This window comes from Ambystoma mexicanum, chromosome 4p, assembly GCF_040938575.1.
Source record: "Ambystoma mexicanum isolate Mex_15411 chromosome 4p, UKY_AmexF1_1, whole genome shotgun sequence".
In the NCBI taxonomy this organism is placed as follows: Eukaryota; Metazoa; Chordata; class Amphibia; order Caudata; family Ambystomatidae; genus Ambystoma; species Ambystoma mexicanum.
The window spans coordinates 167,510,638-167,632,988 of NC_090927.1; the positions used below are offsets into that span (position 1 = coordinate 167,510,638).

The following is a 122,351-nucleotide window of genomic DNA, read 5'->3' on the forward strand; positions in this document are numbered from 1 at the left end:
TCTTCCACACCAGGCTTCAAGTTCCATTTTAACACCTGACTTTGGAGCCTGCTAACTATGTACACACACACCACAGCCTAGCAATTAACCCAAGACCTAATGGGCCAACTAGCGCAACTATATACAACTATGTTGGTGCCTATGCAAGCACTCATACATGCACAGGTACAGGCACTCCTAACAAGCAGTGAATGCAGAGAAATTTGAGAAACAGCAGTAAATGAAGAAACACCTACATTTGAGACACTTCAGTAGTGGGAGGAATGCCTAGATATGAAACACAGCAGTAAATGGAGAAACAACTACATTTGAGACATTACTGTAGTGAGAGCGACGTCTAGATTTGGGACACAGAAGTAAATGGAGTAGCACTGAAATGTGAGAGACTTCAGGGGTGGGAGAGATGCCTTGAGACACAGCAGTGATTGGAAACTAATTACTAGCTGACTAAATATGGGTGACTCTGAACATTTTAAGAGAGCACAATGTGGAGGATGCACCTAAAGGGAGAAACCACTAGATATGAGAACACACCAGTAGTGGGGAAAAAGGCCTAGAAATTGAAGCTCAGCAGTAAATGGAGAAACATCTACATTTGGGCCACAACAGTGATTGGAAACAAATTACTAGCCGACTTACCTGGGTGTGGTATGTTATGTAAGGTAATACGAGTGGTGGGGCTTTACTGGAGTACAGTAATGGCTGTGCTCAGCATCCAGACCACATTTACCTTACCAGTCGCTGCTGGTTGATGTCATGACCCATATCCCTGACCCCATCAGATGCGACAGCCCACTGAAAGCAGTGGGGACACAGCCCCCCACAGTGGCTCCAAGGGTCTTAAAAGCCCATCAACAGAAGACATGGAGTCAGTCCTGGCGCCATTGGTGCCAGGCTCATTATCAGGAATAAGGCAAGTACCCACTTTGGGCCTAAATTCAACCTGGAGGTCCATTACACAGCTCAGTTCCATTAACCGAGCCGCGCAGACTACTGTTTTGGGTGTGGCCGGATCTTCAGGGTTGGCTGGCTATATAAGCCACGCCCGAACTGGGATTCACGCTTCGTGTTATTCTGCACTCCTGCAGCGTGATGCTCACCATGTCTGGCTCCAGCTCATCTGCTATCCCGGCGGCCTGAACCTGAAGCCATCGACCTGGATTCCACCGGCTACCTGAAAGAACAAGAACAGCGCTAACAAGGAACATTTACCTGTGAGTAGCAGCTACTACATTCATCCGTGCTCGGTGGTCTCGCCCATCTCCGGATTGCACCGCAACCTGTAGAGGTAAAGAAAAGGACAGCATTAGCAATAACCCGTACCTGGCAAGCAGCGGGTCCTGACATCGCGCTACACTCTCTCATTTCGGATTGCCTTGTAACCTGAAAGGCGAAGAAGAAACAAGCATAACATCAATAAACACTCTCCTGAATAGCAGCTCGTCGAACGAACATCACTCCGGATCATCAGAGCGCAGCAACCTGCATGAAGAAGACAAAGGAATACAGGTTAGCAACTGACTGTACTGAACAGTGCCGCGCTCTGCGCTCAACTACTTACCTCAGTCTTCTCCATCCGGCGCTGAAGCTCTGCACCCGCTACAATCCCTGTCGAGACAGAAAGAGACATTAAATAGCATAATAGAGAAAAGGAACACCGAAAAGGCACAGGGAACGAAGTAAAGACAAGAGAGAGAACAGAGACTGAAAGACTCACATGAACACAATAAGCAGAGTCGGTGTCATAGCCGGTCTGGACCCGACACAAGGGCACATGGACCAGTGAAGCAACTAGGCCCTCAGAACGCCCACAGCTATCACGCACCCCTGCACAGAGACGCAGGACGGAGAGTTCAATACACAAAAAAACAAGGTGAGACATAGCCTCCAAGGCAGGGACTTGGATCAATGGGAGGTGGGAGTCCCCCATCACAGGCCCAGTATCTAAACCCTCCATTCTCATGTCATAGGCTCTACCCAACGACCGACATACAAACAAGCAGAGAGGGGTTCAGTACAGCGCACGGCCATCCATCCAGTATCATGTGGCGCCCCTGTGGATACCAGGTGAGCGTAACAGTTGACTGCAGAAGGCTCTCCGGCATACACGGGCAAACACGGACTGGATATACCTCTACGAGGGCTGCCCTTTGCATTGGGGCCTTTAGCCGAGGGCTTCCCTGAAAGGCAATCTAAAATCGGTCTGGAGGCCCATTCAGAGTTCAGGGCGGGTGGGAGGCGGGGGCTGGGCAAGCAGGTGGAAGGCAGGGAGGGGTGCTGAGAAAAGTAGATGGAGCACAGAAAGCACGGAAATTCAACAAATAAGATAATACTCTAACAAAAACGGGGTTGCAGACCCATGCACTGGACAACTCACCCAGGAGGTTCACAGATGATCAATGCACTTTGCACACTACAGCTTTGTTTATTCATTGAACTTTGCAAAATGTTTAAGTGCCAGTATTTACAATGCATGTGCTAAAACAGGTGGATTACAAGGAAATCCATTGGTTTTATGCCAGCATGAACAATGTGATGCTGGCATAAAACCAGGAGGCATGTATATTAATTCATTTTAATGCCACCCGACTTCCTCTCTGCCATTAAAATCTCCTAGTGTGTTAGTAAGGTGTACATAGCTTAAACCATACTTTTACCATGCTTACAACATGGATGATATGACAAACCTTGTTTTGTGATGGCGCTGGCGGTTGGTTCTTAACCAAAGGTTGTAGCCCTGAGTTACTTAAGTTGTTGGATATTTGAAATAATGGAGAAGATACTCCTGACTTGTCATCAATAAGGGTTTAATATAGTAACACACATAATTCACAGTCCTAGCAAGGCATGCTAGGTGAAGGTGAAACAAGAGCCAACGCGGGTTTCGACCGTAGTCTTTATCAAGGCTGTGATGGGTGGTGTAGTGAAGTGATAGTTGTGAAATGCATATCGGCCCAACAGTTGGAGGTCGTTAATTATATACTGTTTGCATACAGTATTATTGGTCATGTATCACATTAGTGTGGCGGTGTGTGAGTTGTGGTGGTAGTAACAAGTTAATTGACAATTTAGAAACAGCACATGTGTGAATACGAACAAGTACATTTACACATTTATACATTTGGCAAGTTGACAAATAGGCAGGTTGCATCAGTGTCGAGGTACCAAGGAGAGAAGAACAGGATGGGGAGGGTGGGAAAGCAAGGGGGAGAGAATTAGAATACAGAGGAGCTATGTATTCTGGTTGATGTAGATGGAAAAGGCTGGTGCTTACCAGATTGATTGTTGATCCTGAATAGGATTGTAGAGCCTGGAGATAACCTCCCAGTAATTGTGGGCTGTGGGCTGGTTAGCCAATCTGGGGGAAGATAAGCCAATGTTTGATCATTAAGAAGGAAGGGCTCTCGTTAGTCTAGCAAAACAAGGATGATTAGAGTTGATGAGCGACTGGTCAATGATGGATAAGTTGAGTATACCCGGAAGGTGGGTTTCAGAGAATTGCGTGGCTGCATAGGACCGCTGGACCTCACTGAGACCGGCCCCACCCACACTCAGCAAACCCGCCTTCAGGGTATACCCTGAAGGGTTAGGAGAAGCGTCAGCAAGCATTTAGATGAGTGCTTTGTGCGTCTTGCGTTTCTGCATTTTGAAAAACCTATGTGAAAAATAATAAAGATGCGCGTCAGTGGGTGTGTCCGTCACCTACGTCATAGCACTGAGTATGTTCTTTGTGTGGATTGGTGTGGGGGTGTCCAGTGTGCGTGGTTTCACGGGTGGTCTTGACAGTTGGCTAGGTCGTCATGGCATCTCTAACGATGTATTTTCTTACTGTTGAAGGGTTTAGTCGAGTTCATCCATGCCGCAAGTGTCGCCTTGAGCAGGGCAGGCTGTTGGGCAGGCTGATGGGCACATCCGTATGTTCCTGTACCAGGGTATTTGGTCGTCTGGTAGATAGGCAAATTCATCTCGTGGTGGGTGTCTGGGGCGCGATCCTCTAGGCCAGGGGTGCGAGGAGATTGGGGGGAGTCTTTCCTCCCATTCTCCCACTTCAACGTGCCCGTGGACCAATCAGTCATCACCGACCGTATAGCACCCATAGGTGCCACCTCTTAGTGACCAATCCCAATCAAACATGTGCCCCTTAGGCCCTCCCCGTCCTGATGACCCAACATCTGTATAAAAATGAATTGTAACATGTTTTCTGCAGAGCACTCTCGGCCAACTTATCTCGGCGAGTAGATTCTGTTTCCCCTAACTTTAGATAAACAGCCTTTAATCGTACTCTCACTTGGTCTTGGTCTTATTCCCTCCTAGGATGTACCTTTATTGACTCTGTTGGGCGATTTACCAGCAGGCCTGGTGCCTCTCACCTTCACTACATTGACGATATCATGATGATATGGTCTGGATCCATGGAACAACTGGTGTGTTTTCAAGAATACCTAAATGATAATAACTTTAGGCTTCAGCTGACGGGCACATCAAGCAAGACTTCCATTGACTTTCTCGATATTACAATCAGTCCTGTTGGAACCAAATTGTACACCACAACCTACAGGAAGCCGACTGAAGTTAACTCTGTACTCCACGCCACCAGCTGCCACAGAAAATCGGTCATCAATTATATTCCCAAGGTGGAATTCATTCGAGCCAAACGGAATTGCAGCACACAAGTGCATTTTAAAAAGGAATGATCTGTCCTTGAACAAAGATCTTCTGTAAGAGGCTACCCACAGCAAGCTATCAAGTCAGCCATCGACATGGCATGGAAGAGAAAATGTCCAACACTGCTGACGCCAAGAGAAACAACCAGAAGTACCACTGAAGAGACTGACAAAATCCAATATATCACTAAGTACTGCAGCGACAGCCATCATGTACAGAAAACCTGAACAGACATTGGCATATCCTTGAGATAGATGAAGACATCAGGAGATGGTTGCCGACTAAACCATCACTGACACACACCAAGGCCAAAAACCTTAGGACTATCCTGAGCCCATTCTTTATGGCACCTACCCCTAGGACCGCAGAGAACTAGCAAACAAGTACCAAACCAGTAGGCTACTACAAATGTGGGTCAGGGAACATGTGTAGGCATGCACGAAACGCCAAATCACTGACTTTCAATAGCACTGACAAACATGGGATAAACCAATATAGTCATTGCAAATCAAAGTTTGTTATATATGCCATAATCTGTGTATGTGACCGCAAATACATTAGCAGTACCAAGAGGGAGTTAAGAACCAGCATTCACGAACACCTAGGATTACTGCCGTCTCAAGACTCGAGATATTCACTAGCAACCCACTGCTAGGAGCAACATCAGCGTGACAACAAAGAGAACATAAGCTTTGTGGGACTAGAAACTGTACCAGCCGATGCCAGAGGCAGAGGCAGAGAGCTTTGCCTACGACAACTGGAAGTAAAACTAATTTGTAAATACAGATGTGTCACACTTGGCCTCAATAGCGATCATGAATTTAATGCGTTTCTGTGAGAACCAATAACCGTCATTTACAATGTGCAGCCAGGACAATCGCTATTGTGAGCTCGGCCCACTTCCCACATACACCACCCACTTTGTGTCTTCTGTATAACCTGTTCTGACCTTGTGCAGATCAGGCCTGGGCTTTCCTCGGCCACCACCAGACATATCCGCTCCAACCCCTTTCTTACCCACTCTGTACATTCCACACCATCCTGGCACATGTTACTAACATGCATGCCACATTTTCTATCTGTGTTAGGCAACCAATAAGGACCACTGTCCAATGACCCTCAGCACTACTATCGATAGCCATTGGCTCTATATTGTCCACATTCCCTTGCTTCACAAGCACTGGGATCATGCGGCCCCTGGGCCCCTCCCCTCATAGGACCGCTGGACTTCACCGAGACCGGCCCCACCCACACTCAGCATACCATGCTGGATGTGGGCACCTCATGTTCCTGCCTTACTCGTCCAGCTGTACCAGACAGGAACCCATTACTCCATCTCCATGGTAACAGCCAATCGGGTGGATTTCCCCGTACTGACTTACCTATCAGGGAGCTCCTCTCCAAATTGTTGCCAAACACTGAACATGGCAACCGCCTACCGGCGCAGCCCTGCATTTGCTCTGCGACCTATCAGCACGCCGGTACTATTAACCAATTAGAAGGCTTGGGTTACTTAACCAGGACTCTACGACGTATCCGTGTCGGAACACCGAACCACAGAGAGTCTCTCATCCAACTACAGGTAAGACTCGATGGGCACATCTGTGCTCTAACAGTACCAACTTGCAGTACATTTTCCTCGCGGTCTCCACTACGAGAACCACACGGGTCCTGCATGGCACCAGCCTCACTCTCGTGCTTCTTGCACAGGTGAAGCGTCACCCTCTCTCTCACTACACACATCTGCTCTCACTCCTGTGCAAGCTGGCTTAATTACTTCTAAGCACGGCCACCTATACTTACATGATCACCACGACACGCCTTTGTGTCCGCACGCCTGTATGACAGCATGCATGCCCTCCTTCAAGCCTTCTTACTGGCACCTTTCGTAATTTAGATCGGGCCTTGTTACTGGCACCTTTCGTAATTTCGATCGGACGGTCCTTACAGTTTCTATTTCCCAGTTATCCTGACTCCCAGGGCATTCTCTGTGCTGCAGCAACAGCACCACTCAGCATGCGTTCCTCACGGCCCTACACACCAGGACCCTCACGGTCTCGGCTGGGACTAGCCTCACACCCTGTGCCACTCGCCACATCCTTCACTAGGGACACAGCACCTCATGCCCACCCGGCACATGCGCCGCATTCTCGCTCACTCTACGAATCCACCTTGGGACTTTTTCAGCCTCACTCCTTATTTAAGCCGGCACCATTGGTTCACAGCACGGCCACTGATACCCTAGCCTCACCACGACACGTACTCAAGTCCATCAGTCTGCATGACATGGGGCTGGTCTCAATGAGGCCCCACCCACACTCAGCATACCATGCTGGATGTGGGCACCTCATGTTCTCTTCTTACTCGTTCAGCTATACTACACAGAAACTAATTTACTCCATCTCCATGGTAACAGCCAATCGGGTGGATTTTCCTGCACCAACTTACCTATCAGGATGCTCCTCGCCAAATCGTTGCCAAACACTGAAAATGGTGACCGCCTATCGGCGCAGCCCTGCACTTGCTCTGCGACCTATCAGCATGCTGGTACTATCAACCAATTAGAAGGCTCGGGTTACTTAACCAGGACTCCGCAACGTGTCCGTGTTGGAACACCGAACCACAGAGCATCTCTCATCCAGCTACAGGCAAGACTCCATGGGCACATCTATGCTCTAACAGCAGCAACTCGCAGTACGCGTTCCTCGCGGTCTCAACTACGAGAACCACGGGGGGCGTGGCCTGATGTCCATGGTGTGAGGACACGGTTCCCGTGAGCTCCGGCCGAGCCGCGCAGTCCGATCCTGTTCTGGGTACCGAAAACCCAACAAATCAACCCATCCTTCAGTGCAGCTGTACATCAGGCGATTAGCTGCACCCTATGACTTGTTCCGACAGAAATCGGAGATCAGGGAACTTCTCCGACGCTTCGCCCCGGCCTCCCCCTGCCCCCTGAGAGAGGTGCACGGGATCTGGCCGAGTCCCGCAGTCGCTTCCCGTTTCGTGCGTTGCGGCTTCTCTGCGGCGCCCAGCCTTTGGTGCAGCCGTAAATCAGGCGATTGGCTGCACCCGACTTCTTGCCCCGACAAAAAACGGAGAGCCGGGGCCCGCTGAGGCGCTCCGGTCGGGCTCCCCCTCTCTCCCATAAGAGACTTCCAAGATGGCGGCCGTGATGATCTGACGATCCCGGAACGACCCCGGAGCGGGACAGGGAGCGCACACCCGGTGGGGGCCAGATCCCAGCCCTCCAGGCGCCTCTACCATTGCCCCCTACCATCCCGGGGTGTGGACCGCTACAAGACCCCATCGATCCATCGACACATCGACCACGGACCGGAGCGGGGCGCTCGGTGCTGGGGCTCGCGCCAACGAAGCCGGAGCGAGACTGTGGAGGGGGGTCACCGAGTCGGAACTACTGGACTTTCCGGACCACCTACTGCATTCCTGACTCGGGGCGTTCAGGACGGACTGCCTATTCTCCGGGGACCGGATCCCCCCACCAGCGCAGACCTACACACCTCGAACTAGACCGGAGGCTGGCTCCAGATCCACTCAAACTACAACGCTCACAGGTGAGATCTTCCCGGGTTGGGCGGCTCCTGCACTCCCCCCGGCTAACCACATTAGGCAACGCTATCTCCCTGAAGGACCCGGACCTCTCCTGTCCTACTAAAGGCAGGGCGCTCACACCCACTGTACGCCCAGATCCCGACCCACACAGGGCCTAATATCCCCGCACCTCTACGTCCCGCCGAAATCAAACCAGAAAAGTGAGAGGCCGCCTGCCCGACGGGAATCCCCTTGCGCTCCCAACCAGAACTGAGACAGCCCATCATGGCGGCAGCAAGAAACAAAACCAAAAATGCCACCCTAGATCCTTTTGTCACGGCGAAATCTCACCCCACCGCCCAGACCTCAACAGATGACTCAGCAGCACGAGATAGCCCGGACACCAGACATAACCAGCTGCTAGGGGCGATTGAGGCACTAAAATCATTTATAGACACGAAGATAGGGGAAGTAAAAGCTGACATCCAGCTGATAAGGCAAGACGCTCGCAACCTAACTGAACGTGTCACCATTGTGGAGTCCCATCAAGAGGATATGGCAACTGAATCGGCAGCCATGAAATCAGAACTAGCAGAACTTAAACATAAGGTAACCCTGCTGGAGGCGAGGTCCGAGGAAGCGGAGGGCCGCGCTAGACGCAGCAACATTAGGATACTGGGCGTACCGGAGGGGACAGAGACTGCTGACCCGACGACCTTCGTGGAATCCTTAATCCAACAGGAGATCGGGGCGGAGAACCTCTCGCAGGGCTTCGCCATAGAGAGAGCACACAGATCGCTCCAGAAGAAACCGCCCCCAGGCTCCTACCCTCGCCCCATCATAGCGAAGGTCCTCAATTTCCGAGACCGGGAGGTGATCCTGATGTTTTCAAGGGAGGGAGGAGAGATAATACGAGGCAACTCGAGAATCACGATATACCCCGATTATACCCAGGCGGTCCAGAGAGCGAGGAACTCCTTTGTCCCAGTTAAGGCCAGGCTGAGGAAACTAGACCTAAAATATATGCTCCTATATCCCTCCAGGTTGAAGGTAATCTACAAAGGAAAATCAATATTTCTCGAGACTCCAGCTGCGGCTAACATGTGGATGGAACACAATAACCTGGCTGATACCCCTGTTGAATCCCCACACGGGAAACTTAGCGAAGGTACCCTAAAATGAGGGCTGCACGCCCCGACTCAGATGCTTGTACCCTTCTACAATAGCCTGAGAGGGCAAGGAACTCTAATCTCAAGAAGCAAAACTACTATGTGAGTTGCTAAAAGACTGCGGGGCTCGCCCGTTCTCCCACGCATGGACGAAGACCTCAACCCCACGAAAGACCAGTGCAGGCCAGTTGCCAGCACACACCTACCCGCGCCAGACACCCGCATTGGGACAGGCAGCGTGGGAGCACCTGAGCACTCCACTGTTGTGTCAGTCGCTGGGTGCACAAGTTTTAACTGTTTCACACAAGTTATCACCGTTCTGACTGTCCTTACTCTGAGAACATCCGCCCAAATGGAACCGAACCCAAAACTTACCACAGGAGCTAATCACTCCACTCATCGTGGACAGACCATGGCTCACAATAACAAGCGAACAAATCCCAAAGAGGTCGTAAACCCCTCCTCAACAATTAACACAACCAAACAATGGCACCAAAACTTAGAGTAATCACATGGAACGTCAGGGGGTTGGGGTCCTACCTTCGGAGAAATCGAATACACTCCTATCTAAAGAGGAAGAAGGTATCAATCGCACTCCTACAAGAAACACACCTCTCTGCCGACTCTGCAAATAAGTTACCAAATTACTGGGGGGGCCAAGGCTACGGATCATCATACTCGAAGTATGCAAGAGGTGTGTACACGTGGGTGAGCCCAGACACACCATTTCAACAGCTGGGGGTGGAGCAGGATATCGAAGGCAGGTATCTGCTGCTGTGGGGCATGCTGGAGGGCACCCGTATATGCATAGTAAACTCGTACTTCCCCCAGCATGGCATACCCTCTTTCCTCAAGAAGCTGTGCGCTAAACTCGTGCTCCACAGGGACCATAGCCTCCTGTGGGGAGGCGACTTCAACTGCGTCATTAATGTGGAATTGGATAGATCCACCACACCACGATCAAACAATAACCTCCCTGCTCTGGCCCTCCACAGAACGATTGAAGACCTGCACTTGGTGGACACCTGGCGAGACCTTCACCCCACAGACAGATCATATTCATTCTACTCGGCCCCCCATAACCTGCACACCAGGATAGACTACCTCTTCATAAACGACGAGCTGACCCCCCAGGTCGAGTCCGCAGAGTACCTGGGCAGATCAATCTCAGATCACTCCCCACTAATAGTGCAATTCTGCCTGCGACCCCCCCTACCTCCTATCCCAACGTGGCGTATGCCAGTGGAGACACTAACTGACCCTGCATTTAAGGACCACCTGGCCGAGAAACTAGAGGAGTATATAGAGATCAATAAGGGATCAGTAGAAAAATGGAGTACTCTCTGGGAGGCAATGAAGGTGGTGACGAGGGGAGAGGTGATTGCTGAGGCGGGTGGAATCAGGAGGCAATTGAGGAGGGAACTAGAGGCCGAGGAGGAAAAGATCAAGCACCTCGAGAGCAATTCCCCCCCCACAATTGAGACAGAGAGCAAGCTGAGAGAAATTAGGGAGGAATGCAGAACAGCATGGGAAAGGCTCTCGAAGTTTGACTTCTCTACCCGCACCATGAAAGCTCATAAAGAGGCGGACAAACCAGGCAGGATACTAGACTGGTTGTGCCGGAAGGAACATCCCAAGCAGGCCCTTACAGAGATCAGAGACGGTAACGGTACAATCCACAAAACACAGCAAGCAATAAATAAGGTCTTCACTGACTTCTATGCGGAATTATATGCTCACAGCGACCTTATACCCGAGTCAGACATAAGAGACACCCTCGAAGAAGTAGACCTACCTAAACTGGCCCCTGAGCAAAGAAATATGCTGGGAGAGGTCATCACGATCGAAGACATTACCGACGCGATCAGGTCCCTCTCCACAAGCAAGACCCCTGGAACCGATGGCCTTACCCCCGAGTTCTACAAGGCATACGAAGAGATCCTCTCTCCCATACTACACGAAGTCTACGCGGAGGCACCATGAGAGAGACCCTCATAGTGCCGATGCTCAAGCCAGGAAAACCACCTGAAAAATGTGACTCATATCGCCCACTTGCGCTCCTAAACTATGATGGCAAAATTCTTACGACCATACTCGCTAAGAGGCTCTCAAAGGTGATTGGTTCCCTGGTACATGTGGACCAGTGTGGATTTGTCCCTGGACGCAATAGTACAGCCAATTTGAGAAGGCTCCAGCACATAATGGCACAGACAGAGGAATGCAAAGAAGACCTAGCAGTACTCTCGCTCGATGCCATTAAGGCTTTTGACTCGATCTACTGGGAGTGGCTAATCGAAACCCTGAGAGAGTTTGGAATGGGCGAATACTTCATCCGATGGGTCAAGGTTCTTTACAGTAACCCAGTGGCAAGAGTCAAGACAGGGGGCTTGGTGTCGGGAGCCTGGGCTATTCAGAGGGGAACCAGACAAGGATGCCCGCTCTCGCCAATGCTATATATACTAGGCCTGGAACCAGTGGCAATTTATTTCAGGAAACAGCTGTTCGATGCGGGCATAAGTATTGGCGGTACAGACAACATCATTTCCTTGTATGCAGACGATGTTCTTCTATACCTTCGAGACCCCCAGATGAATGCCCCGATAGCCCTAGACATCTTAGATAACTTTTCGAGATACTCAGGCATAAAGTTCAGTCGACAGAAATCATCCGCCTTCCCTTTGGCTGGCCTTAGGAGAAAGAGCACAGAAGAGCTACCCGTGATTGGGATTCAGTGGCAAGCTGAGTCCTTCCGCTATCTAGGCATCATCATCAAGCATACACCAATATCTACTCACGAATGCAACACTGAAGCCGCATTATCGGGGGTACGGAGTTCCATCAAATTTTGGTCAAAACTACCGCTATCAGTGATGGGCAGAGCTGCAATATCTAAAATGATAATTTTACCTAGATTCCTCTATTACTTCACCAACATAATATACTACATTCCTCCATCCTTCTTCAGGAAGCTAGAATCCCTGATCAGAGACTTTCTTTGGGGATGAACCAGGCACAGGATTACACTGAACATCCTCACACTTCCCTACTCCGCTGGAGGAATCCAACTACCCGACTTCCAAAGATATTATTTGGCGGCACAACTAACACATGTCGCCAAATGGCTGAGCGATGAGCCCTCGGCTGAGACAAACCTTCTCCGCCAGCTGACCTCACCCCTGCATCCTAAAGAGCTAATATGGAACAACAAAATAGGGCCTCCTGACCCGCCCATAATAGTGCAGGTGGGTCGACAGGTGTGGAAAAAGATTAGATCTATGCTGGGTTTGAAGCACCTATACTCACCCGAGATTCCCATTCTTGCTGACGTATGTGTAGTCCCCGATGACCTACTAATAATGAGAAGATGGGAGAACTGTGGTGTCTACACGTGGGGAGACATGTTCGACGAAGGGCAATTCAGAGACTTTGAATCACTACAAGGAAACGATGGGCTCACCCCGTGCCACTACCTATGGTACCAAAAGGTAAAATTTATCGCCAAGAGGAAATGGAATGTGTGGCCTGAGGAACCCGAAACACACGCCCTGATCCAAGAGATGCACGGAGTCAGCGACGGCTGGAAACCAACATCAAGACTATATACCCAAATAAACGACAGATCGAACCCAAGAAGTACACGTTTGAAAGAGAAATGGGAATCTGACCTGGGGACCGAAATCACAGAGGGCGAATGGTCTAGAGCCCTAGCATACCCGAAGGAGATATCCAGGAACGCCAGGTTCAGGCTAATACAGCTCAATGTCTTATATAGGACCTACATGTCCCCACACAGAATATCCACCTTCAATGACAGAGTCAGCCCGATGTGCCCATGGTGCCCCTCTGACCACGCTGACATGATCCACATGTTTTGGACCTGCCCTAAATCTCAGAAACTATGGTTCGCTGCTGAACAGACCTGCAGGAAAGCTGGCCTGGAGATATATGAATGGACACCGAAAGAGTGCCTCTTAGGCACCTACCCGAGGCTAAGCAAGGTCAAGCACTTGATGAAACTAATGGACATAGCATGTGTGCTGATAAAAAGAACGATCGCAATGGCCTGGAAATCCCCAGCAGGCCCCAGGTTCGAACCTTGGATCAGGGAGATGGAAAGATGGACGATAGCAGAAACTAGAGCATGGGAGGAGGGAAGTAATCGGGGTGGGGAAGACTCGAGCTCCACACTTGAGGCCTGGAAGACCCTTCTGAGAGACATGATCTTCTCGTCGACCTATAAACCTCCCTGAATCAACCACCCAAAAATGTCACAATGGCCAAATTTGTGCACTGTCGCATTCATCCTGCACAAGCCACCCCCCCTCCGCGCACCTCGAAGACCAGTCAGAGCCCAACGGAATAGAGACTGGGGTTCACCTCCACAAGCAAAGACCACAATAACTCAGAGACCAAGAGACAGTCACTGTTATCACTTTTACTTCCTTTGTTTCTTTTCCCTTTTTTTTCCTCTTGTTTGTTTCGTTCACTGTTCAATGTTATTCATAACTAATATGGCATAAGTGGTATGCAATTCATGCTTGATACAAACCATGATTGTAATGGTCCGGAATATAACTGTAAATGCCAAATGCCAATAAAAACATCATAAATCTCAACTACGAGAACCACACGGGTCACGCATGGGACCAGCGTCACTCTCCGTGCTTCTTACATGGGTGAAGCATCGCCCTCTCTACCAATGCACGCATTCGCTCTCACTCGCATGCAAGCCGGCTTAATTACTTCTAAGCAAGGCCACCTATACTTTCACGATCACTACGACACGCCTTTGTGTCCACACGCCTGCACGACAGCATGCATGCCCTCCTTCAAGCCTTGTTACTGGCACCTCTCATAATTTTGTTTGGCCGAACCTTACAATTTCTATTGCCCAGTTATCCTGACTCCCAGGGCACTCTACGTGCTGCAGAAGCAGCACCTCTCAGCACGCGTCCCTACACACTAGGACCCTCACCGGTCCCGCATGGGACTAGCCTCAGACCCTGTGCCACTCGCCACAGCCTTCACTAGGGACACAGCACCTCATGCCCACCCGGGACATGCTTCGCTTTCTCTCTCACTTTACGCATCCGCCTTGGGACTTTTTCAGCCTCACTCCTTATTTAAGCCAGCACCATTGGTTCCCAGCATGGCCACTGATACCCTAGCCTCTCCACGACACGCACTTGTGTTTATCAGTCTGCATGACATCTTGCAGGCCTTCAATTTTTTGAGTATTGACCTACTCTTACGGGTGACTGTTTGTGTCATGATGCCTACCCCCGGGCATCCAGACCAAGTCCACCAACCCCGGAAGCAGGCATCATGTTACCTGGAGCAAACCCAGCAATCCCTGTTAGGGGCTATCTGGGTACAGTCCTGGCGCCTATGGCGCCAGGCTCATATGGGACATCAGTCCTGGTGCCATAGACGCCAGGCTCATATGTTAAAACTTGTTTGTTGTTTGTTTGTTTATTTATTTGTTATGCGCACCGGACCCTGAGGTAGCAGGGCGCAAGAGACAAGGAGGTTTACAGCTTTGTTACAGAAGTTACAAGTTACAGAGCACGCAGGTTACAGAGTAGGCAGTTTTTGTCTCTACAGGTGAGACAAGTACAAGTGCAGATATAGCGCCACCAAACTATCAAATCAATGGCGAGCAAGATAGCAAGTCAGGTAGAGTGCAAGTCTGATGCAGACCATGCTGCAAGGGATCCAAGCATCCAAGCCCATGTGAGGCTTGAAGGGACTATTTTATCTTAGGGACTATTTTGTTACTTGGGTGTGGCTGCGGAGGAATACTTACCTGGGACTACTTTGAAGGCTATTTAAACCACGCCCGAAGAGCAGCACATGCTTTGCGTTATTCTGCATCCAGCAGCGTAACGCTCACCGTGTCTGCAGTCAGCATCCAGCATCCTGCCACGCCCGCCTCGAGTCCAGAGCGCCTAGAAAGAAGGGAAAGAAGAAGAAAGGTTAGAACAAGAACTTTACTGGATTTCTTACCTGATTTCGGAATCAGCGCATCTTCGAACCAGAAACAGACTTCATTTTAAACGCATCGCATCGCCAGCAGCAGCGCCGCGCCATACTCACCGTTCCTCGCAGCTTCTCTACGATCCGGTTCTGTCTCCATCACCTGGTTGCCACATTCCAGATCTAGGATGGGTTTGAAGCACCTATACTCACCCGAGATTCCCATTCTTGCTGACGTATGTGTAGTCCCCGATGACCTACTAATAATGAGAAGATGGGAGAACTGTGGTGTCTACACGTGGGGAGACATGTTCGACGAAGGGCAATTCAGAGACTTTGAATCACTACAAGGAAACGATGGGCTCACCCCGTGCCACTACCTATGGTACCAAAAGGTAAAAAGAAGGGAAAGAAGAAGAAAGGTTAGAACAATAACTTTACTGGATTTCTTACCTGATTTCGGAATCAGCGCATCTTCGAACCAGAAACAGACTTCATTTTAAACGCATCGCATCGCCAGCAGCAGCGCCGCGCCATACTCACCGTTCCTCGCAGCATCTCTACGATCCGGTTCTGTCTCCATCACCTGGTTGCCACATTCCAGCCCCTAAGGGGGACAAGAAAACAACAAGGTGAGCCAAGGGAACAAACAAGGACAATCTCTTGCCACCATATGCTTACCTGATTTTACTGCAGGAGGTATTATCCCCCAGCACGCCAAATCTTCCTACACTGCACCTGCAAGAAAAGAGAAAGCATCGAGTTAAACCTTGGCATCATTTACCGGACAGTGTTGCAAAACACAGACTCTTACCTGAACGCTTTCAGCTGCCGCAAGACGATCATCTTTTGGGTCTAAGCTGCAAAAGAAACAAGGAATTGGACAAGAGTGATTAATCAGACATTTTGAACTCATTAGAACTATATACTTACGGCCTTTCGCCCGGAGGTTTGGAGCCAAGATTTGTCCAGAACTCTTCCAATATCCTCAAGCCAGTGAAGTAACTGGCCATCAACGCGCCACTGCATTCTTCGCAGGATGGAGAGCTCATCATACAAAACTATAAGGTGAGCTTTGTGAAAGGGAATGTCAGAAGTGATAAGTGGGGACGCAGTGAGGTGTTAATACTCAAATCCACGGGTGGCTAATTCCCTTTCCCCGACTTTAGGAGACTACTTCTACGGGTCAAGCAGACGAAGCTGGGTGGGCCAGTCCAGTCACTCATCTCTGCACTATGCATCACGTTGGTCGAGACTGCGGCTGTCCAGTTCCGCTCGACACCCCTGTGGGAGCCAGGTGAGCGTAACAGAACGCAAAGACTTCCTACAAATTCTCACGCGGGTGTCATGGAGACCTCAGAAACTGACCAACTGGCCCAATTATTAGGGGAACTTAGGGCTGAAGTACATGCCGCTCGCCAAGAAACTAATACACTCAGGAGAGAGTTGATTATTTCGAAGGAACGCACTGATGATCTTGCTAGACAATTACTGCAAAACCAAGCGGGGCAAACACCCCTACCGGGACTCGGGGGGATTCCAAACCCTGTTTCACCAAGCAACCCTGTGCAAGTGATTTTACCCGGCAATATCCCTTAGCCCCGCCAGAACGTTTTGCGGGGGACCCAAAAAGATTTGCCGTGTTCATGAACCAATGCCGTTTGCACTTTTTATGCAGACCTGGAGCCTTTCCAAACGATCAAGCCAAAGTAGCCTTTGTATTATCATATCTCAGCGGCAGTGCAGCGGATTGGTCAATCCACCTAGTCAATCAGGATGACCCTATTCTTTGGGATTTTCAGGGTTTTCAAATGAGCATAGAAAGACTATTTGCCCGGCACTCTCAAGGACAGGCCCTGGATAACAAACTTTTGTCCCTACGACAGGGTAACCAAGACCTTCTAACCTACATAGCAACCTTTAATAGGTTGGTGGTGGAAACTGGATGGCCCGAGGAAAAACGGATTACGTCGTTTCATCGGGGACTTCGAGGAGAACTTAAAGATGTTTTGGCTGGAGTTGTGAACCCACCTCAAGACTGTGCTGAATATATAGACTTAGTGGTCCAGTTAGATCACAGACTTCAGAATCGAAAGGCTGATCGAGCCAAGTTCGAGAACCGGGTGTTGGTTAAACACAACGCTACCCCCGAAGGAACAGATGCCTCAGAACCCATGCAAATCAGAGGAGTTAAAGGACCCTTGACACAGAAGGAAAGAGAAAAAAGGCGGCAAATGCAATTATGTCTATACTGTGGATCTTCGGGACATTTTCTACGGGATTGCCCTGTAAAACCACACAAGAAAGTGGTAGGAGCTGCTGATAAAAGCCATATGGAGCCTGACTCGGGAAACGACCACGCCCGACAAGCGTAGACGTCCGCTTGCCGAGCTTTAAGAAGGATACTCAGACCTCGCATTTTATCATACCAATGGTCCTTATAGATCCAAGGCAGCCATCACGTTTGCACGCAGTTAGGGCATACATTGATAGCGGGGCCATAGGAAACTATGTGGACCACGAATTGGCTTCTAGGATGAATCTACCTCTCTCCAGAAAGACCACTTTGGATGTCATCACCACAGTTGATGGAAATGAAATTGCCTCTGGGCCTGTAACTCATTCCACCGCAGAGATGACATTATTGGGTCAGGATGGGCATCGAGAGACTATTGTGTTTGATTTAATCAAAGCCCCGCAGTTCCAAATAATACTGGGGATACCTTGGTTGGAAACACATAATCCTTGTATTGATTGGCAAGAGAAGAGAATAACCTTCCCGGATTGTGCACATACTTGTTACCCAATAAAAACCTTGAACAAGGACCTGGCCACAGTCGCTACTCCAGTTGTGCAGTTACCGCACGAATATCAAGAATTCCAGGATTTTTTCCAAAAAGAACAGGCAAACACCTTACCACCTCACAGATCATAAGATTGTCAAATTGATCTCATACCTGTTGCACAACCTCCATGTAGTAGGATCTACGCACTTACGGAACCCGAGAACCTTCACCTACGACAATACTTGGACCAATACCTTGCCAATGGCTTCATTCGTCCATCCAAGTCCCCTGCATCTTCAGCTTTGTTCTTCGTGCCAAAAAAGGAAGGTGACCTCAGAACGTGCATCGACCAAAGACTTGGTTCTCTCCCCTTAGAAAGACATCCAGTCCATCATTTGGAACAACCATCAGGATGCCTTTTCAGTGAAGACGAAATTCCGGTTCACTAACTTCATGCTTTATGTGTTTTACTGTACATAATTGCTGCATACTCACTCTGCCTCTATGTACACGCTTCATCAAATTTATGATTTTGTTATGAGAGATGTGAATTATGGCTTCATTCTGCTCTTTATCCACTCTCTCTTCTATATATCCGCCTACTGTTAGGCAAGTGTTGTGCTAAAAAACTATTGACCTGTTATGGGAAATTCAACCCAGATTTCTTTTGTGACATTAGCTGAATAAATAAGCCAATAGTCACCTGTGACTTTCTCCTTTTTTGTATCCCTGCACTTTAACAACTATAAGTAGACAGCTTCTCTGATACTTAGTGTGTGTAAAGAGTAAAACTTTGCAGCAAATAGAAGTGTAAAGAACTACTGTTAGAAATATATGTGGCAGGACGCCACCACTTTGTTTCAATTCAGAACGTGCATAGACTACCGCACCTTAAATCAGATCACGGTTAAGAACCGATACCCATTGCCTCTGATCCCAGAATTACTAGACCAAGTAAAGGACGCTTGCATCTACACTAAATTAGATCTCAGAGGGGCATACAATCTGGTACGTGTAAAGAAAGGCGACGAATGGAAGACTGCTTTTTGCACTAAGTACGGGTTATTCGAATACCAGGTGATGCCCTTCGGGTTGTGCAATGTACCAGCAGCCTTCCAGTATTTTATGAACGATGTCCTGCGTGAACTCATTGACGGCTGTGTTGTCGTATACATAGACGATATTCTAGTGTACTCCTCTTCATAATCTGACCATGTGAAGCACGTTCGTGCAGTCCTTGAGAAACTACGCCAGCACAAGTTATATGCAAAATTGGAAAAATGCGTTTTCCATACTACAGAAGTTGAATTTCTTAGATTTATCTTGACTCCAAAAGGAGTTCGAATGGACTCTCGAAAGGTGGACGCAATTCTCAAACGTCCATCACCCAGTTCTGTTAAAGGAGTACAAAGCATGCTCTGATTTGCTAATTTCTATCGCAGATTCATTCCGGATTTCTCGCATGTTGTACACCCTATCACAGCGCTCTTGCAAAAAAACAAACGCTTCCTGTGGACTGAAGAAGCTGAGAATGCCTTCCAAGAACTGAAAGCGAAATTCACGTCTGCACCTGTATTAAAGCATCCTCGTCCTGGACTCCCATACATAGTTGAAACCGACGCATCCAGTTTAGCCATGGGAGCTGTCCTGTCCCAGAAGGATCCTGAAACCGGTCAACTTCACCCAGTAACATTTTGGTCCAGAAAGTTCTCAGCACCCGAGTTAAACTATGCGGTTACCGATAAGGAGCTATTAGCTGTCAAATCCGCCTTCAAGGCTTGGCGGCATTATCTTCTCGGTGCCAGGCATACCATTACTGTAATCACTGATCACCGGAACTTGCAGTATTTAAAGACAGCCAAAGCCCAATCATCACGCCAACTTCGATGGGCATTGTTCTTTGCCAAGTTCAATTTCGTGATCACTTATCGACCAGGCTGTAAAAATGGCAAGGCAGATGCCTTATCCCGAATAGGAATGGAAGAAGCATATGCGAACCCGGAGCCGGTGCCTATAATTTCAGAACAAAGAATTCTTGGCATAACTACTTTACAAACCCTAGAAGATATTCAGATAAAGATCCAACAACTCTTCCATCCAACAGCCCTGCAGGACTGGGTAAAGAAAGGCTCAGACTACTATGTCATCAATGACCTACCTTATTATCAAGGGCGTCTATTTCTACCACATAAGGAACCACAAGAACTAGTCATCTCCAATTATCATGACACCCTGATGGAAGGGCACCCAGGTATCGCAAAAAATGAAGCTAATAATGGCGAAAAGACGTAAAGTCATTTGTAATATCCTGTGGCATTTGCGCCCAAAACAAAAGTCAGAAGAAAAAACCGGCTGGCCCTTTACAACCCTTGGATATTCCACCTACACCATGGCACACCTTATCGTTAGACTTTATTACAGACCTACCTCCATGTAATGGATTTAACACCATTCTCGTTATTGTGGATCTTTTTTCCAAAATGGCCCACTTTATTCCTTTAAAGGGATTACCTTCTGCTTCAATTCTGGCCAAGGAGTTTCTCAAAAACATTGTTCGAATACACGGATTTCCCTCCGTATTGGTCTCTGACCGAGGTAGTCAATTCATTTCCCATTTTTGGAAGAAATTTTGTCAATTGGCGCAAATCGATGTGAGGTTATCGACCAGTCACCGTCCACAGACCGATGGTCAAACGAAGAGGACCAACCAGACTCTTGAACAGTACCTGCGTTGTATGTTACACCAGACTGAAAGTAATTGGAAGGAAAGCCCCTTTTATACCATATACGGGCACCACCCTCGAACCTCAGAACTTGACTCGCCTCAACACTTAGAAATGCCCGCAGTGAACCATCTGCACGCTACTATTACACAAGCTTTTAAGGAAGCAACTGTACATTTGAAACATGTGAAAGAAAAGTACAAGAAAAACGCTGATCAGCATCGAAGTGATGCTCCACAATACCAAATTGGGGATCAAGTTTGGTTGGCCACAAAACACATACCTCTAAAAGGAAAGCGGACCTTTAACCCTAGATATTTGGGACCTTACCTTATTAAGGCCATTATCAACCCGGTGGCCGTCAAATTGGAATTACCTGCTAGTATGCGAATTCACCCCGTCTTCCATGTGTCACTTCTGAAGCCAGTACAACCTGGGACAGGAATAACCAAGCCACCTGACCCCGTCCTTATAGACGGGGAACCCGAATTTGAAGTGAAAAGTATCCTGGACTCCAAAATGGTTAAGTCAAGACTTTTTTATTTAATCGACTGGAAAGGTTACGGACCACAAGAACGATCATGGGAACCTAGTGACCACGTTCATGCACCCAGGTTGATGAGAAGATTCCACCGGAATTTCCCAGACAAACCAAGGCCAAGGGGAGGAACGACTTTAGGAGGGGCCTTGTGGGGGGGGAGTGCTGTCATGATGCCTACCCCCCGGCATCCAGACCAAGTCCATCAACCCCGGAAGCAGGTATCATGTTACCTGGAGCAAACCCAGCAACCCCTGTTTGGGGCTATTTGGGTACAGTCCTGGCGCCTATGGCGCCAGGCTCATATGGGACATCAGTCCTGGCGCCTAAACTTACCCGATGCAGACCATGCTGCAAGGGATCCAAGCATCCAAGCCCATGTGAGGCTTGAAGGGACTATTTTATCTTAGGGACTATTTTGTTAAACGGGTGTAGCTGTGGAGGAATGCTTACCTGGGACTACTTTGAAGGCTATTTAAACCACGCCCGAAGAGCATCACATGCTTTGCGTTATTGTGCATCGTGCAGCGTAACACTCACCGTGTCTGCAGTCAGCATCCAGCATCCTGCCACGCCGCCTCCCGCCTCGAGTCCAGAGCGCCTAGAAAGAAGGGAAAGAAGAAGAAAGGTTAGAACAAGAACTTTACTGGATTTCTTACCTGATTTCGGATTCAGCGCATCTTCGAACCAGAAACAGACTTCATTTTAAATGCGTTGCATCGCCAGCAGCAGCGCTGCGCCATACTCACCATTCCTCGCAGCATCTCTACGATCCGGTGCTGTCTCCATCACCTGGTTGCCGCATTCCAGCACCTAAGGGGGACAAGAAAACAACCAGGTGAGCCAAGGGAACAAACAAGGACAATCTCTTGCCACCATATGCTTACCTGATTTTACCGCAGGAGGTATTATCCACCAGCACGCCAAATCTTCCTACGCTGCACCTGCAAGAAAAGAGAAAGCAGCAAATTAAACCTTGGCATCATTTACTGGACAGTGTTACAAAACACAGACTCTTACCTGAACACTTTCAGCTGCCACAAGACGATCATATTTTGGGTCTAAGCTGCAAAAGAAACAAGGAATTGGACAAGAGTGATTAATCGGACATTTTGAACTCATTAGAACTATATACTTAGGGCCTTTCGCCCGGAGGTTTGGAGCCAAGATTTGCCCAGAACTCTTCCAATATCCTCAAGCCAGTGAAGTAACTGGCCATCAACGCGCCCCTGCATTCTTCGCAGGATGGAGAGCTCATCATATAAAACTATAAGGTGAGCTTTGTGAAAGGGAATGTCAGAAGTGATAAGTGGAGACGCAGTGAGGTGTTAAACCTCAAATCCACAGGTGGCTAATTCCCTTTCCCCGTCTTTAGGAGACTACTTCTACGGGTCAAGCAGACGAAGCTAGGTGGGCCAGTCCAGTCAGTCATCTCTGCACTACGCATCACGTTGGTGGAGACCGTGGCTGTCCAGTTCCGCTCGACACCCCTGTGGGAGCCAGGTGAGCGTAACAGTTTGGCCCCGTCCATACCTACTCCACGCACACGCGAGACCACCCGCACAACCATCTCTGATCCTCGCCAGCCAATGCCAGCTACGCAATTCTCTGAAACCCGTCTTCAGGGTATACTCAATTTATCCATCATTGACCAGTCCTTGTTTTGCTAGACTAACGGGGGCCCTTCCTTCTTAATGATCAAACATTGGCTTATCTTCCCCCAGATTGGCTAACCAGACCACCGCCCACAATTACTGGGAGGTTCTCTTCAGGCGCTACAATCCTATTTAGGATCAACTACCAATCTTCTGGCAAGCACCAGCCCGTTCCATCTACATTAACAAGCATACACAGCTCCTCTGTATTCTAATCCTCTCCCCCTTGCTTTCCCACCTTCTCCATCCCATTCTTCTCTCCTTGGTACCTTGACACTCATGCAACCTGCCTATTTGTCAACTTGCCAAATGTATAAATGTGTAAATGTACTTGTTCGTATTCACACATTTGCTGCTTCTAAATTGTCAATTAACTTGTCACTACCACCACAACTCACACACCGCCACACTAATTTGATACGTGACCAATAATACTGTATGCAAACTGTATATAATTAATGACCTCCAACTGTTGCGCCGATATGCATTTCACAACTATCACGTCACTACACCCCCCATCACAACCTTGATAAAGACTACGATCGAACCGCACGTTGGCTCTTGTTTCACCTTCACCTAGCATGCCTTGCTAGGACTGTGAATTATGTGTGTTACTATATTAAACCCTTATTGATGACAAGTCAGGAGTACCTTCTCCATTATTTCAAATATCCAACAACTCAAGTAACTCAGGGCTACAACCTTTGGTTAAGAACCAACCGCCAGTGCCATCACAAAACAAGGTTTGTCATATCATTCAGTAACTAACCCTCTGGGAACATTGGAGTTTTGGTACCCAGACAAACTATGTGCCGGGACGCAGGTCTTATTATAGCTACCAACTAACTCTTGCCATTAGCGCAGGGGACCACTATCCTTTCAACTCCAACCAACTGAACGTGCTAACAAAATGAACCCAAAATGTCTCAATAGTGAGATTTGTTTCTCTCTCAAGAAACATTTTGTGAAATCTCAAAAGCCGAGGGGGTGGGGTTGTTGGCACAGAAATGATATTTTTACAGGGGGAAATTTGAAGGTGGATACATGGCAACATGCCACATTCCGTTCAGAAGATATCCCAGGCCCACCTTTAACTCTACATTCTGGAACTTGTAGTCCTGGATTTTGTTACCTTTGCCGAGGCCAGGAATAATGAAGGAGGCAACACACGTGATGAGGATCTATAACAAGCACTTAATGTTGTGCAACCTCTTCCTTCTATATGCTGTGCCGAACTGACACCTTTCCCACATGCCCCCTCCTGCGTCCTCCCATGTGTCCCTCCTCACTTGGGCTCTCTGTCCCATTAAAGGCCAGCATGCTTCCCAGTGTAACATCACCCCCTCACAAATGTCCTTGGGTCACATCAGCACTCTGCCACCAGTAGCTGCTGCTTTCTGATGATCCCCTGCAGCTGACTTTTCATCTCTTGCTGTGTCCCATTGTATCGGGTAGTCTGCTCTTGCTGCTTTAACTCCTTCTCTTCTTCTCCGGATGTCTCTGGGTCACCCGGCGGGTCTCATTTTTCTGTCTACCTTCCCTGGAAAATCCATCTTCTCCGTATAAGGTCTGAGTAGGTATCTAAAGCGTGACGCATTCCTGGTGAGTCGTTGGTCCCTGCTCTTGGCGGTGATCATAGAGCCTTTTCCTCCACTACCCTGAAGGGTGTAGGAGCATAACGGGAAACGGTTTTCCTCATGACTCTCTGCCATATGATCACTTCTTCTCCTGGCTTGAACTCTTTCGGTCGTGCCCCTTTCCTACGATCAGTTTTTTCTTTTGTTTGGCATTTCTTGGCAGTGTCCTTCTCCTTTATTTCTCTATCTCTGTCTCCCCAATCTGCTGGCAAGGTGACCACCCTGGTGTTAAGCCTGCACTGTGAGAACAGTTCTCAATACTAATTGTTTAACAAATGAGAGACCGTACCAAGACTGTAATAGTCCAAGTTATCACTAGTGACTATACTGACAAATAGCCTGAAGAATGTTCACCATTTTATGGATATTGAACAGAAACATGTTGAGATAACGCGTAGACCAAAGTGTTTAGCCTATATGTGCTGAATTTTGAGGACAGAGCTTTAGACAAGAAATTGGAGACTGCAAATAATATATGTCTCCAAGAAATTGCCAAGGCCTCTATTTACAAGAGCTTTTCAAATGCATATAGACTTTAGTCACTATTTTACATATTGCCCTACACTCTGAGTATGAGTGGATAGTTCACTTGCTAGCACCATTGTATGTTGTTTTGTATTTGTATTCATGTTTTTATATCTAATAAAATTCTAATATACTGTGATTTCATAACCATGTGCTTAACTGCTTCCCATTACAGGTTGTATATGCTCTACTTTATAATACTTTCCCAACGGAAACGGTAGCGACCCATTTATCCCTCTTTAATTATTTATATCAACCTGGTAGGCCATCATGATCTCTACCAGCAATTTGTCTGTGGACTTGTGGGGCGTATTCCTATAGTCCCTTAGCATCCTGCAGAGGGCCTGGTGACTGGACATGCCTTCCCCTTGTGCCCCCTGTATAGTCTTCTTTATAGTGGACATGTACCTTTCAGCCATCCCATTAGCCTGGGGCCACAATGGTATACATTTCTGATGAATAAACCCTGTGTGTTTGGCAAATTTTGCAAAGTCGGGGGTCCATTGTGGGATTTGATGGTGTGGGAAGTTCCCCATTCACTCAGTATCTCATCCATGAGAGATGCCACTTGTGCGAATGCTGTTGTTGGTGTTTTCTTGACGATGGGAAACCTTAAGGATTTGTCTATTAACACTAATAAGTACTCACCTGTTTCCATTGGTCCGGAAAAGTCAGCTGCTAGTCTATACCAGGGTTTCACTGGGATCACTGTATGTTGTAGCGGTAGTGGCGGTTCCGCTCGGGTAGTGGATTGGCAAAGAATAGCGTGTTGTATCACGTCATTTACCAGGGTATCCAGGCCCGAGAACCATACGTGGTGGCGCCGGTTTTTTGTGTGTTTTTCTGTGCCCCTGTGTCCTTCATGCACTGTTTGAATGACTGCCCTTCAGAGTGTCGGGGGTACAATTAGTCTGCATCCTCTTAGTAAGACTGTTTGGTATATCACTGCCAGTTGTGTGTATTTTGGATATCTTGCCTATTTTGGCCTTACTTGCCCTTGGATGAAACTGGAATTGTCGGTGATAGTCTGTCAATTTTTTCCGGTTGGTCAACTGTATGGCCATTGTGATCGAAGGATCTCTCTGCGACTTCGGTCCCACTTCGTCCAGCGTAACTGCCGGGGGCATTGCATTTGCCATAACGTATCTGATGTACTCACATTCCCCCTTCTCATATCCGTTTGTTGATCGTGTGGATGTCTGGAAATGCAGTTGGCGTGGTTGCGGACCCATCCCAGCCTGCGCCCAATGTTATAATCGTACTCCTGTAAATGGATTCCCCATCCTTCAATTTGCAGGGGCATTTTAGTGCAGGGATTACTAAACAGTGACAGTAAAGCCTGATGGTCGGTAACCAATGTGAAACGTTTCCCAATAATGACATTGTTAAAGTGCATGCAGGCCTAGACAGCTGCAAGACTTCCTTTCTCAGCCTGTGAGTATTCTGTGGGCGAGAGAGCCCTGCTGGCATAGGCCACGATGTGTTTTGGTTGCCGCTGTTCTTCTTTGATTTGTGCCAGTATGGCCCCCTGCCCCACCGAGCTTGCATCTACTGTGATCTCTGTGTGCTGGTGGGATAGAAGAATGCCAGTTGCCTGGCCTCAGATAGCACTTCTTTCATGTGATTGAACGCCCTCTGGCACTCCATCGTCCATTGGAGCACAGCGTCCTCTTAAAGGAGGTGTCAGAGTGGTTCCGTCTGCGTGGTATAGTGCAGGAGGTACCTGGCGCAATATCCCGCCATGCCGAGTGGACATCATCCACCTATGTGGGCGGCGGCAGACTGGCTATGGTGTTGACTTTGTCAGGATCTGGGGCCATGCCGACATCAGAGAACACGATATCCCAAAAAACCTAAGCTTCCTTTTGTTGATGTTGCACTTCTCCAAGTTCAGCGTGACCCTTGTGGCTTGCAGTGCCGCACAGGCATCCAGTAGTGCTCTGTCATGCTCTTCCTGGGACGTGCCGTAGACCAGAATGTCATCACTGTAATTGAATGCGGATTTTACGGGGAGGATGACTTGAAGGATGGCCTCCTGAAAAATGTTGGTAGCAGATGACATACCGAAATTGAGGCATTTATATCAGAAAAGCCCTTCATGCATGGAGAACATGGTGATGACTGTGGAATCAGGCTGTAATTCTAACTGATGATACCCCTGAGTTGAGGTTGAGTTTAGAGAGAGTGGTAGCTTTTTTAGGTTGGACAATCATGTCCTCGATATTGGGAACTGGATGTCGAACCCGTTGGATGGCGGTGTTAGCTACCCTCATGTCAATGCACGGTCTTATGCGACCCCCTTCTTTGGGGATATTCGCCAGCTGTGAAATCCATGGCCCACTGCCTTCTCAGTGATATCATTCTTTGAAACCCCACTCTGGCCAGGTGCTGGGGAACTGGCCGAACAGAGTGGTCTATGTGCAATTTAATGACACCCCTTTTGGGTTTGCCAAAACCTTGAAACAGCCGGGGGCACCTGAGCTTTATGGCATCTTTGGTAAGTGGCTTGGCTGCCATCCTGGAAATATTTTCCTTGTGTTTGTATGGGTGGGTAGTGCTCGGTACTACATCCGTGCCCAGGTAGTGTACATCAATGAGGCCCAGTTGATTGGTGGTTTTATAGCTGAGGAGGCATTGTTCTTTGGTGGGGCTGCGTATTACGTGTATGGTGACAACCAAAGCTCGATTGTTATGCATCAGTATGCATTGAAATTAGTTGATTGATTCAGGTGGTCTGCTAGCGCCCCAATGGAAAATTCTCGCTAGGGACTTGGAATATGTTTGTTGGCCATCTCTAGGAATTCTTGCTCACCCATGATGTTGACGGTGGCACCAGTATCTATGAGGAAGCAGTGTTTTTTGTTTCCCCGTGTCAAGAAGGACTCTCGGGGCCTCGTCTGCCACTTGGCTTTCGTGCATTAGGTTGACGTATTTGTCAGGATATTCTGAGTAGTCCTGGTCATATCCTTGCAGTTTGCCCTCTTATGGGTTTGAGAAGGTTGCGGGGGTAGAACTCACCTAGAAGTGGCGGACATGAGGTACTTTGGGGCACCTGCATCTCGCTGTGTGTTTTATGGTGTAGTGGACATGAGGCAGGGGAAATGGGCACTGAATGTTGCCAGGGCTGTCTCGCCTGTATGGATGCCCTGTGGTTCCTATGGCAGCGGTTTCCTGCGATGCAGGAGAATGGGGTATGTGCTGGTGCACCCTCTGGTACGGGGTGGGAAATGAAGGCTGTCAGGCGCGGGCCGTCGATGGTCCATTATGAAAATGGCACACCTCACAGCCAGTGTGAGGGTGGGCCTCTGGAGAACAGCGGTGCGCAGGACCCATGTCGAGCACCTGCTGAGAACTAGGCAGGAAGTGTGGTTGGTCCCGCTGTAACAGCAAGTCTCACCGTCACATACATGCCAACACTCCCGATTTAGGCGGGAGACTCCCGATTTTTACATTAAAAATAGTGCTATTATTTACCGTCTCCCGCCTAAAATAATTGTATCCCCAATGCAATCCTATGGGGAAAATGCATTCTCCCGATTTCTGTGGTGAAAGCTCCCTCTCAGGGGCTCCAGAATGTTGGCATGTCTGCCGTCAGTGTGGGCTATCCTTGATGGGGAAACAGCAAAGGTGAGGAGCTGCGTCGGAGCCAGAAGCAGCCCAGGCTGGGCTTGCTCTCAGGAGCTCAGGAGTACTCAGGAGCAGTGCTGTGGGTGCCGCAGTGAGCGACTACCGGAGGAGCGAGATGGAGGCGGGATAGCCGTGCAACTAATGGAATTGCTAGTATCTTCCAGAACCGTTAACAGCCGTGGCAGTGAGATCGCTGTGCGCCGGACGCCTGTACACTGGACCTCGTCGCCAGTTGTTACCTTTACCCAGGCCAGGGATAATGAAGGAGGCGACAAACGGTGTGGCGCTGCCCGATGACGGGCGCGCACGCGACGGCGTGACGTTGCACGCCGTCGCGTGCAGTACAAATAAACGGGGCATTTCCCGGCCGCGTCAGAGCGACCGGGAAGCCCGAACCAAGACAGACATGTGTGCCTCAGTCCTTGGTGCCGGGGCTTGCGGCAATGCGCGCGGGGGGCGCCAGTCACCTCCAACAGTGGCGACGAGTGGGGGAAACGATGCCCGGGCCCGGCGGTGATCATCGGAACAATTTTTCACCGAAACGAGGTCGGAGTACAGACTTCGTTTCATGCCGCGGGTAGTGCGTTGCCCACGCGGCTGGCGGCCATTTTGTGCAACAGGCTGCGGGAGGCTCCGGTTTGAGCCTGAAGCGACCCCAGGCCTAATTTTTGGAAATCCTGGTAGCTGATAGCTACATCTACACGAGGTTATGCCTGAATAGTGCATAGACTCAATTTTGGGTTTTCTACGTCGAGTGGAAGCAAGGAGAAGGCCCATCTTGGCTGGGCCTGCATAGCCTATTTGTCCTTTGGCACAATTTTTGGAACAGCTAAAGGCAGAGTGTCTTTTTCATCCCCTTCATCATCATCCTGGTGGCCTCACCAGCCTTCATCCTCTTCATCATCACAGAGGTGTGCTGCAAGTGACTGTATCCAGGGGTGGTCCATGCTGAGGGTCATTTTGGACTGGGTGTTTGAGTTGCGGCTCCTGGTCAACATTCTGGGGGCGCCTGTGCGCTCAAACTCATGAGTGACACCGAGGACCAGGACGGAGCACACGGTGCGGCGGCGCAGCTACATCCTCGTGCGCCAGTGGCCCCGCAGGGTCGACAGCCTCCAATGCAGCAACCAGCAGCACCAGCAGGTGGTCAGGCAGCGGTTCCGGCTCTTCAACCCCCAATACAACCAGGTATTCAACAAGCCGCACCTGTCATGGCCCAGGTACGTGCACATGCTGCTCGGCAGCCCATCCCCGAGTTCGATGTGTCGGGCACACCCTCCAGCTTGGGGCCCAGATGGAGAAGGTGGGTGGACCGCCTGGACATGTACTTCAGGGCTGCCCAGGTGGTTGATGACGACACCAGGCTGGCTACGATGTTATACTCGGCAGGGCTCTCTGTCCAGGAGACTTTTGAATCTCTGCCACAAGGGAATGGAACTTATGATCAAGCAAAGGCCGCCCTACAAGCGTACTTTCTGCCCCTTGCCAACGCAGACTATGAGCGGTTCGTGATGCTCTCTGCCAAACAAAAAGATGACGAGACCTTGGACACTTTCTATGGGCGCCTGAGGCGTCTGTCGCTCGCCTGTGCCTGGGGTGATGCAGAGGATATGATTAGGACCATGTTTATCCAGGCGTGCTCATCAGACAAGCTCAGGCACCAGGTGCTGAGGGAGCCCGGGATAATGTTCCAGCGCATCCTTGAGCTAGGAAGGTGCCACGAGGTGTCGGAGGCGAGAGCCGCGAGAATGGAGGCCGGGTTGGGCCCTATCAAGACTGAAGAGGTCTGCGTGATGTGGCGAGGGGGAACGGGTGCCAGGAGGTTTGGTGGCAGCACCAGAGACAGAGCCGGGAGGGCAGGCGAAATTTGCCAAAAATGCGGGTATGACCGGCCCCACCAATCAGAATGCCCTGCAGCTCGAAAGACCTGTGGATGGTGCGGGTTGCCGGACCACTTCTCAAGGGTGTGTAGGGCGACCATGCCCGTATTGGTGCCAAGGGGCCAAGGCCGAGCTAGTTCCACTCGCCAAGGTCGGCCGTCCAAAGTCGCTCAAGTGGACCAGAGTGAGGAGGAGGCCCAGGTGGAAGAGGCGGAAGAAGAAGACGAAGAGAACATATTCTTTGTCTCAAGTGTGGGGGTTCTAAGAAGCAGGAACCGACGACAACCAAGGAGCGTGGTTGAAGTGAACCAGTCTCCAGTCCCTGTCCTCGTGGACACAGGGGCGTCGGTAAATGTCATGGCCCGTGAACATTAGAATGCCATGGATCAGCCGCCCAGGCTGGTCACACCCAAGGCCCGCATCTTTGCATTCGGTGGTGTGGAGCCCATCCCTCTGGACGGGGCATTCGTAGCAAAAGTAGAACACAATGGCTCTCACATCACAGCAAGCTTCTACGTGACCCCAGTGAGTACGAATACTTTGCTAGGTTGTGCAGCGGCAGAAGCTCTCGGCATCGCCAGCTTCGCGTACTCCGTCTACCTGGAAGACATTAATGACTTACTGGAGAAGCATGATGCTCTGTTCAAGGGGATCGGGCGGATGGCCGGGGAGCCGGTGCGGATGCACATCGATGAGTCGGTACAGCCGATCGCCCTGAAACATCGGAGGGTACCATTCCACCTCCGTGAGCAGGTCGACAAAGAACTGGACAGCCTCGTCGATCTAGACATCATAGAAAAGGTGGAGGGCCCGACTCCCTGGGTATCCCCTATAGTGGTGGCAAGGAAACTCAAACAACCGGGCGTAGTCAGGATCTGTGTGGACATGAGGATCCCCAACAAGGCCATCAAGAGGGAGAGGCACCTCACCCCAACGCTGGATGACATCATTGCGGAGGTGCAGAGTGCTCGGTTCTTCTCGAAACTCGACCTCCGGGCTGGCTATCACCAGGTTGTCCTCCACCCCGAGTCGAGGTACATTACCACTTTCACCACACACCGGGGATTATATCGCTATAAGAGGCTGAGCTTTGGGGTGTCCTCGGCTGCTGAAGTATTTCAGAACATCAATCGGGGTGCCCTAGCTGACCTCGAGGGCGTCTTGAACATAAGCGATGACATTCTGGTGTTTGCGAGGACAGAGGTGGACCATCTGAGGCGTTTGGCGCGGACATTCGAGAGGCTGCGGTCGTTGGGACTCACCCTCCATAAGGAGAAGTGCGAGTTTCTATGCCCCTCCCTGGAGTTCTTTGGGTTTGTGTTCAAGGAGGGGGGGGTGTCTCCTGACCCCAAGAAGGTACAGGACATACAGAAGGCACAACCACCGGAGTCTGTATCGGAGGTGCGGAGCTTCTTGGGCATGGTCACTTACTGTGGGCGATTCATCAAGAACCTGGCATCCAGGTCTGAGCCTCTCAGGGCCCTGACAAGAAAAGACACCATCTGGAATTGGGGCCCACTGGAGCAGGCGGCTTTTGATGACATTAGAAGTGCCCTCACGGCCGAGGACACCATGTCGTTCTTTGATCCTGCACTACCGTCGGAGATCATCGTCGACTCCAGCCCATTTGGCCTGGGTGCTGTACTGACACAGATTGACCGTGACGGCGGCGTCCGGACAGTTGCGTATGCCAGCAAAGCACTGTCGGACGCCGAACAACGATACTCGCAGATTGAGCGCGAGGCGCTGGCAGTGCTGTGGGGATGCCGCCACTTCCGGCTCTATGTACTCGGACGCCCGGTGACGGTGGTAACTGACCACAAGCCACTGCTGCCCATCCTAGCAGGGTCGTCATCCAAGCCGCCAGCACGCATTGAAAGGTGGATGCTGGCTCTTTTGGAGTATGGGGTGACTCTGGTATACCGACCGGGGGAAAATAACGCAGCTGACTACCTCTCCAGACATCCCGGGGTGCCTGGAGGAGGGGACCGAGACGCCTGTGAAGAAGAAGCTGAGGAGCATGTCCGAGTCGTGGTGGAGGCAGCCACGCCGAATGCCATGCCTCTTCAGGAGCTGGAGGCTGCGGCGGCACAGGATGAGTGTTTCAGGGTGCTGAGGCAGTCCATGCAGCAAGGCTCCTGGAAGTCAGCCCTCGAGGCCCTGGCTGGGCACAGGAGGCCCGGACTGGGTTGGAGCAACTAAGGAAGGTCCGCGAAGAACTGTCCTTCTCAACATCGGGCCTGTTACTTCGGGGTGATCGGATTGTAGTTCCCCAGTCAAAGGTGGGCGAGGTGATTGCACTGGCGCACCGGGGTCATCAAGGCGCCGCCAAGACCAAGGCCCGCCTCCGGATGAAGGTGTGGTTCCCCGAGCTGGAACGCAAGGTGGATGACTTTGTGGCGGCTTGTGTCTGGTGCCAGGCAGCATCGCCTGTACAGCGGGAGCCAGTCATCGAGGTAATGCCGAGGGGGACCCATCCATGGGAGGTGGTTCATGCTGATTTCGGGTCCACCACCATGGGCACCCACTTCCTGGTCTTGGTTGACGAGTACTCCAGGTACCCCGAGGTGGAGTTCGTGGAGTCCGTGGCGTTTGAGCACGTGGTTGTGGCTGTGGAAAAGTTGTTTGCGGCTCATGGGTTTCCACACACGCTGTGCTCGGACAATGGTGCGCCATTCCAGGGTGAACGGTTTGCAGAACTAATGGTGAGCTATGGGGTGGTGCACCGGAAGATCACGCCTCTCTGGCCTCGAGCAAATGGGGAAGCAGAGCGTTTGATGAGGACTCTCAATAAGACCTTTAGGATCGCCCAATGATAGGGGCAGTCCCTACAGAGAGGCCTTTACCATTTCTTGAGGGTATACCGCACCACGCCCCATGCGTCCACGGGGGTGGCCCCGGCGGAGGCGATGTTTAGGAGGTGTCCTCGAGGGTTGTTGCCAGAGGTCGGAGAACAAGAGCCTGCGGTGATTGATGACCAACAAGCCGAAATGGACCGGCGAGTGAGAATTGAGCAAGAGAACGTGCGGAGGGGGCTTCACCCACAACAGCTGGAGCCGGGCGATGAGGTCCTTATTCGCAATCGACATCCGCATGGGAAGCTCTCCCTGCCATATGAGCCTGAGCCACTGGACGTCAGATGGCCGGTCAGAAGTAACTCGCAATGTAAGCTTCTTCAAAAAGCTTAGGGATCCCAGAACTGACCCACCTCCTGATCCGGACCTTGGAGGAGTCCCGGAGGACGAGGGAGACCCACCCTGCATGCCGGAGTCCCCAGCCCGGGGCCCGTAGGTGGACAGATCACCCGTGCCGGAGGCGAGCCGGAGGTACCCCCAGAAGGCTGGGCGAGGGAAACCTGCTTGCCTCACCGATTATGTGTTGGGACATTTGGCTGATGATCAGAAGGGTGACAACTGTTAACTAGGGGGACCCGGGTGGATGCTAATAAAGGGGTGTTCATGGCATCGGGGTTTGTGAATTATTCTATTTGCAGTGTTGTTTGGTTTGCAGTGTATAGTTGAATTGCGATCGTTGGTTCTCCCCGAAAAAGGAGGAGTGTGGCGCTGCCCGATGACGGGCGCGCACGCGACGGCGTGACGTTGCACGCCGTCGCGTGCAGTACAAATAAACGGGGCGTTTCCCGGCCGTGTCAGAGCGACCGGGAAGCCCGAACCAAGACGGACGTGTGTGCCTCAGTCCCTGGTGCCGGGGCTTGCAGCGATGCGCGCGGGGGGGGCTCCAGTCACCTCCAACAAATGGGGTTAGGATCTATAAAAAGCACTTTATTTCGTGCAACCTCCTCCTTCTACATACTGTGCTGAACTGGCACCTTTCCCACATGCCCCTTTCCTACCTCCTCCCACGTGTCTCTCCTCACATGATTAAAGGGACAGCAGGCTGCCCAGTGTCTCAGATTAATAATAGGGAAATCCAGGACTACAAGCCCAGAATGGAAAGTTAAAACCAGGACTGGTTTAGCATCTACCGAATGGCATGGGTTATGTTGGCATGTATGAACATGTTACTAAAAACAATTAACAAGGGGCACGCAACGTAAATGCTCTTGCTTCCTGCTCGTGCAAAAAAGGTGAAATATACAGAAGGACCTCTAGATGGCAGTGACTTGGGCTGGATGCAAAACAAGTCACAAGCCTAGTGCAGTTTCACTTTCTATTCACAGTGAAATGTCTTTCTGGAGAAAGGATACACCGGCGTACAGCTATAATTACGATAAAAACAAGGCGATCCCGCCGAAAAGATGGGGTTCAACAAACACGAGCACCCCCAGGAGAGAGGCGGACAGCGCCCCCACCTCGGGCCAGCAGAGCTGCGAAGAGCGGAGGGAAGGCAGCGCAGCGGGGCAGCCTGAGGTGGGCGCTGTAGTTCCGTGTGTGTGTGGTGTAAATGCGCCTGTGCTGCCTTGTGCCCCGATGTGTGTGCTTTCCAGATGTTAGAGATGAGCCGCCGCCTCCTGTAGTTAATTTTATTTTGTATTTATTTATTTATTTGCATTTTTTTAAAGCGCTCACACAGCCCGCGGGTATTAAGAACTGTAACATTGGACGATTTTCTGACTATGACAGTAACTTGTGTTCATACGAGCAGCTTCAGCAGCACAGGAACTAAGTGCCCTTATTAATAGATTTCAAAAACTCGTAGTCAATTCAGGGGGCCTTTAAAACACATACAACGTGTTTTAAAGGGCGTGACCACTCTTCCTGGTTATTGTGGCTCCTTTAAATCGCTGTACACATGCCATGACAAGAGTGCCTTGATCCCATATGGAACAGGGCCTCCCTGTGGGATGACGCACCAACCTTGACTCCTAGGACTAGATAGCTGTGAAGATTTCCTATTGGTAATCGGCATTACTCCTAGTCGGACTCTTCCTCGACACAGTGCTCAATGATTGCAGGCGATTCGCCTAACCCCACCCCATCACAGCATGGGGTATAAAGTCCCTGATTTGAACCATAGTCGCCCTGTCTATACCAAAGGAGCTGGGACGATCTTACTACCAGGGAGGGAAATATGTTTTTGAGCACCATAACGAGAAAAAGTAGGACTATGAATAATTCCGATTACTTGTAAGTAATCAGAGCATTCTCCCACGCCCCTCTTCCTCGTCACAGTTGAAGTATTTCTAATATTGGACCTCCACACATTAAGACTGAAAAGGAAGAACTCGCCCTGCATAGCAGGAGAATTGGCCATCCCATGGAGAATCACAAGCAACCCACACCTCAAGAAAAGAAAGGGGAGTGTGGCAGCCATCCCACACCGAGACCAGCCTGGGAAGAGCTAAACAACCCGGCCTAAAATGATCACTGCAACCATTCTCTTTCCAGAGCCAAATGATCAGGAGGAGTCCCTCCTCCCACTGGCCTGCAGTAATCAAGGCACGGTCTGTGCAACCGTTGAAAAGTGTGAATCAAAAAGCTTTAAAAAGTCAGCAAGAGTCCTGTGGTATATCGATTAAGCACTAGGACAGGCACTCCTCAAACTGGCTGAACAATGAGTCTCAGGTTCTAGGACCCTGACCCCACAAAGGGAACAATTTCTGTCTGGCAGGGTAAGCCATAGCTCTCAACTCACACGCTTTTGGCGGGTGTCACCCGCCTTGTAAACAGCTGACTCACCCGCCAAGCCAACTTCACGCCCATTCGTTTCAATGGGCCTCTCACCCGCCAAAAATAAAATCGGGTGTTTTCACCCGCCTTTGCGACATAAATGGTTGAGAGCTATGGGTAAGCCCTCTGTTCGAGGGGACTGTTCTGAAGATCTCCTACCCAGAGGTCCGTGCCAACAAGCGAGCATGCCCCTCCAGGCTGCATCTCAGTTGGGTAGAACCTAAAGTGGAAAGAACTAGGACACTCAGACCCGCATCAACAGCAGAACCTATTTGCTGCCACATAATTTAAAAGATTTGAGGTATTGAGGAAAAGAAGAGACCAGGCACCCCATGCGAGAGGAAAGAGGCTCTGGAGAACTTGGATCGTCCATCTCACATATTACAGTGCCAGATTCCAATGTAGGCTATATGTTTACTGAGGGCCCAACCGGGTGCTCACTGTATCTCCCCATCTTTGATCTACCTACTACAAACAGAAGACCTACACCCACTCCATCTAACCTCTGAGGTGGAGAAAGAACCTGTCCAAACCACCTAGGCAACTGCAACGTATGTTATAGATACCTAGACCCCTGTTAGACAGCTCAAGTGCAGCCATACGGCCTCGAGACAAGGCGACATCCATGGCTCATGAGCAGGCCCAGGCATGGCCAAAAGAGGTCAGATGCTGCCACAGTGTAGGCAGAACGCCCCATCTCTCAGGTAGTCCCTTAAACTCTGGGAGTAGCGTAGGCCAACCTAAAGGATGCCACTGAGTGGAAGCAGACTGAGGCCAGGGATTTTATCTGAGAACAGAAATCCTGCCCAGTACGACTACCGGGCAGGTCGAACCAACCTGCTAGGAGGCATAAATCCATAAGATCACCAAAGTCACATCCACAACGGTCTGACACGTACTGGCGTAGACAGGAGGCAACTCCTATCACTCAACCTGTCACTACTCAATCCCCTAATACTGTGTGTAGCAACTGGAAAAGAGCAGTCGGTGGAACTTGGAGAGCACTCGTGCCAACCCCAATTAACTTGCTGCAAATCACAATGATGCCAACCTTCTAGGCCTCCCATGGCCAACAAGGAAAAAGATATCTCCAGCCCAGAAGAGGAATGAGGCACAGCCGGTACCTGACAAAAATACTGCAGGCACCAAAACCGGATGACCATTGAACTAAAACGAAAGCTGGAATTCAGCGGCTACACTGGTCTGTGTACATCTGCAGAGTACCTGAAACCACAGACGGGGAGGCTGGGGCGACAATGGATTACATGAAGGGCTCACTCTACCCAAAATCACCATCCAGACCCTGCAGCAAGCATAGTGTAACAACAAACAGCCACAACTGTGGAGTTGTGAGGACCAGAAGACAACAACAGGACTCCTGTCAGTTAGGCTGTGTGCGTCAAATATAGAGAAATTAGAAAAACTGTGTACCCTATATTACTCCGGACTGTACTCAATTAGTCACCTCATTTTAGAAGTAAAAATGCATATTTGTATTCACACATTATAAAAACAAATTGCATAAAAAGTAACAACTAACATTCTTCATTGATCACCTAATACATCAAACATGAACGGTACCATAATACAAAAGTGCAAAAGTCCTCTGTAACCGTTACATACAACACAATTAATATATTTACCATACCCATGCTATAGAGTGCAACAGTGCTGTTATAGATTACATACAAATCACAATTGCGTCAAATATAGAGACACGTGTGTTTACATAAAAAAAATCGACCATAGATCGTAAAACCATTCAATCTCGATTGTACAGGTCAAAAGGAGAGAATGATTCCAGCAAGGTATTCAAATTCAAGACCCGGTAACATGACCTACATGTTTCAATCCCTGACGTTCGTGTGCAGGATTTTCTTCAGGGGACAATGAAAAACTTTTTATGTGGTGAGGGATACCTAAACTATCCACTCGGAACACCCAGGTAACAACATTGAAGGTTGATCTACAAGTCCTTTGACTCCCAGAGGAGCAAGATACACTAGCCAACACTGAAGCAGTAAAGCCCCCACCAACTCCAGAGGGACTGTAGCCTTGCAGTGATGACATCCGGGCCAGGGCTCGAAATTAAACTTTAATGAGCAAGAGCTAAAACGAACTCCTAGTTGTCCACCATCATTCAGTAAGCAGAAGCTAGTGCTAGGTAACCAGGAGCGAGTGCACATCCCACTGTACTTCTATCGTCCACCTGAGATGCACAGTTTAACCTTTTGGCTAATATGTATGATTCATTATCTTTAAATGTGTCCTAATTCTTCTTTATTAACATTCATTATTTAATTTTTGCTTAACTGAATTCAAAGACATAGGATGTATACTTTAGAGTCAGCTGTATGTGGGAATTGAACTCCCATTGGTGGGGTTCATAGTCCAATGATCTAACCACAGTGCTAAGCAGGTTCCACTAGTTCCAAGGCAATTTGCTTCACTGTCAACAAGACCTTTATTACATATTCATGCTTTTTTCACAATGGCTTTTATCTTTGTAAACATTCATACCTTTATGGCGACATAATCAGAGCTCAAACAGATTTCTGCAAGAAGAAAAATGAAACGCTTGGTCACCCCACACCTGAATTTGTTATGCAAAGTTGCTTGGGAGCAGACTGATTCCCAAATTTCTTTTAGCCCGCTGGAGTCCCCTGTTCTGGATTAGTTACAGAGGGCGGAGAGTAGAGGTAGGCAGATTGAGAAAGAGGCTGTTACAGTAGTCCAACATGGGGAGAACCAGGGCTCTGGAGACAATGAGCTTCTGAGGGAAAGTGAGAAAAAGAGTACCTTTGAGGAGATGCAGCTGGTAATGGACCTTTTTGGAAAAGTCTGTGAAGTGAGGAGGTAATGGACCTTTTTGGAAAAGTCTGTGTTGTGAGGAGAGAGTGAAATCGAAGATGGCCCCCATGTTTTTTGCCTTACAGGAATGCAAAGGAAGAAGGCCCATGGAAGCAGGGGCAGGATTCCTGATGAGAAGGATCTCCGTCTAACTAGCATTAAGGCAGAGATCTTTTGAGGCGCACCACTCCTGAATTGTGTATAGACAGTCAGGAATGCGTGAGAGAGGGGAGGAGGCTGTAGGGAGCCTGAAAGAGAGCTGGGTGTCCGCATAACACTGAAAGTTGGAGCAGAAAGTAGAGATTAGGTGGGCCAAAGGAGCCACATAGAGATTGAAGAGCCAGGGTGAGAGGTTAGAGCCTGGGGAACACCACATGTAGAGAGAGAGGTGGTGGAGAGAAAGGATCCAAGTTGGACCTGGGATGGATGGTCCTGGAGGAAGGAGGACAGCCACTCCAGGACCTGATCCGTGATGCCCAGGTTCTCATGGAGTCCATTGATCAGGATGATGTGATTGACTGTGTCGAAAGCAGGGGAAAGGTCAAGGAGGATGAGGACAGAAGGGATGCCAGAGTCGTAATTGGAGAGGAAATCTTCACATGTGTTCAGGAGAGCAGTTTCCATGACTCTGGCTGCTCTGAAGCCAGAGGAGACAACCAACAGTTTCAGTGTAAAGACTAAGCTGGGAGATGGCCGGTTTTTCCAGACGTTTGCCCAGGAAAGGAGTGATAGAGATCGGGCGATAGTTAGCCAGGCAGGTAGGATTCGCAGAAAGCTTTTTTAGGAGGCGGTGCTCAAGGTAGTGCTGGAGGAGAGAGGGGAAAGTCCCAGTGGCAAAGGAATGATTGCAGAAATTGGCCAAGGCTGGAGAAAGTGTATCAGTGTGGTCCTTGATGGTTCTAGAGGAGCAGTGGAGCACCTGTTTGGACGACACTTCCATAGATCTGACTTGTTTCGAAACATCGTCAGAGGGAAAGAGGAGGAAGGAAGAGGTGAGGAAGGAGGAGGCGAGGGAGAGGTGGCCAGAGGGGGGCCGAGACAGATAGAGAGAGAGGAAGGGGAGAGCGAGGACAGGATGTCCTGAGTTTTAGTAGTGAAGTGAGAAGCCAGGGCAGTACAGATGGCCTTGGCCTGGTACGACTGGAGAAGGTGGAGACGGAAGAAGGATTGGCCAGTTCCTTTCAGATTTTAAAGAGTTTGACCATTTTGTTAGAGGCTGCAGAGTATGCAGGCTTGGATGTGGACTCTCTTCTTGGACAAGACAGAGAGTCTGTATTGCCTTTGGAGCATGCGGCAGCTCAGTTTGTTAGAGGATGCACCCAAAGCCCTCCACTTCCTCTCAGCCACCCTGCACCTGCGTTTCAGGGCGGCGAGGTCAGTGTGATACCAAGAGGTGCACTTGGAGGTAGGCTTCAGAGAGATTCTCATGGCAGGGGCAATGATGTCCAGAGTGTTGGAAATAGCAAGATGCAGGTTAGAACGGGCTGTGTCAGAGTGTGAGTCAGCCGCAGGAATAGGAAGAGCAGAGAAAGTAGTGGCAAAGGCATCCATAGACACAAGCTTCATGGGTCGAATGACCGAGAAGGTAGGCAATGGTGCTGGGGTGGGCTTTGCCTGGGGGACAGAGAGTGTCAGGTGAGAGGAGAGAAGAAAGTGGTCAGTGCAGGAGAGAGGAGTAGTGCGAGGGTTAGAGAGAGGTATGCCAGAGGAGATGAGAACATCCACTATGTGTCCGGCAGTTTGTGTCGGACCAGAGGGTAGAATGGAAAGAGAGAGCGAGTCACAGAGGTTTGTGGAAGAGCCGAATCAGACTTGTCTTGAAAGATCGTCAGGTGTTAGCAGAGAGCAAGAGGAGAAAAGAGGAGGAGAGGGAGATATACTACATCACCTTTTTTGGTAATGCGGTCCGAGAGCAGGCTATATTTGTAAGAGGGATGTGAATGTGATAACAGTAGCAACACAAATGGCAATAGAACAAGAGTCCAAAATCAAGACATCTCCAATCAAAGTGCTTGTAAATATATTTACTTTAATTAAACACACCAATATGCAAGATAACGGACTATAAAATGTTAGCTTAAACCCACCTCTGTGGAAAGAATGCAGAAAATGCAGAACATGAAAATGACCTCACTCTGGGTAATGTAAACGAGGTGAAGGGCAAGAAATTGCAAGTGTCACTTTTTAAAGGATATTTCTTTGAGGGTAAATAAGGTGCAAATGGGGTTGGATTATCAGTCTCTGTGGTCGTCCCAAAGGTGTACCATGGAGGCTTCACCTCACAAAAAGTACCTTATTCTTTTTTTGGTTGTTGAACATTGTCAACCTGGCCTCTCAATGCTGTGTTTTCCAGTTGAACCAGGAGCGAATGCAGTGAGTTGTGGTGATCCAGGCAGCAAGTCAGCATGGAGTCAGTTTCGATGTGCGGTTCAATATGGCATCAGAATGGTGCGGTTCAATATGGAATCAGAACGGTGCGAGCCAAAGTATCCACTAGGTTACGTTTGACTGTTGAGCCAGTTCGATGTAGTGCGTACCTCTGGGTCTAGCCAAAGGGCGAAACGATCCTTCCAGAGGTTTGAGTCAAGATCCAGGTCGGTTCCATTCAGCGATCCTAGCTGTTCAAGATGTGTGATACAGAAAGTCGGATCCTCCCACTCTGGTTTGGGGTGCCTGGAATTTATTGTTGCCTGTTCCTGCCCGGTTTACCTTACTTTTTGAGTCTGGCTAGGGATACCTCTCTCCCAGCGCTTATGGAGGTGTACATCACAGACAAGCGGGTGTGAAACAGATACTCTATGAATGCCTCCCATTGTTCCACTGTATCTTGCTGTTGGCTTTGCCCCCTTTGCCATCCTCTTCTTACACCGTCCCAAAAAATACCAAATGTCCACATCTGTGCTAGGGCAACATTGAATCCCCCCTCTTTCCGTTTTGTCACCCAAGCCATCTTTACCCTTCACACATTGGGCCTCATCACGAGTTGGGCTGTATCCCTTAAATGCGGAGGTAACCGTGTTACCGTCGTATTTAAGGGTCCACCCAATCTTGAGTCTGGCATTTTTACCCCACCTCATAGCTGGGGGTAAACATGCTAGACTCGAAATCGGGCTTGTTTACCGAAAGAATTGCCATTTTCAGCAGAATTGCCACCCGCGGTATCACTGGACACAATGGGGAATGTGGACTAACAGTTAGCGCCCAACCCATGATCCTCGGTAATACTGACGGACGGGGGATGCTAACGCTAATAAAGTTGGGCGTTATCCCAGCCGGAATACTGCCCAATTCATGATCATGCCCATTGTCTTAAGAACCTGGGGATTAATGTTGACATCCTGATAGCCAATTCCAGGTGACAAACAGTAGTATGGCCATGCATCCTGTTATCCGTCAGGATGTCTAACACCTCTGTGGGTGCCTACAGACCGTGGTGCACGCCCCCACCCCCTGGTCTCCTTAACTCCCATACTCCTCGCCTCGTACACCACCCAATGTCTGCTCTTCAGGAACCACACCAGCCCTCTTCCGTGGGCTTGCTGTCCTTCAGCAAAGCTAATGAGCATCTCCCAATGCTTTCCTCTTTTCCTGACCCTCCTTTCGACAATGCTGGTCCAAGCCTAGCACCCAGCCACATGGCCAATGCAGTTCTATGTGATTTTACTGAAAAAATGAAGCATTTTTTACTGAAACATTCCCCCAAACCCCTCATTTCCTTATGTTTATAACCGCACCCCCAAATATATATTTAAAAAGAAATAGTTGTTTTTTTCGATAAAAATGTTTCAGTAAAAAATGCTTCACTGAAAACATTTTCGGTAAAAACAGTGGGTAATGCCCCAGGGCCTTCGTTAAGGCCCTCGCTTCGCTTGGACCTGTACCTATGGGGCCTGGAGCATTACCTAACTCAGTAATTCCCCCTGGCTCTGGGATTATTGCTTAAATAAAATGGCATATTTTGAACTATCATCCAAAAGTTGTCCGCCCACATTGCTGACCGGTCACAAGACCCATGTGATCTTGAAAGCTAGCAGCCAAAAATATGAGTACATCTAATAAAGCTACTCTGAGCAAAAGAGGATTTGTGTTTTTTTTTTGTTGGTTTTGTTTTAGTAACAAGCTCTACTGTTGGACTGGCTAACGTGGTGCTTCTACTGCTTTCTGAATTCATGGGGTCTTGTATAGAAGAGTAAAAATGTATGTAACCCCTATACGTATTATACAATTTAGAAATCAATGCTTATGGAATATTAATACTCCTAGCTCTGCCTTTGGTAGTATTGATGTCTATGCCCCTCCTAAGTCAAGGGGTGGGATTCAAGGACAGAATGTATTAATGAAACACATAAAAATTACCATTTGTTTCTTCTCTTTTTAACCAGAACAAAATGGAGAATGTACCTGTATTGACCACCCAGCACCTGGACCAAATGTGCAAGGACAATGGCATTGAGATCTCCAGCAAAAAGCGAACAAAGGACCAGATTATTGGGCCGCTCCGTTGCCATGAGGAGGTGCAGGATACGGCTAGAGAAGTGGCATCTGCCGGCTCCTCGACTGAGGTCTTAAACAACGTGGACCCTAACATGGTACCCCAAAGAATGGGCATGGGTAGTCCTAGTAAGGTGTGTCATGATGATAACCCCACAGCACCTAGCAACACCTCCGAGCTGTTCAGCGACAAGTGCAATGACACATCTCTGGAGTTGATGAAGCTGAAGCTGGAGTGCATTCAGAAGCAGTGCGAACTCAAGGAAAAGCTAGCGCATGAGCGAGCCATGCATGAGACGGAGCTGAGGGAGAGACTGGCTCATGAACGTGCCATGCAGAAGCTCAGTGATGAAAAGGAGCTGGCCCTTGAGAGACTGCGGAGGGAGAGTCACTGCTTTTCCATCAACAGGGATATGGTAAGTGTGCACAGTGCCCTGACCTCACATTACTATACCCCTTTAGAACTACTGATTAAGCATAACACTAGGAAGGGGTACTCAAATGGGTAGATGGTTTTGAGCATGCCCTAAATTCCCAAGGATAGTTTGGGTTCTGCATGGATGAGTCAGTTGGATTGGAGTTAAAGGGGGCCAGAAGGGCACGTGTTATAGCACTGCAGAGAAGTCTGTCACATATAAAAAACCGTAGCATTCTGAGCAGTTTTGGATTACGGAAACTATGACAAGTATCAGGATATCTGGCAGAACTGATATCTGAAAAACTGCTATAAAGGTTATGTAATAATTTTTGAAGATAAGCCAGTAGGTCACTTGTTTTCTGATTTTACAATTTATAGGTCGAAGAATATAGACAAGGCAGCCGTGTTCCTAGAACCCAGAGTTGTCAGCAGACCAAAGGATTGCTTGATTAATGTCTGGTCAAATACAGTCAATTAGAGTGCTTAGAATGTGGTGTATAATCTGATATACGCATTCTAAGCGTTCTGAGCTGCTGCTTCCACTCTGTTTTCCCAGTTGTCTCTTTCTGCCTACACCTTGCAATCCCTCTTCCTCTGAACTCATCTTAGACTGGCCCTCTCTCACAAACCTAACCCCTCTCCCTCCCTTGTACCTTAATGTTCCTCTTCACCAACATACACAGTACAAATGAGCCCCTGAGCCGCCACCTGGTCACCTCTTGAGAGGCTGTATGGAAACAAAGTGGCAGCTCACGAAGAGGCATTGCCATGATTCCTGCTTCCCTGTGTAAGGAAGGTATATTGTCAACAGTAAAACAGACACAAGCAATCACAGTTCAAGTGTGTTTATTGAACTTTAAAAAGGGTTTGAAAAACGCCTATCTAAACCTAGATCTACAGATGGGAGCAAGCTACGACCATCAAATGATAAACAACACAGTCGTAGTAATGTCTTGTTAGAATAAAAGGGCTTGTACTAATAAACCTATTGCTAATCCTTACCTCTATATGCAAATAGCATGGGAAACAATGTTATGTAAAAGAAGGACGTGTTCAGGAAATGATTTGTCAGGATGATCAGGCCGTTGGCCTCCCTTCCCTACATTTTTAGCATGGGACAAGGCGGTACACTCGAGCTTGGTACAGTCTCTGCCTTTTCTAGCACAAGGGTGCAGTTCAAACATTAGCATCAGGGCCTTCTGTGCCCAAGTCTCTTTGCCTTACAAAATCTCTTCTTTCAGAGGGCCTGATATGACAAACAATAAGTTATTTTCCTCTTAGGATTGCACACGTATTCAATTTCTCAGGTGATTGATAAATCACCTTGGATCCCCTCATCTGTGCTCAGATCCCCTTTCGACACAATGTTCAACTTTTCGGGTGTATTCCTGTGCTCCCCGGATAACCCTCTACCGGGCTCAGATCCACTTCAATTCAGTGTTCTCGATTTATCAGGTGACATTCTGATCACCCCGGATTCCCCACTCCAGTCTCAGATCCCCTTTAACACAATATTCAATCAGTCTCCCTCCGCTGGGCTCAGACCAACATTAATTCACTTTATCACAAACTTGCTTAATCCCAAAAGCTTGGACTCGGATCAACTTTATGTTGTCATCAACTTGCTTGACGGTATCAATATCGAAGGTTTGCTACACCCGTCGCAGAACCACTTCGATGTACAGTTCTTTTGCCAATCTTTCACCTTTCCTAACTCTCAGTTGGATATCCTACAGAGACTTTTGAATGGACCACTCTGTCAAGGGCATCGTCTGTCTGTTTCAAAGTTCAATCACTCATCTGTTATTCAGTTTTACTTGCATTGGTTATCACATGTGTTTCGAACAATTGGCTTCAGCGTTCACCGTACAATGTTGCTGCTTGAAACCTTGTGTGGGTTGGTATGAGCAAATTTTGTTTGTAGTTTGATCATCTGACAATTGCACGCAGGCAGTTTTTCTCAAACAGTTTGCGGCAATCAATTAACAGACGATCGAACACCAGCAAACATTGACTTAACTGGCACTGCTTTGTTGTAGGAGCCAAGGACAGCACCACGGCGGCAAGCGATTCTCCCTGCCTTGTCTATCGACGTGGGAGGTCCCCGGGTACCTCCAATACACAATGCAGTATTCTTCAGCCTTTCTTCCTGGTCACCAAGAGAACTCTCCTTCTCCCTACATATAATCTTACTATTGACATATCCCCTTCTATCCACTCCATCCTCCACTTGAGTATCACTGTCTCTCCCCCGATATTTCCTTTACCCATCTTCAAATGCAAGTTCAAGCCTGACTCGTTAGCCCCCTATCTGGCTTTAGTAGAGTCCTCCCGTCTCTTCTTCGCTCCTCCTCAGGCCTTCTCTTTTGAACAGGCCTTCTCCAACTGTGACCTGGCTCTCCACTGATCCCTTGGGCACCACTATTCCTCTCCGATCTTCAACCCTTGTACACCTTGCTTGCATCCTTGGCCTACCCCTATGACCAGCTTCTTCAAAAGTCACATGTAAAACCAACTTTGTAAGTGGCATAAGGACCGGATCCCCCACTCTTCTCCTCGCCTATAGTCAAAATGCATTTCTATCTCTCATCGCAGCTCTTGACTCACCAAATCACCCAATCCATCACTCGATTTACTGCCCTTTGATCTCTTCCTTGCAAACGTTCCTTAACACTACAAGCCATGCTTGTTCCTCCTTGCTGTCATGCTGTCTCTTCTTCCCTGTCTGCTAATGACTTTGTCCACTACTTCTCAATTAAATGTAGAAAAATTCAAGACATACCCCACTCTCCTTTGCCCTCTTCTCTTCTTCTTTCTCCCACATCACCTATCCCTACCACCCACGTCCTATATGTCTCTCTCCCAACTTCGCCCAGTGAATTAGCACCCATCCTAAGGACTGCCAATGCCTCTTGCTGTCTGCTGTCCCCTTTGTCACAGATACGGTCCAGGAGCTTGCTCCGTTCACCTCCTCCCACCAATCATCCCTCTTTGAATTCTTTCGTTCCCTTTGAATCTTTCCAGCCTGTTTTTAAGGTACCTACTGATCTACAAATCAAAAAAGGGCCCTGGGATGACCCTATAATATCGCCTTGTATCTCTTCTTCCCATCTAGTCTCATATCCTGATCCAACTCTACTTTAATAGGATTTACTCCTCCCGGACAATAACAACTATTGGAACCTCTCCAATCTGGATTTTGCTCTCACTATTTTACAGAATCAAACCTGACCTGTTGCTAACTTCCGGACCTCTACTCACCATTGTAAACTGTCCTCTATTCTAATCCTAACCGACTTCTCAGCAGCCTTTGATATGTTGGAGCACTCCTCGCTGACGTTGGAATCCACAGCACTGCTTTCAACTCGGTTCCTTCCTACCTTCTCCATCTCATGGAGCTCAGGCACCGCTGTTGCAACCTCCATCCATGACTCTTAGTATTCACCATCAGCTCCTCCTCCCTCTGTAAACTGATCTCCTCCTTTGGGCTTCTGTTCCACTTCTATGTGGGCAGTAAGCAAATATTTCTCTCCTTCCATACCTTTACGCTTGACGTTTCTGCTTGCATATCTGATTGCCTTTTTGTGATCCGCCATGGGTGGCACTGGTTATCTTACGCCTAGGTCCTCCAACACCAATGGCCCTCCTCTCCTTCCAACAACCCTCTCATTTCCACCTGAGTGACTCTTTCCCCATATGCTTATGCATACATTAATGGAATCCTTTTCACTAGTGACCTTCGCCACAATATTCCTTCTACCTCGGCCGCAGTGAGGATTAACCTGATTTAACATAAATAAATTGGCCCCTTTCTCGTTTACAACTCTGCCAAAACACTCTTACTGACCATGGCACTCAGCCCACTCGACTACTGTGCATTCCTCTTCGTTGGCCTCCTTCCTTCATGGCAAATTGCAAAACCTTGCCCAGTACCCTATACAGTCTTCTCCGCTCCCTTCGCCACTTAACACCGCCTCCATGCTAGTTGGCTTTTCATGAGCAGCATGTCCATCTGTAATGGTAAAGTACCCCAAAGTAATCCAACAAGTACTGCAAAGGTAATAAATACAAAATGGAGTGTACAACTTGCAGGAAAGAAACTGCTTTTTATTTGCAAATACGGCCGGGAGAATCAGACGGCTCTGTGGAACTGAACTGAAGACCATCTCAACACATCCACTCCAAGGCACAATATCCAAAGGTGAAAACCACAAAATAAACCTATTTATAAAATGCAACATTAATTCTATTTCCAACACTTTCATTGGTTACGCGTCACTAAGCCCCTAAGGAACAACATACATTAAACAATATAATTGGAGGTTTCCTTTCTCGTGGTCATAAAAATACCACCGCCTCAACATGACATAATATCATAGTCAGCACTCTTCATGTTACAATTGATTAGAAAAAAGCTCTCTCTTATTTGACCACTGACATTGGAAACAGCTCAGGCTGTAGCATCACAATCATACAAGGAATGGAGGTCGGTAAGGTCAAAACTTTGTTGCAACCCATGGAACACCACAATCACTTCCCCATAATTGTGCCTTTTGGCTTTCCGCCCCTTGCACATGCTCATTCTGCAACCCCCATCTCGATACATGTTTACATCACTGGACCGAACCTCCTAGTTATCTTCTCGCATGTCTGAGGCCCCGCTCCTGGAAATTAATTAAGGCATTTTACCACAACGCCAACTGCTCACACTCACATTGGGGGCGTTGTGCTCACGGCCTAATTCTATATTTTGGAAATGCTGGTGCTGGGGCCTTCTCGCATATCTCGCTGTGTCCTTCACAGCCATTGTGCATTCATTCGTTAATCATCTGGAGAGGCGCCTGCTGTCTAGAGTCTCGTTTCGGCCCCTGAGAACTTCCACCGTCGCAACAATCAACTGAAAACGATTTAGCATATTTTTCCACGCTGTCCTTGGCTACTTGGAGCTGTCTGCTCATCAGCAGAAAAAACATTGAATTAAATAACCATAGCAATAAAATGCACAGAAATGCAGCCTAGCACACTCAAATGGAAACATCAGCAACCTTTACCAAAGCCCTATTCTAACCCGACAGGCCACTTGCTCATTGCAACAACTACCACCTATACTTAATAAAGGCCAATCCTCGTATATAAAATGTTCCAGCTGCCCAACAATATAGCTATAGTGAAGAAAAGACAATATAATTAGGGAAATGCTGTTAGGCAAAGTTTGTATGCAGTACCCTCTGGGAACGCTACAAACAACTACAAGTATAGGCAACCCAACCTTTGGTATAAGCTTGTACTACACAATTTTGGTAGCATGTTGAGGAGACAGGCTTATCTCAAGAGGGGAAATGTGAGCTGTAGTGGAGTTACACAAAGATTCACAGTTACAGTTATTCAAATAAACTCTTATACTCAAGGTTTCTTGCGTAAACAAATATTAATTTATTTATCAGTCAGTTATAAATCCTTCTTAAGAAGGGAGCAATATACTAGTAACACACACATGCACTTCAATACTGTACACTTCAAGTTTCTGAACCATTTAAGACCCTTTTGGGATGGCCCAAGACACAACCTACACTCACAGGTGACTTCAATAACTAGGGTGCTGGGGATATTAATACCTTACTTTTGGCATTCAGAATACTTTTAGGAATTGGTAAAAGGCAAAGGTTATTAGAACACAGGAGACCACAAATATTCTTAAGAGGCAAATACTTTCATATCCCTAAAGAAGAGCCAACCTCAATGGGCAAAAGTCTTGTATAGCAAGAAGAACTTCTGGTATGTAAATGATAAAGTCTTTGCACAATTTCTTAGGAGTCTTTGATGAAAAGAAGAATCAATTGTAGGGCCACAAGCTGATTAGGCTTTTGAGTTGTAGAAGTTTCAAAGCAACTCAAAGCAACTCTACAGTAAGAGGTATGTTCTCTTTAGCTTGTTTTACAGTACCTTGGAAATTAAGAAAAGATGCAGCTGATGACTTCTGTTCCTGTGCAGCTCTGCTGATCTCACTGTTCCTGGGCCTCAATCGTGGGGACAAGAAGGAGTGTGTAGGGGGACTCCTGCAATGCACTGGGACTGTCAAAACAGGCGACTGGCAAACTTCACTTTAAGTGGCTGTTTTGCGTTTCAGCTCCTTGCGACCACCGCAAATAGCAACAACGCAGTTCCTGGCTGTTGATGTGGACCTTTCTTGCTTGTGGGGTCCTGCACTCTGTTGAGGGGGCTCAGGCTCAGTCAGTCCTGTTTCCTGGGAGTCCAAAGGATCTTCCAAAAGCTCTAGGCCAGCTTAAAAGTAACGCACACAATCTGGTGTTCCTCTCCCTGGCTATATGGTTTCCAGCAGCACTCTGTGGAAATTCAACCTGCTCCGAGACGGATGTCCAGGTGGCTTACTTTGGAGTTGATTGATCCCACCAACTCAAAGGGAGAACTGGTCCTTGCAGGGGCTTCTCTGTCGATGCGAACTTGGTGATTTGGCACTGCAGCAGGGCTTCACCGGGCAAACCAACGGTCCAGGAGTTGCAGCAGGCGTCCTCTTCAAGCTCTTCTTTGGTTCCTTTGTCCAGTGGTCGACTCTGCCTTCCAAGCAAAAAGACCCGCCTTTTATTCAGTTCTCTCCCATTCATTGCAGCCTAGCTTGCCGGACAGTCAGCCAGCCAATCATCACAGAGTGCATTCAGGTTTCCTAGGAGACTAAGCACAGGGAGATTTGGGCACCTCCCTCACTTCCTGCCTACCCGAGACACTCTGGAGCCAGAGGTGGGTTTCACTCCTGAAGCCCACCAAAGTAAAATGAACAAAGAGACCAGACCTGGTTTGGCGCACAAAGAAGATCTCTAGAAGGACCTTTCCACAAAGAACTGGCGAAGAAGATTGGGGACCATTTTGTCAAAGATGGCTTTGCGCCATTTTGAAAGAGATGGCTCCCGCGGTTAATTTACCGGAGTCGCGAACGCAGCCCGCGGTAAAGGTATACCAAGGTAGTTCGAACAAAACCACTGCCATCAGCCATTCAGTGAGGAAAGGGTAACATAACATTTTTACATGAGAGCTAGACACAGGGGATACTAACTAACCCTCCAGCACCCTATTGTAAGATAGTGGGCCTCATCACGAGTTTGGCGGTAACCCTTAAATGCAGCGGTGGCGCTATTACTGCTGCATTTAAGGGTCTGCCGAATCACAGCTTCGGCTGATTTCCCCCAGCTCCTAGCTGGTGGGAAATCCGCTGAAATTTCGCGCTCATACCTCCGGCGGGAAATCCGCCGGCAGTAAGAACGCGAAATTTCCCCATTGAGCCCAATGGGGAATGGGGCATTCCCGAATGGGCTCAATGGGGAATGGGGATTTCCAGTTCCGCCAAACCCGTGATCCGGCGCTAATAGCGCCGGTGGCTTTGGTGGTAGGGCAGACGACGTTACCGCCCAACTCGTGATGAGGCCCAGTGTGTGCTGGTTCTAGGAAGTTACAATTTTAAGTAAAGTCAATTTCAGCTTACTGCTCTGGGAAACAGTAGTTTATCCCAGAGAAGGTATTTAAACCTTTGGACTCCACAACCAAAAGAAACAAAGAGGTAAAATTCACATAAAAATACATGAGAGAGTGGGAAAAAGGGTCTCACTCTCTCCAGGTAAAAAAAAATCAAGTCCTCAAAATCCGGCAAAATTGCTGGGGGTCTCTAAGGTAGAGGGGATTGGCACATTTCTGAGAATTCTCCCTAACAATGCTATGTATGCTACACGTTGTGCAGCAAGCAACCAATATATATTATAAATACTCAAGAAATAAATACAAATTCTCCACTCCTCATCTGGCTGAAACAAGTAATGTTGAAGCTTTTAGAACTAGTTTCAAGCTACGCCAGCATAATGTTAATGTTCATGCTAGAAATTGTGTAACGGTGTAAATCTTGGCTAGAAATCCAGCGGACTTGCACCTTATTCCATAAAGGTAGCCCCTTCCCATGCAATTAGTATGTTGTATTAGACAACATTTTACAGTGTTCAATAGATACATTTGTGTGCTTTGGATCAAGCAAGGTCTGCTGTCTAGAAGCTCAATGTGACTTTATATTTCTAAGTTAAATCACAAAGACCATATGTGTCGCCTGGACCCGAGGTTGTGGTCATGCATCTTTCACACATGTTACCACTGCCAGGTATCGCATGTGTTCTTAATTATGTCGGGTTCTAGCAAAAAGCACATTCAAGTGCCCATTACGGAGGGCCAGACTGGACATGCCGCCAAGCAAAAGGTGGAGGGTGAACATTGATGCAAGAAATTCCGATATTACCCAAATTGTTCGTTTACAATTGTTCGAATGAACAATTGACCGAATTGAAAGGGTCACAATTGACCTTTTCACAATTGACCGTATATATATATATATATATTTATAGGGTTTTGGGCGGGTTTGGGTTGGGTGGGGGGCTGCGGGGGTTTCCCCCCTCATATATGTTACAAATGACCTTCACAATTCGGTCAATTGTGAAAAGGTCAATTGTCATTCGACAGTTGTAATACGAACAATTCGTAAACAACCGAAATTCCGACTAAACACCATGGCAGGCTTTTAAAAATAAGCCTGTTGCGATTGGTTACCACTGCGTGGCTTGATTTGTGGGTTAATATGATGCATGTTTAGCTTCTTTATCTATATATAGTTTTTTAATTACTGAAGATTTCCAGAGTTAGAAGTAGAGGGAGCTAGACGATGCATAACTTCATCCACTTTTTAACTAATAAGCAGTCATGTAAGCATGTCTTATTTAAGCGGTCGGTCTGTATCAACGGTAGCAATATCTATTAATCGTACCTGGGGGAGAGGCGCCAGCCAATCAGGTGCCGGGCAACACAGGCTTTACCATACGCTAAATCCTGGGCTCCTCTCCCCCAGGCTGCCCTTTTGTGTTTTCTATAATCTGCCTATACCGCCCCTAAGCTCCCTGGTATGCACCCTCTGACACCCACACGTGGCAACCATCTGCTCACACTGCCATCCCTTCCAGCCAACACTTACCTGGCTATCCATTCCCTTTCTGGCCATTGGCCGCAGCTGCCGCCATGGGCATAGAAAGTTGACTCTTGTCCTATATATCCGTGGCAGCCATCTATGTAGTTTATTTGAGAGAAAAGAGTGCAGGCTCAGAGTGAAGCAGAATTTCCTTTGAAAAAATTGCAACTAAACCCCTGGCTTGCTTTCCCAGAGTAGTAATAGATATATACACTTCGGAGAGAGGGAGGTATCACCAGCTGGTAACGTGGATCCAAAGGCCCTTCCCTTCCATTAATGCCCCCACCTCGGTGTATATTTAATATGAATACACATGTCAAGAGCAACCGTTATCAGAGATCTACCCCAAAAGGCATGTTGTCCGCTCTTCGTCACCTACCCACAAGCGGGTGTACATCAGGCATCATGCAGACAATGAGGCATACACACGCCAGGTCGGCTGCACATGGCTTGCGGGGGAAACGCATAAGGAAACGCATAAGGAGCCACCAAAAGCAATATTCCTGTCAGCTATTCAGTATCTCTTTGCAAGGTTCTGTTATCTCACTTTAGACTCTTGGAGACGAAGGTAATCACATGACTCCATATCCTATTCCAGGCTAATGCTTTGCCTTTAATTTAGTCCACTTTATACAATGGAAGTGGCCCAAGTAGCCCAGTGTACAATCAGTGTAGATGTCCACGCCCACCACATCTCCATCAATTGTACACTGGAGCCACCTGGGAACACCTTTGGAAACAGGACTTGTCACCCTGAGCAGCAACCTCTAGAACGTATTACCAGCTGCCCTGCCCTTGCACAGTCACTATCCAGAGTTTCGTTAACCGGTGCAAGCCCGCGTCGTCCAATGGGATCTGTATGGGTCCACTGCCTCCTTATGTAAGGGAAATCAGAGTGACAAAAATGAAAGTGACACGTTCCCCACTGCATGGTTTTGAAAAGCTGCTGTTGTTGGGCAAGTGCTACAAAACCACAAATGACTCCATTGTACTTCACAATTAGGAGCATACTTATTTAGAATGCCATTCTGCAGTGTGCACTCGTGCAATACTCTTTTTGTTCTGTTGCGGCCGCAACTGCCCTGAAGCAGCCCCCCAACTTGAAGATATGCTTTAATGTTGATCTTGTGACCAATGTCGAGGACTGTTCGAGTGATCAATTCTGGTCTACTTTATTTGCTGCATCATCAGTTCTTACAGTAGCTGCAGCTTTTAATATATGGAAGGAAGCGTTGAAGATATTTTGAAAGGGTATGAATTATGAATTGACTGTACATACATTGCAGCTTATCTTAGTGCCTGAAGTTCTGTATTAAACTAAGTGGGCAATAAATACATACAAAATAAATAAATAGAAGAATGAGAGTTGCTCCCTAAAAGTTGCCTCTGGAATGGTTCTTTTTTTTCTTTCAGGTTTTATTTGATGATCCACTCGAAAAGAACATCCAGGCTGAAATCCCCAATGAAAACAGCATCCGGCATAGTAAGGACAAAATTCATGAACTGATTGCAGAATTAAAGGTGAGAAAAAAATCTCATTCTCCCTTTTTATTTGTTTATTTATTTGTTGTTGTTTTGCACATTTGGGGAAGGCCTGTGCACTAGGTGGCATATGCAGGGAGGGTAGACGAACATTAATCAGGTCATCATAACCGAAGACTAAATCAAGACAATAATACCATTTCAGATTAGAGATTTTTTTCCATATTATTCTGAAATCCATTGAGAGCTGTTTCATGAAGGCTGGAAACAGCAGTGAGTTGATGCGGGAGGGCTCAGTTTTGGAATAATGCCTTGTGAATCACTATTTCACGTGGAATAATTATTTATGATCACCAATGATAATGATGTGTTATTTATATAGCGCCTTAATCCAAAGCGCTTTACAGAGCACATATTTACATACAATATCACCCAACCGAAATTGGTACTCATTTCTCGACCTCGGAAGGATGAAAGGCTGAGTTGGCCTTGCCGGGATTCGAACCTGCAACCTACAGATCACGCTCAGATCGCAGCAGCGAGCGCTCAACCCACTGACTTGAAACCAACAAACTAGCAATGGGCTGGGTGCAGGTGAGAGGGAAGCCAACGCGCGTTTCGACCGTAGTCTTTATCAAGTCAGAACAGTGATAGCTGGTCCTGAATAGGATTGCAGCGCCTGGTGATTACCTCCCAAATTTTGTGGGCAGTGGCCTGGATAGCCAATCTCAGCGGGCGAAAGTAGCTCCGTACTGCGGGGTTCCGACGTCGTATTACAACATTAAAACTCTCACTGTTGACAAGAAGTCGGGACTGTTGCTCCATCATTTCAATATCCAAGATCTAACCAACGCATGGCTACAATAATTGGTTAAACAACCACCCGCCAGCGCCAATAACTAACAAGGTTTGTCAAATCATCCAACAATTTACCCCCTGAGAACATTTAGAGTTTTGGTTCCCTGACAAACCATGTGCCAGGACGCAGGCAGCACCACAGCAACCAACTAATCTTACCAGTTGGCGGAGGGGCACGTTTGCCCTTAAACCCCAAACCGTTTGATGCGAAGTACAATCAACAAACATAGAAGCCTGACAAGCAATAGACTGTCCACAAGGGTTTCTTACTTACTATGGAGACGTGCATTAGACAAAGGACTCTGGAAGGTAAGTGAAGCAATATCTATGTGTATGCACATCACCATGTGGTGCCCACACGGAAACACGCACTCCTCTTAACCATCAATGCAGCTTCACAGCATACATCCAATAACACAGTACTGTAGAACAACCTTTTAGGTCGGTCTCACAATGTTTTGTAAGGCAAACTAACACATTGGTCCAATCCCTATTCTAGAATCAATGTCTCCAAAGTTCAGGGTAAGTAAGCCCGTTCATGGATACTTAATGGATGTATTGTGGAGTAAAGTTAGACCTTCCAATAATGCTCAGGAACATGGGGCAACATTAAGTGGTGTTTTTTTACCAAGCTAACCACAGGAACATTTACAGGTGAGTAGAGAGACCCTGCAGAGTCTCCACCTCACAACCTCTCCTTTCTCATCTCACCAACCGTCCTCACGGAACCCTCCACCAGACTCCATTCCAGTACCAACCTGTGATATTGCTTGGCTGAGGAACTATAGAATGCTTAGCAACTATAAACCGTTCTACATAATGCATTTAAATGAGCACAACATAACTCTCCTCCCCCTTTCAACTAATTTCACCACAGCCAGCGCTGGATACCCAAACACACAAGTACATGAAAATAAACCCGCAAACGTACACTGATTCACTTAGCCAACTTTCTCTTGCTCCACACTTTTCCCATCGTCTGGAACAACAGGGTCTTCAAACTCCCGCACAGTCCTCTTTGGACCCCAGAACCTGGCCTCACCCTTTCCCACACCTCTTCCTTTCCTCCACAAACCTCACCCCCCACTCAGAACTCCCCTTGCCTGACACATTTAAGCAGATCCTACATGCTTTTCATGCCATCTGCTTTCTTTCAAACTCTGCGTCTTAGTTGGTTCTCATCCCAGTCCACATACCACGCTCTCCCAAAGCCAAGAAGGACTGAGCGCTGTGTGAGGCTTCCTTCTCCTCAGTACCTCAAGCGGGACCAAACCCATCATCACATGGGGAGCTAAATGATAGGCACATGTTCGCCTCTGGACAAGCTTCTTCCCAATCCTGTCCTCACCGATTTGCCGCTTGCTCAGCGTGCATAGAAGTGTGGTGAAATGTTTCACAGCACCGTTCGTCTCACGGTGATACAACAAGGCCTTATAGTGAGACCCAGGCATTGACATGTATTTTTGCCCAGACTACCCCAGCCTGGGCAAACAATGACGCAGCAATTGTAGGAAAAGCTGTATTTTTGCGTCTTGTGAGCTCATACAACATAAGTGAAGAATTTGGCTACTTGAAGCTGAGGCCTAGTAAGAATCAGTTAGTTGATGTCATATTCAGTTTAGCAGCGCTTAGAAGCTGTTACAAGAACTTAATTGCCATTTAACCTGCCTTAGAGCAAGGCACAAGATGCCTAGAAACATGCAGCATCTCATCAAGAGTGAGAATGATTTTTAAATGATGTATTTCTGGATCTAGCATATACATTCATTTAGATAGCTCATAGAAGATCCACAAGCCTCAGAAATTCATTTATATAGCTCATAGAAGATCGTGGAGCAATGTGCCATATAGCCGAAACATGTACAAATGCATATTTGCATACAGGTGTTGCATATGTAAGATTAGTGTAGCAAGTCTTTTAGGAGATAAGCTATTTTGTGCAACTTTTCCATTAACAAGAAAAGCCAGACTCAGCAGTCCGCATATTCTACGAGCCCCTGTGGTCTTATCATTTGTAATAAATGCCCCAGACATAGCTAGGAAGATACTTGCATTTGTTGATCTTTAGGGCTGCCTTGTACAAAAATCTCCCTTACACGCTTAACTCTTCACAGACTTTGTAGAGCACTGTGAGGGCCTCACCATCCCAGGCTCGCTCTCTCCAACCTCTTTGTACTCTCCTCATGGCTTCTACTAGTGTAGTACCTTCCCCTAGCATGTTCTCCCACTCATCTCTGTTGAGTGTTCTCTCACACACGAGAAATACTTCTTCCTGTTTCTCATCATCCTCTGCACTGTCATCATCACCCATTACTGCAGCATTTCCTGCACACAGCACAATGTCTGCCACAACATTTTCCCTTCCTGAGACATACTCAACCTCGAAGACGTGCCCTGGCATGAACGCCACCCACTTCATGATTTGTTGCGATACTCCATCAAGGCCTTTGGACTTGAACACCCCCAACAGGGGTTTGTGATCAGTAAGAACTTTGAAACTCCTTCCCATTCGAAACACTCACACAGACCACACTAAGAGCCTCATTTTCTATGATGAAATACCTCCTCTCAACCTCTAACAATGCCCTTGAGCAAAGGCAACAGTCCTCTCCACTCCATGCTGCCTCTGCAGCAAACCAGCACCTAACCCTCTGTCACTCGCATCAGTCATTATCCAGGTAGGACATTTTGCATCAAAACTCACCAATGCTGGGGCTCTAGTAATAGCTCCCTTGATGTCTTTAAACTCCCTCTTGGCAGTCGCATGTCCATTCGAAGCTTGCACCTTTCTTACACAACCCCCTGATTGGTTTACAATTGTCTGCAAAATGAAGACAAAACTTCTGAACCAACCCATTGAAAGACATGACCCCTTGTTTTTCCTTCAGACTGCTCACAGTCTGAATATCCGCGACTAAATCTCCTTTGGGCTTTATTCGATCCTTACTAAGAGTGTGCCCCAGATAATCCATTGACGTCCTCCTCAGCCTACACTTTTCTCTCCTCAAAGGTAAACCAGCTTAGCTAATGATTCTTAGCACCCTTTCGAATCTCATGTCATGTACCTGCTCTTTAGCATCCATGAAGAATATGTCATCCTGGAAGCAGAACACCCCACTTTGCACCTTAAACAATGCATGCACCATTATCTGAAAAAGCACTGATGCAGAAATGAATCCATAGGGAATTTTATGAAACCTAAAGTCCCCTCTGGCATTATGAAGGTCGTCAATTCTCTAGACGCAGGATGTAAATGTATTTGGTAGTAGGCAAAGGTGCGGTCCAGTGTACTGAAGAAACCAGTCAAACCTGTTGTGCCAATAACCACACAGTCACAGATCCTGGAAGTGGGTTTATTAGCATAAGTTAAGATATACAGGCAAGACCCCCAACCTGTTCAGCAGCCTCCATCAACTGACAACTTTGAGGCATAACAAACAGACTGGAAGTTCTAATAAGAATGCTCTGACCCAACAAGCTCAGCATGAAGCATAACATTCTACACATTGTAATATAGAACATTGGGGATGCAATACATCCCATAGTAAGCATATACATAACACATCCCCACACTTCTTCACGTATTTTGTCACTAGAACAGTGCAGCATAAATTGGTCTCTTATATGTTCGGATGAAAGGGCCAAGGCCGTTGAATGGATTTCCCCGGTGGAGGTTGTGAAAAAGGCCAATGGCGAGCTAAGGGTTTGCATAGATCTAAGGGAACTTAATCGTTGCGTGGTCGCTGACAGACATCCACTTCCCAATATGGGGGAGATGCTAAGTCGCATAGGGAATGGACCCCCTTAACTCAAGTTGCAACCTTCATACCTGCCTTCCTCACACTGGGTGAAGTTACCACAACATCAGGCATAGTTCCCTCTCGTTCTGCACTTCCTGCATTCAGTATTCAAACCGGACACTTCCAGAATTGGCGATGTGAGCTAAAACACCTCCTGAACTCCCTATCTGCAACTTCCTTGCCACCGATCCCTACTTCTCTCAGCCCCTCTTTCTCTTTCCTACTTTTGCTTCCAAGAGCTCCTTCTACAGGGAATCTTTTCCTCCCCCTTCGCTTGGTCCTGATGACTGCACACTCCTTCTTTATCTCTCTTATGCCTTTTCTTTCCAATTCTCACACACACTTCATCATGTGCTCCACTCTTTCCAATTCTCACACACACTTCATCATGTGCTCCACTCTTCCCAATTCTCACACACACTTCATCATGTGTTCCACTCTTTCCAATTCTCACACACACTTCATCATGTGCTCCACTCTTTCCAATTCTCACACACACTTCATCTTGTGCTCCACTCTTTCCAATTCTCACACACACTTCATCATGTGTTCCACTCTTTCCAATTCTCACACAAACTTCATCATGTGCTCCACTCTTTCCAATTCTCACACACACTTCATCATGTGCTCCACTCTTTCCAATTCTCAGACACTTCATCATGTGCTTCACTTTTTTCACAATGTCAAGGACTTCATCCAAACTTGGATCCCCTTTACTCCATATCTCCTCCCTTATTTTGTCACACAAAGCATAAACTAGTCTTGAACATGTTTATTACATGAACTTCCAAAACGGCAGGGATTGGCCTACGCTCTCTGTCCAGTCACAAAGTCCTTCACTGGCGCCCTTCTCCTTGTTTACGCATCCCAAAGTAATATCGATGCAATACTGGGCTGGACCTCTTCTAGTAGTGCAGGTCCAGCTTGTGCAGTATTGTCTCATATAATTTCAAAGCTTCTCTAGAAGCAGCACCTTCGTGACCATCTCCACTTCCCGCCAGTTCAGAAACCTTTCAACACCCTGCACCCCTCAAAACCCAAGGAGTGCATGCGTAATGCCCTCTTAAGAACCACACTCTAGCTGGGACCGTGAATGGACAGAACATAGTCCTGAAAATCCTCCTTCCATACATCCCACTTAATTGCAGGTTCACCCGAGTTCAGAAGGCACTGAGGAGGTAAGTTGCTCTTGGTAAGTTCTCCACAGACTTGTTACCATCCAATATTTAAAACTTCCCCCTCCTTGAGAACTCCTGTCAAAAAGGACCAACTCATCACAGTTGCAGTCGTATAAAGTTTCCTGGGGTTAAAAAACCACACTTTCAGACAGTACCTGACCTGGTAATGGCTCCTTCTATCTTGGAAATTAATGTGTCTCGTATCGTCTGACCTCAAAATGACAGCATGTGATCTTTGCGATATTCTGCAAGCTTGGGAATAACACTCACTTGCTGTCCCTTTTTGTGCCTGACTGCAAGATGGCACTTGCCAGCGGTATGAGAACATCAGCGAGTAGGCTTCTCCTACTCTCCAGTACTACGTGCAACCTTGCCTCCCACATTGGGCGCTTTCAAGATGGACCTCGCTGAGTTGCTCCAGTCTCTCCAGTACACAGCGCTCAGTGCCTCCCACACTGTTGCCTCTCTCTGCCTGCCCACCTCCCCACTCCTCACCTTTGGAGCTAAGGAAATGGTATGTCCCACTGAGCCGGTCGCTCACTCGTCGCTGGCCTTCTTCAGTGTATGAACACCTCTCTGCCTTCTGAGCCAGTGGCTCTTTGTCCGTACCTGACAGCGTAGCGCCCGCCAGTACTACACTCATGCGGGTCTCCTCTTCGTCAGCAGTATTGTGGAGTAAAGTAGACCATCCAATAATGCTCAGGAACACGGAACAACAAGTAAGTGGTGTTTATTTCAAGCTAGCCACAGTCAAATGTACAGATGGGTACAGAGACCCCACCCCAGAGCCCCTGTCTCAGAGCATCTCCTTTCTCATCTTGACAACCGTCCTCAGCAAACCCTCCACCACACTCCATTCCAGTACCAACCTGTGATATTGCTTGCCTAAGAAAATATATAATGAATAACAACTCTAAACAGTTTTACATAATTATTATTATTATAATTGGTTATTTATAACACGCTCAATACTGAAGAGGTATCTAAGCGCGGACCCGGGATTCAAATCTGTGTTGCTCTGCGTCGTCTTGCTTCCAAGATGAACGTGTTGCCACTGAGCTATACTACCCTAGCTATGCTACCGAGCTCACAAAATGCTTTTAAATCAGCACAACATAACAGGATACTTTGTAATAGTTCTTACGGTTTTCTTATGTTAATGTTAAAGGTATTTGTATCGCGCACCATCACCAACGGAGTGGTGCCCAGGCCCCCATATAGAGCAACAAGAGCTTGATGAAAGTGATAGTACTAGGCTTAGCCCAAGAATTGCTAGTAACAGTGAGTCTGATATCCCTGGAAGGGGAGGATGCTGCTACTTACCAAATGCACCTGGTGGCCCTGGGTGGGATGCCCAGACTCACATCCCACCACCACAATTCAGACAGAGCTATTTGCAGGACTAGATTGTATGGCCAAGTAGGGACATGGGAGGAGGGCAACACAACAGTTCTGGCGAATGACGAATACAACGCCCCCAGGTAAAAGAGGTATGTAGGATGAACTGTCCTCACCATAGTATTTTGCAGATCAGGGTACATTTTGGTGTCAGGTTTGGGTCCGGCTGTGTGGCGTTTAGAATCTTCGGTTCCCGATCTGTGAATGATTCATCAGGCTGGACCTCTGAATTCCAACGAAGAAGAATATATGTAGCAGAACATGACCTTGAACATTCAGGGAGCAGAGAAACAGTTGATGAGCCCCTCCAATGGTCAGCCGGCCCACGGAGGCTGGACAGGAGAACTCTTGCAAAAGTTCTCCCTCTTTGGACAGAAAGCAGCACCAGCAGGTTATGAGCTTCCAGTCCCAAGGACAGGGATGCCTATAAAGAGACCCGTCCCAGGACCAAACAAGATCCATTCATTGAGGATGCCCTCTCCCTAGCAGGTGCAGGCTGCGGCAGGCATCCATATGCAGTCTCTTCGTCCTTGGAACCTTTGTTCCAGTGGCTTCTGAACAGAGCTTCAGATCCCCTTCTAATATCCTGTATTCATGGCAAGGGGTGATCTAAGCCCTCCAATTGAACTAACTGCAGCATTTAAAATGGGTGGAGAGATGCAGACCTAGAAACCATGACCTCACCTGACTGACTGGAATGTTTTTTTGGACCAGGCAGCCCCGCTAACCAGTTCCAAACACAGTGGTCATCTTCTTGCACTCCATGCAATCCGCCTATGAGAGTGTCCCTTTACACTTTCTGAATAACCTTGGCAGGAAGAAGGTTGCTTGCATCAGGTTGGGTAAACGACTACTGCTGGTGTGCATTAGAAAAAGTGCTGTGTTTTTTTGCTGATTCAGGAACATCCCTTTGACAAAAGGACAGCCTACTACACAAACATTTCACTACCATTTACTAGCAAAAGCTAAAGACGCAGTAAAGCCACACAACCCCGAAATCGCAGCCAAGAATATCAGACAGCAGAAATTCGTGATACGCTATGTTATTTGGATACAGGCTGTCGCTGCTGCAATTTTCATGCTCTTGTTGTGCTCGCGTGGATCTGAAAGGTAAAGTGGGTTGTGTGGTGGTTAAAAATACGAGGTATTATGCTTAATTGTTGCTACATGTAGAGCCAGGCGCAATTGGCGCCCGTGGGGGGAGTATTTTCTAGGTGGCTAGTGATTTGTACACTGGAGGCGTTTTGTTTCCTGTAGGGATCTCAAATATTCGACAAGTCAGGTTAGTTTGGCCGGTGGGTGGGGTTAGCAAGTTGATTCGAATGTTGTGGCGTTGTGACTGATTTGAAATGGGGTAAGAGTTTTGTCTGCATGAGGGTGTTAGTCAATTGTGTTCTTTGAGGGGGTTTGCACATTTTATTTTGACTGGTTAGGATCTTCTTTTCAGGTTTTCGCGGCTAAGAAGTTTGAGTGAAGTTTCTTTACCATTGTTTTGCAAAAATATTGCTTGATGGGCTTGATGATTGGGCCTGTGTGGTGCTCTTGCCCAAGACGAATTTGGGGAAAAAAGTCTATTTGAGTTTTCCCGTTGGTTTGCCCCTTGTTGTCCTTGTGTTCTTCCTGGTTGGGTCTGTGTTTGTTGGGCAGGTGTCAGTTTGCCCGATGGCGATGATGCTATTTGGGCAGCGCCGGTGTGGTGTGCTAGCACAAAGGGATTAAAGTTCCTTGTTGGGTGCTTGTTCCTTATGTTCTTTCTGGCAGGGCGCTCACTTTTCCCTCTTCCTCTTGGAACCCCCAAGGCTCTGTCCTAGTCCGTCTCCACTTCACTCTTCATACAATCCCACTATCCTCCATTATCTCCTTAATCGGTTTGTCTTATAACTATGCCGATCGCGCCAACATCTTATTTTATTTTCGTTTTCATCCTTTTCTGAGTCTCTTAATTCACATTTTGTTACTGGTCTGGATACCTGTCAGTCTCCTGCACTACAATTCCTCGAAACAGAAGTTCTCTTCGTTTCCTGCTTCTACTATCCCTCTGTGGTTCCCTCCCCCTACTGTTTCTTTTCCTCTATCCCAACTCTTGGAGTCATCTTTGATGCTTCCCTCTCTTTTCCTTTCACATTTCTCTAATGTTGCTTGGTCCTGGTAATTCCACTTGTGTAATATTGTTAAGGCCCCCCCCCATTATTTATTTTCACGCTTCTAAACTTCTCGTTTCTTGATTAATTTTATCTAGACTTGTCTACTGCTCTGCTCTTCTTATGGTCTACCACCTTATCAATTGGTTGCCTCTCTCATTCTATTTGCAATGCAGTAATCTGTGGTTTTGTAGAAAACATTTTGTGAATGGAAATATAGTGAGCTATTTTTGGTAATTCGACCAAACATATATATATATATATATATTTAAATAAATAGGTAGGCAGGGAAGGAGTTAGGGCTATGGGGGACCCTACCCCCCATTAAAATAAAATCAACTACCAAAAATAAGTCTAACTCAATTACCACAGACAAAAATGTTTATATAAATCCACTTAGAACCCTACTTCTCTATGGCGATAAGCCACCGTTCCAAGGGCTGGAACGGGGGATAATGGCACGGCAGCTCAAGTTATCGGCCCGAGCGAAGGGAGCCCTAATGTGCTAAAAAAAAAGGATTCCATGCACGTCCCCTAGAAGGAAAGAAAATGCTTTACAAAGATGGCTGCCATGGAAAAGGGAAGGTGAGGCTCTGTACCGAGCCCCTCTTCCCTTTCCAAGGCTGCCAGCTGGAGCCAGGAAGAATGAGCGGCTGTGGCGGCGAGTGCTGCTGCAGCCGAAATAAGGTAAGTGGGGGATGGGAAGGGTTTAAAAAAAAAATCAAAACGAGGGAAGAAGGTGAGGGGAAGACCACATTTGGGGGAGTCGACCGTCAGGGTGGCTGGAATGCAGGCTCGCATCAGCGGTTCAAGCCCACGTTCCTAGTCACCTGATTGGCTGGCTTCCCCCGCCCGGGTGCTAATTCTGTTTATTGCCTGCGACTGTGCTCCCTGCCTTAGCCCTGTTCGCTGGCACTGCTTTGAATCTTGTTTGATTTTTCATTTTCTGTGTATTGTTTTCAAGTGCCTCTCTGGATTGGCTCCTTATCTCTCCTCTTTGATCTCTTTCTATTCTCCCAATCATACTCCTTGACGACAATCCTGGTTTATTTTGTTAGTCCCTCTTCCCACTTGCCACCAATCCTGATTTTGTTCCTTCTTTCTTCTAGCCCCCAAACACTGGAACATATTATGCTTTTTATTAGGCCTCTTGCTTCAGCCTCCATCAATCACACTTAAAAGGCTATCTTCTATTTATGCCCTCTTAATTTGATTAAGTCATTTGAAATGTCATATTCTTTTATTGTTCAGTGCTGTGGCAAAAGCGCTGATAACGCCAAATAAAAACAAGATTTCGGTCTTCTAAAAAAGATGTAAAATTACTGCTACCTTTCCAAATGACACAAAATGTCCAGGAAACTCAAAGCAGCCAACAGGGACAAGGGAAAATGTCACAGTCCAGTTAAGTACCTGTTTTAATACATTTTTGGGAATTTACAAAAGTCCCACTGGTGGAGTAAGTGCAGCAGGAGGGGCTGCCAGCAGGCTGGGGAGTCTGAGTGAACCTAACAGAAAAGATCCAGCCCACAGTTATTTTACTAAGATGCCAGGGAGAGCTGGTTGCAGCATCCGCACTGGCAGAGGGGGAAGGACAGCGAAATACCTCTGGGACTAGGAGATTCTACAGGACAGGACCAACTGTGGGATAAGGTCCAAGGATCCGGGGACTCATACTCACAATGATGGCTGCTGCAAAAACAGCACAGGAACGGTGGGTGACCGGGTGAGTTCTCATTTCACGATTAGGTCTGGCAGCAACAGTTTGTGTAACTTTCACCTACAGTGGAAGCAGGGAGCCGGGCGAAACAACCCCAACAATGGAAATACCTGTGACCCATCAGGGAGGGAACACATAGCAGCAGGACCAGCAGAAGGAGGAGTCAAAGGGACCCAGCATGGAACACCGGCAGCTCAGGGGAGAAAGCAGGGTAAAGCAAACCTGCAGGAATGGACACACAATGAAGACAATTGCCGGAGATGACCCAAGATGTCCAACAAGTATCTAAGGCAGAGTAGCTGACAGCCACTCGGTTCCACCCAGCAAAGCAGAGATGGCATTGATTTTCATGCACGTCAGGACCAGAAGGACCTTCCCAGGAGGATCAGCAGCTGCAGGCAAGGAAGAGTCCAGCAAATACAGTCAAACAGTCCAGCCAGTAAAGCAGCAAAGGAAGTGCCCAGAAAATGATTCCACGAGCGAGGAGAGCATGAATGTGGAGATCACAGGATGCATGGTACAGCCAGTATGACCACACCCACATCCTCGCAGCAGCCTCCAGGTGAGTTCAGCAATGGATCTGAGGAATGAAGAGGACCTCCCATTGTTTTACATATTCACGCAGTGTCTGGGTGAGCCTATCCCATAGGAATGCGCATTGAGGTTTTCGTGACCAGTTAATCAGAACAGACCAGCCAACTCCAAAACTCTTAGGCACACCCACATATTTATGGATTGGGGGAGCCTGGAGGACCTTACACTAGTGTAGGCTAAACCAAGGGTGACTTTGTGGGCTCAGGATGAGCCTATATCAGCAAAACAGCCATTTGGCCATGCCACGTTGTCCACACAGACAAAGAAATTACATGAAACAAAATTGCCTGGAGTAGGTCTTACAAAAATAAATGTGTACCCGAATGGCTACTGTAAATGTGTGAAAGCAGGTGACTGACATAGGAGAAATATAGTCTTGACTATAGACTTTTATTTTCAATGAAAGCAAAGAAAAACCCTATCTTGCCCTATTCCGAGGAGGGAGTTTCCCTGCTTCAACGTAAACTAAGGATGTGTCAGGAAGTCTGAAATGAAAAGCCCATTATCCTGTGTCAAACCTATTTCCATCTATCCATTACACTTCTAACTAAACAGCAAAAATTCTGGTAAGGTCTGAACGCAAAAGATCGGTTCTCGTCTTCTGAGTAGCGGAATATCAAACCATTAGTCTCTCAGGACTATTTCTTGAGGGAGACGCTACGTTCCCCAGTTTATAGTTCTTTTCAAAGCACACAAAGTTCCAGATTAGCAGATAAAGTCTATATTCCCAAATAACTTAAACATTCCAACTTGCATCCTGGTCACCAAGAGAGTGCCTCCCTTCTCTTGCTTTTCTAGCACAGTGTTCACAAACACCAGGGAGATTGACTCCCTTCCACTGGTTTCTCTCTGCCTTGCTCAGATCACAATGTCAGGGGTCATGCCTCTTCCCCTAACCTTTCTCATGCTTTCACAGTTCACAGTGCCAAGGGATATGGCTCTTCCCTTGGCCTTCTCAGGCTTTCAAAAGTCACAATGCTAGGGAGTATGGTTCTTCCCTTGGCCATCTGACTTGCAGTTCCTTCGGGGAGGGACTGTTTTCTTACAAAGTCCTTCTTCCCTTTTTAGTCTTTGTATTTGTTGGCTGGTCGCCCATTGTCTGGACCGCTCAAGTTAGTTCTGCGGAGTACTCTCCATTGCTCCACGCCTCCTCCGTGTCTATGTATTAGTGGCTTTACTTCCGAGTGGGTTTCTTATCATCTTCTTCGTCCCAGTGTTTATCCATGCTTCACATAGGTAGTCCCCACTCCTCCTCATCCCAGTAGTGTCTGTGGTGGCTAACTATTCTACCTTATAGGAGTTTATGGAGGTATGGGGGATTATAGGGCTTAGGAAAGTGAGTGGGGGACAAGTGGATGTATTTTGAGTGTACCGTGTTCTCCCAGAACATTCATCCCTACTCCCACGGAGGGGGATCCCTTTCCACGAGATTCTTCTGCCGATTACCACCCCTAGGGGGCCTTGGGTAGCGGCCTCACATCCCTGGCCTCATAGAAAGGGGCTCTCCCTAGGGAAGCAGAGACGACATCCTGGGTCAGTCGTTTTTCAAAGAAACGAGCTGGGGGTAGATCTCTGTCTTCGGCTGGGGCCTCCCTCTGGAACAGCCTCCCTGCCACTCTAAAACTTGAGGAGAACCATCTCTGGTTCCAGAAGCACCTCAAGGCCTTCCTCTTTTCTTCTGCCTTCACTGCCCCTCTCCCCTGCTGATCTGTTCTCTCTTGGCACTGTGCACCTGGCCACCCTCTGTCCTTCGGGCCCAGGTACCTGCTGACCCTGCCACCCTCCCGCACTGCCTCCGGGCCACCCCTTGCACTGGGGTCTGTATCTGTACCCATACAGCCCCCCCTTTTTCTTCCTGCACTTATCAGACCTACCCTGTCTGCTGCCTTAAACCTGGCACTTGCAAATTTCTGGCTGCATTACCACTGTTTGTTGCCTTTATTATTTATTTATTGTTATTTATCTGTTTCTCCTCTGCTTTGCACTTTCCACTTCTCCACCTTCCATGCACTTTTCCCCTCCCCCCTCTCCCATGCACTTGCGCGTTCTCAATGTCACTGGGCCTAGTAAGATCGCTGTTTTGTTCTCCCCTGTTCCCCTCCCGTGCCTTGTCGCGCTCTGAAACACTTGTGTACGAGCGCGATAGAAATAAAATACCATATCAATCCTGGGATTCCTCACACTACAATATAGATTTATTGGACTATTAATGCAGTAGGAAAGGCTAACAAACTGGTGTAGCCAAACCAAAGTACATATGCCACCAACGTACTCACTTTCAGTGCGATAGAATAACCCATGACCAAAATGGGATAATTATAAAGCACCCCTACCGTGGTAGCCATATGGGCTACCAGGTACCGCACACCAAAAAAGGGTGGCAGTGACAGGGTGACTTCAGTAGAAGCAACTTGGGATCAGATAACTGAAGTAACAAAACATAGAAGCCACTTAAATGTTTAAGGGGACTGTGACGAATCAAGTGTATTTGCCCGTTCTCCCCAAAGGGGCACGCCCCCCTCTGAGGTTAGGGAGTTGAGCCGCTCTGCAAGACCCTCCGTAGGGGTCTAAGCAAGTGGGAGCTTACTGGGAATGAATTCCCCCTTAGGGGACAAGGACTCCCTTTCCTTTGATGTACTCCCTAGACCATCCATCATAGCAGCATATATGGAACTATCTGCTGTTAAGATCCACTGTAATACCTGGGTGTTTGGCTGAAAAAACAAAATGCACTACTGTGCCCAAGGAAAAGAACTTGTCTCTTTAAGGAGAAATGCACATTTAACTGAGACAAGTAGACTGGAGAGAGGGAGATGGAGAGAGGATCGTAAGCAGGAGAAGCCCCTGACATCATCACGCCTTGGAAAGGCATAGAGAAGGAGAGCCGTGGAGCCTGTGACTTTCAGAGAAGCCCTGAATGCCAGAGGAATACACTGGATATCTGGCGTTTACAAGGATGGAGAAACAGTGAAGAAGGGAATCATAACCCCAGCGGTGGCTTGACAATGACGACTTTGTGGTGCGCCATTCACCCATCGAACTATGCCGAAACCAATCAGGTGGGGAGTGGACGAGATTCCCTGGTTCACGCAACCCTAACCGGTCACACGGAGAAAGAAGACTGAGGGTGAGACGCCGGGAATATCTAGAAGCACAAAATCCAGATGGTAGCAAGATACCCCAAGAGGGTGCCAAGCCCAACAGCTTTTCCCTGCAGACACAAAGGTAACTGGGAGAACCAGGAGGCTGCTGGGGCATCGCTATGAAGTGGGAAAAACTTGTCCTAGTGAAATTGATGAGATACTGTATATAAAAACATTTAAGTGGAACTGTGATAAAGCGATAAAGAGAATAATGAATAAGCCTGAAAGAGGAGTCATTAAGGACTGTGCACCAATGCCCTGGGAAGAGGGGAAGTACCCCTTGATTGAAGAAGTAAAGAATGGAGGAAAACTCAGAGAGAATCTCGTAAGTATGATTGGGAAGTGAAATCCAGTGAACCAGATAAGAGAAGAGATAATGAAAGTAAGTAACCCCAGGAGAGGGGGAAGGTCAAATCACCAAAAAGTTCATCCAAACCAAGAAGGTCTGACATACACACGAGTCAGAAAGCTACAAAAGTCTGGAACAGACTATAAGAAAGGGTGTCAAGGAGAACTGTCCAAAGTCAGACCCTAAAGTGCAGATAAATCCCAAGTGAATTGTGGAAGAGGTACAAGAACTTACCCTTAGACAGTCTCTTGCCACCTTCTGGATATCATACTAAAGAGAACTTTTGGGTAAAGAAGAGACATTTCAATAAGAGACGACCAGGGGAAGGGAGACCTTCTCCTGATCTACTTTGAGTTCATTAAAATAGTGGTATGGTCAGTTAGAACTAGATTGGACCATGGACATATTCATTTGGGACTTCCTGACTATTAACAAACCCATTTAGTTTATTTACATAGGCAGGGGTACCCTTCTAGTAAAGGGAAAGATGGGCATTATCCATATTTAATAAACATCAGTAAACATGTCCCTCAAGTGTCCGACGACGTCTTCTAGCTCGCCACAGGACCTACAAAGTAAGAGAGAAAAATGTAAACCCACCCTAAGACTGACACTGTCAGCCATCCGCATTGTCATTCGGAGCATCATGTTTCCTGTTCTGGTTTTGGTCAAGTGTTTCTGTTCATCTGAAGACCTAAGTGGTCGGCCTATTGTGGCAAAGCTGTATTCAGGCAGTAGTTTGTGTTCGGGCCTGGTCTCTTGGTAAAGGGTGATGTTATCCTGCTACAAGCTAATTAGCATTTCATGGATTAAGTTGTTTCAGCATAGGCAGTGGTCCTTTTCAGATTTCCTTGATGAATCCAAGTGATTCCATAGTTTTAGATAAGTGTGTTCAGTAATCTTCCATCTTTGTTTCACTTGAACCTGTTTTGCTCATCAGTAAAGACTGGCTGGAAAGTCCTCTCCTGACGGGTGTAGGGGGCTCATAGTAGTTTGCCATATTCTTCAGGTAGTTTGGGCCTTTACTTCATTAGGTCTTCAGTATTGTGCATACAACCTTGTGTGGAGTCATTTGCTCAACCAATAACAATGGCAGGCTTTCACGGTCGGGGTAATAAGGCTGTTTTTCTTGAGGTTCGGACAGTCTCTCGCCCACTTCTTTTAGAGTTTCTGTATTTTCTGTATTTGTTGTTAAAGGCAGCCACACCACATGATAATAAACTGTCTGGCCTCGATAGTAGGACCTTCTCTGCCTGTACTTAATTGGGAAGGTACTCCCACGACTGGACAAAAACCACTGAAGAAAACCTGGCACATCACTCCTACTATTGAGGCCAGATCATGTTATGATCATGTGTTGTGGCCACCTTGAACAACAAATCCAGAAAATACAAAGGCTCCAAAAGAAGTGAGCGAGAGACTGTCCGAAGATATGAAGTGCATTTCATGGTTCACCTTCTTCACCACCGGGATGACCTAGGGAGGGAGGAGAAGGTCCACGTTGAATTAAATGCCCAGATTCCTTGCAATTATTTCCCAGTTGAGGAGCAACTGGTTATCCTGTGACTGTGGCTCCTTCAGTTACCAACATGGGGCATCTGCATGTATTTAATGTACCTACTGTGTGTTTAATGGCAATCAGATGATTTGGTCAGTCTGTATTTATGGCTGCACAGTGGACTGAGATTTAATACTTGTTTATCTTGCTTGTGAGTGCTGTGTAAATTACCTTTGTCACACTTAAGCCTCTACTTTGAGAAGCAGGCTTTACTTCGACGGTTTGATAAACCGTCGAAGTAAAATAAAGCCGGGCAGTAGGCAAGCAAAGTAGCTCTGCAATCATCACTGTCAGAACAGGCTTCAGATGAAGGCAGGTGAAGGCTAGTCGTACAACCTGACCATTGATGTATGACTGCCAGCTCCTTTACCAGCAGAAGACAAGCAAGTGCCAAGGCCCCAGCACCTCTAGCCAAGGTGTAACCCACCTGAGGCAAGGTCCAACGCCCACAGCCACCACCATGCAGGCTTCCCTTCGTTGGAATGGTCATCCTCTTTGTTTGCTGTCTGGTAGGGTGCCTGCACATACGCACAAGGGGAAAGCCCTTTTGACAAATCCACATGCAGCTTTCCTGAGAAAATGCCAACTCAATGATGAGGTCACAGTAATGCACCTGTACTACCTGAAACGAATAAGAACCTATCACTCGTACTCTTGCTATGTCTTGACTTCTGAGATCTGTGATGTCACTGGGCAAATCCTTTACTAAGAACACAGTTCTGTGTAGCTTGGCCGCAAATTAGTCCACCAGCCTGCTCAAAGGCCCTGCGGTGGGGGCAAGCCAGATTGCTGAAATAAAGGACCGTCTAAGCTAATTTCCTCCTTTCCATCAGCCATACACAGTGGCTGTGAGGGGTGGAGGTGTGTGTGGGGAAATTCATCTGTTGGGGCTTTGCATTTGTTTTTTTGATGGTCAGGTGTCATTTCTACCACAAGATAAGTGCATAGAAACTAGTAGAGGCAGACCCTGGATGGGGTGCCTGCTATGGGATCACAGACAAAGCTAGTACACTTAGTATCGGCCTAATATGATGTTATATTATTTTAGACAAATAGGCATCATCCAATGATGATGTATTCTACCGTGCCACTACACCTATATTCCATGTACTTAAACTAGCTGCGTCTCTTATGTTGTCCCTGTTCCACGTTTCTCTACCCTGTTCGCTGTTTTCCTCCACTGGCAACTCATTTCCACAAACCCATTATATATTGTAAAAGCAGACAATCTCAGGGCAGCCTCTGTGTCCTGTAATCTTTTCTACATCTACATAGTCCTTTCCTGTTGAAATGATACCCAACATTCAATACATATAAATGGCCCAGAGGTACTTGGTAGAGACAGTGCCAAGTCCTTCCTCAATCCACTGTGTAGGGCTATGTGATAGAAGGAAATGAGCTTTGGGTTGGGCTTCTTGCTTTCATCCTCTGCCCTATTGAACCACCAGGTTGAGGGGGCATTTCTGGGAGCCCAACCTGATGACCTGCTGAAAGCAGCACGTCCTGCCAACGGCCGGTGAGCTGCACTTTTTGTGGCCTTCTGGTTGGTACAAAACATTCTCCAAGAGAATGGTGGGTGAGAGTGTTCAGTTTCTGGGTCATCTTGACCTGGATCTGGGCCCGGAAGCCAAGCAGTGTGCCTCCCAGATCAGCAGAAAAGCCAAGTTCTGTTTCCCCACACAGCCCACAAACCCTGTGCGTACACACACAGTGGAAAGTTCCACAACTGTGCTGCATCAGCCCCTTCACACGTGCCTTCATCTCTCTTTCACATTGCTGTTGTCAAGTGGTGCCGCGGGCACTGTGCTGCCACTCACCCTGCTTCCCCTCCATTTGGGCTTTGGCGAGTAACCTCTAGAACAGATATGCAAACATGGCTGTATTTGCCTAGTTTTGGCACTAATCCATTGCCCCCCTTCCTGCTCTCTTCCTTCTATTACGCTGGAGAAGAAGGGGGTAGTCCCTGTATGATCACTGCAGCAATGTGTGACATGAGCACAGAGTGGACTTGCCAATAGACTTGGGTCCCCCTCCTGCAGTCAGGCAAGCATCATATCTATGTATACTTATTCAATGAAAGCACTTTGTTGAAGGAACGTTATGGTTAACCGAAAACCCCCAGAAATTCAGCAGTTATGGTAAGCTAAGCAACCATAACTCGCGCCACCAGCGTGCACTTGTAACACTAACACCAAGGACATCAAATATGACATCACAAATGATGATCATAGGTTTTTACCAGTGCACCCTAATTTGCTACAACTTCATAATATCATACTTACCCCCAATATAGCCGCATTTTTGGCAGCTGTTGAAAGTTTGAACTTAAAACTGTGCTAAACACCATTTTTAACACTTCTATAAACTTTCTGCAACTTTTTCCATAGTTTTTGTTTGCGATGTTCGCAAACATCTGACATCATCGCAGACTTTCCGGACAGTGTCACGTGACCAAGCGCATGTGATGATGTGTCAGTGAACGGGTCCGCGCTTGTGAACAGTTCGAAACAGCATTTCCAGCTGATCTAGGAAGTTTCAAGTTGAAAATTGACCCTTGCACAGCTCCTAGACCTATTCTTACTGGTTATCCACCTGCAATCCAGGATAGAGCACATTCTTGGAAGAATATTAGTACAACTGTTAACTATCTTCAAAGATGACATCAGCCATTGCCATCCCTCCTCCCCAGGAGCCACCACCACCAGCTGGAGGGTCTAGACAACGGAAAAAGCGCGATGATGCAGAAAACAAACAAGAGGACCAGGAAGATGAGGTAGAGGAAAGGTCTACCTCCAGCACCCAACGAGAGTCATGGGTTTGGCGGTTCTTTACCACCATTGGGAGTGTATCGAAAGCTAAGGCTACCAAGGTGAAATGCACTGAGCGCCAAGTCGCGGACAACCTGAGCAGTACTCTTACGGTACCAGCTCCATAAACTGCCACACCAAATCCAACCATCGGGATGCTTTCAGAAAGGCTGTTCCTTTCTCAAGAGTTGTATGCTATCTTCCTCCACCTCATCTTCCTCAACCAATAATGCCACCACACAGGCTACTCCTGTGGGGCAGTAAATCCTATCAGCAAGCCATAAAAGAGGCTGTTGATCCATATCTTTCCAAGACAACAGTACTCTACATATACTGCAATACACCACTGTGTAGGGGAGAGCAGTATCGAGGCTGTAATCAAGGAGCATGAGAAACACTGCCCTCTATCTTAGGTTTGACGCATGCCCAACATCTTCCCCTGTCCACCTGCCCCTCCATATCTGCGGTTGGTGTTGCTTCCCTCATTTCCGTTCCCCACCCCTTACTTACTGACCTGTTCTGTAAATGAAAAATACAAAATCAAAAAACACTAAAACACTAAAAAGGTTCCTTCCATTTGCATTTTATACTATGCTAATAGAAATAATGGACAGTTGTTATACTAGAGAAGAAGAAAAAAACACAGAAACAATGTTCTGTCCCAAATACTTTTCTCTAGCAAACAATAAGGACCATAATCCATGGACCTTCATGACTATCTACAGACTCCGCAGTCCCCTTTCCAGACCATGCATTATTAAAAAACCCGGATTGCATGTGCACACCATCGCACAGCACAGCCCGTCTACCCTTTTTACTGTTATATTTGTAACACTCCCATATTGCCTGCTTTCAGTCACACATGTATGCACCAATCACTTCCCAAAACTCCACATATAACCCACTCTTCATATAACCCTATCAACATATTAAACTTCCACACACCAACTGCCACTTAACAATCTTCTAGAAATTATTTGCTACTGCATGCCCCTTATGCCAAAAAACTGAACTCACTGCTCCTATAAATACACATCTGCATTGCGCAGTAATAAAAAGTGCTTGAATGGAAAGGGGAGTAGGGATTGCCAAGTGCTGATAGGAGCCCAGAAGGAAAGTACCAAGAGATGTCAAGGTGGGAGGACGCTGGCTAACTACTGGGGCAGAGGAGTCCCAAGGGTGTGATACAGCGTATGTTGTCTTCTCCGACCTCCGCGAGCACAGCAGATATTTCTGACATCTGTGCAACACTGCTAACTTATATCAGGCTGTCCGCTCGGCTACCCAATATCTGCAGAACATGTTATCTGACCTGCCACTGCAAATGCAGTTTCATAATTTGCAGCATTGTATCTGCCACTGCTAATGATTTTAACATATGTTGTTTCTTAGCCGCCACGGCTAATGCATTTTTAACTTGTTGTTTCCTAGCCGCCACTGCAAATGCATTTTTAACTTGTTGTTTCTTAGCCGCCACGGCTAATGCATTTTCAACTTGTTGTTTCTTAACCGCCACGGCTAATGCATTTTTAACTTGTTGTTTCTTAGCCGCCACGGCTAAAGCATTTTTAACTTGTTGGTACTTAGCTGACACTGCTAATGCACTTTAACTTGTTGCTTCTGAATTGCCTCCGCTAATGCAATGAAAATGTGTTGCTTCCTAGCTGCTAATGCTAACTCATTACCTAATTTGCTGCATCCCACCTGCCATTGCTTATTCAGTTCACGGTATATCCACCGGCTAGTGCTGACATTTCCAATCAGACTGAAATGTATACACCATTGCTAACCCAGTCTAGACTGCACTGTGCTCTCCGTAAGGTAATCACACCTAGCCCTCCATGATGCTACTTTTAAAACATGGCCCCGCCATTGCCCAGTTCCTTGCCCCACAAGGTTAACTAGTCCCGCCCTCTCTTAGATGCGGTTTTTACACCCACGCCTAGAGGTCATAGTCAGCGCTGCTACCTATAGCGGTTATCCCTACCCCCTCTTCTCACTAACACTCCTTACACGCCTTTGAGTAGTGCTGCCTCATTCAGTGTTACCTTCCTTCACCAACAAGAAGTCTAGCTCCACACAATTATACTATAGGCACTGAAAGCTTATCCACTCTGCAGATGCCCTACACTAGACAGGACATGGACAACAACCTGCCTAGCCTACTGTGGTGCACAGCGGGCTTCTTCACCCAGTCAGGAAATGGTCTCACAGATCTCTCGTGTCCACATTACCACCCCCATCCCTGGCCAACTCTATTCCTACCTAAAATATCCCTCTTCCCCCCCTCCAGCCACCAAGCTGCATAATAACAAATCAACAATCGTCTTGCCCAGAAGAGACACAGCTGTGAATTACTTAGCCAGCCCCTTCGGGGCAACCCCCTCCACCAGTCCCAGAAACACCCCAGATATTAACCCGCCGTGCCTAGGATCAACACGCCGGGAACGCCTCAGTACAAGATCCGCTGTTACATTACTTTCTGCCTCCCTTCCGAGCCTAAGAACTACAAGGTTATGGAGATTATCCTCTCGCACCCACTCACCCCACCTCTGCTGGCACACACACGGCCCTAAGTAGATACCCTGGCCATCTCCCCTGCTCCTACCACAGATCCCCCCCACCTCCCGCCAACCTCTAATTCCAAGCTCAAAGTCACCCTCATTAATGCTCGTTCACTAGGAGCCCATGCTATCGACATACACGACCTACTCCTTGACCAACACTTAGACTTCTTAGTCGTTACGGAAACATGGCTCCACCAAGCATCTGGCCCCCTACTTGCCCTGACTATCCCTCCCGACTATACCATCCTTAGGGGCGATCGCCAGGACGCCATAGGAAGAGGAGTAAACATCATAGCCAAATCTACATTACAGCTGAGATCCTGCCCACTAGACCTAGTAACAGGATGCAAACGACTCCTACTCAAATGCACCACCAACCCCAAAACTACTATTAATATTCTCATAATTTACAGATCCCTGAAATACACCAACCATCCGAAGCAGACATTCCTCTGCTCATCACTCCCCTCATTAAACCCAACACCAAATTTGTTATCCTAGGTGTCCTAAATCTTCGATATAACAACTCTTTGGACAGTTAAGCTACTGCCTTTGCCAGGGCCTTCAAAGAAATACATTTTACCCAAATTGTTAACGCCCCCACCCACTCCAATGGTAGAATCCTGGACTGGATCATGTCATTAAATGTAAACCTATCACTTGAATCCATCACCGAAACTACATGGTCAGACCACCACCTAATATGTTTTGACATATTGACCATGAAAACTCAGGGTGATCCCAAACCCACTCCCTGCCCCACCTTGGTCAGAAACACACGCAAACCTTCAACAGAAAATCTTGTTCCTATCCTGGTTGATAACCTAAAGGTCCACCTTCCAACTAATGCCAATCAGGATAGCATTTCTACTATCTATCATAACTGCTTGAAATCAACCATTGACGCAGGAGCCCGAATCATGTCCAAAATACCCCAAATCGCTACACGATCTAACTTTTGGTTCAATGAAGAGCTCACTGTCTTGCGGCGCAACAAAAGATCATTGGAGCATCTATACAAAAAATCACAGACCCCACAAATCAGCATGTGATTACCCATAAAGCTAACTCCCTGAATGCTCGCATAAACAATGCCTCATCCAACTCCAAAGAATTATTCTCCATACTTAAGAGAATTGGAAGCCCCATCCCTTCCTCCACTCCGACTAACTCTAGCAAAACCTTGTGCACCACCATCCAGAACGCCCTTAGCATGAAAGTCTGTACACTACAGGAGAAAATACTACTGAAAAGAGAACTATTGGGCAGAAAAATACGCCTCCCATTGTGCCCGACAACGACACGGGTAAAACAACCCCCCATATTTAAGTTCACCTCCATCACCCAAGACCAGGTTCTCAACACCATCGCCACACTGAAACCGTCTAACTGTAAAGGGGACAGCCTTCCTGCCCGCTTAGTTAAACTCTGTGCCCCCACCCATCATTACCAACTTCATTAATGCCTCTTTCACCAATAATTCTGTCCCTGCCAATATCAAAGAAGCATGGGTTACCTCTTTTCTCAAGAGACCATCCCTGGACCCTGATATACCTACTAATTACAGATCCATCACACGGTCCCTTTCCTACAAAAAATAGTCGATAAGATAGCATACCTTCAAGTCCAAGATTATCTAGAAATGAAGCACCTCAGGCAATCAGGATTTGGTCCTAAACACAGTACTGAAACGGCCTTCCTAGACCTTAAAATCCAGATGGATTCCATAAGAGACACTGCTAAAATTTGCAACCTCCTTTTACTCAACCTCTCTGCTGCCTTTGACTTAGTGGATCATGGCAAACTGTGTGACACACTTGCAGAACACTTCAGGTTCTCCACAAACGCCATCCTCTAGGTTAAGTTCTTCCTATCGGAACACACCTCGAGTGTCCATTGGTGATGAGTCGGCAGACCCCATATCAGTACCCCTAGGTGTTCCTCAAGGCTCCTGTCTATCTCCCACCTTATACAATGCCTATACTAAACTCCTATTTGCGGCACTTGTCGCCATGGGTGTCATCTACACCAACTTCACAGACGATACTCAGATCATCATCCCAATAACAGGCACCTATGGTCTAGACACCTCAAACATCAACAAGGTCTATGGCATCATTCAAAACTGCATGGCCTCAAACAGCCTATGTCTCAATGACGAAAAAACCGAGATCCACATTGTAGACCCCCCTTCCTGACTAAAAACTGTTCATGCCGATTACTCGTCCATTATCATTGACAGAACTTCCATCCAGTACTCAATCAGGTTAAAACATTGGGAGTTTATTTAGAAACCAACGTAACCATGACTAAGCATATCAGTGCCCTCTCCTCTGCCACGGCATACACAGCTAAACTCATTGCACTCAGCTGCCAGTTCCTTACCCCACAAAACTGTCTGACTTTAGTGTGTATCCTTATACTTTCCAAACTTGATTACTGTAATATACTCCTACTATGAACCTCCAGCACCAATTTGGCTAAACTGCAACTATCACAAAACAAAGCACTACGGGCAGTCATTGGGATACAAAGAAATGACCACAGCTCCCACATTAGGAGAGGAGTACATTGGCTACCCATCCAATCCAGAATCCTATTTAAGTCACTGAGCATCACACACAGATGCATCACCAATGATGCCCCTGCCTACCTCAATAACTGTGTCATCCAAAAACCTCCTCTAGATCCCCCAGATCTTGCTGAAGCACACACTTATTTGTCCTGAGGTTCAAGAGTGCCAGAGCAGGCGGAGCCAGCTTCCCAGTAGCTGCACCCAAGATCTGGAACACTCTCCCGATGCACATTAGGAATGAGCCTTCAAACCAGTGCTTTAAGAAACTTTTTAAAACATGGCTTTTCAACAAATATTAACTACTATACTGTTTTTGTACATACCTTCTGTATATTAACATTTCTTGCACCTTGATATGTATTGCTTATACTGTAAATATCTAATTTAACTTTGCAACCAGACATGTAATCCATGTAACCTACGCCTTGATACCTCTGGGTTTGGGTGGGTAACAAATGCTATAAATAAATAAATAAATACACAGCCGCCAGGCGGTACACCCGCAAGGCCAGTGCTAAAGGGCGGGGAGGTGTACTGGTGGTTTGGACTAGATATAAGGCCTTGAACCTTCAGGTACATGAGGGACCCGGCCACCAGTCTCAGTGCCAGTGGTATACATTAGCATGGAAGGGATTAAGTCAAACAGGAAGAGAAAAACAGAGTTGGCAAAAGTTTCCAGAACTTGAGGAAGTCCAGCTCAAGTATAAAAGGAATAGGAAGGCTGTTCCAAAGAGAGTCAACGGCCGAAGAGAGAGACAGGCCTCCTGCTCTCTGTTTCGAAAAGCGTTTCACAAGCAGAAAATTAGAGTTAGAGGAGCAGAGGACTCTAGCAGGGGAGTATTTAGTGAAACAAAGTTGGAAATAGTGTTGTTCCAGGCCACATAAAGCCTTATCAATGATACAGAGGATCTTGATTTTCATCCTTACAGCCACTAGGAGCCAATGTACACAGTCTGCCTCATCACGAGTTTGGCGGTAACCCTTAAATCCGGCAGTCGCACTATTACCGCCGGATTTAAGGGTCCGCCAAATCAGGGCTTCGGCGGATTTCTCCCCAACTCTTACCTGGGTGGAAATCTGCTGAAACTTCACGCTATTACCACCGGCGGGAAATTCGCCGGCGGTAAGAGCGGGAAAATTCCCCATTGAGCCCAATGTAGAATGGGGCATTCCCGAATGGGCTCAGTGGGGAACGGGGAATCCCATTACCGCCAAACCCGTGATCCAGCGCTAATAGCGCCGGGGGGTTTGGCGGTAGGGCCAATACCACCGGCGGTAATACCGCCGGCATTACCGCCCAACTTGTGATGAGGCCCATTGTAGGGCTGCAGCAATATGATCCCTGGGTTTAAGGCCAAAGATCAGTCTAGCAAACCCTATTCTGGATTCGCTGAGTGGGGTGTATACAAACAAGGGTGAGTTTGAAGAAGAGGCTGTTGCAGTAGTCCCCTCTAGGGAGGACCAAGGCTCTAGAGACGTTCGGCTTCTGAGCAAAGGTGAGGAACGGTAGAATGCCTGTAAGGAGGTGAAGCTGAAAGTGGGCCCTCTTTACAAGCTCCAATAAGGAGTAAAGGGCAGAGAGGACCCCTTGATTTTTGACCTTACAGGATGGTGAGAGTCGAGGGCAGGAGGAAAACAGGGCACAAGTCTGTCTTACTGGCATTGAGACAGAGACTGTTAACCGCACACAATACCTGGATAGCAGTCAGACAATCAAGGATAACAAAGGAGAAGAAATTAGTAGAGGGAGGTTTCAGAAAAGCTGTGTGTCATTAACATAACACTAGAAATGAGAATAGAAAAAGGACATCAGGTGAGCCAGAGGGACACAATAGACATTGAAGAGCCACAAGCATAGGATAGAACCCTTGGGTACGCTGCAAGTAGAGAGTGAGGTATTACAGTAGAAACGACACACATGCTGCTGGGAAGGGCAGTTAGTAAGGAAAACGTGTGAGCCAGTCCAGTGCCCGGTCCATGATGCTAAAGGTATCATGTAACCATTTAATGGGGATACAAACATTGACCATATAAAAGGCAGAGTACACATCCAAGAGCACTATCCTATCATAAATGTCATATACACTTCAATTATATCATTCCACTATATTACAAATACGTTTTACTCCTCCTATAGTACCTATAATAACTATACACATATTAATATACTGTATGTAGCCAGTGGACACAACCACCACAATACAATTAAGCCATATAATAAGTATGTAAAATACACCTTCAAATAACAGGATTTGCCCTAAACCCCCTGCAATCCATATGATGTCCACAAAAAGTGACCGCAGACTTGGTGGCACCTGCCCACTTTTTTCACCTTTAATAACAGCTACATGTCAACTTTATTCTCCCCCTCCCCCCCACTATTTCTAGACCCTCTTTTGGTCACCAAATAACCCCAAATGTGTTTTGAACACTTTTCCCTCACTGCGCTATCCGCGGAAACTGGCTGTTTTCCGGGAATCCAACATGGCGACCGTTTCCAAAAATAAGACGCAGCTCACGTTTTCCACCATCCAATCAGTGGGTGCACACAATGTCCGTGGATGTCACGCCGGACCCTGATTGGTCCAGAGGTGTCCGCGGACCCCGAATCAGAAAATGCGCTTGCAGACCCGACCCAGATATCACTATTTATTTTGTACCTAAGTTTTGGCAATTTAAAAAAAAAAACTACTGGACGGATTTACTCAAAATTTACAAAAGAAAATTTGGTGAAAACCCGTCCAGCGGTTTGGGCTGTAGGCGCGAGCAAACATTATTTTCCATTGCATCTATGAGGATTTCCACACATTTTGGGACCCACCTATGACTTTGTCCCCCCTGGACGAAACTGCACCAAACTTTGCAAAATCATTTTGAGGGGGCCATATACCTTTTTTTTGCAAAGTCTAGTGACGATTCGTCAAACTGCAGAAAAGTTAAAAGGCGCCCAAAAAGTGCTCTTTCTATGAGTTGAGCAATTTAACCATAACTACAGGGCCTATAAAAGGGAAAATGTGTGTGTCTATTCCAAATGTTCAGCATACTTCCCAGCATGCTACAAACCTGAAATTTGGCATGTTGGTAGGTTCCATGGTGTAGACCTATGTTCCATCGTGTAGACAATGTAGAAAGTATAAAAGATAAGCAGTCTGCAATACTTACCCCTGCCATATGTGGATATGTTTGTGTGTATCTGTTCAGCATGCTTCCCAACAGGCTACCAACCTGAAATGTTGCTGTGAGCAGGTTCCATGGTGTACACAATATAAAAAGTCTAAAATATATATTTTTCTAATTTCTTTTTTAAAAATGGTCTGCAATGCTTACCCCTGCCGTGTGTGTGTGTGTGTGTGTGTGTGTGTGTGTGTGTGTGTGTGTGTGTGTGTGTGTGTGTGTGTGTGTGTGTGTGTGTGTGTGTGTGTGTGTGTGTGTGTGTGTGTGTGTGTGTGTGTGTGTGTGTGTGTGTGTGTGTGTGTGTGTGTGTGTGTGTGTGTGTGTGTGTGTGTGTGTGTGTGTGTGTGTGTGTGTGTGTGTGTGTGTGTGTGTGTGTGTGTGTGTGTGTGTGTGTGTGTGAGAGAGAGATTTGGCACGTGGGTGGGTGGGTTCTATGGTGTAGACAATTTAAAATGTATATCATTTACATTTTTAAAGTTGTTTTTAAAGTTGTCTGCAATGCTTACCCCTGCCATATGTGGATATCTGTGTGTCTGTTCGAAATGTTCAGCATACTTCACAGCATGCTACAAGCCTGAAATTCGACATGTGGGTAGGTGCCAGTGTTAAAAGTATAAAATATAAGTGGTCTGCAATGCTTACCGCTGCCATATGGCTCTTCGCGCCGAAGTTCTGCTGTAGTTCTATGTAAACCTCAGCAGTACAGTTAGCAGCACTCACTTTTGAAGTCATGGGTGACACAAAACGGTGCTTTCGTAGTAATGCGGATGACCAGGAAACGGTGCATGTCTCTTCAATAGTGTCCGCAATGACGTTGTCTGTCACATCGTGGCAAATCTCTCATAATAATTACAGGATCTTCATTTCCCACGGAAGTTGATTAATGTAGGCCATCTCAACAGTACGAAGCTTACGAAGTAGAAGGCACTTCAAGCTTACACGCTTCAGCCCTAGGAATTACTGTGTGAAGCACGGTTACACCTGCTAGTCACATATAAGGGACACCTTTAAACTGGACCATGTCACCATCCCACATATTTTGTACCCATACTAAAGAAAGCAGTCAATTAAAAAGAATTGGAAGGCAGAGAAGTGTATTTAAGGAACAATACCTGTTGTGAAGGGCTATTAGTGGCTGGGACCCAAATTTATAGACCCGATCACAGTATGTTTTTCCTTCTGTTCTTCACAGAGCAATATGGAAAGACACAGAAAAGGGTGTGCTGCATCCAATAGTAGGCAACGGTATGGACTGCCAGCCAGATAACTCTCCCAAGCTCAGTAAGAAGGCCAGAAGGTAACTTTAAAATAAAAAGAAAGGCAGAGGAGGCGGCCATCAGAAAGCTTGAAACCTGTACAAGCTAATAAAGCCTGTGTTCTGATCTGCCTTAATAGAAGAGATGCGTCACCCTCATGACAATAACTCTGGATGTTCTCGTGACCAAAAGGTACAGGATATTGACTACCCAGGTGAGGGCTTTCAAGATGGTAGAAAGTCTGCACCAGACATCGCATGATAATCTGTTAAATGACTTAAATGTGTATAACAAGAAAGACATGCCAAAGTCAAAAGGGTGAAGCACCACGAGATGGGGACAAGGAGACATAGAGCTGGCAATATAGCCAGCTCTGCTGACCAAGGAGGGGCATATGGGTATTCCCCAGGGCGTCCTTCCCATCCCTATCCTTGTGTATAAGTTGTCTCTTGACCCACCAGGGTATATTGTCCAGTATCTTGTGATGCCCCAATCACCAGACTGTGGTCCATATGTTTAGGAAACCATAATGCTCTGTGAATCTTGAGTGCGGTCCATTAATTATGGGGAGGCTTCCGAACAGAGAAAGCTAAGGAATTCAGAGGATGACCCTTGTGGGACCACGATCAGGCACCTCTACTCAACATGTATTGTCATTATTGAGTATGTATCAACTTGCAGTGTGAAATAAGTCAGCAAATCTTTCCCAAACCGCAAGAGCTTTCACCAATTTAGGTAAAAACAAAACATATGGCTAAAGGAATTTTGCCACAATTTACACCAATTTTACCCTCGTGAAATTAGGCAGCCAGGAGGAAAGAGCCACCTGACTCTGAGATGGCAGATGGACATTTCATAACCTCAGTGGGTGGAGCTGCGGTATGAACCATTGCACAAACACACTTGGGGAAATTGTACTCTACCCAGGTATACACATAGCAAAGCTCGCTCTTGACCAGCACATTGATGTCCTGCATTGCACATGCACAATGCTTGTTACATTCCCAGCTAGTGTACAAAGGGAGAGCTAGCCGGGGGAAATGAATGGAGTTAATAGATATTTGGAGAGAGGAGAGTCAAGTGAAAGGCATGGGCGAGAGGAGGGAGAGGTTGGAGGGGAGGAAGGGAGAGCTGGTGGATCTGAGGAAGTCGATCATCTAGAAAGAGGAAGGAGAGAAGGGGGTTAAACACAAAGAGAAAAAAGGAGAGCGGTGTAATTGGAAGAGTAATCTTTAAAAAGATAGAGTAAGGGAAGGAGTGGCAGAAGAACCATCAGAAAGGAGAGGGCAAGCTAACAGTGGGGACAGGTAGAGTACGAGAGAAGAAGACAAAATGAAGAGGAGTGTGACCTGTTTGACCGACTTGGCGGATGGTGGGGAACAAGAGTGGCACTCCGTCAGGGGTTAATGGTTGCTATTCTGACCCTTTAAAGGATATTGTGGAGAACCGTTCCTGCGGGCTTGAATCCTTGGTATGCTCAGCTACCCTTGCACGGGTGGTTAATCCACTCCAGAATCTATTTAAACCAAGAGGAGGACCTGCACTAGAACAAGATGTCCAAAAGACAGTCATCCAGCATCTTGAAGAACAAGAGGGAGTTGGGAACTCCAATATGGCGGTTCTCAACACTGCAGTTCAGATCCATCCGGGCCCAGAGAGCTATGATTCTCCAGTGCCACACTTGATCCCCATTCCACAAGAGGCAGGAAGGAGGGGCAAGCCTTGTAAATCCCCAAAGTCTCAGTTAGTTGTGGTGGTGGTATGTGAGGAAGAGCTCCTTCTGTGCTGGCTGTAGAAAGGAAGGGAATAAGATGGGGAATGATTGGAAGGCAGGAGAATGGAGCAGGGCCCATGGAGTCTGGGGTGAGAAGGAGTATGACCCTGGAGGATAGGCCCAGAAAGCTGGGGTCAGATGGAGACCGGAGAAGGCAGATAGGACACAGGAGCTTCGTTGAAGGCAGACCAAAAGGTGGGGAGTTACGAGACCAAATGGGCTGGGAGAAGAAGGACCTAATAGGTTCGGCAAAGGAAGGCCTGGAAAAAGGCAGATATAGGGCAGAAGTGGAGAACCGTTGGGGTTATGAGGAAAGTGTTCAAGGGGGAGATGAACAGGAAGAATTGGACTATCTTAAGTTGATTTAGAGAGGGGCCTAAAGGGGTAAAGAAGGAGAGGAGAATAAACCATTTTTGAAAGAAACTATTGATGAGGGATGGATAAAGAGAGAACAGGAGATGGAGGTATAGGTGAAGCAGAGCGGGTGGTGGAAATATTCAAGGAAGTGAAGAAGCGGGGAAACCTCAGTAGAGCAGAGAAGGAGGTGACAGAAAGAAGTGAAGGGGAAACCTTGGGGAAACATCCAGAAAGAAGTTGAAGGAAGCAAAGCGGTGGAAACAAACCCTGCGAGGGACTAGGTGAGGTGGTAGTGCAGAGAGGAAAATTGTAGAGGGTAATTTTGAGTAATAGAAGCTAGTAGACCCGAAAACAGAAAGGGCTACCCGTAAAAATGTAGCTAACAGAGAAAAAATTTGGTGGGAGCGAAACATGAGTCGAGACGCCAGGGCAGAGTGAGGGACTGGAGGAGCAGGGCGCTGACAGAGAAAGGAAGTGGGGAACCTACTGAGAACCCTGTCTCTGTGTTAGAGCAGCCTCCTATCATTCTTTCTCTCAAATCCGTCCTAAAAGAACCCCCTCTCAGGTCCCTACTTATGGAACCCACCCACCACGTCAAGTGCCACGCCAAGTGCGGTGCTAAGAGTAAAAAATAAAAAAGACCCTGAAAACTGTGAGAAACAAGTTGCCAGAGCCCTTAAACCTGAGATAAGAATTCGAGAGAAGAGACCCCACGAACAGTAGTAAATAGGATGCGGTAATCCCATTAAAAAAATTGGACTGTGAGTAGTGTGTGGATTTGCCAGGGGGCATCCAGTCCCTGGATTTACAGAACACTGGCAGAATATTTGTTGGAACACTTCCCTTATTTCAGACAAAATTTGTTCATTTCAGCCAACCGTGTACACCTCGGCTGTGTGACAGAAGGCATAGAATAAACAACAAAGAATAGAGTAGGAGGCATAATATAAGGAGGGGAGGTTTTGTATGTATGAAGGGGCACAATATGAAGAGGGGAAAGTTTACAGTAACCTGGGATCCACCTGTTCATGCAGCATCAGATGCTTCACCCCAGTCCAACAGCCTAAAGGTGCTGCCATGTAGTAACTTTACTGTTATTATGGTGAATTAAACCTTATAACAATCATCAAAAACAACATATAATTCATAACATATATATATTATAAATCATTTCTATGCACATGAAGACTTATACATAAAATCCCATGCGTTAAAATACATCAATATCAAGGAAAGATGAGATAAAATCCCTAGTAAGAAACCCCTAGTAAAAATAATTGTTCAGCTCATACTTAAACATGTAATACAATAAAATACTTTACTCAATTACATAAAAGGAGAACAGATACAAAGAGTAATTCATTGGGTATACATAATATATTTCTTTTGGATTTCCAGACACAGATGATACACTGTGAAATTTAAAATGGTACTGCGCCCCGAGTATATTGGGCTCCATGTCTGATCCATGTCTGATCAGACTCAGAATTCTCTAAACTATGGGCCTCATAACAAGTTTGCAGGTCCGGAAACAAGGGTGCCGGTAAACTCACCAGCACCCTTGTTTCCGGACCGGCAAACTACATGTCTGCCTGCCGTGGCCGCTGTGCCCGACGGGTCTGATCCTGCCGGGCGCAGCGGCCATGGTAAGCAGGTGCTTCCATGTCCCCACTCCATAGAGTCCTTTCATTTTGTATATTGTTTATTTGTATTGCGCTTCTAGCCCGTAGGCATCTGGGCGCATTTCTTACATAGGAGGTTACAGAGGGTGCATTGACAGTAGTGGGAAGCATCATTATATACATCTCTTACATGATTACATTAGAAGGTGATACAATTGTAGGGAGCAAATGACAGGCAAATATTTTACAAATCTATACAAGCAGTAAGTAATTACATATAGAAATAATCAATATTTACAGAAGTATACATAGCAGCAAGTAATGGCAGTGTTTTCAGACTAGAGTCTGAGCAATGACTATGGATCTTGCGCAAGAATCCAGATTTTGGCGTTCCTTCTGAATGGCTGGAAGGCATGCTCAGCTCTAAGTGCATGTGGTAGAGAGTTCCAATGCTTGGCTGCAAGAACTGGGAAACTGCTCCCTGCAGCCTTTTAGAGCTTAAAGCCAGGTACTTTGAGGCAGTGTGTTTGCGCCGATCTCATGGGTCAGCTTGATTTGTTTTGGGTGAAGTTTTCGGTCAGATATCTAGGTGCCACGTTAGCAAGACATTTGTGAGTGATTGAAGAGTTTTGTAGGCGATCCTTTCCTTGACCGAGAGCCAGCTTAGGTTCTGTCTAATCTCAGATATGTGGTGGGATCAGGGAATATTCAGCGCCGCGCTGATGGTGTTATTTTGGAGAACCTGCGTTTTTCTCAGATTCTGTTGACTGGTTCCCAGATAGGGTGTGTTGCAGTAATCTAACTTGGAGAGTGCTAATGCTCTGGCTAAGGTGATGCAGTTAGGTGTGGAGAGAAAAGGTCTGCAAGCAGTAATTAACTTACAGGTGTAAGCTACAGACGGAGCTGATGCATTGACCTGTCTTGATAGGTTTAAAGAAGAGTCGATGTATACACCAAGGGTTTTCACATCTTTAGAGACCTTGATGGAGTTGCCATCAATGATGAAAATGCTAAATTGTTTGCTTAGTTTATAGAGTTTGGTTTGGATCTTAGGAGGAGGAGCTCAGTCTTCTCATTGTTTAGACATGATCCATGTTTGGCCATCTAGACTTGGATGATGCTATAGATATTGTTGAGCATTTTAGCGTCTGTCTAATAGTCACCTGTGATATGTATTAGTATCTGGGTGTCATCTGCATAGTTAGTGTAGGTGACACACAGATGGTAAGGGTCGTCGAACAGAGGCTTTGTAAATACGTATAATGTGGGAGATACGCAGGAGCCTTGCGGGACTCCACATGTGACTGGCGCAGGGTTAGCTGAGGCCGTGGGAGAGAAGACTCTCATTGATCTATTGTCTAAGAAGGATTGTATCCATGTTGTGGCTCTGTGGGAGAAGAGGGCAGCTGATGTTAAATGTGAGCAGAGCACTTTATGGTCTACTAAATCGAACGCTGCCGACATGTCTAAGTGTAGGAGGATGGCTAGTTTACCTTTATCTTTTAACTCCTTGATTTGAGTCTTTAAGTCAATTAAGGCTGTTTCTGTGCCGTGCCTCCAACCTAAAGCCTGATTGCCTGAGGCAGAGGAGGTTGTTTGTTTCAAGATGCTCCTGGATCTGCAGATAGGCTGCTCTATCTATGATTTGGAGAAGGATGGGGACTGTGGTGATCGGTCTGTAGTGTGTAGGGATGGTGGGGTCTAGAGTAGGCTTTTTGAGTAGTGGGAGGACCTAGATGTCTTTGAGGTTATTTGGCACTATGCCTGTTTGAAAGGATGTGTTGATTAAGGAGTTGATGAAGGGTGCAAGTTCTTTGGCAGCTTCCTTGATGATGGATGCTGGGCAGATGTTGCCCTGGCATCTTGAGGGTTTTAATTTGGAGATTATGTCTTCGGGAGAAGTTGAAGAGGGGGCATGTTTGTGTGATTCGTGTTGAGGCCATGGGCTTAGATGTAGTGTCTAGGATTAGAAGTTTTTTAGACTCTATTTTGTTTTGCAGCAAGGTAATTTTGTTTAATATTGCAGCTTGTATGGTGGAGCACCAGGAAGCGTCTTTAATACACGTGAGTGGAGGTGGTGCAGGTGATTCCTGCTCTCTAAGGACTTTGAAGAGTTCCTTAATGTTGGATTTGGCTTGCAAGATACAGGTGGTGTATGTTTCTTTTTTGGATTGGAAGATGGCTTCTTTTTAGGCAAGAGAGGCTGCTAGGAAGTTCTCTTTGTTGGAGGTAGTGGAATAACTTTTCCACAATGTTTCTGCATTTCTTTTTTCTTTGCGCAAAGATCTGAGGTGCAGAGTGAACCACGAGTTCAGGTGAGCGAGTGGTTTAGCTTTGCGCCGTTTGAGTGGGGCAATGGTGTTTATGGCATTAAGTACTGTTTGGTTGAAAAGGTCTACCAAGACAGTAGGGTCTGAGTGTTTCTCATTGGTAGCATTAATAATAGGTTGCAATAGTGGGAGCAGTTTTTCCACAGTTATGTTGCAGGTGTTCCTGGTGGTTTGGGTGGAGGTGCGAGGTTGAGTGTATTGTTTAGGTTACCTTTGTCCTTTATGGTGAACGCGGTCAGGTGATGATCGGTCCAGGCAAAAGGTTTGTTCAATAGGATGTCTCTGTTGCAATTGAGGTCAACAAGCCAGTCTAAAATCCTACCTTTGTTATGGGTTGGTTCAGACATTCTGTGTGTGAAGCCTAGTTCGGAGATGGAGCTGGTGAGAGAGGCAGCTTTAAGATCTTTTATGTCTTGGAACCCTAGGTTTAGGTCTCCAAGTAGAATAGTTTGGCCTGGTATTGTTGGAGAGGAGAAGAGTGATGTCTTCTTCAAATGTGAATATTGGTCCTGGTGGTCTGTATATAAGGTGAATAGTGGTAGTGTGGGATGCCGATATGGGTAATTTAACAATTGGGAGCTCGGCTGATGTGAATGACTGGTTCTGGATTGGTCTAAGTCCTAATGCGGTTTTATAGATAAAGGCTTGGTTAGAATCTCTATGAAGTCTGATGATTGAGTAATTGTCTGGAATGGCGAGTGAGAGGGATGGTCCAGCTGTTGCGTGTACCCACGTTTCAGTGACTGGAAAGAAGTCGAGGTCGAGTGCAGTAATGGTGTCAGAGATGTCGAGGGCATGGGCTGGCAAGGATCTGGTATTGATCAGTGCGCCCTTAATTGAAGTTGTAGTGTTTTTGCTGGTAATGAAGGTTGTGGGGGTGGGGTGATGTCCAGTCATGGTGGTAGGGTTTTTCAGTGGGTGCCTGGAGGGTGGGAATCTTGAGCCTAACCTGCTATTTCTTGTTAAGAGTGAGCATGGTTGGTTGGGTGTAGGTTTTTTAGTAAAGTGCTGAATCCATAGGTCTGGCACGTTGAAGTAAGGATTGTAGTTGCACTCTGTGGAGCTTGGATGGGGTCTGGAGGTTTCAAGTAGGTATTGTGGTGGAAAGAGGGTGGGTGGTATGTCAACCTGGGTTGGTAGCTTCTTCTGAGTGATTATTGGCATGTTAGTGGACTCAGTATACAACTTTCGTTGGAGGGAGGTATGGACAGTTGCTGTCTCGTATCTTTGTAGGTTAGAGGTAGGTTGGCAATTATGCACAGTACAAGGTGGAGGCAGTGGATTATAGTCTGGAATATGAGCATGGTTTGGACTGAAGGCACGGCAACTAGTCAAGGAACTAGTGTTGATGGATCCTGGAGCAGATAGGTGCAGCATTCAGGTTAACCATGCCTTAGCGGAGGATCTATGTTGTGCAGATTTATATTCAGAGTGGGATTTGTGACGATGATCAGCAAGCATGGCAGGTTAAGGCACTATTTAGATATGGGGTGGTTATGCAGTGAGACAATCGCCAGCGACACGTATGGTGCGGTAAGGTTCTTAGCACCGCAGTCAATGGGTCAACAATGGCGCAAGGGGAACATTAGCAAAGTATAACACTGAAGCAAATAGCAGTGTTGAGCAGCAAAATCATAGTAAGGCATTTCAGCAATGGCAATAGCAGTGATCAGCAATGGCGCCTAAGCAAATCAATACAGCAAGATATATCAACACAGAATGGCAATCAGTAGTGAGGTTCTTGACAATGAGCAGCCAAAGTGGCAGGTTGCTGTGGAAGGTGCTTTGTTGGTAGCCTTCGTTGGGGGCCGGCTAACGCCTGCCGGTGCCCCACGATTGGCAATATGAGGATTGCTGGCCAATCAGATAGCAACAGCTGTTGTAAACTCAGAAAATGCCAATATCTGAGCAGCGCTGACATCTTTGCAGGTCGAACCTCGTGGTTTTCGAGTGAGGCAAATATTGTAAATGCGCAGATTTGATCTAAGCAGCCTCAGGGGCCGGATGTAATCTTCCAGCTGATGAAAGATGCAACAGTGAGAGTTAGCGGAAGCAGCACAGCGGTTGGAGCAATTTCAGTGGGAAAGCTCCTAATTAAGCTCACGGGCTTACCTCGATCCCTCCAAGGACGAGTGAAATGGGGGTGCTGCTCCTGCAGCCGACAGGGGGTCAGGAGCTCCTGCTCCGACCTATATTCAAAGGAAGTGAAGACTAGGCTCAGTCAGGAGCCTTTTTTGGCAGTCTTTGTTAGGGGGCGGCTAACGCCTGCCGGTGCCCCACAATTGGCTATATGAGGATGGCTGGGCAATCAGATGGCAAGGGCAGGCTCTATGGGAATGGGGACTTACATTTTACCAGTGCCTGACTTCCTGAGCCGCCGGACTTGTAATCTGCAGGTGGAACCGGGAAGTCAGGTACCAGTAAAATTTTACGAGTCTGGCAGACCCGTCGGTAGCACTGGCAGGGTTACTACCCGACTCTTAATGAGGCCCTATATCTTAAATTACTGTACCCCCTAGTGTAAAATTTTAATTCCCGGCAGTCAGTTAGCAGATGTCTAGGGGTTTCAATTTCAGCTTTACAGATTCTGCAAAGTCTCAAGCTTTACGGGATGCCCAGTCAAGCCCCAGTATTTGGAAGAGTGGGGAGAGAAGACTCTCATAATTAAGCGTCTTACCTTACTATCAAAATGCCTAACAAGATACGTGCATGGTCTCTCCACAGGAAAACCCTGTTTAACATAACACTCATATTTTTTATACTTACTGAGAGTAGTCACATTTGAATTATGGTCCGATATGTTAGCTAATTTTTTAATTCACTTCTCCATCACATATATGGGAATATCTGATTCAAGGGTAAAACCTATGTCTTCAAAGTAGGACAAAACATCACTTTTCCATTCTGACAGTTTGTTATCAACATCATTTGTTCCTATAATATTTTTAAAATATGAGAATATCGATTCTGCATCATTGGTTTTTGTCCACATCCATAAATGGAAAATACCCATAGTAATTCTCTTTAACCTAAGGATAGATAGCAAACCTAATTTGCAATTTATATCTTCTATTGCAACACTTTTTGGGAGGCGAAGGGCACGTCGCCACAGTCTTCCTTCCAATCACTTAAACCAACTGGTTTACTTCATAGTAAAAATGTCTAATCCATAGGTAAGGCAAGGCAATATGCATGACCCTTACAGTTTAATGAAGCTCTCAATAAAATATCCACCTTGATACTTTCAGAATTGCCAAAAATCTTTTTTTCTATCTTTAAGCACACATAGTTTTTCAGCAACTGTACATTTAATGTATCTGTTGTCATTATGCCTAAATTTAAATACAAGTGTACAACCTCAATTCGTTATTGTCAACCCACCATTTATATTTGTTTTTTAGCTTCCTCCTTTGACGGACCACCATTATTTTAGTCTTATTAGTATTGATTATAAGATTGTTCCTTCTGGAATATACACATAATTTGTCCAGACTACGTTGCAGGCCTATCAGTGTATTAGCCATTAAAACGGTGTCATCCGCATTGGTGAACCATGGTGCATGGAAATTACTAATTTCCGGGAGGAAACTACAGCTTCTTCCAATGGGTAGCAGTGTGCCGGGATGCCTCGTACACCCTCTAAATCGGACATAGAGCCAAGAAAGAAGTGTGTATGGACACAATAAAATGTCAGAGACTGTTTGAACTGCCTGAGAGGTGGCCTTTACCCAAGGGAGATCGAGATAAGCGTCCTATAAGAAGTTGAGGGTCTGCTTGTGCATCCTTATATTGTGCCTAGCGTCCCTCTTGATTCAGGCAGCCCTCTTCCCCTTAAAAGTAAGACAAACATATTTGGAGAACTCCAGGTTGGTTTCAAGTCATCTATCCAATCCATCATAATAGAGATGTTCACCTTCCGAGAAAAAAGCAGACACAGTGAACATTTTTACTTGATTATGAGATGGAAAAAAAATTAATACATATTTATGTGTTAAATCGCAGCTTTTTTAATGCGCTACATTCTGTAGTGTTGCCACGGAATGCATGGGAGAGGATAGCTGTAGGTGAAAGCAAGGAAGGTTCAGGATCTGTGAACTCAGTTTCTGTACATAAATGTCTTCCAACAAGACTGATGATCAAAACCACTCCCAGAATTAAAAGAAAATGCCTGTAACAAACGGAGGGATATTTCAGAGTCTTAAATGTGAGACATACATGTAGGGTAAGTAATGTGTGCTGGCAGGGAGATTGGCAGGCTTGAGGCGCCCTGATGCTCTTGTTTGCTTACACTGTGTGCCTTTGCTCTGTAGAAAGTACTAACCAAGGTATAATGTGACAGTTGGGGATTTTAATGAGAAAGAGTTGTGTTTCCATTGTTATGAAAGGATATTATCTTGCAGGATCTAAAGGATGATGACACCCCTGAAACTCTTGCACACGTGGAGGTTCTAATAAATTTGGTGAAACTGCACAAGACTATGATTGGATCGAAAAAGGTTTTACCAAAGATTGCTCTACCAACAGAGTTGACAACAGAAAAACCAGACCCAAAACCCGATATCAACGCCACGCCCAAGCCAGCAACGGTAGACAAAAAAACAGAATGTGAAGTTCAGGCAACGCCTTGGACAAGCCTTCCTCAGCCATTGTCAGCAGAGCCGACTAGCATTACACAGAAACGAAGCATGCACGCTCCTCCAGTAATCAGGAGTAAGTACCATACCACAATGTATCCAAAGATGTTGAGTCTTACAGTGTATAAAGAATTTGTACCTTGAATCATGTTATTTGTTCCGTATGATCCACATTCATAAGTGAGAACCAATTATGTTTTTCACAAACTCACAGCGCAGTAACGTGATTTGATCAGCATAAGATTGCTTGGAGATCTGTGACTCAAACTCCAGTGTTCTCGGTTTCTCCACGGTTGGAAATGTACTTGCTCATTCAGCTGCATGGAGGATTTAAAAGGTACTGAAGGCATCTATCTATTAACCTCATTGACCATCATGACTGGCCCTACATTTGGAAAAGAACCTGGCAATTCGCCCACAACCGCCTTCCAAAACAAATCACAGGATGACCGGGAGGGGTTTGTGGGGGTACAGTAGAGGAAGTTGGGGGAGGGGAGAAGGGAAGGCAGATATTCTGGAAGCTGATAAACCAACACTATCGTTTGACTTAACGGCAACATGATCATCAGGCAAGCAGAGTGGGGATAAAGAGAAGTGCAATACTTCCATCTGTGACATTCATTCTTTGCACCACTTTAAGAAGATGGGCTAGAGAGGAACATTCTCTCAGAGCAAGAAGCTAAGATAATTATGATGGAAGCACATTCGCTATCACCATAACAAGCAAGTTTCACCGGAGGAACATCTGTAGCTTAAACCTTTGTACAGGGCTGTGTCATGTGGATAGGCAACACTTGATTTAAAATGGACCTGAACTATTCACCATTAATCAGCTAGTACATTTTCATTCAAGAGAGCATGTGCCATTTCACCTTTGAAGTAACATAGTCTGTGAAGTGGTAGACTGGTCACATGTTCTATGCCAATGCACTGATCCCTTAACTTGATAGCAGCACCTTAATTTCTTCTGCATTAGGGCCTTAACACTGGCAGGCACACCCCAGGTCTTATTTTGGTTCTTTATCATCCTTTCTGCTGCAAGGAGGCTCTCCTCTCTAGCCTCTTCTTCCAGGTCTCTCACCGGGTGATCACCTTGGCTGCCATTGTGGTGGGCTCAGGGAGACCCTAGCCTCGATTAATCAACTTGTTCTCCACAACTTGAAAAGCTCAATCCAGTTACCTGTATTTAAAGGGATCTCAGCAGGCAGTGTCAGTAGAAGCCATTGGATCACAGGCCAGCATAGGAGATTGCACTAGTCTCTGAGATTGCACTATTCTCTGGCACAAGGTCTGAAGGACATAGCAAGGAGCAGTCTACAACAGTTCTGTTTTCCTGAGGGTCACATAAGGGCTATTGGCCATAGAAATAAACACTCTAAAAACCGGTGAAAGTTGTGAGGAACCTTGCTAAGTATGTCATTGTGGAGTTCCCACACACCCAGGAAAAACGTGACAAACACTCACTGAAAACTAGTGGACTGCTCCTCAAGATGGAGGACCCGACTGGCAATATGGAGACATAAAGTATTACCCTCCAGAGTCCTTCCTCCAGTTAATAAGGTACTGTAGTCTGAACAGCCTTCTGAGCTCTGGCGGCCACTCTTCTACCGCCAGCCACTGCACAGGGCTTAGTCTGCTTCTGAACCCATCCGTCTGAGAATACAGAGGGTCTATTTTGAGGGCCTGATTGGATGGAAATGTTAGGGCATGGTGCTTTTTGTGGTCTTTCTGTTCCGGAGAAGATACATGACACAACAAGCAATTTAGGGCCTGTCCCCTTAGAGTCCAGAAGATGCTTACACAAATCCATCAGACAAGCATCCAAGATATGCTCAGACATGATGAGGTTAAACAACATATTATATGTTTCCACCTTCTTTTCACAAATCCAACCATCATGTTGTCTTTCCAAATCTTTGAATAAGTGCCCCTTTCATACTTGTCAAGTTGCTATGCAGCAGGTAAGTAAGAATATATTTTAAGTAGGTTTAGATATCGTTGCCTTAGCTTGTAGCATTCTTCAGTTCATAACCTTTAAGAGGGAGTTTACCACTTAGTACAAGTCCAGCTGAGCCCATAGAATAATTGCATCATATTGTGCCCTGCAGGTAGAAGAGGTCCTACATCTTCTCACCCATGCATTAGTCTCCCCTGAGAAATAACAGGGGGAGGTGGGCAGGCCACTGAATACCTGAGTAGGTCACTCCTTCTGGTGCTGCGAGGTCCCTCAATATCATAAAGTAACTTATTGGGAAATGTTAAAGAAATTACTCGGTGCCCCTTCTGATGGAGAGGGCAGTGAATGGTGGTAGGCAGTCAGGTGCCAATGGCAGCTTCCAACTCTAGTCAGTGATTGAGTCTGGAATGGGAAGGGTGGAGGTCAGTAGTGTCGAATTGTTGGTCTTCCAATCTCCAGTAGCACCTGTCGGAAGATACTAACGCTTGGACACTTCACCTGTGGGGACACCAAAGAAGAAGAGTTTACAAAGCTGGGGTGCAGCACGCTGTTCAGTCAGTGAATGGTGCAAACTGGTTACAGCAATGGCAGTTCACTTCTTTTTCTCTGAGACGCTTAGTTGCATTTCATAGTCTTCAGCAGCTGTAGTTAACATCTGCTGTGGCTGCAGGTGTGCTTGGTTCCCGATGCTATTGCCTCTTAGTGTTGGAGTCTGCACTCTCAACAGGGTCTTGCAGGCTTGCAGATTGGCTCATCCTGCTGCATCAAAGGAAGTGAACTGCGGTCTTGGTCTCACTATGTTGGGCAGGAGATCAGTACAGCCAATAATGGCTGAGACCTTCGCCATTGGAAGAGTTTGGGAAAGTTGAAGGCTTAGGCCGGTATTCCTCACACCCAGACCTTTGGTAAACATCTTCATCATGCGTCAGAACTCATCATCAGGGTTAGTGCATAACTGGAGCAAAACCTCCACCGATATGGGGCGGATTGGGTATAGAATGGAGCCAGAATCCAATCACAGGGATGCATGTATTCAGATATTATGGTGGGCCATCAGTCAGCCGCAGGGTGTTGCATGCAACTTGGCCAGTCTTCTCTTAGGTTTTCTCACAGACATGGATTGTGGGTTACATCATCTACACTATTCACAACCTGGCCATAGATGGTACTTGAGACTGCAGTCCTCGCTCTTCATATCATGCAAAAGCCATGGACGCATATTAAATGTATGCCCTCTCTTATAGGAACAACGTCCTGATTTTCAGCTCAGTGGTGGTGTTACATGAGAGCTGCTATCTGTGGTTACAGCAGGGAGCACCAGGACACACCCTAGAATCTCAAAATTGTGCCATCAACCACCAGAGCCCACAAATCAGCATGGCATTTCAAAGGCAACAAACATGTTGTAATTCACCTATAGGGCCTTCGATCAGGGTTCCTTAAGAACAAATGTGGTTGAAGTAGTCAGGAAACACTAGCACAAAAGGTGCGTTCTGCCAAAGTGGCAAGATCTGATTTTTGACCTTTATTCCTAAATGCGGGCTAATGGTTCAGAGCCTTCTGCCTCTCAGCTTGTTGAACTCCAGTCGCAAGGGCCTCATTTTGGATAACAAATTGAAATCTGACAAATTATGCACGTGCTTTATTCACCACTATGGCATCCCATAGGACTGCATTAGGGATTGAAAGAATTACTTCGGTGGTAATTCCACCAGCGATAATTCCTCAATTTTCCATCCAGGAGCAAATACCTCCTTCCATATCCTGGAGGTATTTACGTCTAATTTCCTACAAACCTGAGTTTTCGCTCAGTAGTCAAAATGCCTGGAATCTGTTACTGTATTTTACTGCTCGGAATGAGGCCCAAAGTGTTTACATTTATTGGTCAATGTACTTTGGGGACAAAGGGAGTTAAGTTAGTGCTGTGTAGAAGTGAGAAGGAGGGATAAGGTGAGTTTAGACACTTTACTTTGGTTTCTGTCTGTTTTATGAATAACATGGATTGTAGAGAATGAATAGAGCGTCTACCCAGCAGTAACTCTGCCCCTAACATGCTTGAAACATGGTTATCTACATTGACTGTACGTTGCATGCCCGGGTCCCAGGTGCAGTAGCCACCTAGCCAGCATTGAATCCGTATTACAGTTCCATCATCAGCTCTATCTGCTGTATATGGTGAAAGGCGTGCAATTAGTAAAATGCTGAGCTCTTCCTTCTTTAGCATCTTTCCCTAGCCCTGTTTTCCAGCAGACCTCAGATATGCTTACGCAGGGCCTTTTAGCAGGGCCTTTATTGTGAACCACGACAAAGGTTGTGGGAAAGTGTCACGAATTGGCATCTTCAGATAGATACTCTGGGTCTCTGCACACTGTGAGGTACTGAATAATTGGTCAGAAATGTATGACAAGTAAACAATTGAGAGTAAATTGTGTTCAAATATACAAATCATCAAAATGTGTTCAATTTGACTAACCTGCGTAGTTAATATCAATTCATATATAATATATTCCAATTATGTCAGGTCACCATCATATTCTATCAAAAGTTGATCTTCCAGCTCTACGTGTTTCCGGAAACCATTCTCTTCGTCAACAGTAATATCTTCAATCTGTTAATAATATGAGGAGACAATTACTAGGATAATTGTATTGATTTTGACAAGAAAATCTTTGGAAATAGTCAAATACCAGCCCAAAATGTGAACAAATAAAACATGCATCTGATTACAAAATAATTATTTTCAAGTAATCAGTAAAATTGTCCAATACCTCATGGATTTAATGAAGGAAGTTCTGGAATATATACAGTGCTATGTCAACAAAAGTGTCAACATATCAAGACATTTTCAATCTAGGAAGAAAAGTAGCAAAATAGGAGTTGCAAGAATACAATTTATCTAAAAAATAAAAAAAAATTGTGGGAAGTTTTAAGTGAAAAAATATAAGTAAAAAAATGTCAAAGTCCGCATAGCTGGACTTGTCAATATATTGTGTAAGTTTATATGTGTGTACTCGGTTAGATGGATGATGCTGCATACTCTAGATTAGATCGGTTACTCCATTATTCACTGATTGTGTTGGTGTGAAAATCTTGTCTTGTCTTGGTGTCTTTGTATATTGAAGTAACATGATCACGTGAATGCGTATTAGTGGTATGCCGGCATAGCGTTTTGTTTTTGATTGCCAGAAAGGCCATTGAAGGATGTTTTCTCCTTGCTCTAACATATGTCATTGCACAAGCCTTGGTCATGGCAGCCACTTCCTGATAGTAACATACTTGTTGTGTTTTCTCCATGTGTTTGCCTAGTTATTACATTGCGGATTCACGTTGCTGGGCAGGCCTTTGGTTCGGCACAGCAATTTTTGAATCAGCTTGAATCCCATCTAGAGAAGTCTGAGATTTACCTTCAGAAAGAGGACTTTGACCCAACCTCAAGTGGCCTGCTGCTGCTCTTCTGCCCAGTTGTGTCACGCGCAGGGACGGATATCAACAACGCCCTTGAGAAGGTTTCTGGTAAGCAGGCATATTTTCACATTTCTTATATTGCAATCCACACATGAAAAGTACTGACTTTTCAAACATGGGTAGTTTTGTAATTGAGAGGAGAATGAATGTGTGCATGGTCATGCAATGTGTTGATGGGTTATCAGTGCTTGAGCCTACAACTTGGGGTTCCATAGCAAAGCACCATAACCCTTACTCCTAACCCCAAATCACAGAGACTGCATTTGTAACTACCACATTATGTTTTGCGGCCACATGTACCGGGTACTTTGTAGGGTTGTGTTCGATGAGGCACGATCCATCACACAGTCAAACTCAACAGTGAATCTTTGGGTTATGGATAAAAAGTAGACTTGGCAGGCTAAGGGCAGAGCTGGGTAGTTCTGGCTAAGAAGTAGGCTGCGAAGGCCTGACGAAGAGTTAAACTGGGTAGGTCTGGCTCTGAGGTAGGCTAAGTAGTTCTTTCTATGAGGGAGGCTGGGTAGTTCTGGCTGTGAGGTAGGCTAGGTATTCCTGGCTATAGTATGGGCAAGGTAGTTCTGGCTGTGAGGTAGGCTAGGTATTCCTGGCTATAGTATGGGCAAGGTAGTTCTGGCAATGTGGTAAGCTGGGTAGTTCTGGCTATGGGATAGGCTGGGTAGTTCTGGCTATAGGGTAGGCTGGGTGGTTCTGGCTATGGGGTAGGCTGGGTAGTTCTGGCTATGGGATAGGCTGGGTAGTTCTGGCTATGGGGTAGGCTGGGTAGTTCTGGCTATGAGGTAGGCTGGTTAGTTCTGGCTATGGGACAGGCTGCGTAGGTCTAGCTATGGGATAGGCTGTGCAGTGAGAAGCATGCTGTCTTTTCATTCATGGATCTGGGTAGATAAGCAGTGAGTATTCCAGTTTTTCACATTGGTCAGAAGGAATGGGATGGGTTTATGGATAGTGGATTGCTCTGCTGGGGCGGCAGAAAGTCTCATTTATGAGGTTTGCTTTGTGATTAATAACGATGAACTAGGATCTTAACTGAGACTTCCAACACCTTTCGAGTAGGCCCTCAAAAAAGCCTCAGAGCCCCACCTTTCAATCAATAGGACCCTGCGCTCGATATGTGCCCACAAGGTGAACAACTCCCTGCGAGAACCAGACAACACAACTCCTGAGCCCACCTCTTAACCAAAACTACCCAGCCTACCTCTTAGCCAAAACTACTCAGCCTACCTCTTAACAAAGGCTACCCAGACTACCCTGTAGCCAGAACTACCTACCCTACCAAACAGCCAGAACTACCTAGCCTACCTGCAAGCCAGACCTACACAGCTTACCTTTTAGCCAGACCTACCATACCTACTCCTTAGCTGGAGTTTCCCAGCCGATCCCTTAGCCAGGGCCACCACCGTCACCCTTGTGCCTTCGGGTATGGTCACCAGAGCTTGGCTCTAGCTGTGGAGCATTTTATTACGGGAAGATTGAGATATACACATTGTACTTGTGTTTCTTTAATAGAGCACAATCTAATGTGAACAAGGGCCATCACCAAAATAACTGTAATGCACCTCAACACCATGTAGGTGGCCTAACATCCCTAAATAGCTGGCAAGCAGAGTCTACGCTGTTTCTTCAAGGTTAAAAACCTTTTTTGCTTAATAATATGTTCTTGTTGTTGTTACTACACCACTGCCACAACATCTCTTTCAGACCATTACATTGTTTCCACCACCATTGCCTTTCCACCCTCACACCCCTCTTCCCCACCGCATAGTCCCATTTCTAAAAGACAATGTACACCCTCTACTATTTCCCCCTTCCTCTCTGAGCTTCAGCACTCACCCTCCTCCTTCTCTCCAGCCCTCTTCTCCACTGCCGCTGCATTCTCTAATTTCCAGTTCTTACTCCACGACTCTCTCCCTTTACTTTCCCCCTGCGTATTTTCAGTCCTAAATCCCAATGTCCTCAACCCCGAATCACCTCGCCCGTACTTCCATTCGAAGACTCAAGCGGAAATGGGGGCACTATCACGAGGACCTCCAACATTACCTCTCATCCCTTAACCCTCTCAAGTCTACTCTCAGTAGTGCTAAAGGAGATTTCTACTTTTCTCTTATTGACACTCCATCCAGTCTCGTCAACTCAAACACTCTGAACTCACTTATTTCACCTCCTAAACCAGCAACGATTAACTAAACTCTTTCAGCCAATTACCTTGCTGAATGTTGTGCTTCCAAAATCTACGCAATAGAGACTTCTCTCTCCACCTTCCTCTTACCTTACTCCCTCCTATTACCTTCATTACTCCACCTACTCTACCATTTTGCCCTAACTCTCTCTCCCGTCAGACATACTAGCCTTAAGGATGTGCTTTATCTAATAATGAAGGCTAGTAAAGCCTGCACCCTAGCTGATCCTCTTGCACCTCAACCTATCAAACTGCCCCTCTAGCAGCCTCTAATCTCGCAAATCTTTTCAACCTGTCCTTCGACTCCACCTACTTTCAAAATTAATGTGATCATCTCTCTTCTGAAAAAGCAAGGGTCTAATCCTAACATGCCTACCAGATTTAGGCCAGTGTCACTTTTTCCTCACTACTCTAACGTGTTAGAGTTTTTTCAAACGCCTTACTGACTTCACGACACACATATCCTTTGTGATCCTCTCGAAGCTGGTTACTGCTCTGCCCACTGCACTGAAACTGCTCTCATAAATGTCTCCAACTTCATTGCCTCTGCCAAACATTCCAAAGTATTCTCCATCATCATCATCCCCCTTGGCCTATCTGCTGCCTTTGATGCAGTTGATTACGGTGATCTCCTTGATACCCTCTCTACGAAGGATTCATGATCAAGCACTAGCATGGATAGAGTCTGGCTCATCACCATTTCTCGGTATCATTGAACAACACCACCTCCAAAGTCACCCCATATACTGTTGGTGTTCCCCAAGGCTCTGTCCTCGTGTTCACACTTTACACTACTGCTCTTGGAGCACTCATCTCCTCCTTTGGGTTCCCGTACCAACACTTCACTGAAGACGCCCCCATCTTTTTCCCCTTTCCTAAACTCTCCACTGACCTATCTATCAAAATCACAGTCCCTAATGTTGAACTCATCCAAAATAGAGGTAATTTATTTTCTTTCCTGTCAAGTCCTCTCTCTTTCCTCCCTTCCCTATCCAATTCTCCCTTGCCTATCTTATCTCTTCGCGCCTTGAAACACTTGTGTTTAGGCGTGTTATAAATGCCATATCATATCATATCTCACCTGACGCTCTCCCCCATTTGTCTCTAAAACTGCTCTGGCAGCTCGCCACAACCTACTAAACAAGAACAAACAGCCACCTACTTCCCTTCAAAGCCGACACACATCTCTTCACCACTATTTACTTCTCGAAACTGGACTACTTTGCCTGCTTCCTCTGGCTCATTCTATCCCCTTGACAAGATCATTCACTTTTCTACCAGGACTCTGTTTGAACTTCCCCTCATCAACCCTACTTCCTGCTATCGCCAGCAGGACGTCTGGATATCTATGAAAAACGGGTCCAAATTCAAATGTATCCTGCTTGTGTATACATCCATCCATGGTAGGGCACCACTCTATCTATCCTCGTCTATCAACTCTCCCGCAGCCTCCGCTCAGCCTCATCGGTGACCCTCTGAGCACCCTATCTTCCTTGTGCTTCCTCTCGGTTTTGGTCCTTTTCCCTTCTAGCTTCAATTACATGCAACTCCCTTCCTGTTGAAATTCGAACCATGGTACAAATCAATACTTTCAAAAGCAAATTCAAAGTTCACCTTCTCGTTTCAGAACTCTCCTCTTGGCTCAACTCTCCTCTTGACTCTCCTCTCCTGCCCTACTACCCTAACCTTTTCACACCTCTACACAACCCTTCCCTCATTTCTCCCCTACACTCTAGCACTTATAGTTCCTGACCACAGATGGCCAGTCAGCCTACACACACTCCAAATGTTGACATGTACTTATCCTAATGTGTTCACCATCATCCATGGTATCTGAATTATATGTGTGTAAGGTATGGTATCTACTCTAACCCGGGCATTATGTAACTCCAACTCTCCCCATTGTAAGAAACTCAATGCTTCCTGCTTAACAGCAATACCACCTCTGCTTGCCCTTTCGTGATCAAAAGAGCTTTTGTTTTCCCAGCATATATGTAAATAAATCTATGTAAATTACTGACTACTGTGATGAATCCTGCAGAGTCCTCACAAAGACCCTACAAGTCTCCTCCCAGGTGGCCAGGAAAAGGCAGCCGCAACGTGATCCTGACCCTGCTGGTGCTGTTAGCCGGGAGGATCCCCTGGGAAGAGAATGGCCGCAAGGGAACAGGAGGACTTTGTTGGGAGGGACGTAGTATTTGTCTTACTCAGTAAGAGAGATTTCTGCAATGCCAGAATATGTAATGGTTTGTTGTCAGAGTGAGATTTCATTTCCCAATGATATCCATGATATATTATATGATATGATATGGCATTTATAACGTGCCTATACACTCTAGGCGCGACTCGGCAAGGGAGGGAAAACGGAGGGAAGAGAGAGACAACGATCCTACTAGGCCAGGTGTCATTCAGATCGCGCAAGGGAAGGGGCAAGGGAAAAGATGCGGTGGGATGAGGGGAAGTGCAGTACATGGGATAAGTAAAAAAATATGGGCAGCTGGTGGCAAGTGCAAGGGTAAGTGCAGACATCAGGTGTCAAGTGCTGGTAGGGGAACTGTAGGTATACAGAAAACAGTCCCCAAGGGCAGGGGTTGCCAGGGAGGCAGTGCAGGTGTGCAACTGGCAGGGGAGGGGACCTGGGCCCGAGATCGGAAGGTGGCCAGGTAACCAGTGCTGTTTCAATTTCAGCCAGGAATTCCGCAGGGGAGAGGAGGAGAAAAAGCAGAAGCAAAGAGGAAGGTTTTGAGGTGCTTCCATCTTGCTGGTGGTGAAGACTGTCATAATCAATCATTCATCAGGAGTAAAACCGCCCCTTCACAAAGTTGCCCATATTTATAGGGGTAAAAACTCTTTTATAGTAACCAGGAAAATGATAAATGTGGACATCAGATCATTAATATCTTAAGTTCTGATAAAGAAATGAAATTCTTTAATGTGATATAGTATGAAAATAAATTCAAACTTTACACATACATTAATAGACATAAAAAAACCATACATATATATGAATCATACACTTAAAATCAACACATCAAAGATCACTATACATAACCTCTAAATCAAAATGCAAATCAAGTAGAATAAGGAAAAATAAGGAAAGATAATAATAGTCTAAAAAATAAAAAAGAAATAAATGTGGTCACTAAGGACCTTCATATTATTAATTACATAATTTTTTTAAAACGACTTTGGCGGGTTTGCAAATATCCTCAAGTCACTACATAAAAATCAATGTTAAAGTTCACTCAAGTTTCCACTTCATGTTCTATCTGTTGCCAGACATTATACAGGGCTATGAATAAATGCATGTTCGATGTGTTGGTACAGTACTGCCAGAACCTAAACTTGGGTATATAAAGCAGATCATGCACAAATTCACCCAAAAAATGGACAATAGTCTTCTTGAGTGCACTACATTGCGTTAGTACATGTCTAGCGGTCTCTAGACACACAGGAGATTTGCATATTCGACAAGTTCGCTCAGCTGAAGGTATATTTTCTCTTGCTCCTATTTTAGATAAGGTAGGCAGTTGTTCCAGTCTGAATAGTATAATGAAACGGCAGAGTTTTCTAGTTGGACAAAGGAAAATATAGTCCTGTGGTTTCATGAACTTATATACTCTATAGTTCACAAAATGGTAAGATTTAAGGGAGTCTAGATGGGCAAAGTTCTCTAGCCAATCCCAAAGATCCACCTTTTTCCCCAGTGCATTTAGCATTTCTTTAGTCACATTTCTCCCTCTGTGCGTCCAGCCAATTTCATTTAGGAATTTTCCCATATCTTTATACAGAGATGAGGTGGTGAGTTTTTTACTTAGTTCCTGGTGTAGAGCCGTTAGTAGGGGATTTGGGAAGCCACTTGTCATTTTAAGGTAGAACCCAGTTCTTTTTTTCAACACCATAGCCTTGAGTGATGGAAGGCCCAACTCTAGTCTTATCAAGGCCATTGGCACCCCCGGGGGAAGCCCCAGCATACGCCGCCAGAACTTTCCTTCTAGCACTTGTAGCCACGCCAAATTTACCGTCAGCAATGATTCCAGGCCATAAATGACCATGGGGGCAAAAACTTGCATATAGAGGTGACGTGTTCCCCATAGAGTGAAGCCCCCTTGTTTGTTGGTGAAAGATGCAATAAGTGCAATCACTTGGAGGGCCCTGATGTTCCGGCCCTGTTTGCAGAGCGCATAGTCTCCTAGGGGCTCTATTTCTACTCCCAGATAGCGGTAGGAAGGGGCGTACAGAATTGTCTGTTCATGTATTATTAGGTTCACACGGGTAACTCTTTTCTTAGTGAATCTTAATACGTTGGTCTTCTGCAGATTGATGGTCAGGCCATTGATCTTAGCATATTCCCAAAGGACATGTGCAGAACGCCTGAGCCCACCTATGGTGTTATCGAGGACCACCAGATCATCTGCATACGCCAGGACTGCACACGTCACCTCACCTAGTTTTGGTGGACAATTATTAACCTTTGCAAGTGTCACCGGGATGTCGTGTACATACAAATTATAGATGAGAGGGGCTGTGACACAACCCTGCTTCACCCCTCTATTTTGGGTCACATTTTGGGTCGCCTGCCCCTCCTGATTAAGTCGGATGCTAACCGATGTGTCTCGATGGAGTAGTCTGAGATAATATAACAGACCTGTGGGGCAGCCCAGTGCTTCCAATTTGTTCCAAAGCCTAGCTCTAGGGATTGAGTCAAATGCGGCCTTAAAATCTATGAACAATGCGTACATTGGGGGCTGATTCTTACTGAGTGCTCTCGTACGCAGAACGTCCATTACAAAAAGGTTATGAGAGGTCGAGAAATCTCTCCTGAAACCGCATTGGAATCTGCTGAGTATTTGCTTGTCTTCCACCCACTTTTGCATTTCGCTTAGTAGAAGGGAGGCAAACAATTTCCCAGACACATCCAGCATGGATAGCAATCTATATTTACTTGGATCTGTACGGTTGCCTTTTTTATATACCGGGATCAAAATAGCCTTTTGCCAAGATCGAGGGATTTCCCCCAATGCAAATACCTTGTTGAAGAGTACAGAGAATAGCTCTGCCCAGAAGAACGGGTTACTTTTTACCACCACATTCGCTAGCCCGTTAGGTCCGGGGGTTCTGGAAGATTTAAGAGTAGCAATTTTGTTGAGTATTGCCCCAGTTGAGACATCAAAGGGTTGAATGATTGGAGGTTTCCCCATAGGCCGACTTACCGACCCCTCTTCTTCCATATTGCGATTATGGAGAAATTGCTCCCATACTTTCTTACTTATTGGATTGGCAACTGAGCCTTTGGCCTTAGTTCTATTTTCATTTAAAAGTGACCAGATGCTTCGGGAGTTTCTAGAGCAAATTGTTTCAATGAGTCGCCGATAGCATCCATTCCTCTCAGTTGACTTGATGCTTTTCACCTCCGACCTGTATCGATTTTTGATTGATCTTAATTTCTGTTGGTATAAGATTTCAGAGAGATTCTGACTTTTTAGGCTACGTATCAATCTTCTCCGTCTTCTCTTGGCATCTCTAATTTTCCCGTTATATGGGGAGGCTCATTTCCTTCTTTCATAGCATATCCCTTTTTGGTTGCTGCGTGATGGCCTGAGAAACATGAAATCCACTCTTCTATTTCATTGGCAGACATATCCAGGAAATCCCATCCACTCTCTTCTGTATCCCACTTTAACGCTTCTGATGCCGCTTTGACATTCTTCTCAGACCAAATAATTCTATTTCCTGCACCGTTGGTTGCAATACTTCCGATATTTAGCTTGGGAGTGTCAGGAATCGGAGTCCTAAATAAACATAATACTGCCGCATGATCACTCCAGCTGTTGGGCTTTACCCACATATCAGCCACTCTAGTCTGCATCAGGGGGCACATAAATATATAGTCCAAAGTACTCCGAGATGATCCTTTGGACCACGTGTGCTTCCCCGGTCTGTCACCCGTGGTGCGGCCGTTAATCATAGCAGGGTCCCAGGCATCAAATAATTGCAACCACCCTAGGCCTTCCTTTTCTCTCTTTCCATGGGTCATCCTGCATCTCGCGCTGAGGTCTGAATTAGCGGAAATAGTAGTTTCATCTTCCATATGACAATTGAAATCCCCCGCAATTACTACTGCAGCATTATTTGGTCCCATTGTCCAGGAGGTCAGTAGGTCCACTATGGCCTCTTGCAGTTCGTCTTACACCTGCGCCGGGGGGATTATATAGGTTGATAAGCAAGAGCTTACCACTTCTCTTATCTTGAAGGTACGCTACCTCTACGGCCAACAATTGGTCCTCAGCTCGGCATTGAATTTTGCGTGACAGCATGTAGTTTGCAATCCCCGTAAGTAGGCCGCCAAACGGGCGTCCTTTGCTTCCCCGGTGTGCCGGTGATTGGTATATAACATAACCATCCAAAAACAGGGGTTCCCCTGCCCAGGTCTCTTGTAGGCATATAAAGCTATGCTGGAATAAAAGATCTGCAGATCCCTCTGCCCTGAGTAGATGGGAGAAACCTCTACAGTTCCAGGATATTAAAGACAGGCTTCAATGCTTGTGCACCAACTGCGAAAGTGTCTCCAGTAGAGACTTGATTGCTTGTTGTACCTCAGCCAAAAGTGGGTTTTCCCCTACCACCCGGCTGGGGTCATTTTCCAGATTCGGAATAATATCTGTAACTTCAGGAATTGCTGTAGGATCTTTCTCCTGCAGATCCACATCAATAGCGATGTCCACTGCTTTCAGCTCTTCCTCATGTTCTCTAAGTAGTTGGGCGGTATTCAGAAACACGCAGTGTAGAGCAGAGACATTAGGATTAGGGCCCGATAGTGGCTCAACGAATAGAAAATCCTCTGATTTTAGTACTCGGAGTTGGGGGATATGATATAGCCTAGTCAGTAGCTCCGATTGTGCCAGCCAGGAGTGGTTATCCCTTGGATATAGGTTCTTTATAAGGCAGATGCGATTCGTGTGGTTAGTCTGGATATCCTTCGTTTTCTCTGACAATATAGGTTCCATTGTTTCTCTTGATGACCGTCTCTCGTATGAGGTATCGTGCTGGGTGATTATGCTTGCTTCACACTCTATTTCAGAGATCTCCCCAGTGGTGATATTGAGGTTCTCCTCATTTTGCTTTACTTTGGGTTTCAGCCAATCTGCCAGAGGACCTTTTTTCTCTGCCATCCTGATCGCCACCCTCCTCATCCTTTTCCGGGCTTTTTTAGATCGAGTTTCCATCGCCTGGCCACTTCTCCCCGAAAGAGGCAGAGAGCATGTTGTAGGGGATTTATTTTTGAGAGCCTTTTTTGCCAGTCTCTGTTGTTTCCGTGTGAGGGGGCCCCGTGGGCTATAATTCTGCTCCCGATCTATTTCCTCGATGGGAACCTCTTCGATCACGATATTAGTCTCCCGTTCCTCCTGTGCCACACTTTCCTCACTCTCATCTGCCATATCTTCCATCTCCTTGGCAATTTGAAGGGCTTCTGCTAACTTTTCTTCCGCATCCTCTTTTGGTAAATTCTTCAATTCCAGTGCTAGAGAAATGGCATTGAAATTAATCAGGATGCGACCCGTCATCTGTAGCAGTATTTTTAGAGCAAATTGGAGGGCACCCATGGACGTTTGCAGCTCAGCTAGTTGAGTAGAACCATATATAGATCCCCTATCCCCCATTGTCTCATTGTCTGGCTCATCCTCCATTGAGGCCATTGCAAGATTCGGGGAAATGGATAGTCGCTCGCGGAGTCCTATCGCGTTATCCTCCCCTGCTACAGGATTCCCACTGTTATCTTTCAGGTTCGGTGAGCCACTTGGGATAGTCTGTGGGGTATAGGGTTGCATTTCTCTTTGTATTGTCAAGCACAGGTCCAAAAGGGAGTTATTATCAATATCGTCATAATAAGAAGAATTGATAGAATGACTAACCCTAGGCACTTGCGCCCGCCCCTCATTCTGCACAAGCTCTTCATCAATATTAGTGGAGTTTATCTCAGGCGGCGTGTTCACCGGAAAAAATTCAGTGATGGCACCTTGTGCTACCGGGAGTTCATGTTTGGCGTTCTTCCTTCGTTTGACCCCTTTTTTATTGTGCTCCTTGGACTCTTTCTGAGCTTGTGTCTTATTATTCCTTAGATTATATATAGAGTGTGGAGCTCTCTTCCCCCGCTGCATCACTATTGTTCTGGCACCTTAATGTGATTGGGGAATTCGTGGGGTCTGCCAGTTACAAGGCACTGCACAGCTTGTTACAAATAAACAGCTCACTCGTGACCTTCCCCTTGTCAAATCGAGACTCACATCTGTGCCCAGGAAGCCACGGAACTTTAATGTGGTCTCCACAATCTTAAAACTGCTCCGCTTTTATCACACAGACTGCTCGCTCAATGGGCTCCCCTTGCAAAGACACATAAAGGCACACAAGTCTATACCCAGCAAGCCCTGTTCAGAGACCACGTCTTCTACCAGACCCAGTGTCCCCTTCACTTACTTGCACCCCCGTAGGCCGCTGGGCTTGATGTTGCCCAAGGCTGCCCCTCTGTTGCACTGTCTCCGGCGCTGGGGGCTGCCTCCACACACTCAGGTCTCCACTCCCAGTGCGGTGTGCTGTGTGCCGTGCGCTCGCGTCTCCTCTCCGCTTCCTCCCCGCGGGCCCCTTACCCCCACACAGCCGGCACCGCAGGGAAGAATCCAGGGGAGGGAAGAGTCCGCACAGTTACCAAAAATAGTCCGCCGTATTCACGGACCGTATTCACGGACCGCTCTCGTCTCTCTCGTCGTGCTCGCCTCGCCTCGTTTACTTGAGGAAAGGACCTGCACGTTTAGCTCACGGCTCACGCTCGTGTCAAGCCGCACCTCGTCTCTCGTCTCTCGTCTCGTCACTGAGGCCGCTTCCGACACAAGACTTATAAATAAAAAGCTAACTCTCCCCTAAAAGCTAACTCTCCCCTAAAACCAAACCAATCATTGACTCTGTTTAAAACTCCTTTGGAAGATGTAATTAATGATACAAGTGAAGTAGATACATTTGAAAGCAATGTTCAGATTAAAAGAGGTAATTAGAATATTGGGGACGTTAAGTCCCACAATGTCCTAAGTACTGGAACGAGTAAGAGGGATTCAGAGGCTCAAGACTGCAAGGTGCAGACTTGTAGTTGAAATGACCCACACTTGAGTGGGAATATTAAGTATGTAAGACCTCCTCAGGTGCAGGCCATTAGTAGTAGCAGGAGAAAAGTAGAAGGTGGAGTAATTGCTGTGGCCCCAAGTTGCAGTGGCAGCAGAAGAATGGAATCAGATATACTGGAGCCACCGCTATTTGCAGAGCAGATGCCAGTTTCGTGAGGGTCTCTATCTTTAATGAGCCTGTATGCAGAGATTTGCAGCTGTAAGTGTTGTGGCAGAAAGTTTTTCCCCTAATGGAGTGTTCCTGGAGCAAGGAATGCTCCTCTCCCGATCGGTGCAGGCCATAGGAAGCAAAAGGAAGCAAGTTGCCCTGCAGAGAGAAGCGGAGGAAGCAGAAGGCACTGTTGCAGTGCAGAGAGAAGCGGAGGAAGCAGAAGGCACTGTTGCAGTGGAGCGAGCAGATGCGTCTGCAGCAACCAGTGAGTTCACTGGTAATGTGTAACCCCGGAACGCTCTGTAATTGCCAGCTGGACATAAATGCTAGTTTTGAATGCTGAGCTGATGTAAAGAAGCAAAAGTGGCAGAATAAGAACTTTGGGAATAGACAAGAAGTTTACAGTTGGGGCGAAGTGATTGTCAAAGCCAAGAGAGGGCAATATCAAAGCAAGCTGGCAATAACCATCATTGCCAAAGCCAAGAGAGGGCAATATCAAAGCAAGCTGGCAATAACCATCATTGCCAAAGCCAAGAGAGGGCAATATCAAAGCAAGCTGGCAATAACCATCATTGCCAAAGCCAAGAGAGGGCAATATTAAAGTAAGCTGGCAATAACCATCATTGCCAAAGCCAAGAGAGGGCAATATTAAAACAAGCTGCCAATAACCATCATTGCCAGAGCAAGAGAGGGCAATTAAGAAGCAACGTAACTGTAACCCCTATTGCCAAAGAGAGAAAGAGGCAATAGTTGGAAAAGACCCAAACAAGCATTGTCTAAGCTAAAGAAAAGCAAAAGTGATAAAAACCATTATCAGCATTTGGTTGATGCAAGAGTGGGAAAACAAGTGTTGCAGGAGAGCAGCCCCCCTGATAGAAAGCATTCAAGAGGAGTGGAGCATAACCTGCATTTGATGTGGCAATCACAAGGGTGGAATAAACAGCACCAATAAACAGCACCAATGTGCTTCATGTGTCCCCAGAATAACTGATTTTGTTGATACTGATGTTGTTGAAAGTCAAAAGACTGTGTTAAGTTGCTTGAAGTAAACTTTACCACAGAAGTACTTGTAGTAGTGTTAGGAGCATTTTGTCCTGACAGGTATACTAGGGAAGGGACTTTGTAGTGGTAGTTCTGGCAGGTTAGTGGACAAGGAAGAACTTACTGAAGTATTGTGTTGTGGTTGAAGAAGAACAAGAACAAGAAGAAATTAGTATTGACACAGATGAATTGTGGAAGTGTTTTTGTTTTCTAAGAAGAAGTTGTGTTGAACTCTACTATACGTGAAGAGATAAAGACTTGTTGTCTAGTCGAACTGTTGGTCAAAGTCCACATAACAGACTGTTGGAACAGGAAGACCTTTATTTCTGGACTGTGTTGCAAAACCAAACTTTCCTATTTTTGAAGTGTTGGTTGAAAATCTTGCCTTGAATCTGGGGAAGGGGATCTCACCCTTTATGTTGGATAGAACTGTTATTTATGTTATTTTTGAACTGCGATACATGCCCTTATGAGTTTGTTGTATGTATGATTGTGAGGGACAGATTCCTTTTGTTAGAGTGTTTCCTTTAGGCACGGAAATCCTCTTCAGAGTCGGGATAGTGAGACGTTTATCGAACCCTTTTGAGTTAGTAAAATGGCATCTTAAGAAAAACCTTTACCAAGACAAGTTGTCCGCCTCACATTTCTGATCCCTCACACTACTGACTTAAAGGTAGTTCATTAATCGTGCAAGCAGGGCATACATGGGGGCTAAAGTGAGTGTAAGTTAACAGTTTGATAAGACATAACATTATGATAATCATTTTGAGGTGTGTCAATTTCCCCTGGAAATAGCGCAAGAGACACTGCATCCAGTGGTCAGTCTATTTCTAGGACATTCTTCAAGTTCTGTGTAATCTGCAGAGAGAACATACAACGAAACTGCATCTGGGTGGTTGGTTATCAATGCTGTGGGCCCCTTAAGTTACACAAATAGTAATGCCCGGGCACAATGCCATGTGCATGCATGTGTGCCATATGCCATTGTAACTACTATCCCTTTGCAACGCCACTTCGTGTGACATGGACAGGAGCTTGACCCTAACGAGGGGGTGCCAGGGACACCTCCTGGCTTGGGGTAACCAGACAAAATAAGCAAATGGAGAAAGACGCCAACCAAGAAGCTACCGCTCACATCAATTTACAGCTCACCTGAGACGTCGACCAAGAAACTCCTGGTCACATCAACTTTCATCTTACCAGTGATGGATGGAGGAGCTTACCAGCATGAGCTGTCGCATCCCAGAGCGGAGGATAGGTGAGACATCCAGCGAACACCAACCTGCCCGACCGTAAAGCCTGCACGAACTCCTGTGAATGATTGGCCCAAATGATCAGGTGAAGCAGGGAACCAATGCGAGGGGAGAGGTACCGGAAAAACAGGATGTGTCAGGTATAAAACACATGCATTCATAAAACAGAATGAAAGGTGATCTGGTGAGGTCAAGAGGTGTGGTGGTGGACCGAGAAACCAGGAGGAAGGTGTAACAGAGTGCTAAGCGGTTTGTGGAGCTGTTGGAGATGAGTGCAAGTTACGTATTGAATGTGAGAGAGAGAGTGGTACCAAGTGTGAAAGGTTGAAGTTGTGGTTATGAGCGTGTATGTTGGAGTGAGTGGTAGTAGTGAGAGGGTATGGGTGATGTGAAGGAGTCAGAGCAGATGGTGAGACTGGGTAAGAGAGAGAATGAAAGAGATTGAGGAACTGTGAGTGACAAGAGAGAGGAGGTAGGTGTAGAGGGGTGGTTGTGGATAGGAGAGAGTAGTAGAAGGTGGGGGTAAGTGAATAAAGAAGGGAGAAGTATGAGAAGACTAGAGGAGAAGGAAGAATGGAGAAGTGTGAAAAGACCAGAGGGACAGAGGAGGAGATAAGGGAGTGACATCAAGAGGATCTTGAAGACCAGAAGTTGAGAAGGAGGTGAGCAGAGAGTAAGGAGGGACACGAGCAGTAACAGGAGCGAGAGAAAGAGCAAGAGAGTGTGCGAGAGAGCATAGGCACCCTCTTGAACATCATTGATCAGATTGTGTGGCAGCCAGAGGTTAGGGAATCCTTAGAATGTTCTGGAGGGATTAAGGTAGATAAGGCTGCAGCCTTTAGACCTTTACCAATATAGTAGGATAGCCTAGATAGTTAGGGTTACTGGTCACTAGTTGCATTACAGCACTGGGGAGTGGGAGAACCGGGATAAGGTGGCGGGAGTCCACAGGAGGTGGAGTGATGAGCTAGGGACCTCAGTTAGTCGGATCACCCTGCAGTCTAGCCAATCAAAAATACCTGGTCGAATTATTCAAGCCGTCCATGACAGGAGTGATGGATGGAGTCGTTTTCATTGACTACTTATCACTGGCAATTCCATCCCACTCTTTTTCAACCTGCTGTACATTGCAGAAGGGGAAATCCGAATGCAAACTAGGCTTTGTCCCCCGCAAAAGAGCCTGTCCATCCTGACTGCTTAGTCACATAATTTTAAATGTGCCAAACAGCATTCCCAGACATGGTTTGACCTCCTTGGATCAGGGGGGTATGTAGCTAGCGACACTACACACAACAAACCTACCTCCCACATCTAGGTCTTCTCATGACACTTGGGCTGACTCTGCAACACTAAAGAGTGATGGTTAGAAAGCCTTTAAATTCATTGTAACCACTGGCAATTGTTCTATGCCGTCTTTCATGCCATTCTTTTTCATCCTGCTTACCATTACAGAAGGTGAACATTTTCAAATTAGTCTTGTGCCTGCCACCAGCAGGAGCAGCCCAGCTCAAACAACTAAGCGACCTTCGTTTTAGCGCAGAAACACAAACTACCTCGGACATATTTCAGGTTTGTTGGGCATTATCATCACAGAAGGCTTAAGAAGTGATGTTACAGAAGGTTGCTAAGAGAAATGTCAGTGGTCGTGATTTAGTTCTTTAGCTGCTTGGTGACTACCTTAAATTCTCGCACCAAGATGCCCTGGGTGAATGTGCGTGCTACAAATACAAGTAACATAACAGGATTCATTGAGAACATTTCCTAATCACTTTTTGCTTTTAGTTTAACTCCTAGTCCTTGCCAATGCAGTTTGTCAAGATAGTACCTGGGCTTAGACTTGCACAACTAGACCAGGTACAATCCAGCAAATTACATAGATTCCAATGCAATCACAAAATGAATAGATCCAAGTATCGATTGTGATGAATCCGATGGGCCAATCCCTGTTTTCCTGGCGGTGACCTCCATGTACAGAATGTAAACTGAAAATGAGGACGTATTATCATAGACAGGTGATAACAGTTGAACAGACACACCTTTTTTTATCCACTCTTAGAGACTGAATGATATTCTCTAAAGTCATTATTTCAAATATTGTGCATTGGGTACTGGCCTATCAACCCCTTGCACCGGGTATGGTTATCTGGGAAATGTGCCCACCAGGCCTACAGTAGATGCAAACGTACCCTGGAGACTCCAATGGGCACCATACTCGGTGTGATCCATTCTTCTACAGGTGTCCTTCGCATGGGCTTTACCTAACCCATACAGGAAACCATGAGGGGTACACTGCTCCTAAAGATGGCAAAAGACTATGCTCATCTAATGCAGCCACATAGTCCAGGGTCATTCCATCTCTTCATGTGTATGCCTGCTTCACTGCAGGAAGTGCTCTCCCATCGCCCAAGCCGCGCTGAAGCAGTTCACTGGATTTTAGGCTAGGATAGAAGCGAGCAAGGAAGGTAGGGAGGGGGAAATAGGAGAACATGTTAATGCAGCACACTGGGAACAGACTTGTTTTCCGGTTCCTTGGTGAATTTAAGATGTAGGCTTAGTGGTTGAGAAGGGTACTGGATGTAAAGCAGTGGAAACTAAAGTCTTCACAGTAGCATATGTGTCCTGCTTTTGGTCACCAAACCCTTGGTAGTGTCCAAGCCCCATGCTCATAAAATCATTGGCTTCTGTGCCGTTGTGCTTTTTCGGGCAAAACGTGGCAGTCAAGCGGCAGATAACTTGGAATAATAGAAATATACCAGTTATACCCAGTTTATCACATGATGAACATCTCTCTCTCTCTCTCGCTCCTTCCTTCTCTTGCCCTCCTTGCTTTTCTATCACTCTCTCTCCTTTGAGACACCTGCCATGGCCCCGTGGGAGCCCAGACTGCGCCTACCACGCAGCCTGACTCCACGGTTACCACTCTGGGGAAGGTCCACATACTTTCGCCCTGGCACCCGATATGTCTTTGTGCCCTGGGGACACGCTCTAGGCAGCAGCCCCCACAGAGGGGTGGATTCTCTTCTGTTTCTCCCCTCTTTGCTTGTCTTCTTCCTTCTACTTCTGAACTGTTTTTTTCTAACCGTATTCTTTTTTCAAATCCTCTTTGGATTCTTTTCTCCCCTGCACAGCCCATTCTGGGGCAGGGAAGTCCTCTTCCTTTGTTCTTTCCCTTTCCTTCTCCACATTCCATCCAGCCCCATGTGAAGGGAGATAGCACATGGGCAGTGTGCTGGTCTTGGAAGCAAGACCAGGCAGAGCAATAGAGGTTTGGATCCGGGCTTAGAAACCAAACTCGTATCGGTATTAAGGACGTTATAAGAAATCAATAAAATAAAAAAAAATTAAAAATGGTGGTCTGAATGGACAAGTCCACTTTAAAAACACATACACACACATACACAGAAAATGAAACATGCACACTACTTTAAATAAAGTACTTCGTGTTGGTATTCCTAGGTTTTCCCTTGGGGGACAAGCATGTAGCCTCTACTACAGTGCAGTTTGTGGGCTACAGGCTACACACTGATGTGGGAGAGTGCAATAGGGCTAAAAAGGAGAGCTTAGTCGTGGCCTGGTTAGTGTTGATGTGCTAACGGCTAGACCGTCTGTGGGGGTTTCTGTGTGTAGTGTAAGGTGATAGGAGCTCTTACAGGGGAGCCGGTATGTCGAGGAAAGGGAGAGTAGGCCTTACAATGCAAAACAACCTGCAGCCATGCACTCCTACCCCTGGCCATTTGCAGACAGTCCCCATTTCGCTAGCTTCCAATGCCATATGTCTCTCTCTCTCTACCACTCCCCCTGCTTTTTCTAGCTCTCTCTCCACTTTGTTTCTCACTGGCTCTGCTTTCCTTCTGCTCTCTCCACCTTCTTCCTCTCTCTGCTATCTCTCTCTGCTCCTTCTTTCTCTCCCACTTTCTTTTTCACTCGCTCTCTGCTTTCTTTCTGTGTGTTTCTTGTCCTCTCTCTGCTTTCTTTCTCGTGCTCTCTCTGCCTCTACCCCCAACTAATTATTTTTTTCTTTTGCTTTCTATCGGCGGAAGTTGGGTTGTCAGGTGTGAATTTGCTAGAGCCACCCCAGCCCTTGTTCACCATCGGTGTGACCAGAGGAAAACAACACATATCTTGAAGGGCGGGCACTGTGTGTCTTATTTTTAAAAGTGGAATGAGAGTAGCAGCGACCGAGGTATCCCCCGATATGGGTACTAGGCTGGTATTTGGAGACATACTTTGTCATTATGTGTGTCCCGCAGGAATCATGCCATCATGAGCACCCCTAGTTATACGGGGATGTCAGTTGAGGGGGCTGTGGATAGGCTCTACAGGGATTGATGGGGCCTTGCCAGTCCTTTTCAGGGTCTACAACCTCATTTCTTATTGTCTACTGTTAATTAGTGTTTGTGCACACTGTAACAAATGCTTGGCTTAAGCACCACTACCAGCCAATTAATGGCATAATGCAAAATTAAATATTGACTTGGTGCTCGCATATGAAACAGATCATTGTTTTTAAACTGAGTGCAACCCTTTCCAAGAAGTAAGGTCATTTCGTGAGACAAAATGGTGTGCATTTTCAGCAAAGAAATCTAATTATAGATGGAAACTAATTGTACTTCCACCTGGATCCTGGCTCGCTGTAAAGTGTAAAGTTTTAGAATGTTAATTTCTAATGATCACTTCCATTATAGATTGGTCATAATAAGAATGTTGCAATTTTCTTACTGAGCAAAACACATTATCAAAGGCTAGAGGTTACCCTTAAACTTATTTTGTGATAGATATGAATCCAAGGAGAGCAGACTGCTATACACCTATTGTATTCTTTTGAAATGCCCCCTATGTGAAAGAGCAAGTGAACAAAAAGCACCAATCAGGGTTCCTGTCTGCTTTTCATGAAATCATATCTAGAGGGGAAGTCGGGTCACCAGTTAAAGCTGTCTGTACCTCATGGATGTGTTTGCATGCCCTTTCCCCACAGCACAGACATCCTTGGAGTATTATAGCATGGCAACAGAGCAATGTGGTGGAAGAGTTTCCAATAACCCATTGACATCATGAGCACCTGAATTCAGACCTGACATGTTAGCTAACAGTACTTTCATGCTGTGGCCTGTAGTTTTTATTGTGCCCTTTTAAGTATGAAACTAAATGTCCCAGCATGCAAAGTGCTGTTGACAAATTAGCCAGGACTGGATAAAGCTGTTCTTGAAAGCAATAGGCCAGTTGACGACTTTGGAATAAGAGAGTCGGAAAGACTCCAAGTCTGCTAGATCTGTTCAGCTGATTGCATTGGTTGATCACATAACTAGCATTGAAATATGGGTGCACCAGGTAAGCCTCCGAAAACAGACACTTAAATGCATGCCGATCGAGACTCCAAAACAAAGCTTAGTCAATTTCCAAAGTTGATGACAATTTTTTAGATTTAAGTGAATCTCTTCTGTTTTTGTTTTTCTTAGCTCTAGCAAAGGTGATTTTGGTTGTGATGAATCACGTCCCCAATGAAAGCATGACGGTATATCTGGACAGCAAAAGCCAGGTCCAGCGTAGCTTCGTGATTCACACAGTGGACTGCCGCTTTTCTGAGCGATCGGGACTCTACAGCTCAAAGATGAACGATGAGGCGGTATTATCCGTGGGCCGTAAGATACAGCAAGAGGCTACTCTGCAATGAGTCGCAAATGCCCGCATCTCCAAACTTTGCCAACTGCAAGCCATTGCACTGCCGCCGATGAGCTCTCACGCAGGTGTAGCATTGAAGCGGTTTAAGGAGAACCATCTACAAGACTAAAGTCTTCATACATTTATTTTGGAGAGATAGGAATGGATAGGCCTGCCTAAGGGCAGTGCATGCAGAAGCCAGAGTGTCAGAGTCAATGGCATTGAGAATTTGCTGTCTGTGCCACAGCTCTTTGACGGGCCACTTTTGTAAACAGTCTGTCATAATCTTGTGACAATATGCTGCTTGAAAAGATCGAAAATGAATATTGTTTTGTATGTGACTTTTCCTTAAACAATATTCAGTGGTGCTTTTATCTATGGGTTTGTGGTTATCAATGAAAAAGTGGTCTTTTTGAAGTAAAGACAATTGTAAATCATGCTGTATTGTATCTGACTTAAGGGCAGGATGTTGCATTGTTTTATTTTGGGTAGCAATCCTTTTGTAGCAATCCTTATAACCATAATCTGTTGATCCTATCTGCCAAGTAAATGTAATTTAAGCACTTAACACAAATTTGTCTTGAGTTGCTTTACTTATCTTTGTTATTTAGTGGCAAAGTGTGTCTTTCATGCAATATTCATGCTATGGCATTTCTTTTTGCAAATAACCTTATTGTCTGATCAGGTCCTCCAAGACAATCCTGCCGTGCTGTCAGATTGGGATCCAGAGCATAAGCTGCTTTAGCCTGGTGCTATTATTCCATGTGAACTCGTCGTGGCTTCGTGTAATATTATTGATTGTCCAGGTTTCTACCACCCGCACGGATCTGATTAAAGGGCTAATAAGCAAGAAGTTGTTTCGGGGTAGAAGACATCACACAGTGAGCTGGAGCTACTTCGAATAACAGTGCGCTAGTAGTACATACAGGGACTGATTTACACAAATTCTTTAACATGAGAAAGTCCCATTGAAAACATGTTTGTAAATCGGGCCCACAGTGTGCAGCAAATGTAACTGACTTGAATGTGAGATTCGGCCATTGTAGCTTTTTTCATTGAGGGTAATGGCAAAGTTGTTGACGCTTTATGGTTTTGTGTACATTCCTTAATTCTCGCAATCTGACGATGAAGAGAACACTTTGTAATGTAGTTCCTAAATGTACTGGCGTGAATAAATGGGTAATTTACTGCCTATAACACCTATATTTGAGGTGTGCAACGTTCCACAAAGTACACAAGATGACTTGTTAATGAATCGGACAAAGATGCCATTGCATTCGTTTCAGCTCCAAATGTCATGTGTTTTACCCAGCATGTGGCCTGCCCTACTCATAGGGAGGGCAACATTCTTTATTGGGTATTATCTCATAACCTTCTGATGTCAACCCCTATGATTACTTCATGCCCTTGGACAGACAATCATTTGATATCTTTAGAGTTTCACCTTCTTTGCTATTTTAAACAGGTTGAATATTAGCCCAAGATTGGAACATAAGGTGAGAAACCTGAGGAAGGTTACCCCTGAGGCTTTCTCTGATCTCGCTGCACCCATGCGTCCAAGCTCATTGATATGCTAGCTGCTGAAAGAGTGAGGGTTTTAAAGAGAGAAGGTAAAAATAAGACCTGGTTTAATAGTGAAATTATTCTGCATAGGAAAATAAAGAAATCCTGTGGAAGGAATTGGCGTAAGGTCCCATGTCCTGAGACTAAGTCCGAATATCGACTTGAAGCAGCAGGCTACACGACTGATATGTCGGTTTCTTGCGTCTCATTTGATCACGCTGGACTTTGTTTGCCCCTGGATTTTCCCTTGTGCTTCACTGGTTTGTTTATGGTTTTTATGTGGACACTGAGGCCCATGGGCGAGTTGCAAGTAAGAGACAATAAATAATAATAATGCTGTGGATTTTCGAAAAGTAAAACGCAAATATTTTATGGGAATTCCAAATGATCTATGGGTGTAATGTCACATGAGTGTGATTTTTCAATTGAGTGTGTTTGCATTGCACTGTTAGCTAACCAGGCGTTTCTAAGCTACCGTCTGGAGGCCCATAGCTCCCAGTTACTTCAATTCTACTTCATACCTCCCCGCCCTGGTCACAGCAGCTCGCCCCATATCCAACAAGGCCAGCATGTTCTCACCTCCCTAATTGTAAAGTCGAACAGTTGAAGTTGATGTTCTGGCTTTCATTTCTGTATTTGATATTTTTGCACTGAATTGCTGGCTATTATCTCTGCTGCTTATGGCATAACACAGGAAGGCAGGTGCCGCCTGCCAACAGCTAGATATTGTGTATTTATTGCCCTGGCACCACGCAACAAGTCTCATATCGAAATACATCAGTATATCTGGCATGTCCACGAAATGCCATGACCTGTCGCAGAAAGGGCACACCTGGACGAATTTGTAGAACTCGCTGACTTTGCATCAATTAAGGGTAGTTTCAAAGAGGCCATTTCACACTTAAATGAAGTAACAATAAAAAATGAATGTAACGAAATTAACAATGGTAAGTGAGAAAAGGAGAGCAGGAGTTGGTATGTGATTAAAAAAGAGGGTGCAATGGTTTTCCACCGTTATTCATCACCGCAGCCAGAAGAAGCAATATAAAGACGTACAACGCATTAGATGAAATGTATGAAGAAGGATATACATAAAAAGCCACCTCATTAAAGAAAACTGAAAATGCATTCAGTTGTATTACAATGCGTTGTAATGAGGAGAAATTACATGTGTTTGTCCCATGTACTGGAGCTAATCATACCTTGCATGGGGCATTAAATGTAACAAAGCATATAACCAATAGGTAAAGGATTGGTTAACGCTGTTAAACCTGTTGGGTGGGACTCCCAGGTATGCCAGAGTGAGGCCGAGGGTCCACAGACTCTAAGGGCCCAACACCCACCACAGAATAAACAGAGGACTTAGACAGCATGTACAAACTGCGGTTTATTGCAAATAAAACCAACAGGGAGTAATACAAGAAAACAGAACGTCTCAGGTACATCTCTCTCA

At 46.5% G+C, this 122,351-nt stretch overlaps 1 protein-coding gene across 1 annotated transcript; it reads left to right on the forward strand.

Annotated features, from left to right (window-relative positions):
* The first annotated feature begins 34,852 nt into the window (after nt 1-34,852).
* On the forward strand, nt 34,853-119,909 carry LOC138453100 (uncharacterized). Its single transcript, XM_069605617.1, has 6 exons — nt 34,853-35,100; nt 43,593-44,117; nt 54,543-54,650; nt 94,210-94,519; nt 99,707-99,913; nt 119,134-119,909. The coding sequence occupies exons 1-6, from the start codon at nt 34,915-34,917 to the stop codon at nt 119,346-119,348; spliced, it is 1,551 nt and encodes a 516-aa protein (XP_069461718.1). The 5' UTR covers nt 34,853-34,914; the 3' UTR covers nt 119,349-119,909.
* The last annotated feature ends 2,442 nt before the right edge of the window (nt 119,910-122,351 follow it).

Coding starts and splice junctions, on each gene's coding strand:
- LOC138453100 (XM_069605617.1), top strand. CDS start 34,915: ATGTCTTTCTGGAGAAAGGATACACCGGCGTACAGCTATAATTACGAT. Junction 54,651..94,209: donor AACTGATTGCAGAATTAAAG/GTGAGAAAAAAA, acceptor ATTATCTTGCAG/GATCTAAAGGATGATGACAC. Junction 94,520..99,706: donor CGCTCCTCCAGTAATCAGGA/GTAAGTACCATA, acceptor GTGTTTGCCTAG/TTATTACATTGCGGATTCAC.